The sequence below is a fragment of the Lontra canadensis genome, unplaced genomic scaffold (assembly GCF_010015895.1).
Source record: "Lontra canadensis isolate GAN:19392208 unplaced genomic scaffold, GSC_riverotter_1.0 scaffold103, whole genome shotgun sequence".
Taxonomy (NCBI): Eukaryota; Metazoa; Chordata; class Mammalia; order Carnivora; family Mustelidae; genus Lontra; species Lontra canadensis.
Genome location: NW_022631097.1, coordinates 4,381,874 through 4,526,052, shown reverse-complemented (window position 1 = coordinate 4,526,052; position 144,179 = coordinate 4,381,874). Strand labels below are relative to the sequence as shown.

Genomic DNA, 144,179 nt, shown 5'->3' with positions numbered 1-144,179 from the left:
CAAAGGATTCCAGAACAGACAAGTGATTGCTGCCTGAAAGAACCAGAGAAACTCAAAACTAGACAGATGATTTTATACTCACGTCCCCCACAAACTAGAAGTTGCTGGGTTTAAGAGGGTTTTAAGTAGTGTTCATAGTTTACAAACTTTGAAAGCCATTTGGGTTTCAAATGGTCATGATTAAGTAGCTTTCGTTTGTGACAAGTGTAGGTTGTAAGATGCTTCATCCTTGTCCCCACACCACCGTGGTCTGACCCCCTTCCTTCCAGAACCTCTTGAGAGGCCTCCTTGGCCTCAGGTTCCTCTCTGCAGTCTGGCCCCCCAGCGAGACAGTGTTCTCTGGGGTGGTTTTTTGAATTGCCATGCCTACCTTATCTTCATTCTCACATTCTCTCCTTTTTCTGCAGCTCTTGACCCTGTGGACAGACCCATCCTTTATAAACCCCTTGTGGCACATCTTCTGCTGTTCCTTTAGGTCAGTGTTCCTGGCTGTGGCAGGGGTCTACAGCTTGTTCCTCCCACCTTCCAGCGAGGATGCACATTGTGCCCTGGGTTCAGGGAAGAAAGCAGAACCCCCTAAAAGGATCTCAAGCAGGAAAGGATTCATTCAGGGTACTAGTTGCATCTTAGCTCTGGTTATTGCAACAGAGTACCACAGACTGGGGGGCTTAAACAACAGAAATTTATTTCTCACAGTTCTGAAGGCCAGAAGTCAGAGATCAGGGTGCCAGTCGGGTCTAGTTCTGGTTCTGGTGAGCGCTCTTTTCCCAGTTGCCCAGAGGTACCTTTTCCCTGTGTCTTCACATGGCAGAGAGCAAGCTAGTTTGGCCTCTTCTTTTGAAGACATTAATCCCTCATGGGGGCTCCGCTGTCATGACCCAATTACCTCCCAAGAGCCCCACCACCAAATGCCATCATCTTGGGATTGGGGCTTCAACATGTGATTTGGGGGGACACAGACATTCAGTCCAAAAGTCCAAAAGTGCGTCCCCTCCGTGGTACCTCATTTGCACACAGAACAAAAGCACTAGTTTTCAGATACCCAGCCTTTCTACATGAGAAAGTCTTCCCTCTTCCTCGAAGCCATCATTACATGTAGCTTTAAATGCCCCACTTCTGTTAAAAGCAGTACTGTCTTCTCAGTCACTGAATTTCTGAACCAAGAACTCGCCGCGATCTTCCTCTCCCCCCATCAGGTCCATCCCTGAAGATCCCCCCTCTGCTCCATGCTCCAACCCTCTCCTCCCACTTCCCCAGGCCTCCCTCCGACTCAGCCCTATTTGCTGTCCCCCAACCTGGTGCCATCATGGCTCAATCCACTGCTCATCTCAGTGGCTAGTGGAGGCCCCCCTAAAACATGTTGCTCACCACGTCATGTTGCTACCAAACAAACCTTACATGGAGGCCCTGTCAAACATTTGAAAGCAATGCCAAATTTAGCATGAAACTGACAGCTGCCCCCATTCTGGGCCCTGTGGACCTCCCGTCTCACCTTGCAAGTGCCTTTTTTATGCAGCTGCTTCTCCCTGGAATGTCCTTCTTTTTGTTCCACATGCCCAAATCCTACACTTACATCAGGTTTCAACTCGGATGCCACTTGCCTGAGACCATAAGCAGGTTTCTCTCCTTTGATCCTGACTTAAGGTATATAATTAAATCTTTTTAAGAGCTCTTGTGCCTTCTACTTGATAATGTATTTTTTGTGAACATGTCTATTACCCCTGCTACTAGACTGTTAATTCCCAAAGGTGAAAGACTGCACATTAGTTGTTTTGGAGTAAGTTTCTTAGTCTCTTTTTTTTTTTTTAAGAAAAAAATTTTTAAAAGATTTTATTTATTTGTCAGAGAGAGAGAAAGAGAGCACAGGCCGACAGAGGTAGAGGAAGAAGCAGGCTTCTAGCTGAGCAAGTAACCTGATGTGGGACTCGATCCCAGGATCCCGGGACCACGACCTGAACTGAAGGCAGATGCTTAACCGACTAAGCCACCCAGGTGTCCCTCTCACAGCCTCTTGCATGTTGTAGTAGCTCAGTCTTTAGTTAATGGGTAATTCAGCAGCAATGGCCACAATCGCCAAACTGTGGCAAGAGCCAAGATGCCCTTCAACAGACGAATGGATAAAGAAGATATGGTCCATATATACAATGGAGTATTATGCCTCCATCAGAAAGGATGAACTCCCAACTTTTCTATCAACATAGACGGGACTGGAGGAGATTATGCTGAGTGAAATAAGTCAAGCAGAGAAAGTCAATTATTATATGCCTTCACTTACTTGTGGAGCATAAGAATAACACAGAGGACATTAGGAGAAAGAAAGGAAAAGTGAGTTGGGGGAAATCGGAGGGGGAGACAAAACATGAGAGACTGTGGACTCTGAGAAACAAACTGAGGGTTTTGGAAGGGAGGGGTGGGGGGATGGGAGAGCCTGGTGGTAGGTATTAAGGAGGGCACGTATTGCATGGATCACTGGTGTAGTGAAAAGAAGAAAAAAGAAAGAAAATACATATATAAACATCAAAACATTGTGTGATGGAAAAAAAGGCTAATTCATATTTTATGGAGTTCTGTGCAATCTATGTATGACTCTGCTTTTTCTCCTAAACTATGAAAGGGAAGAGCCTGAAGAGGCAGAGTTGAGGGAACTGAAGGGGAATGAGGTCTGAGCAATTCCTTTGTTTCCAGCACCCAGCAGTGAGCGACACAAGGCTTTGCAAATTGTTGAACTGGTCAAAACATGAGGAGAGGGAAGAGAAGGGTTTCCAGGGTGGGGATAGTGATGGTGTCCAGTGCTGCAGAGGGTCAGGGGCATGCCGGGCCATAGGTCCTATTAAATTGGGGAGCTAAGGGAATGGTGAGTGGAGAGAGAAAACAGATGAAGTTAAGGATAACAGATGAAGAAATGGAAGCAATGAATGTGGATATTCTGTCAAGAAACCTGGTCAGGATAATGGGAAGAAGAGCAACGGGATGGCATACAATGCCCATCAGATCCCACGATCACCTACCTGCCTCTAAGAAGCATAGAGATGGATCAGTCTATATTGTCCCCAGAGGAACGTGAAGAGTGTCAAATGAGGTAATACTCTCCCCTCACCCATCAGAGGGCTTTGCAGTCACGTAGCTGGCTTGCTGTGTTCGGGTTCATGGACCACATTCTCAAGATAGACACTGTGATGGCTAATTTTATGTGTCATCTTGGCTGGGCCATGGAGCTCTGATGGGTGGTCAAACATCATTGTGGATGTTTCTGAGAGGGTGATTTTCCATGAGGTCAATGTTTACACTGGTGGACTTAGGTAAAGCAGATTGCCCTCCCTAATGTGGGTGGTCCTCATCCAATCAGCCAAAGCCTTGAATAGAACAAACAACGAAACTCCCCAGAGCAAGGACAAATTCAGCCACAGACTGTCTTTGGACTTCTTCTGCAACATCAGCTCTCCTGGGTCCCCAGTCTGCCCACCCACCCTGCAGATCTGGACTTGCCAGCCTCAGTTAGTATGTGAGCCAATTTCTTACAATCAATCAGTCAATCTCTGGCTCTCTCTCTCTCTCTCCCCACCCTGCAATGTATATTTATTAGTTCTGTTTCCCTAGAGAACCCTGACTAATTCAATGTTAACAGAGCAGTTCTCATCCAAGGATGAGAGTCAAATGGAACGTCTATTAGTCACAATAAATGAGGAGCAGGGAAAAGAACTGGACAAAGCCTGGAGAAAAGACAAGATGGCCTTCTGCAGACATTTTTGAAGCTGCCACATGGGAGGAGGGATCAGACTCACCTACAATCCCCCGAAGGGCAACACTATCAGGGACCTAAAACCAGAGACTATCTAGATTTGACTCAGTATAAGGGCTATCTTGCTAATACCTTGAGCTGCTAACAATGACATAGGGATTCTGATAATTGGGCCCCTCCACCACCAGAAATGTTTGAGTGGAAGCTGATAAGCATCTAGCAGGAATGCTTCAGAAGGGAGTCCTGCATGGGGAGGAAGCTTAGATTAGCTTGTGTGCCTCCTCACTTTATGGCTTGACAAGCAAGACCGTCATGTTTACAACCTCATCTCTTCACTTCCCAATTATGAGACCCATGTCTCTGGAAGGGGAAAGACTACAAATTTTTAGGATACAGTGCAAATGCTTCTCTAAATTTTGTTGGTTGTTTCTTCCTGAAATGACTCATGGGTACCAGACCCTGCCAAGAATACCTAAGAGACTTACCCGCATCCCTGTGATATCTGTAATTTACCCATTCCTCCTCCTCTAGCTTCAGATACATCTTCTCTATCTTCAAAATGTCTGTCTCCTCTGCCAACCAGCCTGGAATATTCCTGTACGTCTTTCAAAGTCTCAGCTGGAGCACTAATTGCTCTGGGAAGTTTCTCATGACTACTCCAGACAAAGAGACATGTGTTCTCCCACACTCCAGTGCATTTTATATATATCTCAGTTATATGTAGTAACATATAAATTTGCCTTAGCCCCTCATCTGGCTCTTGATTGATAAAGCCTAAACTCACTGAGGGATTTATATTCAAGTGGCCTGGAAGGAAAAGGGATGGAGGGAGTACCTGAGGGGCAGAGGCAGCCAGAATGGGGGAGCAGAAGGTGAAAGTAATGTTCTTGGGGGAATTTCCTTCAGGACATAGAGCTGGGGGCCAACTTTGCTGATCATGAGGGGATCAGGCAGCTGGATGAATATTAAGGCTGGCCTGGGAATAATTGGACATGACTCCTGTGTCTCATTGCAGCCTGGAAGCCAAAGAGCCTGCAAGAGCTTCAAGAGTGAGAGCAGAGTGCATCATGTTGGCATAAACGTGTTGATGATACCCATTTGTGATATATGCAAGACTCTTACCATGTCCTCATTTTCCTTCTCATCTCAATCTGTTCTGCTACAATATGCGTTTTTCATCACACAAATTAGCTCATACTTGCCTGGAAAATAGGCGAGTGATAAAAAGTAATGTGGATGTTGGATGGGTTCATGGGAGATCTTTTTCTAAGCAAGGCAATCCAAAATAATGGGAGCTGACTTGTGAACAGCAGCAGAAAAGGAGAAAGCCCTCTGCTTTGTGAAGGAGCCTTTTAGCTTTATAGGAAGAACATAAAATCAAGTGCCTGAATGTAAGGACCCCTCCTTCTTCTGGCTTGTGTCAGGTCATACCCAGTCCTGTGCTCCATGCGCCCCAGGCCAGCACTGTGCCTGGTTATTTGTGTGCTTTGTGATCATGCACTGAGATGGACTCTTTTGGCTGTGCAAGGGATCTCCTGAGGGACTTATCATTCACATGTTCATTATGTTCGTGGTCACTTCCTGGCCTTTGAATTTCTGTCCTATCCTATTGTTCTCATAAGCCCTGTTATTTGGTGGGATTCTTAAAAATTTTAAAATCTCTCTTCAAAATCAATTTTTCAGGTTGTGTGTGTTTTTTAAAATCATGTAAATCATATTAAACTTATGTTTAACTCACATTGCTTTTGTGTGTGTGTCTTCTTTTCTCTCTTGATTAGTCCCACAAAAAGTTTGTCGATCTCATTCATCTTCCAAGAACAAACCGTTGGCGTTGTTGATCCTTTCTCTTTTTTGTGTTTGTTTTCTTTTTATTAATTTTTGAACTATTTATTATTCTTCCTGACTTTCATCATGTTTATTTTGCTTGTTCTTTTCTCGTTTCTTGGGCGGATGCCTAGCTTATTAAATTTTAATTTTCCACCTTTTGTCTTTCCTAAAATGCCCATTTAAGGCTATAAACCTTCTTCTAAGTACTTTCTAAGTTACATTCCAAAGGTTTTCACATGTAGTATTTTCATTATCGTGATTACTCAGTTTAAAATATAGCCTAATGTGGTCTAAGAGGTGAGTCTTTCTTACATTTAGTCAGAACACATATTCTGTACTATTTCAATCTTTTGAAATGTATTGAGACCTGCTTAATTATCCTGTATTTGGTCAACATAGTAAGCATGTTATATGTGCTTGAAAAGAATGTGTTTTTACTAGTTATTAGGTGCAATGACCATTTTCTTGAACTTTTGTCTGCTTACTCTACCATTTACTAAAAGATGTGTTAAAAATCTCTTGCCATAATTGTGGATTTATCTATTTACCATTGTAATGTGATCAATTTTTGCTTTATAGATTTGAGGTCATATTGCTAACATCAAATTCAGGCTAGTTATATCTTCCTGGCATTTAATTTTTTTCGTCATTATGATGTAGTTATCTCTAGTTATACTTTTTCGTTTAAAATTTATTTTGCCTGATTTATTATGCTCCTAGTTTTCTTTCTTTCTTTTTTAAAGAAGATTTTCTTTATTTTTTTGAGAGAGAGAGAGCAAGCATGAGTGGGGGAAGGGGCAGAAGGAGAGGGAGAAGCAGACTCCCTGCTGAGAAGGGAGTCTGACTTGGGTCTTGATCCCAGGACTCTGAGATCATGACCTGAGCTGAAGGCAGACACTTGACAGACTGAGCCACCCAGGCAGCCCTCAGAGTTTTCTTTTGATTAACACTTGCATGTTATATTTTCCATTCTTTTACTATATCCTTAAATGTTTGGTGTGTCTTTTATACATGATATATTGTTTCTTATTCTGATATTCTTTGTCTTTTACCTGGATCACCTAGTTTGTTTATGTTTCATGTAAAATACTAATTCATTGCTGTTAAATCAATTATCTTATTATGTGATTTGCTTGTTTCACCTATTTTATGTTCTCTTTTTTCTCCTTTCGTGCATTCTTCTATGGACATCTATTATTACTACATTGTTTACTATTCCATTTTTTAATGATTTTTCTATTAGTTTGGAAACTTTATGTTCTTTGTTTTATATATATATCTATAATTTTTATTATTCCTATAGTTAGTATTCATTGAGATTCAAATGTATGTTTACCATCTTGATTGCTATTTATTCTTTCCTGTACCTCTCACTTTCACTGTGTGATGGATGATGACCTTCAGAATTTCTTTCAATATGGATCTGTTCAAGAGTCTCTTCATTTGTCTATGAAGTCTTTATTTTTATTTCATTCATTATTTTTTCAAAAGTTTCATCATGAGAATGTCTCATTTCATTTTAAGAGCATAATTTCATGGGATAGAGACTTCCGTTGGTGGCTCCCTCATCATGCTCTACAAACTGTGCCACCGCCTTCTGGCTTCACTCTTGCTATCAGAAAGTCAGTAGTTCATTGCAGTCTTGCTCCTTTGAGGGTTATCTGTTTTTATTACCTCCTGCCCTGGCTCTTTTTAAAACTTTTCTCTTTGTTATTTTTTAGTTTCACTATGATGTATCTAGCTGCAGATTTGCTTATCTTATTGATTATTTATTAGTTAGCCTGCTTGGAATTTATTGATTCTTAGATATGAGATTTATCTATTTTTTCATGTTTTAGAAAATTTTGAGTCATTGTGTCTTCAAATATTATGCTAGCCAGTGTCCTTGTGGGACTCCAGTGAAATGTATATTAGACTTCTCATTGTATCCTCTGTGTTTCTTACCTTCCCTTCTCTTTTTTCATCCTTTGTCCTTCATTCTAGAAAGCTTCTGCCTGGTCTATCTTTCAATTTACTAATTCTATCTTCAGCTATGTTTAATCTGCTAAATCTATCCAAGTTCTGAATTGCTATATGTTTTCAGTTCTGGAATTTGTTTCTGGTTTCTTTTTCAAATTGGCTGTGGCATTGTTAATAGCTTCCAGTTTTCTTCTGAACATTTCAGATTTAACTCTTCTTCAACATGGTAAACACAGTTTCTTTACAGTTGTATCTGATAATTCCAAAATCTATTGTTTCTCTGGGTCTTGTTTATGTATGCCTGTTGCTTTCATTGAGTACTAGAGACTGTATTTACAAAATTACTTCTAGAAATAACTTGATGCCATCTTTCTCTAGAGAGTACACAAAGCACTAGTAATCTGGATCATATGCTTCTAATTTTAGGACTAGTGGCTTTTCTGGGCAACACAGATGACTCAAAACTGCTAAAATCCATATAGGAGCTGTTTTATTTCTATTTAACCCTTCCTCCCTTCAGCAACCAGTCCTAAAGCAGGGAAGAATGTTACCTGTACTCCTGGTTTACCCTTACTCCTTGGAATGGCCCTGCAGCCCTGTCAGAAGTGCAGTTCAAATGCACAGCTGTCTTTTCCAGATTCAAAAACATTTTCATAGCAAAATATGCTGAGTGCTGAAGCTTACCCCTTTAAATTCCTAAACTCTCCCAGATCTCAACCAGTTTCCTATTAGATGGTTTGCTCTTGGAAGCTTTGAAGATTTTTAAGGAATATTTCATTTATTTTTTTTAAATTGTCTTCTGTGGGAAGGTTGGCCCAACCTAATGCCTAATCCACCACCATCAGAAATGGGCAAGTATGTCCCTCAAAGAGCTAAATATAGAATCACCATATTACCTAGCAATTCCACTCTTAAGTATATACCCAAAGAATTGAAAACAGGAATTAGAATTGATATTTGTACACCAACATTCATTGCAGCATAATTCATAATAGCCAAAAGATGGAAATAGCCCAACTGTCCATCAACTGGTGAATGGATAAAAAGAAAATGTAGTATACCCATATCATGAACTGTCGTTCAGCCATAAAAAGGAAAGAAGTTCGGACACATGCTGTAACATGCAACATTACACTAAGTGAAAGAAGCCAGGCATAAAATGACAAATATCATATAATTACACTTATATGAAATATCTAGAGTAGGCAAATTCATAGAGACAGAAATCAGACTAGAAGTTACCTGGAGCTGAGAGGGAGGTAATAGGATTATTTCTTAATAGAGTTTCTATATCAGGTGATGATGAGTTTTTTTCAGAAGATAGTGATAATGGTTGCAAAGTTATGTGCATGTAACTTATGCCACTGAATGATACACTTAACAATGGTTAACATGACAAATTTTGTTATAAATATTTTATTGTAATATTTAGAAGTTAATAATGTAATATACCAAAACGATTTCATTGTACACTTTATATGGGTGAATTTTATGGCATGTGAATTATATCTCAGTAAAACTGTTTTTGGAAAATAAATCTATAATTACACTTATCAATATTTATCACCCCACAACAAACTGAAGCCAGGATATGTATCCTTTTGTCTTTATTTACCCAGTGACTAATAGTTGTAGGCTATGTGGTACCATACTGATGATTAACAAGCTCTTGCTAAATTATCTTTTGCCATGACAGTTTTCTTCCTGAATCTGGTAAATATGTTTACCTCCTTTCTTTACTCTTATGGGTGATGGGATTCAAAAGGTAAGGTTTGATCGGATGTGCAATTGTTTCTATATGTTTTCCTGATTGATGAAACATTTCTGTTTTGTTAGGAAAGTTTACCTTCTTGAAAGTAGCTAGTGCATTTGAATGCTCATAATTCTCATTATCCCTCACTTTTCTTCTAAATTTCTATATAACCACTTTTTGTGTAGTTTTTACATCTTCAAAGGTAGATTACATATTGTCACATAGAGAAAGTTAGAGTGAAGATTGATTTTCACTTGCTATACAAAATTACTGTCAATTTATCTACTTTCTACATGAGTTTTAGAAGCATGAACATTTTCTTTATTTTCTTGACTGAAAATGACAGAATGCAAACTTGAACTTCTTGAGTGAAATGGTTTCTTATAAGAATGATTTGAAGTTGTCTCACAGTACCCAAAGGCTGCCAACAGTGGTTAAGATGCTTTGGGTTGCAAACAACATAAATCTAGAATCAAATTGGGTTAAACCACAAGGAGAAAAACTGTCATGTCACATGGTTTTAGGTGATCAGATGAAAAGCATCACCAAAACTTCATCTTCACCTGAGATATTGGCCACTTCAGCCCTCACTGTTGAAGGGCTACAGGTTGGGACATTCAGAGCTATACCTGTTTAGTCTCCTTATAAAGAGGATCTTGGGCCCCTATAAGTTAAAAAGAAGAAGTGTTTTCTGGGAGTTTCTTTACATTTCTCTTCCATTTTTGACTGATTTTTCTCCAAGGGTATCAAAGGGTTTGGAGTGGGATTTAGAAAATCCATGCTTAGGAAATGGAGCCAGTTCAGGTCCTTTGGAGAAGCAGATGGTGAGACAGGATTAGATGTACAGGAGATTTAATAAGGGAAATGCCTGTGAAAGATAAATAGGAGGTAGCAGAAGTACTCAGAATTATGCAGGGAAAGCCTTTAGACATCGATGCAGGTCTGACACCCAAGAAAGGAGAAGGGTGGGAAAGGGGTATCAGGCAAGAAGAGTTAACTCAGCAGAACTCAGAGACAGCTTTGGGCAGGCCAATGGGGAGTCCCCAAGTCAAAATTGCTCATCAGAGGGGTCCTACATTCCACAGAAGTTATCCAGCATTCATATGGAAATGTAAAGGACTCTGAATAGCCAAAACCATCTTGAAAAAGAAGCAAGTCAGAGGCCTTACTGACTTCCCCATTTCAAAACCTACCAGAAAGCTAAGTAATCAAAACAGTGTTGTACTTACATAAGGACATACATCCAGACAAATTGAGAGTCCAGAGATAAAGCTTTACATTTATGGTCAGCTGATTTTTGAGTGCTAATTTCCTTCTAATAGGAGAAGGAATACTCTTTTCAACAAATGGTTCAGGAATAGCTCGATTTCCCCATACAAAAGATTGAAATTGGACCTCCACTTCACACTATACCAAAATTTACTCAAAATTGGTTATAGGCTTGACTGTAAGAGCTAAAACCATAAACATAGGTGTCTATTTTTATGACTTGGGTTAAGTAATGGTTTCTTAGATATGACACCAAAAGGACTAGTGACAAAATAAAAAAACCAATAAATTGGACTGCATCAAAGTTTTAAACTTTTCAATTTTGCTGCAAATGACACCAACAAGAGAGCCAAAAGACAACCCACAGAATGGAAGAAAACATTTGCAAATCCTACCTCTGATAGGGGACTGATATATAAAGAAGTTTTATAACTCAGTAATAAAAGGACAAGTCAGCCAATTACAAACTGGCAAAGAATCCGAATAGATATTTCTCCAGAGAGGATCTACAATTAACCAGTAGGCACATGAAAAGATACTCCCCATCATTAACCAACAGAGAAATGCAAACAAAACAACAATAACATACCACTTCAGACCCGCAAGGATGGCTAGAATGAAAAAGACAGTAACCAGTGCTATGGGGATGTGGAGAAACTGGAACTCTCATATTGCTGATGGGACGGTAAAACGGTGCAGCTGCTTTGAAAAACAATTTGGTAGTTACTCAAAAATTTAAATACAGAGTTATTATATGACTCAGCAATTTCACCCCTAGGTGTATACCCAAGAAATATAATAGGAATATACTGATTATATGAGACATATTTGATATTTATAGGAATATATATGAATATAACCCATTCATATGTGTATGTAAAATCTGTCCATCCCAAAATTTATACATGAATGTTCATAGAAATATTAGTCATAGTAGCCAAAAAGTAGAAACCACCTAGTTCATCAACTGATAAGTGGATAAACAAAAGTGATATATATACACACAGTAGAATATTATTTGGCAGCAAAAGGAAAAAATAAAGTATCGTTACATGTTACAGTGTGGACAAGCCTTGACAATATTATGCTAAGTCTAAGAAAGACCACAAATTTTGTGATTCCAAACATATAAAATGTCCAGAATAGACAAACATAGAGAGACAGTAAGCAGCTTAGTGATTGCCTAGGGAAGGAAATGGGGAGTGAGTGATAATGGGTGTGGGGTTTCACTTGGGGATGATGAAAATGTTCTAGAATTAATGGTGATGGTTGCACAACTCTGTGAATATACTAAAAACCACTGACATGTATACTTTAAATAAATGAATTTTGTGGATATATGAATTATACCTCAATTAAGCTGCTAAAAATAGCAACAGAAATGGCCTGGCACTAGTACCCTCACATGCTCAGTCACTGAGGGGAGGACCCCAGGGGAAGCAGAGCCTACCAACACTGCTGGACCCAACGGCTTAGCAGCTGGTGCTGTCAGTCAACTCTAATCCCCACTGCAGACTCTCTTGAAGAAGATCTAAACAGTACATTTCCACAGTTCCCACAGAAACCACGAACAATCACATTAAATTTGCATGAAATTATTTTCAGAGGAAGCGCTGTTCTATTGCAATGAATCCTTCAGCCTCACATTTCATTCATTTAATGAACATTAATTCTGTGTGTCCTGCTATGAATCAGATGCTATGCTGGGAGCTGGGGAAAATCTCCTGGTCACAACTCCTTAGGATTTTATCTTCTGCCTTCCAGTTTCTCCTCCTATTCACACACACACACACACACACACACACACTCACAGTTACGATGACCTGCTAACTTTTAAATGGAAATGGCTTTTTACAGTTTACATTGTGTTTCATGAACATTAGCTTACCTGATCCTCACTCAAACACTTCATAGTTATCATTATTAACCAAGGATATACTTACAGAATTTAAATTTGTGCAAGACCAAAAAGCCAATGAAATGTAACTACCAGGAACCTGGGTGACTCAGTCAGTTAAGTGTCTGACTCTTGATTTCGGCTCAGGTCATGATCTCTGGATGGTGAGATCGAGCCCTACGTCGGGGTCTAGGCTCAGTGTGAAGCCTGCTTGAGATTCTCTCTCTCCCTCTGCCTCTTCCCCTCCCCACGCTTGTACTTGCTCTCTCTCTCTGTGTCCAAATAAATAAAATTAAAAAAAAAAAGATTTTATTTATTTATTTGGACACAGAGAGAGAGAAAGCCAATGAGAGAAGGAACACAAGCAGGGGGAGTGGGAGAGGGAGAAGCAGGATTCCCAGCGAGCGGGGAGCCTGATGAGGGGCTCGATCCTAAGACACTGGGATCATGACCTGAGCTGAAGGCAGGTGCTTAACGACTGAGCCACCCAGGTTCCCCAAATCTTTTTTTTTTTTTTTAAGTAATTACCAAACTCCCAATTCTGTTCTTTCCCAAAGAGCTATCTGTGTTCTGTGGTTTTCACTCCAGGGCAGGTCCCTCCCACCCCAGCCGCAGTAGGCAGAATCCTCAGCAGCTGCTGGCTCCTGTCCTACAGATTAGTAAACACCTGTTTCATGATGGCTCGACCACACCTCTGGGTTGATTCTGATTGGACCTGTCATGGTCATGTGTTCAGCCCTGAGCCAGGCACTGGAGCTGGAGGGGCACTCTGCTGTGTTGGTCATGTGAGGATCCATAGAGTTTGGGTCACAGGTGTGCCTGGGGAGGTGGAAGAGGGCCAGTCAATCGGAAGCATGGTATGAGCAAGAAGAAAGCAATCACACTGAGGGAGATGGTCACGGTAGGGCCCACCATTAGCAAAAGGATCCTGGACAGATGAAAACACTAGCAGAACTGCCATAGGAGAGGAATTATGACATGGTGGCTCTGTGGGGTAGTGAATGCTGTGAGGTGCTGTGTGCAGCCAGAAGCCAGAGGCGACCAGAACGGACGATTGTCCAGCTGTAGATGCTCTTCTATAGGGTCGAGATAAAGATGTTGACCCCTCGAGTCTGGGAGTGGAGGAGTCCTGAGGTACAGGATTCCACACACATCTGTCCCATTTACTTACAAGATCGCTAGTTCCCCAGGCACAGGTGCTTCCCATTGTGTGAGAAGGGACACAGGCTGAGGGGCGGGACTCTTCCATGATGGAACAGTCAAATCTTACTTGCCTAACCTCTGACCTTGGAATCGAAGGATAGAGAGGGCCTTCCCGAGTTCATTCAGGCCACCATAGCCGCAAACTGCCCCTGCAAGAAAGATGGACATGGATGGCCACCTGCAAGGAAGAGGATCTGCCTTTCTTCACTCCAGGAGGATAGCATCTCTTGCCACTGAAAAGAGCTCATAACACTCCTGACTTCCAGTTCCCCCTGCATTTCTTCACCCTTGACAGAAGACCCAGCTGTCACTGTTTCTCCTGTCACCACCCTTAAGGAACTGGGAACTTAATTAAAATGTCATTTATCCTTCCACTCAGCAATTCATTGGTTAAACATCAACTGAGCACCAAGTTATGAGCTGAGTGCCCTGCCAGGTGCTATGGCCACAGAGACGGTTAAGATATGGTCCCTGCCCAAAGGAGCTCGAAGTTGAGTGGAAAAGAGATAAGTAAGTGATTATCATACACAGTGAGGTAACAGAACTGACCTGGCATAGGATGGACGAGGGCTGGGAGGACAGAGAGGGGCGCCATGATGCTAGGGAGCTGGGAGGAGCACCAGGAGGGCTTCAGAGGCGATTACAATTAGCGGGGTAAGTTGTTAAATAGAGATTTTATTCTTATTTTAAAAATTGACACAACTTTGAGTAAAAAAGCTGGAGAACACAGAATGAGCAAGAAGAAAATAACCACAAAACGTTGGCATCCCTTCAGTTTTCTCAGCAACAAACTACATCTTGTTTCGTAACCGGCTTTTTTTGCTTTAAAATATGATCATTGGAATCATAAATATTTCTCTATACCAGTTTTCATAGCTACTTAGTTTTACTGAAAGTTTCTGAGGGTCTTTGAGAGAGGTCCGTAAGGAGCACCCATCTTTTGTAGCCCAATCCATTGAGACTGGTTTTCCACAGCATGTGGAGAACCAAAAACTCACCCCCATTCCTAATTAAAGCTAAATCAGGAGGCATAGCTCACCAAGAGAAACAAATTGGGCTTGTGGACTCTGTCCCTCTGTTCATACATGGGAAGAACCCACCTCAGGGAAAGCTTCAAGCAGACAACCTGTTGGGCCTCCAGCTCCCACACTGGCCCTGGGGGAGAGTGATGAAGAAGGGAACAGCTTCTCCAAGTACAGGGTGTTTGATACCTCTATTCAGTGCCCATAACTCACTAACCACTCTGACTCTCTGGGAAAGAAGCCGGGAGGATTGAGGAAAAGCTCACAAAACTAGAGGGTAGGGAAGAAGCATTTCCTTCAGACAATAGAACATCCTCCTACTCATTTTGCACATTTAGGTTGTTGCCAAACAACACTGAAATTAAATACCTTTCTCATTAATCTTTGTGAACATTTATGGTGATTTCCTTAAGAGAAAGTCCTAGAAACACAATTCCTGGGCCCAACAGTATCAATGTGCTTGATGCTTTTAGTGCATTTTGCCACATTTCCTTCTAGAAAGTTCCTATCCGTACACATTACCCCTAGCAGTAAAGTTGCTCCTCAAACAACATCGGTTTGAACTGTGCAGATGCACTTACATGCAAAGTGTTTTCAACAACTAATGTACAGAACTGTAAATGTATTTTCTCTTAAGATTTTCTTTATATTTTCTAGCTCGCTTTATTGTACGAATACAGTATATAAAACATATCCTGGTTATATGTTAATTGTGTTATCGGTGAGGCTTCTGGTCAACAGGAGGTTACTAGTAGTTAAGCTTTGGGGAATCAAAGTTATATGTGGATTTTCAACTGCACGGAGGGGGTCAGCACCCCCTCGCCCTTGTGTTGTTCAAGTGTCAACTGTATTTGAGAACAGGTTTTCTTAACGTGCACCCACGCTGGATTAGTCCTTTCATGCTGACCTTTGTGAATTTGTTGGGCAAAACTTCTTGCAGCCTCAGTGCCACCTGAGTTTTGAGCGGTCTTAATGAAAGAATTTTCCTGGAGGACAAGAGGATAGAAAGTGTGAGAGGCACTTCTTGAATAGATTAGACAATGTTTCCAGAGGCATAGAGCCCTAAAATTGCCCCTATCCTTACACTTGGGTACATAGATCTTGTTTTCCAACCCTGGGTGAATCATAGCAAAGTTGAGAGAGGATGATTCTGGGAAAATACAATTCCTTAATAGTCTGGGATTTGGGGCAGGAGATGCCTAAGTGTTGTCACATAATATGAGACTAAATAGCCTTTACTTTTTAAATGCAAATAATGTGGACATTGTTTGGCCCAATAGTGGGCAATGAATGAATAGTAACCCTTCCGGAACCATCTCATAGTCATCTAGGGTGGGGGGGGGGGAGGTGGAACAAGCAGACAGGAACCTCCCATCTCTCTCCCATCTTTGGTGTCTCCCATCTTTGTGTCCCAGGATTTCTGACCAGACTACCGCATTCTGGTACTGGAGTTCTGGTCACTCGCCTGAGTCACCTGGGTTTCTAGCAGCTGGTGGTCAGCCATCAGCCTGTTGCGCACCTCTCCACCCCCTGTATCCCTCACACCTGGGCCTGATGCTGATGTTCTCAGGATTCTTCAGGGTGTGCTTCCACACCCATGTGAGCTCTTGCCAAGTAAGTGAGCTCTTCCTCGTCCCCACCCTCACCAGTAAAGACCAGGCAGGGAAGGGAGTGCCCAGCCGTTCTCCCTGCCCCCTTTGTTTGACTTTGGTTCCCCACCTACAACGCGCCTTTGTCATCAGACAGACATCTTCGAAAAGGCCTTGCATTCCACCTCCAGTCGCCCATGGGAGTCACCGCCTCACGGGAGGCAGGCCCAGACCCACCCTCAGGCACTGAGTCCATTATTCTGGGCACACCTCTTTCTGAGAGCTGCTTGGATCAGAGTTGTAGAAGTCCTTTTGTTTCTTTCTGAAAATTAGGAAAACGAGATAGGAAACCAGCATACAAGGGTCCCTCTGGAACACCAGCAGCCATCCAAAGAGGGTAGAAGGTCAAAGCAGCTAAGGTGTAGGGACACCCTCCAAACAGAGAGGTGCAAAGCCAGACATTAACCAGCCTTGGTCTCTGGGACAGGGACTCCCTGAGCTGTTGGATATCATTTGTTGTCATCTGACCAGTGCTCCCTCTCCATCAGCAGTGCACGTGGGGGTGTGCGTGTGCACGTGGGGGTATGTGAGAGAGAGATAGAGAGACAGAGAGAGGGATGTCCTGCTCACAGCTGAGGATCTTCCTAAATGCCATGGGCCACGTTTTCATCTCTCACTAAAGGAAATCTCTGCCACAAATAGCCCTAAAATTTGTTTACTTACACATTTAATGATTTACACAGTTAATAAATTTGGCTTATAAAACTTAGCAGCTGGCACAAGCACATGTTTAAAACACTTGTACCCCACAGAGCGTAAAGAGATCACCTACTAAAGAGTGAGGACTTCAGATCCGCCCCCCGCCTCCCTGCCAAGAAGGCAGGGCTCTCCACATGGTGTTTATCTGAGGTGGGTCTTAGGCTGGTCAGGAGTCCCTCCAAACCTGACGCAGCAGAAGGCCTGGGCCACACGGACACCGGCTGCTTTCTTTCAACATGTACGGGAGCTGACCGTTGACTGGCTCCCCGTGTGCAGCCCCCTGGGAAATGCCGGAGAGGCAACCACTACCCCTCAGCAAGGAGGGAAGACTTGGACCAGAACAAGGCCCGTGCCAGGCAGAAGGGAGGTGCCCGCTGAGAGGAGCACAGCGGAATAAGGTGTTAGGGCAGGCAAGCTCCTGGCCGGTTACATGTGGTACATGGGAGGGAGCAGGTGCCCTTGTCCTTGTCCTTCCTCCGAGAACCAGACGTATCCCTTTAAACCAGGAATGAACCACAACCCTGTCCAGTGTGTCTCCTAGCACAGCTGCCCCCGCTCACTTGCTTTCTTCTTGTTGACAGGCTTCTTCTCCCCCGTTTCCACACTTGCTGCTCACTCTGCCTAGAATATTTGTCCTCCCCAGCGCTCCCTAGGCAGTGCTCGTCCCCTGGGTCTCAGAGATCGTCCCAGAATGCCCCTGCGAGGGCTCTGACATGCTCTTGCCAGCCCTAACTGTTTTCCTTCAGTTATCAGAATCAGAACTGATCACGTGATTTATTCGACTATTCCTATGGTCTCTTCCTCTCCAAGGGCAGAGACGTCATCGGTCTGAGTCCCTGTTGCATCTCTGTATTTAGAAAAGAACCTAACTCACCATGATTACTCAAAAGCTGTTTGTTCAGTAAAGGAATGATGATTTCTAAACATTCCTTTCAGTAAAGGAATGATCGCCTACGATCTAAAATGAAATCGCTCCATGAAAGGAGATAGATTTGCAGGGACTGTGGTGCAGCTGAACCGAAGGGATGGGGTCTCAGAGGGTCCATGGAGCACTTAAATTCACATGTAAAATTTTGGGACGCCTGGGTGGCCTCTGCCTTCGGCTCAGGTCATGATCCCAGAGTCCTGGGATCGAGTTCCGCATCGGGTTCTCTGCTCAGCGGGGAGCCTGCTTCCCCCCCCCCCCGCCCCCGCCGCGCTTCCTTGTGATCTCTCTCTGTCAAATAAATAAATCTTTAAAAAAATGCAATTTTGTATATATGTGCATATTTCTGGTCTGAGAATCCACAGTTCCCAATTCCCAAAGGGATCTGTGTTCCTCTGCCTTCCCCCAAACAGGGGAGAAAACTCTGCTGGGTTCCAGTACTCCTATGGGTCTGAGTCTGCATGGAGGGGGGCTCTAGAGGGAGAGAACAGGGGCTAGGGTGGGGCTGTTTCTGGGAATTTCTCGGAGTCCGTGTTTCTCAGACAGAGCCTTGTGACTCCCAGGAGTTCCACCTTTGGGGTCACCATGGGAATGGGGAATTGACAATCTTGGGGGACAGACTTTACACTTTGGGCCTCCATCTAAAATTGCATTTAGGGAATGTTTTTCACTGCTGTGGAAAAAGGGGGGAGGTAAAATGCACGAAAGCCCATCTTACAAGTACTTAAATCTCAGGTCGGCTTATTGGGAGAGAATTTAAGGAAGAATCTGTTTCCCCAAGTATTTGTTTCAACTCAGCTGTTCCAAAATCTGGAGAAATGGAGCCTGAGATGATCCCCATGGTGCAGAAGCTTCTGTCCACTCTGGAAGGGGTGCAGGGAAGAGCCCTTTGAGATATGCCTTGGGTTTTACAAAGCTCTACTCCAACCCCTCCAAGAACACATCCTCATAGGATGACTTCAGTGACCCTAGAGGGCCTGATCTTCTAGGTGTCCCCTGCCCTGTGTCAGCCCACGTCACAGAATAGGCCAGGAGAAGGAAGGAGTAAAGCCAGGAAGCCATGGGAGTCTCCAGGCACTGGTTACCGTGAGTGAGGAGGTCCCCCCGGGAAATGCTTTATTCACTGGCTATTGCTCACCATGTCTTCCAATCCCATTACCGGCAGGTCACATCACCCCAAAAGACCAACCAGCACCTTCCCCAAGGAAGCAACTTATCTCTTGGTGCCATAAACCAAAAAGGGCAAGGACAAGTTTCCTGCCTGGAAAAGGAAATCGGAAACTGGAATGAGTAGCCTGCATACGCTATTGGAATTTATGGGATTATGAGTCCTTCTGGCATGATTTTGTTTTGTCTCTGGACAACTGCATAGCCTGTGTTGTTGGCCTCCATTCCTAGACAGGGCACAGAGGGAGCTGTGTCTGTTGGTCAGGCTCTGCATTTCCTGAGCTTTCTGCTGTCAGTACTACATTTCCCCCCTCACCCCCGGACAGTGGAAAAGCTCCATCCGGTCTAACCAGAGAAGAGGGGGAAGGGCAGAGCCTCCCAGACTCCACAGGGCACACACTATCCCCATCCCTCTGTTCGTTACAGTTTCTGTCATCAGATGACTGTCCTCCCACAGGGAACAAAAGTCAGACTGTGTCCATGTTCTGTTACTTTCAAGCTAATTGGAGGCAAGAGTATTTGGAATACGAGAGAAATGTGCTGATCAAATAATACATAAATGATATGAAAATTTTATTGCAAACAGCCATCACATCATATATCTTATATTTAGTATGGCTTTTATCCATATTTCATTTTCCCAAAATTGATGTTTTGCTTTCAAATAAGTGAAGCGCCAGTTTGAAAAGAAGATTTCGCCAAGTTTACTTTTTACTGATTCTGTGCCAGTTATATTCTCGAAGCACAGTATCCGTCACCAAAAATTATTTTGACTCCACTGGAATTGAAGGAGATGTTGAACTGGTCTGAATCAAGTTGAAGCAGGATTTTTCACACACGCACGTTGACAAACGCATTTTTACTTATAAGATGTTCTTTCCAAGAACATTAATGTGTCACAGACACTGCCTCACGGAATTTGGAAAGAACGCTCCTTTCCCAATGTGGTAACATTCTGATTTGAACTATTACTTCATTCAAAAAGGGACGAGGCTTTTCATGGTCAGTAAAACACAGAGGACTTTGTGTACAAAATGGTGAATAATAATAATAATAAACGGATTTTCCTGATACCAGATGTTTCCCACAGACACAATCAGCATTCCAAAGCAAATTTATTAACCATAAATATGTTGACAGGTCTTTAGATAATTCAACTGTAAACCCCATAATAAAAATATAACAACCGTTTTTTCCCTCATAGAGATTTGGGGTGAAATTAAATAAAATATTCTCCACTTAAGGTAGTCACTTTTCAAAGAATAAAGTTGCCCAATATTCCCTACTTTAAGAGGAATGTTGTGGGATAGGGGAAAAAAGAAAGGTAAGAAAAAACCACCTTTTCTGAACCACACGTTTGTAAACAGACATCATTCCGGTGTGGGGCTGTCTGAGGGGCAGTGGGGAACTACATACCTTCCTACATGCAGCCCACGAAGTCAGGGGCCAGCCTGGATGCCTACGCGCATGCGCCAGCCAGGGTGTGGGGCAGAGAAGGAGTAAGGTGACGGCAGGGGCGGGGGTGGGGTTGAAGGCAGTGGCCGGCAGTGGGCCTGTCTGGGCCTAGAAGGCAGACAAGAATACCCTGGAGCATCACACTCGAGGCCACTCAGGAGTTGCTACACGTACACATTTCCCCTATTTTCTCAAGTTGTTTCCTAGCTACAAAGCACAAAAGGCAAATTAAGAAGTTGAACATGACACACCTGGTTCAAAAATGACACACCTGGCCACCCACTTTATGCCTCCCTCCCCTAGCTCTGCATCTGGGGCATCTCACTTGTTTGTTAAACTGAAGTAAAATAAACGACAAAAATACAGACAAAAACACAGCACTGGAAGAGAACACTGATGGGTTCAGGGTGTTCAATTGTGCCACTTTAAAAATTGTGGTTAAAGTATACGTAACGTAAAAATTTGCCATTTTAAGCATTTTTCGGTGTACAGGTCCGTGGCATTAAGTACATCGCCACCACCCAAACCGAGTTTCCTGACTGATTAAACCAGAACTTTCCAGCCCCTGGAAACCACCATTCTGCTCTCCGCCTTTATGGATTTTCCTTTCTAAGTAGCTCCTGTAAGAGGACTCATATAGCATTTGTCCTTTTAGGCCATGAACTCATTTTGGGAGCTCCCTAGATTCCACATTTAGGGAGAAGGGAGGAGACACAACAAATGGCTGCAGGTGTCGAAGGGCGCCTGGGTTTAAGATAAAACCTATTTTTCCTCCCTACCTCCCTACCATGATCTGTCATGCCCTGAAGAAAAGCCTGAGATAATTATCAAAAGCTTGAATTTACTTTTTATTGTCTCACTTTCATGTTATTCATCTCATAAGTAAGAACTTTTGTATCTTGTTACTAGATCATTATTAAACATTTTCATACATTCATACTTTCATTTTAAATAAAACCACTCGTGAGCTAACACTTTCGAAAACCTTTCTGTGAGGAAATGCTCATATACTTTCTCATGGTGGGACAAATCTAGGTGTGGATGTTATTCTAATGTGTATTTAACTCTTACGAACTGTAAGAACACACATCAGGGTACTTGAGGAGAGATGGAAACTTTCCTTGTGGGATGAGCCATCCGAATGAACCAGGGGAGGAGACGGGAGCTGGGGGCCAGGGCTGGAGTATGTGGTTCTTTGCAGCGCTCAGAACAAGACAGGTGCCTTCCTCTCCCCTGCAAATAATGTAAGAGTCAGGCAGGACTGAGAGATTTGGTTTAAGGCGAGGGGCTGAGTTGGCCTCTGGAAGCTGATGGCAGCAGATGAGGGAGAAAGTCCAAGTAAGGCGTGTGCCACCTCCAGTTCTACTGAGGTGTCCAGACCAGACAGAAGTCATGCCCAAGGAGCTGAGCAATCCTTACAACCAGCCTTACTGGGTTTCTGACACCCCACTGAGACTGGAGAGGATGGGATGACAGAGAAACCAGGTGATAGGAACAGACAGACAGGAGGCCCAAGTCCCGGGGTGTGTGGGGGAGGGATACTGGAGAAGACCAGAGCCCAGGGGAACAATAGAGTATTCCCCCAGCTCTGAACATGGTAGGACAATTCCAGGCCAGGATTTGCTTGTGTAGCAACATTCTGGCTCCTTGCTAAACCCTGTTATTGTGAAATTGTCCTCCTCCACATATGGTTTTGTCACAACTGGCAATGCTATCGATTTTTAATTTATTTTAGTTTCTAGGTAACTCTTTCAAAAGCCCTGTTGGCTTGTCAAAAACAAAAGAGGTGGTTTTTGCCATTGCAAGTTTGTAGAGAAAGTGGTTCAGGGCCCCTTTGCAGCCAAGCAGGGCTGTGCTGATGACAGTGGCCCCTGGATATTCTGGTGAGAGGACAAGGGAGATGAGTGGCTGGTTCCTGCCTAAACTTTGCAAAAGAAAATGACCACCTAGTCATAATATTGTAGGGGTTCCTGGAACTCTTGAATTGTTTGAAATATTTGAGGTCATGTGGTCAGTCTCCCAACCAAGGCAGAGCTAGCAATCTATTGATGCCCAAACGCACCCAGGACCCAGACCTCGGGGTGACAATTTTCTGAAATTTTAAGCAATCAGGTATATTTTCCATTTTGGTCATGGTTTTTAAATGTGGCTATTGTGTATGTTATGCCAATCTTGCAGAAGCATTCTGAAATGCACCATGGAGAGTGTGAGCCTGACTTCCTTGGAAGTCATGAATGAGTTACGATGATTATGAATTAATCATGGTTATTACTGGAAGAGTTCATCATAGCTCACATATATCTTGTGGTAATAGCCATAGTGTTTTATAGGCACTGTAAATGTCTTAAGAAAGTGTTACTAGAAAGTATATGTACACAGATGTGAAACATACACATCACTCATTTCACAGATTCAGTGAAATGCTGATTTAATCTACTACTGCTCGTGTGTGTGTATGTGTGTGTGTGTGTGTGTGTGTGTGTAAGTCTTCCTGGTAGCTCAGAGGCAGGGCTTCTGAATCGCCTGAGGACCCTGCTGCAGAAAAGCTACATTATGTAAATGGTAAGTAATTATCACTTGTTATCAATTTGATCACTTGGGGAATCTGCAGAATTTCTTACAATATGCTATTAAATTCTTTACAGATATCTCCTACTACGTGGAACACTCTCCTGAGGATAAAGATAATATCTTTGTATCCCCTTAAACAGCGTCCTATCCCCAGTGAGCAGTCAATAAAATTTTGTTGAATGAATGTTGGGGAAATTTTTACTTACCTTCAGACAAAAGCACCATGAGAACTTTAGGGCGTTGCTCATTATTGCATATGTACTTCCTAGAACAATGCTTTGCCCATATTATCCTAGGCAAATGACAGGGATAGATAAGCTAGGTATCAAGAAAAATAGATAAATTCTAAAATACTAAGACCAGGGGTCCCTGGATGGCTCATTTGGTTAAAGCATCCGACTCTTGATACCAGTTCAGGTCTTGATCTCAGTGTCGTGAGTTCAAGCCCCATGTTGTGCTCCACACCGGGTATGGAGCCTACTCAAAAAATAAAATAAAATAAATTACTAAGAACAAAAGACCATGAGGTCTAAAAAAATGGGAGAAAAGAGGAATATGACATCTATCTAATTAATTGACTTATATCAATGCTTAAAATGTATCATTTCTGGAAACAGAACCACACTGGGCTTTGAGTATATCAACTCAACTTTATTGTGGAAGAAAAGAAAGAATAACCAATAAACAAACAAGAAAGCTAGATCTCACACTCCGAGGCCACATGACAGAACAGACACAGGTTTAGAGTTTGGTAAGTCTGGGCAAATTCTTGAATCAACCTTTTACTAGCCACCACCTTGGATGGTTTCAGCCTCCTTATATAGAAAACTAGGGTTGTAATGCCTACCTTCACAGGTAGAGAAAGTGCCTGGTACATCAATTCTCAGTAATTCCTGTCCTGATCCAGGGGGAGGGATAGCTTGAAGAAAATTCTGTAGATAAAATATTCAAAGATGAGTTGAAGCAATGATGGCAAGCTTATTGATTGGTCTTCCCGAGCTACCTTGATATTTGGATGAAAATCCAGACCACCCAAATTGATAGCCAAAACTTTAGCAGAGTTCGGCATGAATATTATGAAGTTAATAATTCTGACAATTTAGCTTAGCCCCAAAAGACCTCTATTCAGGTCACGAATAGAGAATGCAGGAGGACCTGCTTTGGTACTTTCTAAGCACTAAGGATACAACAGTGAGCAAAACTGTCAAAACAGTCTACTCGCATGACACATTCTGGTAGGACATGACAGAAAATAAAATCAACAAGCAACAACTTCTATGGGAAAATTGGGAAGGGAGTATGGGAGCTGGGGAAGTATACGATTTAAAATTGGGTGATCAGAGGCAGCTTCATTGGGATAGTGACTTATAAGAGGACCATGAATGAGCCAGGAGATGTCTGTGGGAACAGCAGAGGGAACAGCCTGTGCCAAGGCTCTGTGGTAGAAATGAGCCTGACTTTTTGAAGGCTGTAGATGTCTATCCTAAAGCCTTAAACTTTGCCAAAGACTAACAATATATTTTAAAGGACAAAAACCCCAAAGTTTTCCTTTACACTATTGTCTGACATTCTGCTGAACTGATAACATGGCACCTATTTGCAAACTGGTTCATGGGCCCAGAAAGGTACCATAACATAAACTCAGACCACTATGCTCCTCTTTCTTCTATGTTTTATTTGGAAAAAAACCAGATGTTTTCTAAACGCTTTAAAAATATAAACTTACTTAATACTTTTAATAATCCCGAGGCACTCTTGTTGTGCCCATTTTATAGGGGGATAAACTGAGGCCCAGAGAGCTTAGATCACTTGTCTCAGATCACAGAGCTAATTAACATCAGAGCTGTGATCTGAATGCAGTCTGTCCAGCTTTAGAGTCCATCCCCTTCACCTGCTGGGGACACCTGCAGAGCCTGAGCCGGCTCAGACCAACTCCAAGGGGCCAGCTGTGGGCATCTTTTCCCAGTGCCACCTCTGGTGGCACCACCTTGGTAATATGAAATCGGCCACGGAGGGAGCGTTTACGCCACAGAGATCAGCACATGCCGCAAACCAGGGACTCAACGCGAGGAACTAGTTATTAGGCACCTACTAGCACACACTGGCCCCTCCAACATCTGCGTCCCCCACTGGGCTTCCATTCCCCCTTGACGCTTCCCCTGACTTTACCCCATCAGGCCCCAGTTCCTCCAGTCTTGCCCCGGCACTGGCCCTTGTTGCATCACACCATCTCCCTCACTGACCACGTGAGCCCCTGGATTAGAAGGCACTGTCTGACCAGTCACGGTGTCCCCAGCACTTAGAAGAGCATCGGGCATAACAGGTCCTCAGCGAAGAGCTGCTGGCAGGTGACCAGCTGACATGAAGCTCCCGGCACTGAGTGAGGCAGACGGTAACTGCTCAACACACGAGCTGTGTGAATGTGCTGAGGAGTGTCTTTGGGTCGTCTGGACTCTCATGGAGTAGAGATTGGTCGCACCAATCTGGGGACTTGTAGACCAATTCTGGTCTGTGAAGAAGCCATGGTGTCCCCACCACCCTCAGGAGACCCGGGCCCCCTACACTGGCTCAAGGCTGAGGGGAGGGCCAGCTGGGCAGGAGTCACGTGGTCAAATATTTATCAAAGGCCTTCGATGTGCACACTCACTGTTCCAGCAAGGACAGAGCCAACCACTCCCTTTCAAGTGGCATCTGGCAGGACTTGAGCCTGTCACTGGTTAGTGGGAATGTGTGGGCAGAGGGAAGGCTACTGTGGAAATCCAGGATCAAATTTCCCGATCTTTGAGCACTTTCTTCTGAACTCTTTCCACCGGGGTAGCTGCGGCAGTCAGAGGAGGGGTCCTTCTCAGCAGTCAGAGGAGGGATCCTTCTCGGTTGCCACCCTCCCCTGGAGGTGCCGGGAGAGCCAGCGTTTTGCCTGTGGTCGCCAACTTGAAACTTAGTCATTCAGACAGCTCCTGCCCTTCTGGAGATGCTTCTCCAAACCTCAGCATTTTAAGAGGCCTCAAGCATTTCCAAGCAACCCCTGATAAAGTAGCTTATAATTTTTATGAAGCCCATGTGGAAAGCGGTGCAGGAGAGTTGTGAGGGAGCTCACGTTGCTGGTGCGAGAGGTTATGTAGGACTTCATTAGCCTGGGGCTGCTTCTTACTTAGGGACCACCTGGAGCCTCAGCGGGATTTGGGCTGCAGCCATCCTGGGCCTCTGGGGAGAACCTGAGAAGGCCTCTGTCCTTCCCCAGGCCTCGCTGATGTCTGCTGCCTCTTCTTGTGCTCAGAACACTGGGCTCATCTTCATGGCCCATGGTGAAGTGGCCTCGTGGCCCATGATGAAATGCCCGTGGGATGGGCTCCCCAAGGTTCAGAAGGCTGACAGAGGACAAGGCTAAGGTTTCTGAGGCAGTCCAGGAAGCATTTGGTTTGCAGCCAGGATGTGGAATGGGGTGGGGGAGAGAGGGTGCCTGGAGGTGGCAGAGGCTGGCCACGCCTCTCTCATGTCCCCATCATTAGCCCTTATGGTGGAGGGACCCAGTTCTGTGCTGGCGTGTCCGGCTGTGACTGGGGACCTAGGTGTGCTTCAGCCTGATGGCTCTGATAGTTTTAAGAGGCCACGATGGCCCTCGGAATGCTGAGCCCAGCTTCAACCCAGTCCTCTCTGGGCTCCAGGGACCCTAGAAAGGTGGCCCCCCCACCCAAACTACGATGGCCAAATAAACCGAGATAGCCTGTTCTTGCTTGCTAGGCTCCGAAATACTGGAAACTGGGCTACAGCACATAGCTGAGGCCTCAGGCTGGATGAAGCTGCCTCTTTCCAAGGCTTTCCCCAAATCTCAGCCAGTGAGGTGAGTGGAAGAGAGGAGGCCCCATGCCTGCTGGAAAGCAGAGGAGAGACAGAGTTGGCCCTGCCCACCCAGGGGTCACCACCTAGAACAGGGCCTGGGAGGAAGGTGAAGGGCTCTGAACAGACAACACCCTGCTTCCCAGTACATATGGACCAGCAGAGACCCACCCCCACCTGCTTTCCTGCTCCTTCGTGCAAGAGCTGGGGTGGGTGGGGAGCATGCCCCCACCCACCCCAGCAGCAGGACCCTTTGATCCCTTACTTGCAGAAATGTAGCTCTTGGGGAAGGGCTGTATACATTTTTAAGAAGCGTGGATGATGGATTATAAATTAATTTAAAAATCAGTCTCCTCTTCATCATCTAAAAGATCTACTGAGATTTCCCCTGAGTGTAGGAATCGGGTTATTCTTCTCTCAGCCCTCCCACATCTTCCCTCCACAGCCCACCCCCTCTCCCCGGGAAGGGCCCTTTTACTGTAAATTTCCAGGACTAGAGCTTGAGAGGATAACTGGCTGCTGGAGCATTTCGTCCCGGGGCAGGACCCCTTCAGCATTCAGATGTCAACTGTTTTTGGTTTTGACTGTTAATTTTATGATCTTTGGTAACCTACTTTTGCTGCCCCAGCATTATGCACTTTTTGGAGCCAAATGATTAGACTCTAACATTTTTTTGTTTGTTCTTTCAGCCGCAAATAAATGCATGTTTAAGCGATAGCTTCCTACAGCTCTTGAGTTATGCAATAGAAAAATACCAACGTGTTTTAATTTTAGTTCTGTAGGTCATGTAATTGGAACATGACTTCAAAAATCATGGAAAAAACATAATCTATTCTTAAATCTATAAATGAGAAGTAGAAAGCTATTTCTCCTCTGATTCTCTGAAAGAGCCGAGGGTGGGGGGTGGCCTGTGTCTTCTGGGGGTGCCTTCAGGGGCCCCAACTTCCCTATCAGTGTCCCACCTTCCAGCTCTTCAGCCTCTGGCTTGCTGTCTCCCTGCCCCACTCCAATATACCATATTTTTCTAAGTTCTTCGAATCCATGACGGAAAAGACACTCAGATTTAACAAGTACATCCTTTGTGCCAGACACAGTCACACGTTGAATCCTCAGTACAACCCTGAAGCATAGGCACTCTTTCTCATTCTTATTTTATGGATGGGGAAACTGAGGCACGGAGATGTTAAGTCGCCACAGAGCTTCAAATCCAGACGGAGTGAATCGGCATCTGTGCTGTTCCTCGCCACGTTCTATACTTCATGGCTCATGCCTTCCGCCTGGCTGTGGCCTTCAGTGGCCTCGCCCTTCCGGTCAGCGATCAGAGACTTGACTTCCATTTCCCCCACATCCACATCCCCACGAGGTTCCCGCTATTCGTTTTTGTGCTGTAAGGGTCTAGTGAAGCGCCAGACCCCTGAGGCTCAGTAAATGTGTGCCAGAAGCGTGAAAGACTGATGTGTGTCACACAGCTGACCAAGGCCCCAGGCGATGGTTTCCTGCTGGCCATGGTTCCCAGGCCTTCCACCAAGGCCGGCAGGGCTGCCCTCCCGTGGGGCTCTCCGCCGAGGCTGCCTGTGCCCTCCCAGCCCCCAGCTGCCCCAGGAGCCTCCTGCCCCCTCTGCCACACTCTTGGTTTGTTATCTCCTCTGTCCTCCATTGTCTTTAGCTCCTCTCTTGGTTTTTGTGAAAACATAGGCAGAAAATAGGTCATGAGAAAGGATGGAAAGACCAGGCCTGGCAGAGGCCCACGAAGTGAGAAATCATCATCAGCAGGCAGCCTCTCACAGAAGTCAGGGTCTTGGTGAGTAAAGGTGGAACAGGCAGCTCGGCCTTGAGAATTTTACCCTTTGATGGTGTCATGGTTTTGGTTTTCTGGAAAGGCTGGTAGAAAATCCCCGGCGCCTCTCCCATGAGCACACCCAAGGCTCCTTGGGGCTCTGTCGCATGCTGTGGGGCAGACGCCATCATGAGTTGTGATGCTACTGGGCCTCCACATGCTCAGAAAAGCCACTCCTGCCAAGAGTCCATGGCCTCCGGCTCTCTCCAGGGCTATCTGTCTCCCAGTCCCCTCTAGCCACCTCGGGTAGTGGGCCTTCCCCACCCTCAGCAGGACTGTACCCACCGTTCCCCTGCCCCCCGCTTGGCCCTCATGGCTCTCACTCACCCCAAGCAAAGCTTCGGGTCAGTCTCCTCCCAAACCCATCCCTCCCACTCCTTGCCCTTTGCGGTTGCTCGCCTTCCAATTCCCTCCATCTCATCGAAATCTCTCTGCTGTCTGAGGGCCCTGGATGTGGTCTCTGAGGGCTCAGGGAATGGTCTCTCCCTTCCTTGGTCCATGACCTGATACCTCAACTATGCAGCTCAGAATTACTTGTGTTTCGCGTGGTTGTTTCAGCCATATCACATTACCAGCTCACATATAATTTGTTGGCCTTTTTCATTCCCCTGAGGTCTCCTTCAATGTTTGTATTTTCCAAATACTTTATCTCCTTGCCATTAATAACTATGTGTGGGATTCTCATCCTTCTTAGTGTGAGAGCTTGCATTTTTCCCACATTGGACCGCCTTTTATTTGCTGCCCTTAATTATCGCCTCTTGCTATTGGTGTCCTATTCTCATCCTTGAGTGGGAGGCTTATTTTGTTTCAGTTAACGGGCAGTCACACGCCCCCCCAACCCTGTCTTCTTGCCAGAGAGGCAACGTCAAAGAGAATTAACTTTACCACAGAGCCGATGGCATGTGGCCTTCTCCTGCCTCACAGAGTGTCACTTACTCAGTGACTCTGGCCAACCAGGGCCCATTATGGCAGTTGATGGAAAGACTCAGAGATATGATCTGTGAGGAAAGCATGAAATAACAGGGAGATAGATCCAATGACCTAAGTGTTCTTGTTGGGGAGGCATTATTCTATCAAGGATGGAGATCAGCTCTATTTTCCATTTTACATAATGTAAATGGGGTTCATACTAGAATAAGGGATTGCATTTAGATTTGAGAAAATCTTTGCAATAATTAATCCTGAAGCATGGGATAGAGGGGGACAAAGAAAGGGTTCTTCGGGGCAGGAGTTGGGGGTGAGTAAAATCCCTTCCTGCATCATCTTTAAAAATAAAATGGGGATTGTGTACCCTGAAGGGCTCCAGCCTAACTAACTCTGGTAAAATAGGATCCTTAATACATGTAGACTCTATCAACATCTTCTGGCTTTGATCCCAGCCCTTTGGACATTGTTCTCCATGATAGTCTTTCCTTCTGCTCTGTGTTAACCATTTATCTCCGTATCTGTAGGGTTATTTTGGGTTAGCAACATGCTATAAATCTCAAACAAGCAGGTTTACAACAGGCACTCTTGATCCTGCGAGCTCATCTCAACTCCATGAATCTCATGTCAGACTTCGAGAATGGTTTCCAACTCGGATCTCATACCCCACCTTGAACCGATAGCTTCAGAATCGACCATCTTGGCAGTCAGGGACTCCGGGAGGGGGCTTGGCTGTGGGACAACGTGAACTGGGTTCCTGCTCAGCTGACCCTTCTTGACGATGCTACCCAGTTGCCTTCTATCCGTGTTGGTTGTGGCGGGAAAGGGGTGAAAGCAGTGTTTAAAGCAGATTAAGTGGGGAATGAATATATGGGTGGTTTATGGGGATGATAACGTGAGACAGAAATGATCCCGAGGCAGTGGTTTTCCCTCTCTGAGTCACACTTTTCCCATACTGATATATTTATATTCAAGATTACATTATATAAGGTTCTTTTCAGCTCTCACTCTACAGGCCCAAGTTGGCAAGGCAAAACAATTCACCCCAACCCTGCCCAGACCAAGGCTTATGGAATTGAGTGGATTTTCATAGAATTGTGTGGATTTGTCAAAATCCTAAACTTTCCCTAAAGTGTGATTTTTTCCAGCCTTTACAATGTTGCAGGAAGAATGAACTAAGGCAAAGTTTGAGGAAGAGCTCAGAGTCCAGGGTTCTCTTGGCCAGGTTTGGAGAGCCCCCCGATTTCTTCCTACCACCATGGCTCCCCACAACAAAGATCATCGGAGCCCCTTTGTAAAACACAAGAAGTAAAGACAAGCCAACTTGTCTCCAAAAATGGACATAACCATAAATCCACAACCAGAGAGAAGGAGTCACCAGTTGGCTTTCTCAAGATAACCTGGACCTCAGACCCCAGAGCATCACACGTGCCACCTGATGCTTAATTGAAAGCCATCTTTGATGCTTTTGCTCTACTTAGGCATATGGTTTTCTCTGATTAGGTTGTATTGGGAATTCCCAAGGAGGTTTCCTCATCATCTTCAAGTTATAGTGATTCAAGCTGCTTCAAACACAGTGAAACCAGAGGCAGTGGGCAGGGGCTCACTCAGCTCACACAACAGGGCTTTCAGAGACCAGGTCTTCACTGGCATGACGGACACTCTGAAATGAGGGCCTCGGGCAGGGCCAATGCAGGGAAAGGAGAGGCAAGAAGAGGAAGCCATGTTTTAGCTCACAGCAAAACACCCCCTTCACTTCACCTCTGTCCTATCTTCCCTCCCACCTCCCCTTGTCTGCTCATGCCCCTAACCTTGCCATTCAAATGAAAACATTGCAGTCTAGGCCCAGGGGTGGGGAGGAAGGGTCCCAATGGTTCCCTTGTTAAAAAGTGACTGACGGATTTAAGAGGGTGACCACAAGCTGGGCAGGGAACCAGACAGGCACCCTTCTGAACGCAGGGTCCCAGATGATTCTTGGCTGGTACAACCTCGATGCCGGCCCAGGTCCTGGAACATCATCAAAACAGCTGCGTGGCCCAGAAGAGGCCAAGGCAGGTTTGTCAACCCGCAGGCACAGGCTCACTCTGGATGATGATGCCTCTCGTGCGTACAGAGTTCCCCACCTCGAGGCTTGGGTACAGGTGCATGGCTGGCTCCCTGCCTTCTCCTCCCCCTTGGAGCCTCCATCGGTCACACCAGCCTCCTCGAAGGGCCTTTGCTGGGATGAGAAAATACAGCAGTGTCTGAGATGGGATGTGCTGCAAGTAGAAATCGACATCTCGGCCAGCAGAGGTGGAGAGCGGGAGGGTGAGGGGGCACACGTGGCCAGCTGCTTGGGTGGCCTTCCCCGGAATGTGAGCCGCGGGCCCCCACAGAGGCCACAACAAAGGAGAGATTCTTCCTCTTGCCACCTCATGCCAAGATGACTGGTATCAGCTGCATACCCCAGCTGACTTGCTGAAAAGAATCAGTACAATGGTGAGTTTAATAGCTTCCATGGGGCCAAAGGGCTCCCAGGCCTTCCTGAATCCAGGCAGCTCCACGGTGCCGGGGGTCTGGAGTGATGGGTCATTAGGGAAAGGTGTCTGTGGGCAGTGTGGGTGACTTCCAAGGTACACATGCTTTGGTCACTATATCTGAATAAGTGCTCCATGGTCCAACACCCTCCTACTGGGAGAGGGGTCTGCGTCCCCGCAGGATGGGAATCCTGCAGGTGACAAGGAGAGTTCTTGCCCAACTGACCCCATGTGTCGTTCAAACCACACAATGACATGTTTGCATGGACAGGCACTCATAAGTGTACCTTTGGGCCTGGATATTCATTTTGAGCATTAAGTTGCAATTGAAAAGGGGAGTATGTGGATAGTCAGCTTGTAATTTTTTTTGCTTTTTTAAAAAATTGTGTTATGTTAGTCACTATACGATGCATCATTAGTTTTTGATGTAGTGTTCCAAGATTCATTGTTTATACACCACACCCAGTGCTCCATGCGATCCGTGCCCTCCTTAGTACTCACCACCAGGCCAGCCCATCACCCCACCCCTTCCTCTCTAAAACCTGCAGTTTGTTTCTTGGAATCCACAGTCTTTCATGGTTCGTCTCCCCCTCTGATTCCACCCCCTTCACTTTTCCTTTCCTTCTAATGTCCCCCACGTTATTCCTCACGCTCCACAAGTAAGTCAGCTTATAAAGAGCTTATTAGGAAAGATGCCCAAACCTGGATTCCTGTCCTTGTTCCCTAAGGTTTCCACTCTTCACTCATTTTCCCTACTAAATCCTCCTCTACCCCTTCTGGATGTATAGGAAACAGAAAAAAACATATAACATACATCCATGTAGGGGCACCTGGGTGGCTCAGTCTGTTAAGTGGCTGCCTTTTCCCATGACCTCAGGGTCCTGCTCAGCAAGGAGTCTGCTACTTCCTCTCTTTCTGGCCCTCCCCTCTAATTGTGCTCTCTCTCTCTCTCTCTCTCTCTCTCAAATGAATATATAAAAAATCATTTTTTTTTAATCCATCTACATAATCACACCTGAGATTACATAAATGTTGGCTTTTGTCCATAGTTGCTTCTTGGGTCTTTAACAAACAAATTAAAATTTCACCATTCCCCACGACCACCCCCAACCCTTTCCCTCCCTCTTTCTGGAGAGAGAAATATACCTACTATCTTGACAGCTGATTCTTTTCTTTTTCTCATCAATCAAGCTACCCCAACCCTTGTTTGATTATAGGCCTTGAAAGGACCTTCTCCCTGCATGTGGTTTGGCTTATCCATTTGTATCTGGTGACTTTTGTGATAGAATAGTTTTAAATTCGAATGTATAGTTGCCCTTTGAGCAACATGGGTCTGAACTACACGGGTCCACTTACACACGGGTGTCTTTCAACAAATTATATGTGCAGGATGTAAATGTACTTTTTCTCCATTATGATTTTCCTGGTAACATTTTCTTTTCTCTAGCTTGGTGTATTATAATAATATGGTATATAACACATATAACATACTGTTTATGTAATCGGTAAACCGTACAGTATCAGTAGTTATGTTTTGGGGAGTCATAACTTATATGGGGAGTTTTGACTCTTCAGGCCTTGAGGGGGGGTGCCCTGAACCTCTGTTGTCCAAGGGTCCATTGCAGTCACATTTGTCCATCTTCTCCTTTACAGTTTGTGTTTCTATGTCTTATTAAAGACATCTTTCCCCACCCAAGGCCAAAATGGATTTTAGCGTAAACATTTAGACTTCGGCTTTGAACATTCAGGTCTTTGATTTACATGGGGTTTATTTTTGTGCATGGCATGAGCTAGATCTTCAACTTTCTTTCAGATTTTTCTACAGATAACCGACTGTCCTGACCCCCTGTGACCTGCGGCATCACGTGTCATATGTCACATTCTCAGGTACTAGTGCCTGGTTTCTGCGGCTCACAACACTGACATAATTCCCTTCTCTTTACAGTATTTTCATCATATTCAACTTCAGAAATGTCTGGGCTATTCTTGACTCTTTGCGGCTCCAAAAAAAGTTTAGAATCAGCACAATCAAGTTCAATTAAAAAACTATCAGTGGGGATGCCTGGGTGGCTCAGTTGGTTTAGCGGCTGTCTTCGGCTCAGGTCGTGATCCCAGCGTCCCGGGATCCAGTCCTACATGGGGCTCCTTGCTCGGCAGGGAGCCTGCTTCTCCCTCTGCCTCTGCCTGCCTCTCTGTCTTCCTGTGCTCGCTTGCTCTCTCTCCCTCTCTCTCTCTGATAAAAACAAAAACACTATCAGTGTTTTGATAGACACCTCATTGAATTTATTGTGCGAAATGTGTTAAAAACTCCCACTGTTAAGGTCAATTAAACAATTTCTCTGTGTAATTCTGTTCATATTTTATATCTTGTCCATATTTTATTTGCCCAATTATACATTTGAGCCTATGCCATTAGGTTCCTACATAGCTATATTTCCTCTTGCTTTTTTTCTGATTATACAATGGTCCTCTTTTATAACTCTAATAAATTTCTCTTTTGCCTCAAAGTTCACTTGATCTTGTATTGATATCACTGTCTTTAGAGCAGTGTTTACCTGGATAATTTTTCCTGTCTGCTTACCTGCTTTTTCTCCACTCTTCTGTTACATGTATGTTTCTTTTCTTCTTCGTTTTTTTTTTTTTTTTTTTTTTTTAAATGTTGGGCTTGAACTCTTGACCCTGAGATTAAGACCTGAGCTGAGATCAAGGGTCAGATGCTTAACTAACTAAGCCACTCGGGCACCCCATGTATGTTTCTTTTAAATGAAAAAACCCATAGCCCGATTTTGTTTTTTAATTCAATTTGTTAGTCTTTGCATTTTATTTTTGAGTTTAAACAATTTACACTAATTGTGGTCCCTGAGACTTTAATAATGTGATTCTGTGCTTCCTATTTACCATCTTTGTTTGTTTGTTTACTTATTTGACAGACAGATCACAAGTAGGCAGAGAAGCAGGCAGAGAGAGAGGAGGAAGCAGGCTTCCTGCTGAGCAGGGAGCCTGATATGGGGCTCGATCCCATGACCCTGGGATCATGACCTGAGCCAAAGGCAGAGGCTTAACCCACTGAGCCACCCAGGTGCCCCTACACTTAAATTTTAAAACTGCATACTTGCCTTAGAGTCTAGTGTGAATATTTTGAATAACATGGAGATCTTAGCAGCCATAACTCTGATTCCTTCCACCATCCTTCAAGTTATACTGTTATGGACTTCAGTTTCACTTCTCTTTCTTTATTCAAAACTTGATTGAGATCTAGTTGACAAGAATAATAGCGACATATTTAAAGTGTAAAATTTGATATATTTTAAAACACTTACACACTCCCCAAACTCAAGAGAATAAACACTCATTTTGTTTTCAACCCCTCTCCCAGCCGTAGCTATCATCGCTGTAAAGTTTTTCCGGCGAGATAAACATAACACCAGGCAAAGTGGGTGCAAGGCAGGATTTATTAAAGGCATCTCCAGTGAAGTTTCAGGGCTCAGGAGAAGGGGAGCCAGGAAAGTTACGCCGGGAGGAGGTGGGCACCCTCTGGTGAGGTTCCGCGACTCTGGAAAGCAGAATGGCGGAAGTCGCGCCCAAGGCAGGGAGAAGGGGGCTTTTAAGGGGCCTCAAGGGGAGTTCAGGGGTCTTTTGGCAAGTTTCCCTTATTTGGATATTTCGCCTGCTCGTCGGGGTCCCATTGGTCCACTGGAGCCTGGGGCGGGGGTCTCAGATTCCCACTTGTCAGGGTCCCATTGGTCCACGGGAGCCCAGAGCGGTGGTGGGGGTGGGGGTGTTTCAGATTCCTGCTTGGGTCTTTGTTCTCCTGTCTAAGCTCAGGTTTTGTGGTGGGAACTTTCGCCATCTTAAGTAGCCCTTTCTTTCTGCCAGTCCAACAATTGAGATCTTATAATTCATTTGCCCCGATATTTATTTTTATTATTATTTTTTATTTGCCCACCATTGTTTCTTTTGCTTTATTCTTTCCATCCAGGTTCATTTCTTCTTCTTCTTCTTCTTCCCCTTCTTCTTCTTCTTCTTCTTCTTCTTCTTCTTCTTCTTCTTCTTCTTCTTCTTCTTTTCCCCTAAAGTAAGCTCTATACCTAATGTAGGGCTCAAACTCATGACCCTGAGATTAAGAGTCTCATACTCTACCAACTGAGCCAGCCAGGCACCCCTCCCTTCTTCTTGAATAAAAATCTTTAGTTTCTCAGCAAGACTCCAATAGTGGCAAATTCTGTTTCTGTCTTAAGATTTCTTCATTTGGGGCGCCTGGGGGCTCAGTGGGTTAAGCCGCTGCCTTCGGCTCAGGTCATGATCTCGGAGTCCTGGGATCGAGCCCCGCATCGGGCTCTCTGCTCAGCAGGGAGCCTGCTTCCTCCTCTCTCTCTGCCTGCCTCTCTGCCTGCTTGTGATCTCTCTGTCAAATAAATAAATAAAATCTTTAAAAAAAAAAAAAGATTTCTTCATTTGACGCTTGCATTTAAACGAAATTTTAATCTGGATACAGAATTTGAGGTTGAGGGTTTTTAGCCTCTTGAAAATACTGGTCCAAAGCCACATAACCTTTACTGTCGTAGAGTCCCTGGGCTCAGGCTGCTCCCATGCCTTTGCAGACAGCTGTTTTTCCATTTTCCTTAAAGATGTTCCCTGTCTTTTATGGCATGTAGGCTCATGGGTATTTGTTATTGCTGATGAATGATAAGATGTGTGGGGTTCCAAACAAATATTTTTTGTGGGTCCTTATCTGTATAAATCACTTGCATCAACAAAATCAGCATGTCAGCATCATTTTGGCAGCTCGATCACATGTGATGCCAAGAAAGATGTTCTGCTTTGACAAATGTCTGTCCCGACAAATGGGACGGATCCAACTCATGAGGCTGCCACCCCGGGTCTAGGATCTGGCCCTAGGAGTGCCAGGACAGTCCACAGGGACATGATCCGATGTCTGTGGGAGCATCCTACACCAGATGGAGAGTCAGAGAGTGCCTTGTAGAGTAGAGAGAAGACCATGGTTCACGAGCCTTGCTCCAGGCTCTGGGCAACTTGCCTGAACATTACCAGCTCTGCTCAGCCCTTGCCTTTGGAGGGGAATGCAAAAAACTGTGGGGAAGGCACTCCAAAGCTTGTGGCTCCCTGAGGTACAGGACCCATGGCAGGGTGCTTGCTTGCCTGGGTCTAAGGGTGGTACTATAGATGTATGCACTTGGTTCTGGAGCATGGTCTCTGAATATTTTCTCTCCCTGATCTTCTAAGTTCTTTCTTTCTAGAACTCCTATTAGGTATATATATATGAAACTTTCTCATTTTATTTTTCATGGATTCTATCAAATATCTCTTCCATTTCCTCAGATCCTGTTTCCAGTCCACTCGTTTCCTTTTCAGTTTTCTTCTGCTTTTCTAAGCATCTATTGAATTTTAAATTTTAATGATTACATTTTTCATTTTTAGAAGTTGTATTTATTTTCCAAATCTGCTTATTTTTCTTTTATACAATTCTATTGCCTTCTTAAGTATCTTTAATCATATAACAAAACTTATTGCAGATTGTGGCTCGATGGCGGTGAGTTCTGTGCGATGCAGTTTGGCCCTTTGTCATGTCTGCTGGTTCTTGCTCATGGTGGCTGGTTTTCTTTTGTGAGATAAATTTTGGTGGCTGACAGATCAGGTGGGCTTGGTGTTTGTCTTTCTTAGGTTGTCCTTTCTCGTCCCTTGTCCCCTCGGCCCTTTCTTCAGAGGCTTCTCTGTCCCTGCAAACAGACTTGTGTAGATATTGGCATGGGCAGAGCCTCAGCTTGGGGTGAGGCTGGTGCCACCCCCATTCCTGGCATTTCCTGGTAACTGGTTTTCCCCAAGCCAGTCTTCATTCCCCGGGGGAATATAGGGAACTGGCTTTACTGAATGGTGACTGGTAGAATCCCAGCTCCCACAGAGCATTTAGATCATGGCAATCTCCCTGGGCCACACGCTGGTACCTGTTTCTGCTCTCACCTCTGTTGCCTCTGCCTATGACTCTTGCTGCTTCCTCCACACCTGCTGACCTGGCGTCTGCCACGCACCCAAAGGCAGTGGCCTTCTGTTGCTGGGACCTGCCTCCAGGATGCTAGGTACTGGGTGGTTCCCCTGGGAAGCTCCGCCCACTTCCTCGCACAGCCTCTCCCCCGGCCATCTTCACTTTCACACTCTTCGTTTCTGCATTCAGGGCTAGAGAGGCCTTTCATCCTCATGGTGGCCAAGGGGAGTTTCTTGAAGCAGTGTTGGGAAACCATCACAGACTTCAGGATGTAGCATCCCCTGTCACCCTTCCACCATGACTCCACCCTGACACACACCTTGTGGAGAGAATGAGGCCAGGCTCCAAACCAGAGCCTTACCTTATTCTTTCTATTTCTGTATTACTCCCCTGCCTTCAGATTACTCTGTATTACTACGAGTGGCTTCTGAAGCTCCTTCCCAAACCTCACAGCCCCAGATATACAAGCGTTCTTGTTGGAAGTGGCAGGGAAGAGGTGGGTGCACCTGAGGTAAAGACTCGGATAAGACTGAATCAGCCATCAGAGTTCAAGGGACAAGCAAGTGCAGATACCCAGGTGCGGAAAAGAAGGCGGCCAGTGGGAGAGCAGCATGAGATGACAGAGGGGTGGGCAAAGATGGGATCAGGATGGGCTTTGAAGGCCAAGATAAAGGGTTTGAAATTTATCCTAAGAACCGTAGGGCTTCCAGGCTTCTGAGAGTCATTATGCAGTAAATATACTTATTTATGTTCATATACAATAAATGGACATTCATAAAAAGTAATATTTTATTTAATCAATTAATATTTATACTTAAGTTCACACTTAACAAGTAATTTGATTTAAATTATTAATGTCTACTTATTAATAATTACTGATATTAATATTTATTATTTTATTAATAATTAGTTATTTAAATGGATGCATAATAATTAAGAATAAATGTCTATGTACAATAGTAATCATGGGTAAATAAATACCCATTATGTGCCAAACGCTATTCCAGGCTAGAAATGTAAAGTTGGAAAGACAAAATGCCTTGCTTGTGAGAAATGAGATGTGTGAGACTGCCTAGTGAGAAGAAAGACATGCGCACAAATGATCATGAAATAATATAACAATTGCTAAAATAAAGGCAGAACAATGAAATCCCTAGGGGAAAGATATTTTAAGCTGTGCAAAGAACTTAGGGACAACATTAGGCAGGGATTCACTGATGATTTGAGATTGAAGTTTGAATTCCCCAGGGAGACAAGGAGGTGTTGGGCACAGTGTGAAGGCCTGAGAGCAGAGTCAGTGTGTTGGGAGCCCAACCACCTCAGTGAGCCCAGAGCTCAGACTCGGGCATGGGGTGGGGTGAGAGACTGAGATGGAACAGGAGACTGAGGGACATGAAGCTGAGTTGGTGACCTGGGACCAGGTCATGAAGAGCCTTAACTGTCCTGCTGAGGAGCCAGGGCTTGACATCGTGAGACTGGAGAGGCACAGGAGGTTAGGGAAGGAGAGATGGAATTATATCAGTCATTAGAAAGGCTATGGGCCATGATGGTGTGGTCCTCATATTTCATCTACTAGCTGAAACGGTAGAAATTTAGGATGGAATTCAACCTGGAAGAAGATCAGTGGAATTGCAGCCAAGAGACCAAGGATGAAGTTGAGATTCTCCAGATCCTTGTATCTCCATTTCCAAATGAAAAGGTGAGTAGTCCTGTGTTTAGAGCAGCGCCATGTTCCCCAGCCGGGTGTCTCTCTCACTCCCCGGGCAGCCTCCTGGAAACTCTGGGGGTCCACTGAGCCAAGCTGCTAGACCAGGCAGTTGCTAAGTAAGGTTCCTTCTAGCTCTCTGTTAGGGTTTTAAAGTGGAGCAAGGAGGCTTTGCTCTGTCTTACAATCCTATGCCTTCATTCTGCACAAATATGGCCACCAAGAGGGCAGTCTTCTTATTTTGCTTCAATAGGAAAATTCGGCTCTGAATTGCATCGCACAGCAGAAAGATCATGGCTTTCCGAGTCAGAAATTCAGTGTTCAAATCCCAGCTCTGCCACTTACTGGCTAAAAACTTTTTCAGAACATGCTTTCTACAACTTTCTATCATTTACTGATTTCAGTGCTGGTTATTTGGTCTCCTTGAATCTTCATTTCTGCATCTGTAAGTTGAAGCTAATAACACCGCTCATAGGACAGATGTGAGAATCCGATGAAATAATGGCATTAAAGTGCTCAGGAAGAGAGGAATTGTTTTCAAATGTTACATATTATCATCAGTAGATCCCCAAGCAAATAATCTGGTTTTGAGTTTATTCATCACTTCTGACAGAAATGTCCAGTGTACAAGGTCTAGCTGTCAAGTATTGGGATTTTTAAAAAAACAAACAAGCCTTGAATATCTATTAACTTCAAAGATGTCCCTTGGTTGGGCAATTTGTTATTCTGATAACGTCACTGGTACTTAAGACTTCTTTGAAATGTGTCTTTTGAAGCGGTCTCCAAAGTTGGTGTACCCTTGGTGATGGTAACTCTTTATTCATTGGATTGAATTTTGGTAAAAATCCCATAATTATATGCAGAGAGCTAGAGATTGTGAATATAGGAGCAGGGCAAGCTAGATAAAATGTGTTTAAAAATGAGGAATACCTTGTATGCCATAAGCACGTTTTCTTGTGCGGCAGATTCCACTGTACTTCTTAACGTATGAATTTTCTAAAACTGAGCCTCCTGCTCTCCACTCACAAAATCAAGCATTTGTTTAAAGAAGCATAGGAAATCGGCCACTGAATTTGTTAGCTTCAGAAATGGCATGCTGCACCTTTAGGCCAATGAGAGAAAGGTCCTGGAGATGCCCTTCCTGGGACCCCAAATCCCAAAGTGAGAGAGGGATGCAGAACCTGTGTTTAGAATGAAAACAGAGCGGTCCCCCTGGAGTGATTTATCAGATTATGTAGGTGCGGTTGGCTTTTAGGGACGGGAGAAGTTTCGTTTGCCGGGACTTTGCTTTGGGTCTTGGGGAACAAGTTTCTACTGGATTCATGAAAATGACACTTGAGAAGTGTAGAAGACAGAGGCTTTTTCTCTGACTCTGTCTCTGAGTCACTGAAGACCTCAGGCTCTTCCTGGGCATCACACTCTTTACAGCAAAGTAATCCTACTTCCTGGACTGCTGAAGGGACAGACTCACTCAAAGGACTCTGGAGCTCTCAGCCAGGTGAAATCCTACTACAGCCTACTTTGCATGTCTCGTAACTAATGACAGTTGTGAATTTTAATGCAAAGCCTCCCCTCAGATAAAATCATTTTGACCATTCTTCTAGAATAGAACCAATGGCTTTTCTTCTTTTATTCTCCCTGAACTAATATCTAGTCATCACGTCAAAGCCACCTAGAGCCAGGCCTTTCCCTTAATGTGGAATGTCCACTGTGGTGAGAGGCCAAGTCCACAGAGCAAAGAAGAATGGAGAGTGGAGGATGGAGACCTCAATCTGAGAGCTACTATGGGAGGAAAGAGAAGGAGTGGGAGCACAAAGTGGATGGCGTCTGAAGAGAAAGATGAGAAGTCACAGTGGTTTCTGTTGGACAGATGAAGGACTTCTAGATTACGTGATTTGGGCTTTTAAGAAAGCCTCGAGCTCCATGATGGGCCACCTGGGTGGCTCAGGCAATTAAGCGTCCAACTCTTGATTTTGGCTCAGGTCATGATCTTGGGGTTGTGGGATCCAGCTCCACCTTGGGTGAGGGGGAGCTAGAGATTCTCTCTCTCCCTCTCCTTTTGCCCCTCCTCCTCCCCTTGGTCCGTCTTGTAGAATAATAAATAAATAAGTACATAAATAAATAAAAAGAAAGAAAGACAAGCCTTGAGCCCCATGAGAGTCTGCTGCTCTGCCTGACAGAGAACACTTCACTCATGTTGACATGTCACCAGTTTGGTCACTGGTAACTATTTAGCTGGTGGGGCGGGGTTGAGTGATTAGTTAGTCCTTATATTAGTCAGGGTTTTCCAGAGAAACAGAACCAACAGGGTGTGTGTGTGTGTGTGTGTGTGTGTGTCTAAAGAGATTTATTTTAAGGAATTAGTTCCGAAGATTTGGGGGGCTAACAAGTCTAAAATCCACAAATCAGACCAGCAGGCTGGAGACCCAGCGGAGAGTTGATGTTGCAACTTGAATCTGAAGGCAGAAAGGAGGCAAAAGTCCCTCTTCCTCCAGGAGTCTCACTCTAGTCTCTCAATGCCTTCAACTGATTGGACAAAGCCTACCACATTATGGAGAATTCTCTGATCTACTCAAAGTCTACTGATTTCAATGTCATTAAAAAAATGCCTTCTTGGCAACATCTAGATTATCTGAAGAGGCATCAGTTGGAACCTGGCCTTTGGTAAATTCCTCATCACACTGAAATTCAAGAAAGGACATCTGCAGAGGTACCTTGTCCTCAGGTTTGATGGCCAGCCTTGGGGATTCCCTGGGCAGATATATTAACTGCGGAGATTCCTCCAGGGAAGACATTCTATAGTCAGACAGGACTTGAACGCAGCCCTGGGCTGCCTCTCCTCATTTCATTTTGTGTACTGCTCTGTGCATCCAGCCAGGGGCTGTCAGACAACGGGAGAGGCAGCCTCCACATTTGCTGGAAAGCTAGAAACCAAGATTTTAGGTCTTGGTGGTGAGGAACATGAGGGAAAGAAGAAAGCAATGACTGAAAGAGGAGAAATTTTCTTTTTACAAGTGCTAAACCTGATTTGCCCCTCCCCCCACCCACATTAGCACTATACTGCCTTAATCTAGCCTTTGGAAAACACTGTACATCCTGCTGACTCCTGAGATCCAGGCTAAGCTCTAGCGACATTAACATGAACACCTCATTCTATGGAAAGATGCCAACTCTTCATCATATGATGGCAACGGCCACTGCCTGTTTGATCTGGGCCCCCAAAGAACACATGGGTGAACTCCCTCAATGCTGAGAACAGGATTCGGGGAGGATCTGGGGTTCTCTGCGTGGCTCCTCTCTCAAATGTGTGCTTGGGCTCCATCTCGAGCTGGCCACTTTGTTGACCTCTCAGTAGACTTACTTGTGGTCGAAGTATCCAAAGAGATGTGGCCTGCAGGTTTGTGTCCCAGCAGGTGTGCCCAGTGCCGGGGAACAGATGGGCCACAGGCACAGACACCATGGCACCTCGTGGAAGTGACATAAGGTAAAGAAGCAGGAAACGGGACAGGCACAGGCCTCCAAGAGTGGCGGCCACCCAAACCCAGAGGCCAACCTCCTTCCTGGGGGAGGCTGCTCAGCCACGCAAGGAACAAACGGCGAAGCAGCAGCGTCTCTAAGACAAGGGCAAGGAGCTGAGAAAAAAGGGATCGGGCAAGATGTTTGTTGCCAGGTGAAGGTGGCTGGCTAAGACTGAGAAATGGCGGGCGTCGGGGTGACAAACACATTTCACCCTAGAAGTTCACTGGGATGTGATGACAGGGGTGCCTGGAGCTCAGGGTCAAGCAGGAACAGGAGTCTGAGCCACAGGTTGGAAACAGAAAGGCCATGCGTGGTCGGTGGGTGATGCTGTCCTCAGGCTCTAGGAGGGCGTGGCTGCACAAGTGGGTATAGATTCATCATCGTTGACTTATATCTTCTCGGGGACTTGGCCAGAGTGTTGATTTGATGTTAGCAGGGGGCTCAGCCAAGTCCTGAACCCAGATACCATGTTCAGCGCTATTCTCCTCAAAATCAGGAGGAGCAAGGTGACCTCGATGACAGGAGAAAGATCTCAGGCTCAGTATTTCTTAACCAGGGACTCACTGTCCACCCCACCCTCCCACGCCCCCATCACTGTGGCCACGTCCTCTCAATGACTGGGGTTATTTTGAGTCTGGAAAGAGGTCTGCCTTGCCTAGTTTGATGACTTCCAAGCTTCTGAAAGACCAGAGATTTTCAAGGTTTTATGCCATGTCACTCATTTGTTGGAAGGGAAGTAAATTCCCTACAGAGTCAAGTTCAAGAGGGCCCAGGGCAGAGAACACCAGGCACCTGTCAAGCTGGCTCTCAGGTCTCAGTAGCTTCCCCCTTGCTCCCTACCCTCCCACCACACCGCACTTCTCTGTGCTCCCAGAGCAAGCTGGCTTTCTCCATGTGCCAGGTCCTTCCACCCATCCCTGGAGGGGGAACGCGGACTCCTTCCTGGCTTACCTGGAACCTCCCCCAGCTGTCCTGCGGCTCTGACCTTTCTCGGGATGTCACTGCTCCCCCCGCCTCCGAAGAATTCGCACTTATGTCTTTCCAGCAAAGTCCTATTTTATAAATATTTGCAAGGGTTCTCTCCCTCGTATTTTCTTGTTTGCTTTAACCCTGGCATTGCATTTGCAACGGAGTATATACTCTATGCTAGTACTGTATACACGTGTATTGTGAATGAATGGATAGTTGGATGGATGGCTGGATGAGTGGGAAAAAGAAGGAAGGGAGGGAGGGAGGATGGGCATAGGAAAATGCTCTTCTCAGAATGAGGCTTCCAAGAGGGACTAAATTTGTGTTTAGAGCTTCAAGGGAAATAATTCGTATCTGATGACACCGAGCCAGTCATACGTGCCCAGCTGAGGGGAGCCTGCCTCCCTAACCTGCGGTTAAAGGACTGCCAGTGGACTGTTGAGTAGATCTTCTGTTGACTGTAACAGTCAACCCAGGTAAGGAAACTCCCTCTGCAGAGTTCTGCTGGCTCAGTTCAACAAACAAAACGGACAGAACACAGCTATTTCTATCTTCAGTAGGACTAGTTAATGCCATTAGAAATTAAGATAAAAAGACAAAATCCTGTCTTTATGGACTAATAACTGAAACCTGCTTCCCAAGACCACCCACGGTTGCAGAGAAAATGGTTTTTAAAATTCAAGTCTTCTGGAGAGGCTAATTTGAAAGCAGCCATAAATCACACTAATTCCAATGCCACTGCTGGTTTTTGGACAGACGGGACTCTGATCTGCTTGATCTCTACAGGAGAAACCCTGTGACCTTCCTCTGGCAGAAATGTGACCTCACCGCCATTACTGCGCGCTGCTGACTTGATTCTAATTACGTGACTAGAATCACATACCGGGTCATACTGAAATTTCTTAGACATTATAGAAGGTTTTGGAAATTCTCAGGCTGTTGGCTTAGTTTCGAGATGACTGAATGATAAATTTAAGCTGCAGGTACATAGCTCGTTGGGTGTCAAATACTTTTTAAGAAAATCAGACAGTACCTCCTCAGGTTAAAAGGAGACAAATAGACAAATAGAGAATGACAAGTAACCAACTGCAAAGAGACTTTCAGAATAGTGGTAATAATGAAAATAAGTTGTTTATGTGATTATAGGGTACTTTAGCTCTCCTGTTAGAACCTTGCAAGCTCTGAGTTACTTTTTCAGAGAGAGGATGGTACCCACAAGCCCAGCCAGACTGCACACACATGGGACAATTATACTTGAGCCAAGGAGCTGGGGTGTGAGTGGTGTGGAAGGAGGAAAGAATCTAATGTTCTCCCTTCAGGGAATTCATAGTGTCATTTAACACAGCAGACTGACTGAGAGAATACGGTGCACTTTAAAATAGCTCAGTTTTTTTCCAGGAATTTTAAAGTCCTCTCTCAAAATCTAATAATAGCTTTAAAAGCTTTACTGGAGGGAAGGAAGGTCAAAAGGTGGGAAGGAAAGAAGAAACTCTTCCAGGGACCCGTGTTGCTCTGTGGGAGTCAGTCCACTCCTCTGAGAACACCCTACTGACCTCTGGAAAGAATGAACATCAAACCTCCCCACCTTTCGTTCTTTCCCTCTTTACGTCATAAAATGAAGGAGGAAAAAGAAGAGACGATAATAAAATCTTGATGCCAACGCTTCTCAAAGAACTCAGAGCATTCTTCAGTAGCTTGACAGGCCTGAGAAATAGAACCAGCTCACAGCAAAGGATTTCAAATTCCCCTCGTGACGTTTGAAGGGCCGGAAGGGTTCAACCGGAAGGACCAGAACTTAACAAGGTCCCCACCTGGAGAGCCAGGGAGGAAGACAAGTCAGTATTCCCATCACCAATCATTTCTGTACTGGACATGTCAATACGAATACCAGATAACAATTTTATTCACATATAAAAAAGGGTATTACAAAACTATTTGTATAAGAAAAAGAAAATTTACAAATTTATAAATTCCAGTATGCAAAATAGTAACGATGAACTCTGAATCGATTCGAGCTGGCGACCTGCAAGCAAGGAGGGACTCTTGTCCTTTTCTTCTAATTTTTTTTTTTTTTTAAACTAGCCCGGACAATAGAGCTTAACTAGGTAATAGCAATATTAACATGTTATCTAAAGTAGAAAAATCTATATTTGAAAAATATATTCCATATACACAAAATGAGAAAACCCATGCCTTTCCATGGTCATTCCCCAAATCCTTGTCTCATTCTTGTTGGTGGGTTTCTGCAACTTCCGAAGTCACACCGATTCTCACTCCTAGGCCCGACGATGATTTCCTGGTCCCGGAAAGTTCGTGTAAGCGTTGTACTCAACCATGGGAAATGCAGATTGGGCTTTCCCTCTCAAGGGTTTATACAGAGTACAGAATCTAACATTATTGTATGTTTCTGCAGCAGGCAGTGGTACAACGTCTTCATCTTGATAAAACAGCCCGGGATTTTTCCAGTGCTCTATCAGATGAAATCAACTTTCAACCCTAAGCATTTCCTTACTGATCCAAAGTGATGTTTTAGGGTTTGGGGCCAGTCTCATGCCCATCCATCTAGCTTTCTCCGGCAATTATTTGTCTTTGAAGTCGAAGAGAGTTTCTACATGTGGAAAATATATTTAGGCCACCAGAAGGAGCACAACCCTGGCTGACTTTGATCATCCCTCTGTCAAAACAAAACGATCAGATTGCAAACAATGGCATATACATATGTGAATTACAGTGAAGCCACTCAAGGCAACTCTAGTGTGCGTTTTCATAGACATCTTGTGGTCAAATCCCAAATATTTTCCTAAAGGCGGCTCTCATAAGAGCTGGCAAGTTATCCAAGTTGAAAAACCATTGGTTAATGCTAAGAAAGGAAAAGAAAAGAGGGCATGAGATGGACACAAAAGATTGTGGGTCACCCTGAGACTACTCTAATTGCTTATTTTGGTTCAGGGAACTGAGGTCCTGAGGAGAACTGAGCCCAGCAAGCTAATCCACACATGTCAGAGCCTAAGACTGCCTATAGGGGAGAGAAACCGGTCCCGCCATGAGGAAGGGACTCATTAGATTTGCCTCATGTCTTACAGAGAGAGAAAAGCATAGTCTAATAAGTGAGAAGAGAAAAATGGCCCAAGAAAGACAGAATTTTTCCAAGTTCAGTTTAATGTTAAGTAAAAGGCACTGATCTGGGTGGCAGTGAGTGGAGGGATTGTGAAACCAAGTTTTTTAGTGACACCAACAAGGTCATGTTTGATTTCTTTTTTAAGTGCAAATGTGACAGAGCTAATAGTAATCGGTTGAAAGACAAAGGCCAGAGCTGATCATGGAGGTTCAAGGAGGAAAAAGGTAAATCCTACTCTGGTTATTCCTCTCCAGGACACCAAGATTAAGAACAAATGAGCCATCCCCGTGTTCGTGACTGAACTGGGTTTGTGTCTGTCTTAGCTGTAGAGAAAGTTCTAGTGCGTAAACACTAGGGATGGGACACCTGACACCACGCTTAAATCCAGCATCACTGGCTAGGGTAGGAGAGACCTGTGCTAAGGAAGTGGGCACCATGGGAGTGCCACTTGGTCAGACCCCGTGAAGGCAGTGAGGAGCTGTTCACCTATAGGCCACTTACCAATTGGGCGTTTTCTTCTCCTTCTAGTATGTAGTGTCTCCTAGGGATGACTCATGTGTTGCATTTCAGTAGGAGGGGAACCAGACAGGTGGTACTTTCTAAAGCCTTTAGTATAAGATACAGTGCATGAAAGCAAAAACAAAAACAAACTCACAGGTAGAGAGAACAGGGGGGTGGTCTTCAGAGGCAGGAGGTGAGGGGGAGGTGGATGAAAAGAAAGCATTATCTTTATAAATCATCACTCTTCTCTAAGAGAGGAATTCTGGATCTTCTAAGCTCAGTCACAGGGACAGAAGTAGCAAATGCTCCCATGTCAACTGATTTTCACAGAAATATGTTAAGCATTGTATACAAGTCTCTAGGATATGTGTGCTAAGTGGTTTTTAATGCAGTGTGGTGGGGTGGGGGGCTCTTTCACCATCACTCCCCCAGCTCAGGCCCCTCTCCCTACTAGCTTCAGCAGGGGTTCACGAGTCAGTGACTAAGGTTACAAGTGTTGATTCTGGAAAAGACTTGCTATCCTCTTACTCCTAGTTCCTAGATATTAACTTCATCTAACAAAGCCCTGACTGAGGCAGTCAGCATGAAGTCAATTCTAATTGCCTGAGCTAATCAGATGATGAAAAAGTGAGCCTCACCAAACACAAACACTCATTTTTGAACCACTCTACAGAAAAACTAAAGTAACTGCTTGGACACTGACTTTTAGTAAGCTAATCGGCTATACGAAATTATTTCTGGAAAGAAAGTGTAAATGAAAACTTATACTCTGGATCTTCAGTTTGGTAAAACCACATTCGCCATGAAAATAAGCATGAGTGCATTTCTGTTTCTTGTTATATGCTCATAATCTCGTAGGCTGCAAACTTGAGCCATCAGCCTTTGAAGTTACGCTTTGTGGCATAGAAGCTTCTTGTTTAGGAAAAATGCAGAGTATCGTGAGTGTCTGGAGTCTTTTCTTGTTATTCCTTGAGGTTTCAGCTTACAGCTGGTCTGGCTCAGAAGCAACTGGTTGAAAGGCTTAAAATGCCATCAGTTTGGTTCAGATTTATTTTTTTCCCCCAGAAGCCATGCAGGGTCCAGACTGGGCTCAGTCCGTAAGCCTAAGCAGAGGGGTGAGTGCACACTGGGTTCCATCCATATTCTTCTACTGTAGAAAGAAGCAAGTCCTTTAAGCTTCCTAAAACAGCAACAGAAAGGAAAGCTTGAAAAACAAGACCTTACACACGAAAGCTGCTGGGCTATCATTGTTAAAAATTATTGTAAATAACTTTTACTAGTAGCACACATGACTTGAATAACATATGGACCAGCAGCTCCTTAATGACATTTGAATATCCAGGTATGTACGTACTCCGAAAATAAAATAAAGATTTTATAACTACTCACTATCACTCAGTATTTGCAAATGACACTGCAGAGACAATAATGTGTGACCCACAGGAAAAAAAATGTATTAACGAATGATTCTTTTGCTCATTTTTGACCCCATTCAAACACTTAAAGCTTGTTTCTATGTTGTACTCTTTTGAAGCATTTGTAGGTAAAGCTGTTAGGATCCTTTTGGTCTCTTCTTTGAAAGGACAAAGATGATTAGTGAATAGTGACACTCTCATTCTTTGTATTTAAAACTTTTGCTAGCCCACTGGAGAAAGTTTAGAGATGGTTTAGAAATGATTTCCCTTCTAATGATTTTCCTGGAAGGCTCACACTCTCCCTAGGGCAAATATCCTTGGCCAAGTGGTGTCCTTCAATCTGTCCCTTATCACAGAAGGGCAGCGACCTGACTTCTGAAAACATCAGCCAAAGGCACATTACTGTGAGTGACTAAAACCTTCATTTTAAGCAGTAATCTTTCATTCACTTATTTACCACTAATCTGACATCAGTGACATATCTGGTAAGTTTACAGGAAAAGATTTTTTTCCCTAGGTAGAAGAAGAGAGTCTAGAAATAGAAGCTTCTGAAAGAACTCTCAATAATCTAAAATAGTTTCATCAAATATGTTGATCAGTTGGTATGACCATAATTACCACATTAACACTACTGTGGGAGAAAAATGGTACTCATTTTGCCAACATGGAAAGAAACAAAGATTTTAAAAGACTGAGCAACTAGACCCCAGGTCATCTCATATCTTTCCTACCATTCTTTCTGTTATTTCATGTATGTAGAATTTGTAGAAATTACATTTCCAATGATGGTTAAAAACATCACCAAAAAAACCCTTTTCTGTAAGTAAACAGACTGGTCTCATTCTCCCAAGTACCTTAGTGAATGATGTCCCAAATATCTTAGTTCTCTTGCTTTCTGGGGAGGTGTGTATAGGGGAAATTTGATTAGAACTGAGTCATTCAGACTAAACAAGGTTCTCACACCTCTTTTATCCTGCACCATAACTATCATCATCAGATTCTGGGTGGTCTTAAACAGCCCACAAGAAAACTACAGTGTAAAAATACGGTTTCTGGAAACAAACGCCTCGTGCATTAGCAATGTGACCCTGTAAGACAAAAGTGCCATTGTGCATTTTGCAATATAGATGTGTATCAGATCATCACACTGCACACCTTAGCTCACACAATGGCAAATGTCGATTGTTATCTCAATAAAGCTGGATAGAAGGTGGGAATTAAGGTTAAAAAACTGAAAATATGAGTGAATGCCTAGGTAGGATTTTCAAGTTCCTTTGAAAATAAATAGAAATAAATCACTAAAGGTGGGGGGGGCACTATAATGGCTCAAGCTGCCCTTATGCATTTCTCAAACAGAAGTGTTGTGCTTTCCTGAATTATGAATGAACACACAGCCCAAGCTAAGTGAACACAAACTCAAGGAGCCAAAAGTCCTTTGGTTCATAATACCAAGCTGCTGAAAGCAAATTATTTGTGAGAAGTAAGTATGTTTCCTACATTGGAGAAGCAACCTGTTAAGAGGAAGTCTGAATTGCCTTTTGGAATCCAACTTTTTTTTTTTTTAAATAGAACTGTTGAGCTACCTACTTGGCCAACCCTTGAAACAAAGAAGAGAATCAATCTCCCAAAGATGTACAATTGTATCTCTCCTACTTGCTTTCAAAGATTAAGGTTCCCTCACTAAATATCACACACTCAGTAAAGGCAACCAAAGACACAGTGCTTTTCAGAACCTGGATAAGATTATCTCAAAATAGGCTCATGATATTATTTGTTGTTTTTAACTATAGGGGGAAACTGAAATGATTCATTTTTTAAAATATTCCTTTCCTGAATTCAGAATGCCTCATTTATATTTACCAAATTATCTAATAATTATAAGACAACACATCTTAGAAAGTTATTAAGACTTTCACTAATACATTACATTGTATAACTTGAATATAACATTTTCTCATTCATTTTACATGTAATTATAACTTTCTTTTCATAATAACCTGAGTTGAAAGTATCTTTATGTAGATCATGATTACCTTGACAACTGTCTTTGACAAGAAGTTAATGCTGTTATATATAGCAATCTTCTACACTAAATGATTTTACATTTCATACAGCTGTAATAATAATGCTTCCTCCCATGCCCACCTCACCAACAACACAAACAGAAAAAGGTAGAGAATGAGTTGGTTCTGATATGACTTGGCATTGAGATGTTTCACTCCTTAGTCGTAGAATTTACATCACGAACCTGGGGACAAGCTACACAATTAAGATGAGGGGTAATTCTACTTGCTGACGGTACTCTGCAAAGCTGTAGGTAGTCACTGGGAACACAATTCCAGCTACTCTAACAACATTTGTGTAGGTAGGGCAAGTTTCTGATCAAAACCAATTGACTTGGTATCAAAGAAACTTCTGCATCTTGTAATGAAACAGTGTCTCAGATGAATTTTAAGAGTCTCCCAAGAATTGTGTTTTAGAGTACTTGGCAAGGCATCTGACTGGGAAGTTGGGGTCAGCTGCTGAAGGGGCAGGATTTCTGCATCCTGTTCTCTGCCTCTTTCACTGTTCTCAGGGCCTGTTACCTCCTCCTCCAGGCAGCTGCACGTGGCACTCGGCCCTCGAGGCTTGTGGGCCATGGTATGTTCTTGACAACTACACACAACTCAGCTAACTCTTATCTTTTCTTAGTCTTATCATGGAAGTTATAAAAATTACGTGATGGCTCAAAAGAACAAGGTCAGTAAAGACTCACTCTCCACTAGAGAGGTATGTATTTTAATTGTATTTTATTAAAGATTTTATTTATTTATTTGGGGGAAAGGGAGAGAGAGAGAAAACAAGCATGAGTGGGGGGACAGGCAGAAGCAGAGGGAGGAGCAAACTCCCTGCTGAGCAGGGAACCTGACTTGACTTGGGGCTGGATTCCAGGACCCTGAGATCATGATCTGAGCCGAAGGTAGACGCTTTACCGAATAAGCCACCCAGGCACCCCTGTGTTTTACATTTCAAATGCCTTAGTTGTTTGCTTTTCTTCCCTTATATCTTCTTCATTTCTTTTATTTTGAGAAAAACGAAATTATTTTTCTCCAAAGCCAACAAATGCTTTCTGCATAGCATTCCCTGTAAATTTTCTAAATTTTGCAGTTCGGAGAAAAAGTATCGCAGATTTCGATCAACCTATAACCTACGTGCTATTCTTGAAAGGCACACTTCTCCATTCATACCTCGACTTCAGACTGCATCTGACATCATAAGACCAGGATACAGGACCTCATGGGAAATCGAGGCCCCTCTCGAGAGCAGACACAGCACGGGCAGAGCGCCTCCCCAGGACCTGGGGCTCCTGAGCTGGTTTGCTCACGAGCAGTGAGAGCAAGGGTGGGTGTGCAGGTAGGACCTTGTGGCACCTGGGAGCCTCACTCTTGCTGTGACTCGGCCCTTTTATACTAAAGGCTGGTCATTTTTCCCCCAAAGAATGTATTCCAACAGTATATGTTCTTATATTAGGGAGATGCTTGTAGACATTAGGTCAAATTCAGGACCAGCCACATCCTCACAGGAAGGGGATAGCAGGGTTGGTGCCCAGGCTTCCCTGATGCTTCTCTGCCTCTAGCCTTGTAGCATGCTTGAAAGCCCCTGCTCCCTGTAGCCACCATCTCCTTGCAAACCTGAATTTAAACCCTTCTTTCTAGAAGGTACTTCTGCAGTATGTGGACCTGGATCACAACCAACAATCAATTTCTAACAACACTGGTCAGTTTTGAAAACAACAGGAACAGAGAGGGGAAAAGAGAAGCTTCAGGAGATCTAAACTGCCATTAGCTTGATGGTGAATGAAGTGCATGTAAGTCTCGGGCAGAAACCATCATTGGGTGGAAAACGAAGGTGAGGAACTGTTTACAAGATGTTCTTGTGACTCTCTCTCTCGATCAGGAACGGGGCTAGGGGGTGCTACGCTAATACTTGGATTTATAAGGAGTAAAAGAAAGCAGCTGCTCATTATAAACTTACAGAGTACCTGGTAGTTACAGGGGAAAAAAAAGACTCTTGAAATTTAATTTACAATATATTCTCCATTCATATAAGAATAAGAAGTTATGAACGATGGAAAAAACCTTCTCATCAGATCCTCCCATATTCTCTGGTGAGAGGAGTTCCATTCCCCATGAGTCAGTGCTGGGTCCTTCTTGAGTGTAGTCACTGACTTACCTGGAGGGACGTCGGCGTGGTCAGGCTGACAATGTCACCACTCTCCTGACACAACTGGCTTCTGGCGGTCAGTGTATCCTGAGTTAGCACTGGTTCCGTCAGTGAGTGGTTACGTCTAGAGGGACCCGTAGCTTCTGTACAGTTTTCAGAATGAACTGGAACAGCTCCACCAACCAAATCCTGACTACTGTTGGAATCCAAGGAGGAAGAGCTTTCGTTTTCTGGATTGAGAGAATGAGTATCTTCTCCAGTGAGTTCAGGATAAGAATCACAAAGAGAGATGTCGTCGCCACACACGGGATTTTGCATCAGAGGCCAGGCGTCTGAAAACTCGCCACAGATGGACCTTGAAAGGGACCCGAAGAATATGGGCGTGGTCTCCCCCACTGGACCTGGGTGTCTGAACACACAATCAAAAGACTCTCAAGTCATCTACGGGGAGGAAAAACACCACTACAAAGCCACACCCAGCTCTGCTTTTAAATTTTCGAGATGAAACAGCAATGGATTACATCTGAATTCTAGTGCTTCCTTTGTTATAAACTTCCTTCCATACGGTATGTTTAATTATTCTGCTTACTTTCAAACTGAATTTTGTACCTGCTTCTAACCAGTGTAGTTATACTTAACTCAATGTCTAAAACAGGCAGTTTCCTGGGTCTTAACTGAGTTTCTTCATAGCGCTTCTAAAATTCTGTGAGTAAATGACATGTTACAAATTATTTACAGGTGACAGAAGTGTCACAAATCATGAATATGAAGTAAAACCAAAATTAATGGAGTGTAAAGTGTAAAGAATGTCTCACTGGGCATCAGTAACCCCGAGAGACTCACGTGTCTCTTGTCAAGGATTTGTCCCCCTCCGATGTCCAGAATGCCATCAATAATATTTTTCAAATGACGTCTCATAGTTTGACATGAAAATTGTTAAGTTGGTAGAAGGCACATTTGGACAAGGGGATGTGATGTTATATGGACTAAAAATCCCGAGTTACCTCTCCTGAAGAGTGTCCTTGGAATGCACCCTACAGCCAAGAGTCACCCGGTCCACGCTGCCAGCCTCGTCACAGCACAGAGACGGAATCAAGTGAACAGGCCCTAGGGAAGCCAGCAGAGGTGTGAAGCACAAGGCTGTCTTCTGGGAACTTTCTCGTTAATACTGGCTCAACATTGCTGGAGGAAATCCAGCTAGTCCCCTTTGGGTGACTTTTTGGGGGAAAGGAAATCTGAGGTTTAATTCTCTCTCTCTTTTGTTATATTATGAAAATAATAAAGGGCCTATACGAAGTACCTAGAGTAGTCAAAGCTGTAAAGACTGAAAGAACTGTGGGTGCCAGGGCTGGGGAAAGTGGGATGTGGGGGGCGGCATCGCAGATTGCTGGGGACAGAGTTTCAGTTGGGGAGCTGAAGGGCTCTGCAGATGGGGGTCCGTGACGGCCGCGCACCGGTGTAAATGGGCTCAGGGCCGCTGAACAGCACCCTTAAACAGCGTTAAGATGACAAATTTTATGTTATGTGTATTTTACCACAGTAAAAATAATGAGAGGTGACAGCACGGCCTGTGAGAGAGTGTGTCAAATGAGACTCCCTGAACTGCTGAGGAGACGGCAGAAAGCGGAGCAGAGTCCTGCCGAGTGGGCTAGTGGTACAGAACACGAACAGAGACGCGTTCAAACCCTTGAACACAACACACGCACATACACGTGCGTGCGCGCACACACACCACACACAGGTATTAATGTTTTCCTGCTAGTAATGGAACATAAGGAATAATTAGAGGTGTGCACACAGCACAGCTTTGCAAACCATTTTGTTCACTGAGGCAGCATCGATTTTTGGTTACAAAAATAATATAAGTGTACAGAAGAAAAAAAATTAAAGGAGAGGGATTAAGTTAAGAAATTCAAAATTAAATATGACCCAACCCTATAAACTGGAAATGAACACAAATGTCGACGTTTGGTGAGCTCTTTATATACATACATATATAATTCTGATTATACACAAACACATACTAAAGCACGCAACGATAAAGACACACATCTGGAGAGAGATGTGAAAAAATTCTCTATTTACATATCCATGTATATGTTTGTGGATCTAAAGTTTGCATGTGAAATGATTTCACTCTTATAAAAAGGAAAAACATAGTGAAATTATTGGCCTTTTCAAAAATGAATGTTAAACATCGACATGCAATTGCCAGCAGGATGGATACTCACACACCTTTGCCTAAATGTCTCTCAGCTCAGGCCCCACGTTGTGTTGCGTAAATATATGCTATTGTGAGCTTGGAGACCTCGTCTGGACACACGGCCGATCCTCAGCAAGCCCGTGTCATGCTCACGTGAGCCGTTTCAAAATTAGTTAAAAGCCAGGGGCACCTGGGTGGCTCAGTTGTTAAGCATCTGCCTTCGGCTCAGGTCACGATCCCAGGGTCCTGGGATCGAGCCTCACATCAGGATCCCTGCTCGGCGGGAGGCCTGCTCCTCCTTCTCCCACTTCCCCTGCTTGTATTCCCTCTCTTGCTGACTCTCTCCCTCTATCAAATAAATAAATAAATTCTTCAAAAAAAATTATTTAAAAGCCAAAGACACTGTCTTTCTTTTTAGAAATGGCTGTTTCTAGGGCTCAAGCAACCAAGAGCAAGATGAGCCTACAAGTTTTTTGTGTGCCTAAGATGAAGAAAGTGCTAAAAGAATAATCAGGACATGTCAAAATGACACATGAGCCAGGCTGAAGGGATCTGCCCTGGGCCAGCCTAGGAAAATGTGAGCACCAAGATAAACGATGATGGCAAAGGAACAGAAGCTGTGGAAGAGGGTCCATGAGTCCACGCTAATTCAAGCAAATAAATAAGAGGGGAAGAAGAAGTTCTTTCTTGCCATAGGAAGCCAACTGATAAATGTGGACAAAAGGATGGAATTACAAAACTAGCATTTGTCACCATCATGGTAATGACTGATTTAGGTAAGAACCACCAGAAGATGCTAAACTCTTGGGTGAAAGTTTGGAGAGTAACATGATATTTACACAGTCTCGAAGAGTCTCTTGCGAAGTATTTCTTAATTACAAAGGAAAAAACAATCATGTTACAGCAGCGAAACTTGGCAGATGCCTCCTTAACGAAGGGAACCAAACTGACCCGACTAGGAAGGGGACAGCTGCACACGCTGTGCCTCTTGATGTGGGACACTGGGAAGGACACAGCATCACCCCTGCAGGATTTCTGTTTCTAGTTATACAGAAACATCAGACAAACCCAACCTGAGGGTTACTCTACAGAATTACTGGTCTGTGCTTGTCAACAACAATAATGTCATGAAACACAAAGAAAGATGAAGGACCTATGCCAGATTAAAAAAAGTCAAGAGAGATGCCTGGGTAGCTCAGTCGGTTAAGCGTCTGCCTTTGGCTCAGGTCATGATCCCAGAGTCCTGGGATCGAGCCCCACATCGGGCTCTCTGCTCAGCAGGGAGACTGCTTCTCCCTCTCCTGCTGTTCTCCCTGCTTATGCTCATACTCTCGCTCTCTCTCAAATAAATAAAATCTTTAAAAAAAAATAAGGTAAAGAGATTTGACAACTAAATCCAATAATGTTATCTGGGATTTTCTTTTAAAGACATTTTAAATTTAACTTAATTTTTAGTTATTTATTTTTTAAAAATTTATTTATTTATTTGACAGAGAGTGGGAGGGAGGGATCACAAGCAGGGGGAGGGGCAGAGGGAGAAGCAGACTCCCCACTGAGCAGGGATACCCCGCAACCCCCGAAGTGGGAGTCAATCCCAGGTCCCTGAGATTATGACCTGAGCTGAAGGCAGACACTTAACAGACTGAGCCACCCAGGCCTCCCTCTTTTTTCTTTTTTTTAAAATATTATTTATTTATTTATTTGACAGAGAGAGAGAGATCACAAGTAGGGAGAGAGGCAGGCAGAGAGAGGGGGGAAGCAGGCTCCCCACTTAGCAGAGAGCCTGATCTGGGGCTCGATCCCAGGACCCTGAGATCACGACCTGAGCCAAAGGCAGAGGTTTAACCCACTGAGTCACCCAGGTGCCCCAGGCCTCCCTCTTTTAAGGACATTTTTGCGACAACTCAAAAAATCTGAATATGCTCTGTAGATTATACAATAGCTTTGATTTAATGCTGATTTTCCGATTTTCATAACCATGCTGTTCTGTAAGAGAATGTTCTTGTTCTTAAGAAACGAACACCATAGTATTAAGGAGTAAAGGGATATCATCTCTGCAACTGATTTTTACGTGGACATGAGGTCAGTGTGTATAAATACATATATCTTTACCATACTTAGAAAAATGATAAAGCAGATGTGGAAACGAGATAAAATGTTAATATTTGGGAAATCTGGGTGAAGAGAGTGAGAGAATTCTTTGTGCTATTGTTCCAACATTTTTGTAAGTCTTAAATGATGTCAAAGTAAAAAGTTCGCAGGGTGAAGGCGCTGCCACGGAGTAGGAAACCACGGAAGTGGCAAGCTCTACGGAGCGCGGGGAGCAGGCAGATTCTTTCCAGGCTCCGTGTGCTGCTCTGTTAAGAGGACGAGCACCAAGGCCATCTGCCCATTTAATCCTTCCTCTCAGACAGAAGTTACGGGGAGGCAGAGTTTGCCCGATGCTGCATTTTATTATATAGAGTTCAGGTCTCAGGAAACGATTCCTGTGCCCTCTGACCCTAGTGTTCCAGTTCAGTGTCTGGGAACCCAGCTCTGGGGGTGCTTGGAGGTTCACCCAGTTACCGTCCATACTGTCTAGAAGTCTAGTCCCTACGTAGGCAAAGGCAAAAATAGATTCACACGCACCACAGAAGGACCTACAGTTTGCTCCCGACCCATTCCTAAAACAGAAGACAATAACGAGCTGTAGCAAAATCAGTCCGCTAAAAACGTCTTCCTCCACATACAGAACATCAGCTCAGAAAGTGGAATCCTGTAATTTCTTGGGAGGAAAGACAGCACAGCTCCAAGAGTGTCAGTCAATCTAAGTGGGAAACACTCAGCTTAGAGTGGCTGGAAGAGAAAAAATGGCCCTGCCAGCATTGCTTCAAAGGGCTCTGAGCACGTGAACCAGGCAGGCAGGGATGGATGTCCAGGAAGGGCACTGCCAGATTCTGCTTTGCAGAGGAGGGGAGGGGTCCTCACAACAGGGGCTGAGAGGGCGGTGTAAGTGTGGGAGCCTTGTGTTGATGAAAATAAATAAGTGGCAGGAAAAGTATTATCTGTGCCCGTTTTTTGCCCTGGTGAGAAACCAAGTTCCATTTGCATGACTTCCCTAAACTTCCTTTTCTGTCAGTAGTCCCCGGGGGCAACTGAGGTTCGTGGAAACCCCTGCCATAGCGCTCCCTCTCTGCTCTTCTTTAAGGAATCCAAAAAGACATTTAGAAGACCCATCAAAGTTCAGCTTGAATCCACCAGACAAGACAGGATACATGCTCCTACTCTACAAAGGGATTTTAATCAGTCAATAGACCCAAAACAATAAAGGCAAACTTGCTTTAAAAAGTTGCCCAACAATTCTAGAATTTTAACGAGATGCTTCTTTTCTTCTCACTACTTAAGAGGCTCAAAACACCCAAACCATGAGGGCACAAAGTATCCTTTAACAAGATTAGCTTTAACTAGAAAACTAAGCAGAGCAACCGAGCTGTGGGCAAACAGGGACAATTCTTTGCAACGTATGTGTCCCTAGATTCCCCTAATGGCCCCTTGCCCCGCTACACTTACCACAGGTCTGGGCGGAGTCCTGGTGGCACTGACAACATGCTCTGGGAGCAGATTTGTTGAGCCGAGGTCTGTCAAAACATGACAGTTCAGAACCGTTGTACTGAATGTCTTGCGCTCTCAGTGACCCTACGGGGGGCGAGAATTCTGTCAGCGAAGATCACTGCCTCTGTTAAGGAGCCCATGACCACCACAAGGCAGATAGGTACCCTTCTAGCTCTTAATATTTCTGAAGAAAAAGATGACTCTCATACACATTTAAAAATACGTCTTCTTAAGCAGAGGCCCAACTAGGAATGAATCTGTTAAAAGCTCAAATTACAGGATACTTCTGTTGCCAGAACTTGGAAGGCTTTTCCTTTTTGCCTAGTGGCACTGGACCCTGAGGCCTTTTCAGGGTCCTTGTAAAGCGGTGCCTCTGGGGGACCAGGTGACTGGGAGCTGCGTCTCCGTGTGCACTTTGTCCCTTTGGATAGCTCCTGACTATTGTCTTGGTCAAGGCCTCGTGGAACCTCCAGTGACAATGATGGTAAACACTCTTCACCCACATGCTAAGGAACGGAAAGAGCTCCACACTCACAGCTGGGCTTTTTCTCCATAAACTGCCTCTTACAGTAGATGACACAGAGGATGAGCAGGGCCAGAAGGACCGTGGCCAGGGCACTGCAGATGACGGCCGCCAGGGCTGTGTCCCGCGGGCTGGAGGCCGTGGACGGGATCTTCACGAGGTTGACCTTGCTGGTACCTGGAAACCGCAAGAATGGGGTCAGCAGGCTCTCAACCACCCAAGAGACTCAGATGCTTACCCCCAACTTGGTGGCCACCTTTATTATTTGAGTAAGACTCCAGAAGACAAGAAAAGGTATTTTAAGAAGGCTCAGTGCTCCCTCCTCTTAGATTTCTTTAATACCACACCTTCACTTGCACCCCAAAATGTGTGGATTAGCCACGCTTCCTTTCCCACAACAAAGACTGTGTGTGGACACACAACCTTCACCACACTGTGTTGCCAGAATGTGCTTTTAAGGCCCATTAGACCAGAGCTGCTGGCGAGCTGGAATCCCTCAACTTTCTCTGTCTCCCAGTGCTTGACATGCCTTTGGCACATCAAAGGTATGTAATATTTGCTATTTAATTGGAATGAGATCACCTACATTTTCAAACACATTGAATTAAGGGTTGCGTTGCGGGGGGGAAGCTTTAGGGAAAAATAAGGAGTGGGATCATTCACAGCCTAATAGTAACCCCCAATTTCTGAGACAGTGAACATTTTTTTAATGTCTGGCTGTTGAATGACTGAACAACATCTATGAATCATGAAAATATGATAGCAGGAGTGATCACCTGGGAATATCGAGTCTTGGTATTTCTAGGCTCAATGATTCTGGGGCCACACTTAAATCGAAATCTGAAGCAGCCTCTATCAATGGGCAAACTGACAAGAAGATCTACAAACACAGGCACAGCTGTACAAACACTGACAAATCAATAACCGAAGAGGAATTTGTATCCTGCGCAAGGGAAATAGTGGACTACACCCCAGGGTCATGGATTTGGGAGAGGAGACTCTTATCTCTTTGGATCAAATGGTGCAGCTGTGGAAACCTGCCACCTTGCTTATGTTGGTGACAAAGGTGACGGACTTCAGAGCAAGGTAAGCTGAAACTCTTCGTCAAATGACCCAGCTCCACACAACACAGAGCTTCAGCAAGAGCTCTCGTCAGAACGAGACGCAGTACATGATGTGAGCCGAAGATCGCAAAGTTCCTAACCCTGGTTTAGCTCTCGAGTTGAGCTCATCAATTCACATAGCATTGGATATTCAGGAAAACCCTACTGAGAATCAGGATTTCGGGTTAAAGTGGAATCACGAAGAGAATCCTTTACATTCTTGTTGAAGTTCTTTGTAAGTATGTTAGCTTATTTGCCTTCATGTGAAAGGAAATGTTCCTGCTTTATAAAGCTGCTAAAATGCCCCTGATGAGGATTTTGAATCTGGTGTTTGTGATTCAGGATTTATCTTCCCTAAGCTAATCGTAAAAGTCTTAGGAATAAATGTCTTTCCACGGCAGGGTGCTAATACTGTAATCTCAAGGATATCGAGTTGCCATAATAACATTGATTTTTTTTTTAAAGTGCACTCAGTAAGCGCCTTCTGTATACATTTCCCTGGAAGTAGCATCTCAGGATGAACAAGAAAAATACAGTAGTTTTACCTCTCAACGTTTGACACCTGCATAAAAAAAAGGTGTCTTGTGAACCCATCCACCCTCTCAGGGAGGTCCCCATGGGAAGCAGGGCTCTAGAAACCCCATTCTCGATTTTTGTTTATATGTACAAGTAAATGCAACCATTACAGCAAACAATTTATTTTCTAGGAAATGGTCTCATCCTCTGTAGGTTCAATCATCACATACGACAATGTAGACATTTATGTGGACATTATGGGAGATTGGGCTGCCTATCATTTGGTTTAAGAACAACTCCAGAAACTTATTCACAAGAGTTTCTGCTAAAAACCTGTTTTCTCATAATTTTTTCTGATTTGGGTAGTAAAAAAGGGGGGATGGGGCAGAGGAGGTTGGTGCCAATTTATGAAGTAGCTTCTAGTCTATTAAGTTCTGGTTAATTGAGGTGTTGCCGAGAATTTCTCAGAAAAAGATGTATCTACCACAAACTGAAAAGTATTGTTTTGCTGACCTGTGCTCACTGCAATGATGCTGAGATTAAAGATTCTTTCCACCCACATGCCTCGACTGAATTCCCTGTCCATAGTTGACCAAGCGTATTGAATGCCCGCAAGGAATTTTACTCATACTTTATTAGGATTCTGATAGGAGTTCTGAAGAACTGGGAACAGGAATGTCCACAGTCTTTGGAAAGTTTTAACTTTTCTGGAATACAAAGGCATCTCTTACCCTAATGAAATTATTAAATTCCACTATAATCTTAGCACTACCCTCTGGCAAAGTTACTTCAGAGAGAGAATTGTTTTCTTAGCTTAAATTTTGTATTACATTAAATAAGTGCAATTTTATATTATACATTTCCTTAGGAGGTCAGCTCAGCAGAACAATTATATCCTGAGTATCTACTCTGGATAAGGCATCCTAAGAGGCATTAAGTAAGTTGAATGAGAATCTGAACAGAATAGGAAGAGAAAAGAGAGGTCGCCAACAAAGTCTGGCAAGTGTTTTTATTCACGTTCACTTTTACCCTCTTTGGAGTGACCAGTGCAAAATATCCCAATTGCAGAGATACTCTCCTTATATCTCAACCCCTAAGCAGCTTCAGAATGTAGCTGGAGAGACGCGTGTAGTAGAGAGATCTGTATTACTGGACTCTGATAAATCATGGAAAAGTCCTCAGAAGATGCAAATTAGGAACTCAGTGTGCAGGCCACAGACTTGACTGAAATGGGCTTCAGCTGACTTCTGGGTGCTTTTAGAGCCCTGGACACTGCTGATATACCTCTAGGGATTTCACTCTCTTTGCAACCCGGCAGAGCTGTGAAAATGCACTGATGGGCCTCCTTGTATAGATGAGGAAACCAAGACTTGGGGTAGTTTGCTCAAGGCTACACAGCAAAGCAAGACAGCTGGAGATCTGAAACCAGGCTTTGGGACCCTTTCCGGTGGACCACACTGGTTCGTGGGTGCATGTAGCTTATAAGTGAGTAAACCTTTCTACAGGGAAAGAGGAGCCAAATGTGGTTCGTGTCTGCATGCAGGCCATGCTCATTTCTGCAGGGGGAAACTAGCCTGGACACAGAGAGATCTGGGGACTTTCTCAACAGCAGGCTGGCTCAGTGTGCATGAAGCCAGTTCCGCACGAGGGCCCCTGGCCTGAGAGAACATTTCAGGCCACTCGGCCTCAGCGTGGCTCTCAGAGTTGCACGTTGATGGCAGGCACATGGAGCAATGCCCGAGTGTCAGTGAGGTGGGGAGGAGAGGCATGTTTATAGAGGCCACTGAGTCTGGGATGGGTCAGAAGCATCAGGCTCCCGCGTGCGCTCTATGAGGTTTCATTGGTAATTCCATAGCTCTGCTTTCTACTGATCTCCCGGCATGTTTAACCTGCCAACTTCCTAGCAGTCTGTTCAAAAAACCTGCTAAACAGAAGATTCTTCTTCCCAGAGTATTGTCCTGACCAAGGGCCCCCCCTTGGATTGGGAGGGAGGAAACTAGGTCTCCCAATTATAGCTCTCAACGATTTCTGCCCTGGCCACGGACAAGACTTTCCCCCTCTCTGAAGCTTGGTTTCCTCAATGACAAGATTAAATAGTGGGCCATCATGCAGACACCAAATCCGCCATCAGTGAGGATGGAGACTCAGTGAAAGTGTCCCTGCGGCTGGATGAGCTCCTATGGAGCTAGCTTCCAGGCACATAGGACACGTTGGCTATTAAGAAAGTCTCGTGAACTATCTGTGGCCTGGCTGATTTCTTCTTACCAAAATGACCATGACCTTCACATTAAAGAATAAGATTAAGTAGGATGCTGTATTTCATGACTCTGAAATTTTTGTTTCCAGTCTGTTTCCCTGAACTCGAGATTCGTCTACCCAACAGCTTATTGAACCTCTCCACTTGGCGGGGGGAGGCATCTTAAACTCAGAAACGAGTCCAAAAGATGACCTCGACAACCCCGACCTCCTCACTTCCTTCTGCAATCCCTCCCTCCCTCCCCCCAGACCTCTCCTGCCCAGCACAGCCTGTCGGCGGGGCTCATCCCGGGCTGCACACATCGTTCCTTCAGCGGCCCTTCTGCAAACATCGCCTACTTAGCAAGGCTTCTCCACCAGTCTTTTAAACCTGCAGTCTCTGACCTGTGCTTCTTACCCCCTTCCCTGCTGCCTTTTCCTTCCGAGTACTTACTGCCATCCGGCACTTTATGTCTTTAACTTCTTTGGTTCGTTTTCATTCTCCCCTCCAATGGAGGTTAAAAAAAAAACAAAACTTGTCCTGCATTCCCCAACACACCTGATGGGCTTGTGTTTAAGCTGGGCCCAGCCAGAGGCCATATTTTCCTGCTTCCTTTGCAGCTAGGCATGATGTTATGTCGAAGTTAGAGTCAATAGGGAATAGGAGGGGTGAACGGAAGTGATGGGTATAGTTTCTGTCCTCTCCGATCTGGGGACAGATTGCTTGCTCCAGCCATCCCTTTCACTGTGGGCTCTAAGCAGAAAATGGCTGGATGATGCTCAGATCTCATAGATGAAGATATCCAAAGGCTCGTAAAGTGCTGGGCACAAGCCCCTGGCCTCTGCATGACATCCTGCAGTGGACCTGCTCCCCCATGCAGGCCTGCAGAATGCAGACGGGAACATCTCTCTTAGTTATGTGGCCATCTTTTGGGGTCTCCTTGTAACAGTAACTTATCAATTCACCTAAGCAGTTTCACCTCCCACCAAAATCCAGCTTCCATAAGGGCAGGGATTTTTGTCAGTTTCGTCCGCTACCAGTGTTATAACACCTACAAGTGTTCTTGGCACATACTTGGTGCCCATATGTATATGATCAATGATGGGATGAATGGATGTTTGCAAAAGAGACTGGAAAACTTGAAGTACCCAGAGGTTTACTTAACAGGGACCTCTCTAATTAATAGGGTGAGATTTTGCCAATAATGTGTTTTCCGCATCTGCTTCCACCCTTGGCTACACAGTTGATGGCAGTGCAGATGGCAACAGCTGGTAGCAAATAACAGTTCCCGTGGCATGTTTTTTATGTGATGTTAAGGTGACCACAGGTGGAAGAGCAAGGGTTGCTCCAATTTATCAACACACAGATCTTGAAGATTATTGAATATAACCACAGAATGAATATGAAACAAAACCCTCACCTTCTCTAGTCAATTTTAATTAGCACTTCATGGACTCATCATGAAGGGATCTTATTTTAGTTATTATATGCCAAATGTAATCTTAGTTAACAATCCATACATCGTGAGGACTAATTTATAGGGAATGACCAAAGAGGCTAGAAAAGGGGAGGCCAACCACATCTTCCAGTGAAAGCCTCTTTGGTATCATTTTTGGAAGCTGATTACTAGCTGAATTGGATAAAGGGGATGATTAAGCATTCCTATCATTTTATCAAATCAGGTATGCTAATCTTATATTTTTACTGAGTGTCTCCCCCTAAAACTAGGTAGAAGTATGGAGAAAATGACATGAGCATCTGGAGAACTCTTAATGACAGGAATCTGTGATTATTTTTTGGAGACACTTAACCCAGATTATCACAACACCATCGCAGTTTCCATAGGCCAAACACTTACAGAGGGCCAGACCCTTAGTTACTCACTTTTGAAATGTCATAGCAATCCTTTACAGTGAGGGTTTTGTCCATGAAGAAGGCTGTACATACATATATATATATTTTATTTCAAACAAATATTGGGTGGTTGGATCTAGATTTGAGCCTCGTTTGTATGACTCTAAAATTCATGGGTATTTTTGTTTGTTTGTTGTGTGTGTGTGTGTGTGTGTGTGTTTTGTAAATTATGTTATGTTTTTCCCAACTATTTAGAGCAAAATATTTACTACAGTGTGGAGGCGCCTCGGTAGCTCAGTGGGTTAAAGCCTCTGCTTTCAGCTCAGGTCATGATCCCAGGGTCCTGGGATCAAGCCCCGCATTGGGCTCTCTGCTCAGCGGGGAGCCTGCTTCTCTCTCTCTCTCTCTCTGCCTGCCTCTCTGCCTACTGTGGTCTCTCTCTCTGTCAAATAAATAAATAAAATCTTAAAAAAAAAAAATAAAGCCTCTTCCTTCGGCTCAGGTCATGATCCCAGGGTCCTGGGATCGAGCCCCACATCGGGCTCTCTGCTCAGCAGGAAGCCTGCTTCCCTTCCTCTCTCTCTCTCTCCCTCTCTGCCTGCCTCTCTGCCTACATGTGATCTCTCTCTCTGTGTCAAATAAATAAATAAAATCTTTAAAAAAATGTACTAGTGTGAAGGATTCTTGGCTGAAATTTTGTACAGACTAATAAATTCTAGGTAATCAACTAAAATATACAATATAATGTGACCTAATTTTTAAAAAGATTTTATTTATTTATTTGAGAGGTGGAGAGATAGTGAGAGAGAGCATGAGGGGGCAGGGGAGAGGGAGAAGCAGGCTCCCCACTGAGCAGGGAGCCTGAGACAATGAGATGCAGGGATGGATCCCAGGACACTTAGATCATGACCTGAGCCTAAGGTAGTCGCTTAACACACTGAGCCACCCAGGCGCCCCTAACATGACCTAATTTAAAAACACAAATCTAACTTCACAAATTCAAACTGTCTTATCTCCAAGATTAAAGAGGCTATTGTATTTTTTTGCAGTGAAAAATAATGTATGGACTTTTTAAACGTTATTTTTAAGGTCTCTAGGATATAATTAGATGAGTATAAAATAAATATAGTGGGGAAGAACAAGCTGTAAGCGAACTATGTTTTCTAAGCTTCTGTTTTCAAGATTTCAATGATGGCTTGCGTTTTCATCAGCTAGTTTAACACATGCAAATAATATATCCGGTTTCCTGCCCTAGGACATGTCACTCTGACGGAATTGGAAGTGTGAGCACTGATGACCGCGTTCTGGCACAGGCAACTCAATTAAAAATTAGTTCTGAAATAGAAACATACACTTCAGACATTTCCCAATAAATTTCACTGAAATATTTTATCTTTGATTTTTAAATTTCTTTCAAGTAAACTCTAATTCAATCTATTGCTTTCTGTGTTCTTCTACCACCACCAAGGAAAATCCCATATCAAATACAGGTTTAACAAAATAAAACCTGATGAATCTATTTCTAGTAATGTTCTTTAATAAAAAAGAAATATTAACAAAGAGCTCTTTGCAATGTTAACTGAGGCAAGGATACAGTTCTGGAGTGTAAGCTTTATCTTGTTAATCTAAACTGGCTAAACAAAAATATCTATGTTAACACTCATATGAACTCCAGATGTACCACAAAAGAGTCTGTCACTAAACAAAATAGTTGAATTTTTTTAATCCACTTTATACCAATCATTGGTATAACATGGATAAATGTAAACAGTGAGCCTTCATTATTTTTTTTTTTTTCATTTTAGACTTTGGTCTTAGAACTATGTGGTTTTTTGCTTTTTGTTTTTTTAGTAACCAATAGAAATATTACTCCAAAATGACTTTTTTCTGTGTGTTTCCATATATATTTAAACTGGACTGATTTTTTTTTTAATTGTGGTAAAATATACATAACAGTTAACCACTAGTGACACTGAGTATATCATGTGCAACCATCATCACTAATTCTAGAACATTTTCATCACCTCAAAAGGAAACCCCATACCCATTAAGCAGTCAGTCTCCATTCTCCTTTCTCTCTACTTCCAGGCAAGCACTAATCTGCTTTCTGTCTCTATGGATCTGTCTATTCTAAATATTTCATATAAAGGAATCATACAATATTAGGTGGCCTTTTGTGGCAATATTATGTGACTCTTATCATTTGACATAGTGTTTTCATGGTTCAACCATTTTGTAGCATGTATAGGAACTTCATTCCTTTTACAGCTGAATTACATTCCATGGCATGGATATACCACTTTTGTTTATCCATTCATCAGCTGATGGACATTTGGGGTATCTCCACTTTTTGGCTATTGTGAATAATGCTGCTATGAAGATTCACAGATAAGCCTTTCTCATATATTTTAAAACTTTTTACAAAGACATATTGTTTCATATGCTATCAAAAGATACATTATTATTACACCAACAAACATTAAGTTAATTAATAATTCAGGAAATAGAAGTATTTCCTGAGCAAGAACTAAGAGGAGAGTGGAGGAAGATGATGTTTGAGAACCCGTTCAACGTCAGTTCATGTAGGGATTTAGAAACTGTAGTGAGGAGTTTGGATTCTTTTCTAAGAATAATAGGATATCGTCAACGATAGCAGAACACACGATCTTCTCAAGTGCATGTGGAATGTTATCCACGATAGACCATATGTGATGTCACAAAACAAGTTTCAAAAATTTTTAAAAACTGAAATCATGCAAAGTAACTTTTCCAAGCACAGTGGAATGAACCTAGAAATCACTAACAGAAAGAAAACTGGGAATTTCACAAATATGAAGAAATTCAACAGTGTACTCTTAAATAATCAATGGGTCAAGGAAGAAATTGCAGAAGAAATTAGAAAATCCTTTGAGATGAATGAAACAAAAACAAAACCACAACATAACAAAACCTATGGGAAGCAGCAAAAGCGATGCTTAGAGGAAAATTTATGGTATTAAAATGTCTACGTTAAAAAAGAAGCTCTCATGTGAATAACTTAAACGTCAGCTTTCAAAGACATTAGAAAAAGAAGAGCAAATTAACCGAAAAGCTAGGTGGGAGGAAATCATAAGGATTAGAGATAAACAAAATAGAGAATAGGAAAAACAAGAGAGAGAGTCAACAAGACCAAAAGTTGATTCTTTGAAAAGATTGGCAAAATTAATAAAACCTCAGATTGACTAAAAAAAGGAGAAATATATAAATTATTAAAATCTGAAATGAAAGAGAGTATGTTGCTATTGACTTTACAGAAGTAAAAAGGATTGTATGAGAATACCAACTGTACACCAACACACTGGATAAACCAGATGAAATGGACAATTCTTAGAAATACACAAACCAACAAAAACAAAACAGAAGAAATAGAAAATCAGAAAAGAACTATTAGAAGACAAGGAAACAGAATCAGTCATCAAAAACCTCCCAGCAAAGAAAGAGGACCAAATGGCCCCACTGGTGAAGCTTACCTAGAATAAATATAAATATATATATATGTATTTATTTATTTTAAATATTTTATTTACTTATTCCACAGAGAGAGAGAATGAGTGCATGCATTAGGTGGTGGGAGGGGCAGAGAGAGAGGGAGAGGCAGACTCCCAACTAAGCAGGGAACCAGACTCCAGGCTCCATCCCAGGACCTTGAGATTATGACCTGAGCTGAAGGCAGATACCTAACCAACTGAGCCACCCAGGTGCCCTGAATTCTGCCAATATTTAAAGAATTCACATCACTCCTTCTCAAACTCCTCCAAAACACTGAAGACAGAACACCTCCAAATTTTCTAGGAGGCCAGTGTTACCATGATACTAAAGCTAGATAAAAGGCACTACAAAGAAAGAAAACTACAGATCAAGAGCCCTTACAAAGACAGACATGACACCCTCAACAAAATAACAGCAAATCAATTTCAGTAGCATGTTAAAGGGTTATATACCATGACCAGATGGGATTTATCCCAGGAAGGCACTGATGATTAATCATACAAAAATCAGTCAATGTAATATACAAAAATGAAATGAAAGGGAGAAAAGAAAACCATGATCATCTCAATTTTACACTAAGAAAGCACTTGACAAAATCCAACACCCTTTCATGATAAAAATACTGAATAAATTAGGAAAACAAGGAACTTCCTCAACATGATAAAGGTTATATGAAAAACTCACAGCTAACATCATATTCAATGGTAAAAAACCAAACACTTTTCCCCTAACATCAGGAAGAACACAAGGAAATCTGCTTTTACCACTTCTACTCAACATAGTAGTAGAAGTCCTTGCCAGAGTAGTTAGGCAAGGATAAGAAATAAAATGCATCCAAACTGAGAAGGAAGAAACAAAACTTTCCTTGCACATAGATGACTTGATCTTATACATAGAAACCCCTACAGATTCTACAAAGAAACTATTAGGACTAAAATCCAAAAATGAAATTAAGAAAATAATTCCATTTATAAAATCATAAAAAAAGATTAAGATACTTAAGAATAAATCTAACTAAGGAGGTAAAAACTTGTACCCTGGAAATTGCAAAACATTGTTGAAAGATAGAAGACCAAAATAAATGGAAAGACATCCCATGTTCATAGATTAGAATACTTAAGGTGACAATACAACCCAAAGTGACACACGTAAGTTGCCTGGCTGGCTCAGTCAACAGAGAAAGCAAATCTTGATTTCGGGGTTGTGAGTTTAAGCCTCACATTGGGCATAGAGCTTACTTAAAAAGAGTACAGATTTAAATAAAAAATCCATTAAAAATAAACAAAGTAATATGCATAACTCAATGCAATCTCTATCAGAATCTCAAGGGCTTTTTCTTTTTCAAGGAATGAAAAAAAAAATCCTAAGATTCACATTAAACAAGGAACCCTAAATAACAAAAAAAAATCTTGAAAAAGAGCAAATTTGGAGGACTCACACTTCCCAAATTCCAAACTTGCTATAAATGCTATAGTAATCAGAAAAATATGGTACTGACAAAAGGATAGGCATACAGACCAATGGGATATGATTGAGAGTTCATAAATAAACCCATACAACTATGGTCAACTGATTTTTGACAAGGGTACCAAGACCATTCAATAGGGGAAAGAACAGTCTTTTCAACAAACGCTGGTGGGAAAACTGGATACCCTCATGCAAAAGAGTATCATATTAAAAGATCAAAAAAAAAAAAGAATCAAAGACCTAAATTAAAGAGTGAAAGCTATAAAATTCTTAGAAGAAAGCATAGGGGAAAATCTTGGATTTGGCAATGGTTCCTTAAACATATACCAAAAGCACAGGTGACAAAAGAAAAAACAGATAAATTGGGCTTTATCAAAATCAAAAACTTTTGTGCTTCAAAGGACACCATCAAGGACACTGACAACCCATGAAATGTTAGCAAATATTTGCAAACTATATATCTGAGGACGTTTAATATTCAGAATATATAAAGAACTCCTACAAGCCAACAACAAAAAGGCAAGCAATCCAAAATGGGCAAAGTACTTCAATAGACATTTCTCCAAAGAAGGTATACAAATGGCCAATAAACACAAGACACTCAAATTTACTAGTCATCAGGGAATGCAAATAAAAACCACAATGAGCTACAACTTCACATTTACTAGGATGATGAGGAGGAGGAGGAGAAGGAGGAGGATAAAGCAGAAAATAAGTATTGGTAAAGATGTGTACACTGCTGGTGGGAATGTAAGTGATACAGTGACTGGAGGATATAGTCCAGCAGTTCCTCCAAAAATTAAACACTGAATTACTATACAACCTTACACTTTTACTCCTAGGTTCATACTCAAAAGAATAGAAAACAGGGACTCAAACAGGTACGTCTGTGCCAATGTTCATAGCAATATTATCCACAGTGGCTAAAAGGTGGAAACAACCCAGTCATCTATTAACAGATGATTGGATAACACACAGGTGGTATACACATGAAATGGAATGAAATGAAGACATGAAATGAAAATGTGATACATATTATGGCATAAACAAATCTTAAAAACATTATGCTAAGTGAAATAAGCCAGATGCAAAAGGACACATATTGCTATAACTCCTCTTATCTGAAATATCTAGAACAGGTGAGTTGATGGAGTCAGAAAGCAGATCAGACATTACAAAGGGGCGGAGATGGGAGGAGAACAGGGAGGATTGTCAGAGTTTCTGTTGGAGGGATGAAGGGTTATGGAAGTAGATGGTGGTAAGGGTTGCGTTGTGGATGTAGTTAATGCTACTATCCATTTAATAATGGCAAGTTTCATTACCATAAAAAAAGAACAGGAAGTGACTGGAGGGTTTGGGGTGTAGAAGGTGACAAGCTCTAGCATTAGAAAGATGACCGCCTGCAGAGGGGAAGAGAGAAGGACATCTGGTGGGAAGGACAGCAGTGGTTCAGATGATGGTGATGATGATGATGGTAGATTGAGTTAAACTTATATAACCAGGGACATGCTGTCGACTGGCTGTATTTGAGAAATACTTATTGTAAGAGCAACTGGATATACTGAATGTGAGTTAGACGCGAGGAGAGATGTAATCGAGAAGGATGCCTAGGTTTCTGTAAACCACGGGGAAAATTATGGTGCCATTTCTTAGTTTTTTGGGAGAGTGAAAACGTGAGGGATGGTGGGGAATGGTGAGGAGGTGAGGAATAAAAAAAATTCTGTTTTGAAATGTTAAGTTTGAGATACCTGTTATCTACCCATGTGGAGCTCTTGAGTTGGCAGGAGGGCTGAGCAAGACAGAAGGGAGCAAGACTTCTGAGCAAGACAGAAGGGAGATAGTAACTGGAGATACAAATTTGAACATCATGAGTGCGCAGACAATACCCAAAGCCAAAGGACTGTTAAAATCCCGTCTGTATATAATACAGATAAAGACGAAGACCTAGCACAGAAACCAGGTACACTCTGAAATTAGGAAATCTGATGAAAGAGGAGGAGCTAGCCTCTGAAATCAGAAGAAAACAATGGTGTCAAAGTAGCCTGGGAAAGATGCATTTCTAGAAGGAAGTAGTAAACCAAAGTTTAATGGGATGAATTCTTCTGATTTTTAAATATCTAGGTTACATCATGATATTTTATTTTGGGGACTAATGACAGAAATCAAATTTTAACATTCTGGCAGAAGTGAAATAGATTTGTGATTTAAAAAAAAATTAGTGACCTTGGCCACTATAGCCACTTATTCATTTACTGCTGAATGAATTTTTGAATTAAGATGAAACCAAGCTATGATTTTAAAATATGATGTCACAAAGTAAAATTACAGGCACAAAGCTCAGTGCAAGTTTATAATAAATAGTAATCATGACTTAAGCAAGATGCCATTACTTACGCTGAATTATCTGAGCCGAATGCAGATGCTTAACCATCTGAGCCAGTCAGGCACCCCATTTAGATGCATTTCTTACAAGAGAAAAAGCTACTGCTGCTTTTATGTAAAGTATCTCAGAGTCTTACCAACATGATCTAACTGGTAATATCAAGCAATGTCACAGAACAATAAGCAATGGCAATTAACTTATTTAAATTTAAAAAGTATCATTTTTCAAATGAATGATAGAAGGATCAGACTAGGATATGTATCTTTTTCCTAAGGAATCGTTCTGACTTTACTTGTGAAGCATCAGCCAAATACTATGTTTTTAGCCTGACATCTGTTTACCAGCATCTGAGACTAGTAGGCATGGGGCAGAGTATCATCCCACACTTGTGTCTAGGACAGGCAGTTGTATGCACGCAAACCAAAGTTTCATCATGTCAGGCCAGTTTCAAACATGCTCTGAGTGCTGAGTTTCCAAGGTAGTGCCTGCCCTAAGTATTTTTACTGATTTTCTTTTTTGAAGAGAGCACATCAAAAATAGCACAAGTTTGCAAGTCCCTTTCCTTTGTTGAGCCATGTTGTAACTAACATCTACTGATAAATACAGAACTTCTGAGCTTGATTCCTTCTTATAACTTCCCTTCATGGCACTGAACTAATTAATTACCAGGGTTTTTTTTTTTTTTTTTTTTTTGTAATATAAATGTGAGAGAATCAAGGCAGAGTCCCAAAGTGGCCTCAAGCTTGCTTTCTTTTAATGTTAATACAGATGATTCACAAATATGGCTGTGTTATAAACAGGACGCACCCCTAAGAAGTAAACTTTTATATCTTTATTTCCCATCTGGCCAAGTTGTACCTAAGGGCCACAGAATATAAAGAAAATGGAATGTGAAAGCTGAAAGAATAACCTTGGAACCCAAAAAAATCCACCTGTATGAAATCTAGTATATTGCAATGGCACCGACAGGCTCTCCGACTGTGGTATCACGGGATGGAGGCTATTCTGTTGGGAGCAGTGCAGAAGAGGTGACCCTGAGAGCTCCCATGGAGGATCGCTGAGCCTTCTCCTCACCTGCCAACTCTGACTTGATCAGTTTCTGTCTTCCTCTGGGCCGCCTGCCCATCACTGTATTATTGGCATTGTCAGCCTGTTACCATGTTTGTTAGGAGGAAACCACAAAGAAAATGTGAAATACCCTTCTTGGGGGAGCAGGGAAGGAGGGAGAAAATATATCCATTCTTAAATTTAAAGCACTAAGGAGTGCTTTATATGCTTTATATGCTCACAAGGATATACTCATATCCTTGTGAGAAGTCATTTAAATAGTAATTTCCCTTAGATTATCAACAAACATTACTCTCTCGTATAAGACACTTAAAAATATATGGTTATAGTCAATATTCTAAAGTGATTTCAGTTACTCCATTATTATTTTTTAAATTATAGAAGGAAAGGTCCAAATATTGCAATTAAAACATCAGTTATATGAATATCGAAGCCTTTTACTGCCTTCTGGAAAGCTTTCACCAAAACACTGCACCATAGAACAGTTTTGTTATTAGAAAAGTATAAAGTTCTTTAAACAATAGGTCTATCAGTTATCAGTTCTTATGTGCAACTTTGTCTCTGCTTATAGAAAATCTTCACTAAAGTCAGTGGTTTTAAAACATCTCTTGGGGAGTAAAGAAAGGCTATCAATTGTTAATATTTTGGTATTGACAGAACACTGTTATTAATCAAAGGGTGAAAGATAAGAATGCAGTACCACTATTTTTGTTATATAGAACAGTTGCTTTTAATTAACCTACTGATGAAGCAGAAAATGGTACCAATGATTATCCAGATAAATTAATATACATAATAACAAACTGAATGAGCAGATTCTAGCAGTAAACTGCTTGAATATTCAAGAGCCTATTAAAGTTGCGTTTACATGAACCTGAATTTACTAAGTGAGAACTAAAATAGCAAACACACAGACGCTAAAGGTCTGATCTCCTGTTTTTACTGGGAATCTGCTGGTAGGTGCTCCTAGAGCTGGAAGCATTTCTTGTTGACCAATTTAAGCACTTTGCTTCTGAAGGACCATGGATTAAACCTTTAAAAAGGACTGAGACAGAAGCCTCCCTATGTCAAACATATATATCAGCACGTCTTCACCCTTTCTTCCTTCTGTCCTTTTCTGACTTTAAAACTTACTGTAAACACTGCACATTCTAATGGTAGCAAACAGTCTGGGGTTGAATCCCTACTTTGCCATTTACCAGCAGCCTTACAACCAGCAACGACAGCTGTTTGCCTCAGTTTCTTTACTGGTAAAATCAGGATATAATGAGATCCAACTGACAGGATTTTTGTGAGAACTAGATGAAATAGTGTACTTGATTGGCATAGTACCTCATACACAGTAAGATTTCTCTTAAGTGTTAGCCACACTTTTCCCATTATTATTCAGAATCAGACACTGTATTGTAATTATATGATGTCAGAATCTGGATTGTCTTTTAACCCCATTGAAACCATCTACGTCATAGGCCGTGGACTAAATCGACAGAATGAGCTACTTGTAACAGCGTGTGCATGCCTGTGTCCTCATAACACATCCCTAAAGCACTGGAAAGTTCAGAAGGAAAATTAACAATAAAAACATACCAAAATAGTCCCTCCAGAAGTTTAGATGCATTTCTTTTTCTTTTCTTTTTTTTTTTTTTTTTTTTTTTAGATTTATTTATTCATTTGACAGAGGTACAGAAACAGAAAACACAAGCAGGGGGAGAGGGAGATGAAGAGGGAGAAGCAGACTCTGCACTGAGTAGGGAGCCCAATATGGGGCTCGATCCCAAGACTCTGGGGTCATGACCTGAGCCAAATGCAGATGCTTAACCATCTGAGCCAGCCAGGCGCCCCATTTAGATGCATTTCTTACAAGAGAAAAAGCTACTGCTGCTTTTATGTAAGTATCTCAGAGTCTTACCAACATGATCTAACTGGTAACATTAAGCAATGTCACAGAACAATAAGCAACGATTAACAAAATACCTAAACCTCAAGGAATGTTGTGACTGAAATGGTAAAACCATTATAAGAAAATTCTTTGGTAAGCAAATAAGAAAAATTTTAGTTATCTATCAGTTACAGCGACAGCTCTAGTGATACAAGGTCGGACACACCAGCCAAGAGTTTAAAGCCACCCTGTAGTTCATGGTCCCACTTGAAGGACATGGAAGATGAGGTCTAGGGCCGGCACTTCCTATTCCTTAAATGTATGTGTAGAGAGTGCTGCATGGATTCTGATCTTTATCTTACCTGGAATAAAGTTGAAATGTTCCCCTTTCAACTGAGACCATTATTTTCCATTGCAAACCTCTCCCAACTAAATACACTAACTAATACAACTAACACTGATAGTTCCACAACTGAGTCCAATTTTAGTAGATTTCCAAATTTTTTCAAAGGCTTATATTAAGTATGACTGGTATAGACATTTGGAGAGAAGGGACTAAAACACTACGATTCTTCTTTCTTCCTAGTTCCTTGAGCACTTAGACCATGATCTGAACTTCTTATCTACATGGTGACAAACAGAAACATGAACAAGCCCTAGGCAAGACCAACGTTACATACTTAAATCATGCAAAAAAGGGGTAATGAAGGAAAAGCTATGGATATAAATGATGTCTGCAAGGAAGGCACAGAGGAGAAATCTCTGTTTTCTCATGTATACTATCATGTGTCTCGTTCTCCTGCCCATATTTAAATGGTCTTCCCTTACTGCCAAATTACGGCGGAAAAAAAGACCGGTTGCTTGGACAAGGTAATTTGACTCTATTTATTCCTGAAGGTGGGCTGGTGACAATCAAATGGACATGCTGGACATTTTGGATTGCCAGCATAGGAAGGGAAGTACTTGCATCCAAGTGAAGTAAAGGGAAGAGATGGTAAAGAGAAAGACTCCTAGGAGGCCATCTGGCCCAGCGGAGTACTCGCAAGCAAACAGATGCACTGACCAATGGAAAGTTCTAGCCCATGTTGTCCATATTTTCATCCTAGGCCTCTTCTCTCTCCTCCAGTTGCCTTTTTATTTTTACCTGGGGAGTCAAACTCCCCCTCCACGTTGGTGCTTTGTAGTCGTCAAGGAAGTTCCCGGTAGCATTAAGCGGCAATAAGCGGATAGTGTGAAATTAAATAGAGATTTGGCAGTTTCGAATTCTCATCAACACAACCTGATGCATTTTCTGACCTGAATTGCTAACCTGTGTGTTTATAAAAACTGATTTTGAAAAACAAGGCAGAAGTCACCAAGCCTGCACTTGGTGTGTGTAGACATGGGCTTGGTTCTGCTTTCAACCAAGACCATTATTTTCCATTGCAAACCTCTTCCAACTACATACACGGCCTCTCACAGCATGTTTTATCAGTCTGGGGGCAGCCAAGCTCCTCTCTCCTTTGTGGCAGCACCACCCAAACCCTCCCCCCTGCTCCAGGGGTCACCATGCCAATGGATTAGATGGTGTTGATGTCTATAACCCACACTGAAAAGGAAGTTGATAGTACTTAATTCAAGTACAAAGCATTACCATGCCAATACAGTTTCCTTTTGTTTCTAAGCCAAAACCCACAGTGCCAGCTTTCATTCTGATGGCTCTAATAATTACTTTGTATTGAAATTGCTAGAAAAATAGTGACTTTAGACTCTTCTTTCACATCAGCACTGTATACTGCTTTGAAAATCATCTCCCCGAATACTTGAATACTTGGATTTTTCTCCTCTTCTTCCCTTCAACCACTACCTGGTTCTCAAATGATCACCTCCTCCTCAGCTGCACACCAAGGCCTCCTAACCAGCCTGCATCCTGCCAGGCCGGGCAGTGCAGACCACTGGGTGGCCACAGAAGCCTGTTTTGTTTGGACCAAACAAGGTGGGCTGGGGAGAAGCCGAAGCAATGAGGACTAAGTGTGGACCCAGAGCCATCATCTTCCATGGTTTGCTCCCCAGCACTGGTGGGGAGATAGCAGGTGAAGGGGAGGACTGGTCAACCGAGGGTGTGTCTGTGGCAGAGCTCTTACCCCATCACTGTTGACTCTGTTATCAACCATGAGTGGCAGAGACTTTAAAAAAAAATTTCTTTAAATTTGGCTTTGAATTTTTTAAAAAAGATTTTATTTATTTAAGGCGGCGGGGGCAGGGAAGGACAGAAGCAGAAGCAGATTCCTGGCGACATGGGACTAGATCCCAGGGCCCTTGAGATTATGACCGAGCTGAGGGCAGCTGCTTAACTGACTGAGCCCCCAGGTGCCCCTTGGTTTTGGATTTTATTAATTAGTCCAAAATGTGAATGTTTCTACCTGGAAAATGAAAATTAGCTGTATTTATAAGGCATTAAACTGAACAGCTGTATTTCTTCTCAACAGGACAAAACAGAATTATAGATGAAGAAGACAGTTTCTACTCTTTAAGATACACATGTTATGCAATGCACTATCAGAAATGCAAAGGTGAAATTAATGGGACCTGGGCTATATAGGCACTCAGCAGCCCGGTGACAGGACTAGAGCAAGTGTGATGTGGGGCTAAGCAGACGAACGGGTCAGGAGTGTTGCTAAGAGAGGTGCTGGGGTGGTCAGTGAGGGATTCAAGCTGGCAACAGATAAGACAGACATCTGTGAAGGCCTAGGAGGCAGGAAGAGAGTTATCTGAAGGGCCGGAGGTCAGGGGGGGATCCTGAAGCTCATCATGACGGGAAGAAGCATCCTCGGAGAAAATCCCAGGTGGTGAGCCTGTGACGGGAGGCTGATGTCACAGTAGCCGAGACTTGGTAAATTACTTCACTAGACTCTGTTTCTATTCTCAATCTTGCTTCCAGATCACTTGGCCTAGAGGTGTGTTGCCCACCAGGACTGTATAGGACAAATACTACCATGCATGTCTTTGAGGGATAGCCAGGGAAAGAATAGGAGCAGAGAAGGCAGTTATCACAGGAGAGCAGCTGGCTGGTCAGGGAGGAGAGCAACAGTCCCTTATTGGCCACATTTTGATCCCCAGGGCTGACTCAAGACTTTTACCTCTCTGTGCTGTTTCGAGAAAGTCTGTGATGCCAAGAGCAAGCTCATTACTTTAAATTTCTCTTCAGTGCTGGGTACATTATAAGCATAACTATTTGGTACCTTAATTATGATAAACACCATAATTAACACTGAAAAAATTATAAGCCACAAAATGGCAGCAAATTGTCTATAGTATTTCTCTACACATATGATAAAGTGAACCATTTTTTCCTGCTTTCAAGGATGTTTTTCTTCTTTTTATTATCCCACAGTCCTATAAGGTCTTGCTGTGTTTATGTGACCGATGAAACAATGAAGCTTTGAAACTTCGACACCAAGAAACAGAAAAGGACACCATAAAAGAAACACATTATTATGGCCTTGAACATCTGTGCTGAAGGATACACAAGCTCAAAAATAGTTTTGCTTCAACTGGGACTGACACACAGGGTTGCCATCTGGGAACTGGAATGAAGATATGAAATTGGGCCCTTGCCCTCCCTCTTCGTTGAGTGGACTGCTTAACCCTTAGAGAGCCAGGCTCCATTCAGGCGCCTGGACTCCATGTCCTTGTTAAAGCATGGCCTTGTTCGTTCTTCCTCCAAGTGGAGAAGGCGGTGTCGAGATAGGCACGCTTTCACCCAAGGACTCTGCATCCTATAATTGTCAGGTTCCCTGTTATTAGTAAAGTAGATAATTTTTATTTACCTCACTGCGGCATTTAAAGAAGTAATCTCCTGTGAAATTATCCCAAGATGATGAAACTCAAAATTATTTCTGCCCATTAACTTCCAACTAGGAAAAAAAAAGGCATATATGTTTATGCACAGCCTCACATGGCTAGATCTCCACTGAAAAGGAAATCTGGATTCAGATCATGTTTCTTGCTATCTCCTAGTCCAGCAGAATTGATATGCCACTAATTTATTTAAAATTCTACAGTTGACGTAACTCATCATAAAGGACACAACTCTGGGTGCAGTTGGAAAGAGCCCACTTTTCTGGAGGCTTAGAACAATGAAGCAGATTAGGGAATTCAGCCAACACCTCATTTCCTTTTAAAATCACTAGAATCTTCATTTGACATATGAAAAACCTGGGTCCCAGAAAATTTAAATTATTGAGTTGAGAGTTATTGCTAGGACCAGGACTCAGAATCACATCCTCTTGTCATGTCACAGAGAAAGTGACATGAGCTAACATGTGAGAAACGTCACGTGGATACTGATCTCCATCCGTCCTGGGATGATCGAAGCGGATAGTTCCGTGAGAGTGTCCTTTCAGTGTTAATTAGTATTGGAAGTTAGAGAGAAACTCCCCCAATTTTATTGCTCAGATCTTCATCTGTGTCCCTAGGCCCTAAGGTAATAGAAAACAGTTGTGATGAACTAAAATCTTATGGCACTGATATAAAATCTTCAGTTAGCCTCTTCCAAATTTGTAGCTTCCCCAAGTTTAGGGAAAAAAAATGTCAAACATTATTCCTCTGTGATTTTGTTTGGCATCACACAGAGCAAGCAAACTATAACAAATATTATATTGTTAATATAACTAATCATTAAATTAACTAAATGTATTTAAATTAAATTGATTAAATTAAATACATTAATAATGAAATCTTAGAGAAAAGGGTGGAAAGCCTATTCCTCAAAGTGCATCTATTTGTTGTATCAGCTAAAAATACTGTGTTTAACTAGTCTCCTTACTCCTTTCCTTGCTCCCCTGAGATCTATTTTGAATAGCAGCCAGACGGACTTCTTAAAAGTGAAGTCAGGCAGTGTCATTCCTGTAGCAAGACTGCGGTCCTTACAATGGCCTACCAGCTTTGCTTAATCTATGCCCTCTCCCCAAGTCCAACCGCCCCACTCACTGAGCTCCAGCTCTGCCAAGTGTGCTGCTGGCTCTGCCCCAACATGTGGAGCTCAGCTCACTCCCTTTTCTTCTCCTTCAGAGTCCTGCCGTAGGATCACTTTATTTAGGCATTTTGTGACTACCTTATTTTAAAAAATATCCTTTCTCTGGAGCATCAGAATGCCCATTCCTTGAACACTGAGAATTTCATTTGTGTTTTTGACTGCGGGGTCCCTAGCAACCACATCAATGTTCAGAGAAGGCATTCAACGCATTTGTCAATGTACATGTGGACAGACTGATCCACAGGTAAACTACAACATTGCAGAAATGTCTTTATGATAATTCCATTGTATCTATACTAGCACTGGGAAGTCAAAAAGTACTCCCTGACATGCTTCCTGAGCTAAACAGCCTAACACCAAAAAGTGATTTTTCTTATTTTAAAGAAAGGTATGCTTCCTATAACCACTGGAAAGCTTTCCAGAAATGATTAGTTTTCAATGACTTTTTTTTTAAGTTTGATACTGAAGACTTAGCTCATTTAAAGACAAAATTCAACATTTCATTTCATAACTCTTGGGTCTCCTGACAGAAAATAAAACGTTCAGAAAACACTACTATATACATGCATACTATTTTTAAAATGCAAGAGAACAAAAAGATGCCTAAACCATATCTTCCATGACAGCTGGTAAGTAAGATAAAGAGAACCATTATGAGGTTACTCCAAAGTCATCAGTTAACAGGACTTCCCTTCTGAGAGAAATGACAGCAGTGTTTCACATCTTTACTAGAGAGGTAATTACACAGGTGTATAGATCTATCAAAACTCACTGAATTATATGCATCTTCTTGTATGTGATTTGCATATCAATAAGTTAAAAAAATTATTTGCAACAGTTAAAAAAAGAAGCCTGCCCTCCTTTTAATTATAATTGTGTAAGTATCAAAAGATATTTCTTGAATGTTTAAGAAAATCGCTACATGATTCATAATATAGAATTCTCATGAATACTTAAAATAATTTCTCTGAGATAAACAAAATAATTTAAAAAGCAGTTAAAATGATATTTTAAATCCCTAAGGTGGAATATTATCTTTAAAAACACAATTCCTGTTTAATAAAGGACTTCAAGCTTTCAGTTTTTATCTTCTACCACCTTTTGAAACATTTGAGTTTTTTAAACTTTCTCCAAGGAGGAAGACTCAATTACATTTCATTTATAGTTTCAATTTTTTTCTTAATTTTAAAATTGTTTTAGGGGCCCCTGGGTGGCTCAGTGGGTTAAAGTCTCTGCCTTCAGCTCAGGTCATGATTCTGGGGTCCTGGGATAGAGCCCCACATTGGGCTCCCTGTTACTCAGGGAGCCTGCTTCCTCCTCTCTCTCTACCTGCCTCTCTGCCTACTTGTGATCTCTGTCTGTCAAATAAATAAATAAAATCTTAAAAAATCTTACAGGAATAAGAGAGGTCCTTCCGAGTTCACCTGGAGAGGTGAGTACTGAACTTGGCATGTCTGTGCTATCAGGTGGACCAGGGTTCGAATCCTATCTCCTCTTCTCTGTGCTGTCTGGCTGTGAAGTAAAGGCATTAGACAAGCATACCACAGAGAATTCCTGCAAACTCAGGCTGATAAATGCAGAGGAAATGTCTATCCCCTTCAGAATTTTAGATTTATGATCTTAAACTCTCCTGGTGCTTCTCTTCTTTGTCCTCAAAATGACAAGCCCTAAATTAAATCCCCTTCCTTACATAGTTGATATGGGAAGTAGCCAGGCATTCACTCTTGTTCAAAAACTAAAAGGTCTCCATCCATTGGTGAAGGCAACATATTCCAGTCCCTTCTAGAATGTGAGCCCACAGGGGACCAAATCCTGGTCTCCTGGCACCATGTGAACCCTTATATACTACCTCACAAGAGTAAATGTCCTGCCGGGGGAAGGGAGGGCATTTGGAGCCTAAACGCTGAGTATTTTCACCATAGTTTGGCGTAAACTGTTAGGACGCTTTCTCCGCATTTATTTATATGTTAAGCATTTAATGGATGCACACACAAATCACTGTTCCATTTGCAAAAGTCCATAACTTCGTGAAACAGGCCTGTTGGATTTTATATTTTTTAAATAAACTGTACTTAATCTAACTTCCATGTAATTTAGTGATGGCCTTTAACAAACCATAACCTGTTTCTTCATGAGTAAATATTTAAACCGGCTCACTGACTTTAAATGTTTCAGAGAGACTGAAGATAAAGGGCAGAGAAGTCAGATTTATAGCTGACGGGGTAATAATCAACAACTACCGTTCTGGGGGCGGGATCAAAGCCTGTGGACACAGCTTGTGACACTCTGTCTCCCTGACGTCACAGGCACACAAGCCCTTCTCCAGAGCATCTCCACATTCAAGGGATACCGTCACCTGACCAAGTCAAGGTATTTAAATTTTCCTTTCCTTTTCTTTTTTTTTTCACCTTGGAACAGTTAGTAGCTTACAAATATTTAGCACTTTCATATTGGGGCAAAAGGACAAATACAGAGTTAAACATTTTTTTTTAAAGAAGCTTTGATTTCTAGAACTGGCATGAAACTAGGGCTAAGATAAATATTTGAAAGAGCGACATCATTGTACGAAGCAGTAGCATTTATAGCACCCTTTCCCTCTAAAGAGGTCAACACATTTAAACTGCCCAGCTCTTTTCCCCATATCCTTGAGAAAGGAGTCTGCCATAACACATTTTAACCTCTCCGTAGATGACCATTGTTTGCCTCTCAGTAAGCAAATAAGCTGAAAGAAGGATTAACCATGTTCTACAACAATCAGTCTAAAACAATTACAATGGCTTGCTGCTTTCTTAAAAATATTTCAACAGGGACGCCTCAGCGCCTCAGTCAGTTAAGCATTTGCCTTCAGCTCAGGTCATAATCCCGGGGTCCTGGGATGGAGCCCTGCTTTGGGCTCCCTGCTCAGTAGGGCGTCTGCTTCTCCCTCTGCCCCTCCCCCCACCGTGCTCCCTCTCTCTCAAAAATAAATAAGTAAATAAAAATTCAAAAGAAGAGATTTCAACAAACGTAATTTGACTGTCTTCCAACCCCTTTTGCAGGGTCCAGAAAGAATAATGAGAAGTAGGATTACTGGATCCAGTGGTATTCAGGACAAAACCTCAGGGGTCAGTACTTGGGATGCATAGCTCTGTTTGCGTTACACTAACTGGCACCAAATCTCAGCAGGTTTGGAGCTCCTGTGGGGGATTTGTGCGTGTTTGGGACTCCGCTCGGCTGGACCGCAGGCTACCCTTCTGCTTCTTGCCCTCTCCATCTCTGTCTCTGCTAGCTCCTTCCCTTCCTTCTTCCCTCCACTGTGGCTCCTTCTATTGGCACAGCAATGCTTCTGACAAAAAATAAATGGATTCTGGGAGAGAGTTGAAAAGGTGGTCCCCTTGGCAGGGAGCTCTCCTGCTGGGGTTCTATGGGAAGACTGGCTGATACCTGTTCCTTTGGTTTCCACATAAGCAACATTTAACCACTGCTATTAAAGATTGTTTTCCAATATAATAATGAAATTGCATCCTACTGACCAGAAAGAAGGGAGATGTTAGGGAAAAGCAGGGAACTGTGGAGAGTGCAAGAAGAGAAGACCGGTAGTCCCTTAAACCAACAAATCAGTGAGGGTATAGCAGAGGCAACCCATTCCCCCATCAGAGGGGAAGGCTGGCTCTGTAATCCATCAGCCACAAGCCAGGGACTGTTTCGTCTGTGCTGAGTTCTCTCTTTATCTCATTGTCTTCCTATCCCCTACCCTGAAAGTTCTGTTTAGCAGGAAAGAGCTAAACTTCACAAGACTCCTCTTGGAGAAGTTCCCCTTCTCTGCTGCGTTCTGGACTTGCTCAGGGTACCTGGAGGCACCTGTCTGTTTCTGCAACAATCCCCAAGGCCAGGTTCCATCCACACAACCTGTGGCAACCGTCCCCTGGCCGGACACTTAAGACCAAGGACTACTTGAAAACCCTCAATGAAGGGAACCCTTCATCAGCATTTCGTGGCCATATGGCCCCATCCCACAGAGGTCCCAGTGACTACCCTGGGAAGTCAGGCCACTAAGTATTAAGTGTGCTCGTCATAAGAACTCCAGTGCAGAAACGATAAACACCCATAGATGGAATAAAAATCACATCATGTTTCCAGAGCAAATGCCAAATACTCCCAGAGTATATGCATCTCTTCCATATCCTCTCCCATGGCCGTTTCCTCTGATCAGTTTCAGTAAGTGTGTAAGTGCCCCAGGATGCGGGGTACTGGTTGCTGCGAGAATGCCAGGAACTGGGTGTTTAACCTCACCAGTCTATTGACTAAAACATTCAGGCCACAGCTGAAGCCTGCTTGTAATTCACCAAAGGCAAGGTCTCCCCCTCTGCCTCCTTCCTCTGCTTTTAGAGAAAACCTGAAGACTCATATTGGTACTGATTTCAAAACACCCCCAATGTATTTCCTTTAAATGTGTTGTATTTTCTTTAAAAGACGTGTTTACCGGGCACACTTAAAATAACCTTGCAATAATTGCACATCGAATATTAATCCCTTTGGACACATACACTGTGAGCACCACTCACTAATGCAGAGACAGGGAAGGCTTCCTCCTACATAGAGATGTGAACAACAGCAACATGGGTAGCAGAGCAGCCTTAAAATCCAACGGGAGCCCAAATACCGGCATGGTACTTTCATCAGTAAGATCATGAAAATAGTACTTAAGTAGTGGATGAAAAAAATTACACCGCAAGTGGAAAAAGGATACAAAGTAGCATGTGCAGCATAATTACATCCATTTGCCAAAAATCAGCAGCAGAGACAGAAAAGGGATGAAAGAAAACCACCAAGATGCAGGTTTTTGTTTTGTAAGCTCTAATGTGGGAAATGCTTTGCCTATGGTAATCTCCCTTCTTTTTTTCTATGAAACTTTAAGAATTATCTTTAATGAGCAAATATTTCTTTTAAAAGTTTATTTTGATGTTACTTTTATCTGTTACTTAGAAGGTAGTTTCAGTTTCCTTTGGAAAAGAATCCTTTTTAAATGTCATTTATTACTTATCGGTACAGAGACCTGCTGTTCTTTGAGACTAGTAAGCCATGCAGAATTCCTAAATAGTTCCAGGCCAACAGAGCTCCTGCTTTTCTCTTCCCCCTTCATCCCCCCTACAGCGACTTATCTGGTCACTTATCTCTTCAGAATCACGTGGCTTGTTTTACAAAGCCCCTAAGAACAAAGCAAACATCTAGGTTAAACACACTTAAATAAAGCTGTACTCAGATGAAAAACCGCTTTGAATTTTTTCAAAACTATTTGTTCCAACCAGGGTATTTGTTCCAAATTAAGTAAACATTGCTAAAAGAAATCATACAAAATCTGCATTTCTTATCAGGCCCAGGGCAGGATATAGTGCTTCTAAAATTTCTTGTGTGTTTTTCTCGATTTCCCCTTAACGCTCTAAATGAGTGCACATTTTCAGGAGGTGAAGATAAAGTGATGAGGAACAGAGCCTGGGGCAGGGATTTTTATGTAAAGGGTGCCTTTCATTGATCTGCAGTCTACAGTGATGTCACTAATCAGCTCTGTTCTCCATGCCCAACCAGTCAGTCTCACAAATTAACGCTATTGGTGACCTGACTAAGAGGTTATGAGTGGACAATCAATTACAATCACACATCCATCATTATTTTGAGGGGAGGGAAGCTTTAAGCTCATTTTGGTTGGGCAGGCAAACCTTAGGTGTTAGGTGGTAGGATAGGGAGGAAAGAGACCAGCTTAAGCAGGATTTCTTCAGCCTGGTACTCAAGCCATTCAAGCAATCAAACACAAAAATCTACTGCAGCCCCATTCCAGGTATCCTTCATCGCCCACCTGCCAGAGGGGGTGAAGGACAGTAAGACAAAGATCAAAGCCAGCTGTGTCATGAGATCCTCCCCGTGTGGAACAAGTCCCAATCTCCATATCCTCCAAAGAGCACACCTGGCTTGGGAAGGGGGTAGGTGGGAATGGAGGAGATGCAGGGCAGATCAGTCACCATTTAGAAGAAAGCAGGCTGGCATGAAGGTAGTCATTACTGAGCTAACCCTGGGGCCAGTATGTTTCTGGATAGGATTTCATTTAGTTCTACTCAAAATCTGCATGAGATAATACTCCATGCTCATGAGTTGGAAGAATTAACATTGTTAAAATGTCCGTACTACCCAAAGCAATGCAACGATTTAATGAAGTCCCTATCAAAATTCTAATGGCTTTTTTTTTTTTTTTTCCCACAGAAATAGGACAAACCTTCCTAAAATTTGTATGGAACTACAAAAGCCCATGAGTGGACAAAGTAATCTTGGGAACAAAAGAATGAAGCTGAAGGTAAGTAACATCCTTCCTAATTTCAAACTATATTATAAAGCTATAGTAATCAAAACGGTATGGTATTGGCATGAAAAGAGACACATGATCAGTGGGACAGAATAGAGAACCCAGAAATAAACCCACATGTAGAGGGTCAGTTGATTTACAACAAATGAGCCAAAAATAGGCAATGAGGAGAGGACAGTCTCTTCAATGAACAGTGTTGGGAAAACTGGAGAGCCACATGCAGAGGAATGAAACTGAACCACTTTCTTACACCAGACACAAAGATCAACTCAAAATAGATTAAAGACTTGAATGTAAGGCCTGAAACCATAAAACTCCTAGAAAAGAAAATAGTGGTAAACTCTTTGACATTGATTCTTGGTGATGATTTTTTTGGATCTAACCCCAAAAGCAATGTCAACAAAAGCAAAAATAAACAAGTAGGACCTACATCAAACTATCAAACTAAAAAACTTCTGCACAACAAAGTAAACCATTGACAAAATGAAAAAGCAACCCACTGAACAGGAGAAGATATTTACAAGTCATATATCTGAGAAGGGGTTAATATCCAAAATATATAAAGAACTTATACAACTCAATAGCAAAAAAGAAATCTGATTAAAAAATGGGCAGAGGGTCTGAATAGACATTTTTCCAAAAAATACATACAGATGGCCAACAGGTACATGAAACGCTCAACATCACTTGTCATCAGGGAAATGCAAATCAAAACCACAATGAGCTATCACCTCACACCTGTTAGAATGGCTATTATCAAAAAGACAAGAAATAAGAAATGCTGGTGAGGATGTGGAGAAAAGGGAACTCTTGTCTACTGTTGGTGGGAGTATAAATTGGTACAGCTACTGTGGAAAACAGTAGGAGTTTCCTCAAAAAAATAAAAAGGAGACTATCATACAGCTCAGCAATTCCGCCTCTGGGTGTTTACCTGAAGAGAATGAAAACATTAACTCAAAAAGATCTATGCATCTCATGTTCACTGCAGCATTATTTAGGATAGCCAAGATGTGGAATAACTTAAGTGTCCATCAATGGATGAATGGATAAAGAAAATGTGATATGTGGCCCCTTAGAGAGCTGACAGAAATATGGGAAGTTTTCAATTCTTGTGTTTCTGTTAAGTCATTACTTTGGTTTATTTCAGGTATTACAGAAATATAAGAAAATGTATTTACGTTTATTTAAAATTATTCTTGTGTTATCAAAATGACAATTATTTTCAAGACTTGTTTGTAACTTGCTACAAGCTGCACATTTAGGGCATAATTTACATATGTTTAGGGCAGAATCAGAGGTGGCCTGAGTCATTCCTGTAGCAGAAGTGCCTACAGACGTCATATGAGAGGCAAACAATGCCTCTCAATGCCTGGTAGCACCAAGAGTCCAAATGAAGTTCATTAATGACCACAAACTTCATTTGGACTCTTGGTAGTACCAGGACACCCACTATTTTCTCGAATCGACTTCCCTCCCACACTCTGTAATGAGAATCTCAAAGGCCTGTGCTTTTCTAGCCTCTGAGTTCCTTGGCTCCTGCCTGACTTGGCAGAACACAATGCCTCCTACTTCACACACATACTAGCCAAGATTATGAGTCCCTCACCCCCTGCCACCAAATGCAGAAGGCCATGTTCATTACCCCACTCCCCTCTTTCACTGGTTATAGCAGGGAGCACTCCCTCCTTCCAGAGAAGGCCAACCCAACAAGTGTGCTTTGGGATCCTTTTCCAGAAAAGGACTGATAATTCTACTGTTCTCTCATACATTCAGCCTCTCTCAGCTGGACACTTTCCTTCAACCTGCAAACAAGCAAATGTGTCTCTCACTTCAGGAATGAAATAAAACAAAACCCCTCCATTGTCTGCATATTCCCACATCACCTTCACAGGCAAACTTCTAGACAGTTGTCCATAATCATCTCTATTCCTCCCCTTACATTAGCTTGTCATTGCATTATAATCTGGCTTTGTTCCCATTACTCACTCAGATGGTGCTTGTCAATGTCACCATAGCCCTCCAGGGTGTTAAATGCAAAGGAAATTTCCAGGGTCAACTGACTTGACTTGTACAGGAAAGGACGTTCTCATACTGTCCTGGCTTCCTCTGACTTCCCTGGCCCTCAGTTTGGTCTCCTTTTCTGGCTCATCCTCCCCTAACGGACCCTTCAGATCACAGCTTGGAAGTCATGGTTCTGGAAAGTCTTCCCTAACGTTTCCACGTCATTATCCACCGCTGATCCCTCCAGGCACAGGACCGGCCAATCACACTTTTGCATCTATGTGGGTAGTATCTAAATACTGTTTAATTTGGAGCACTTATTTGACAACACCCCCACTATGCCGTAAGCTCCAAGAAGAAAAGAATTGAGGTCTAGTTGTCCATCATTGTGTGCCTGGCCCCCAAGAGGCACTCAAATATTTGTTCAACAGTTAAATGAAAAAGGCTCTGTCTCACAGGACGATGGTATTTTACTTGGCCAATCAGATTCTCTCCTTCAGAAGCATGACTGGGAAGTACAGATCAGTCCCTTGGAAGCATGAGAGGAAAAGAGGCGACATAAACAGAGTCCCACAGGCTGAGAAAACATCAGTGGTGCTGACCAGAGCCCAGGGTAGAACTCAGAGCCTCCTGCGGCATGGGGTTATAGCCCCCAGACTCCAGGGCTGCCTCAGGTCCCATGTAAGAGCTGCCCCCAAGTTCAGGGAAGTTCCAACCTCTCATTACTACATATATCCTTGAAGCAAACCCCATTACTTTTTTTTTTTTTTTTTTAGATTTTATTTAGGGCGCCTGGATGGTTCAGTTGGTTAAATGTCTGCTTTCCACTCGGGTCGTGATGTCGCGGTCCTGGGATTGAGTCCTACATGAGGGTCGTGATGTCGCGGTCCTGGGATTGAGTCCTACATGAGGCTGCCTGCTTCTCCCTCTGCCTCTGCCCCTTCCCCCTGCTCATGAGAGTGCTCTCTCTCTCTCTCTTTCTTGCTCATTCTCTCACTTGGTCTCAAATGAATAAATAAAAAATCTTTTAAAAAAAGATTTAAAAAAGTAAAGATTTATTTGAGAGAGACAGAGAGCACAAGCAGTGGTGGGGGGTAGGCAAAGGGAGAGGGAGAATCAGACTCCCCACTGAGCAGGGAGCCTGACATGGCACCCGATTCCAGGACCTCGAGATTATCGCCTGAGGAAGACAACTGAGCCACCCAGGTGCCCCAAATCCCATTACTCGAGGCAACTTGATGGGCGTCACTTTCTTACAGCTGAGTCTAAAGAAAACGGGAACTCCTTAGCAGGGAAAAATCCATGGAGAAGTAGTTCTTTGTGAATGAGTTGAAATACTCAAAGTAGGAGAAATGAAAACATAAGACGCCTTACATAATTCCCCCAAAAGATTTCAAGATCACTTTTGAGGAGATTAGTTGTGCACTGGAATTATTCCTAAGACCTGTGCCAAAGGCAGCAAACTTTCCTTTACAGAGATAAGGATTAACACTTACTAAAGACCCCAGACTGTTGTCTCATGATTTGAAAGACTATTACTTTGTGCACTGCATTTCTGACTTACAAAAATAATTTGTTTTTCTTTGCTTTCTAAAGAGTTTCATATATGGAGAAATAGATCTATATGTATAAATTAAACTAGTTAATTTTCTTTTCAAACTGTAACTTACTCAGGGCTTTACAAGACATTGGAAATTAAATGTGAAAACTATGTTTAAAGTCTAATTTATGACGTCCGAGCTTAGCCAGATCCCTAAAGGCAAAAATTCCAATGCCTCAGACTTACGACCAGATCATATTAAATTTAAACTGAGTAAATTAAAGAGGAAAAAAAAATAATCCTAGTACTTTCCAACTCTACACTGGGCAATAGCAGTTACTTTACTGAATCTTTTAATAGTAGTTTGGGATGAAGTGCATGATCTTACTTTGCCTTCTGGACAAAATGATGGCCGAATGGACCCACCAGGCAAGCCCAGGTCACTGCCCTGTTTTAACTGGCAAGCGGACATGTCCTTTTATAGACTGTGTAGCATAAAAGATCTCCTCTAAGTTTGATTTTTAGAGTTTTTGTTTAAATGATGACTATTAAACAGGGTGCCTGGGTGGCTCAGTTGGGTAAGTGTCCGCCTTTGTCTCAGGTCATGATTCCAGGGTCCTGGGATCGGAGTCGCAGTGGGGCTCCTTGCTCAGCTGGGAGTTTGCATCTCCTTCTCCCTCTGCCTGAGGCTCCCTCTGCTTGTGCTTTCTCTCTCTCTCAAATAAATAAATACAATCTTTTTAAAAGAAGATGCATTTCTTTAAAAAAAATAATATGAAAGCAAACAAAAAGTCAACATGTAGTAGACTACACCAGCCAATAGCGGACAGATTAGACAGTTTGATTTTTCTTAGGGAGACAACAGAGTGACACAAACACAATGTTTGGCATTAGACAGACCTGGGTCTGAATTGTGTCTCTGCCATTTCCCAGCCAACAGGGGAGAGTTCATAACCTTTCTGGACCTGGAACCCTCACTGACAAATGTAAGCTGATGATAGGACAGTGAGAAAATTAAGTGAAACAACAGTTTACCTACTATGACTGATACATAACATTTGATACCGCATTAGTTAAATGCACTGAATTAATTGGCAAATGCTTGCATCTTATAAAAAAGAGGGTCACCATACATTTTTGTAATACTTAGAAAGAATCCTTTTTTTTTTTTTTTGGTTTGTTTTTTGCCCTTTTACTGTATCAAATGAAGAGAAAGTAATGCATTTTGGTAAAGGACATAATAATATGGACTGCAAATTCCATGACATTCTTGGAAACACAAGTACTGTGTGGCTTTATCAATAATGCACTAACTTTCAGTTCATTCAGACGGGGCCTTTGTCACAGAAAGAAGCAAGAAGATATCAAAACAAAATATCCCATCGGTATTATCAATGCTGCCCAGAAAGGCAGGACCAACCCATGGACAGGATGAAACACCTTGCCTCACCCTTCCTGGTGGACCTGTGTACTGGGTATCTGTGTACTAGAAGCATAGCTCACTAAAGCTCTGCTTAGTAAAGACAAGCCCTGAGCACAGTTGGGGAGCCCACCGGCTGATTGTGTTCCCTGCCCATCACCTGTGAGTTTCCACAGGCCAGGTCTGTAGCTGGGATTAAGAAAAGTGAGGAGTTCCTCCCCTTCTTATTCAAACATCAATGCACATTGATAGCTTGTAACAAATCTCTTTTATGTGGAAGGAAAAAATACAATCAAAATGATTATTGTTAAATACAATGAAGAAAAGGCAAAATTTTCTTATTTACAGCTGAAGTCCCACCGTGCAATGGGTTTTCTCTTCCTGTTTATTTGTTAAAGAGAAAAATGAAGGAGTGAAGGAAATGAGCCAGTATTTAAATGCATTAGTTAGGGCAGGTGATTCGTGGAGAGGAATGTCTCTAACCACCACGTGACAGCACGGGACTAAGAAGGGAAAAAACAGGAATTCACGGGCCTGAGGCAAAGACATTATTGCCTTAGGATGTGGATCACCTAGTTAATTGGAGTCGCCTAAATTTTATATCAGAATGAAAGATAAAAGTTTGAATAAAACGAACAGCAGCAAAATTTCTGTATTTCACTCTGAGATTCAAATCAAGGGACACAGTTTGCTGACTGAGGCACCCAACAAAAGGGCTTTATATCCTGCTGGAGGCTTTGATAAAAGAAGGCAAGCTAAAAGCCCCACAGTGGAGAGAGATTTTGCTCCATTTGCTAACTGCAGAAAGGTTTCTAAAAAAAGGCCAAGAGCCCTTCTGCAGTGTTTGTATGGCGTTCACTCACAGTGTGGCTCGTAAGGAGGAGGAGGGTCTCCACAAGGTACGCACTCCATGTCTTGAAAACCAACAAGTTTTGTCTTCCTATAAAATCTAGAAGAGAAAAATGCCCCTTGTTAGCTCTTTCTACTAAGCTCAAAGTTGTGGCAAACAGATTCATGATAAATTATCAGTCGTCTCCATTACTGGTTTTATTAAAAAAAACAAAAACAAAAACAAAAACACAGCAACTCAAAGGCTTAAATACAACAGTATCTTAGACACAGCCTGAAAGGCAGGGACCATTCAAGAAATAATCAATTCCACTGAACATAACACCATAAGTTCTACTTAGCCACACTATAGTGAGGTGCTGGTGCCGGAGAGTAGGAGATCAGTGGCCTTTGGCATTTCTATTGTCATTTAAATGACAATACCCCTCCTAAATCAAGTGCCAGTTTTTAAACATTTGAAATTCAGAGACCAAAAAAACCCCAGCAAACTATAAAAGCAATGGAAGAATTAGGTAGATGCTTATACAGTCTTCATAAGGGGATATCTTTCTAGACATGACAAGAAACCCAGCAGCCAGAATGGAAATTAATGGTTTTCACCACACACTCACACACTCACATACACACATAAACACAAACGCGCACGCGCGCGCGCACACACACACACACACACACACAATAGTAAAGCCATCTGAAGAGTAAAAATAAATAAAGCATCATCAGCTCAGTTATTGGGAAAATTAAACTGAAAAATATTTCTAATCATAATATCGTAACTTCAGTCTGTAGTAGAAACCTTAATCATAATGGTAAAGGTGAACACTGCAATTGAAAAACAGGCAAAGCACATTAATTCCCCAAAGAAGAACATTTCATAATTTTAAAGCTTCGTAGTTAAAACTAGAATACATATTGCAATTAAATTTTTCAAAATTTAACACTGAAATGTTCAGTCTCATTAAACTAATGAGTAAAGGCAAGCTGCAATGAAAAGATCCCATTTTACTTAGAAAACTGGGAAAGTGGTGGTGTGAGCAGAGACAAAATAAGCATGTGTTTCTATGCCAGGGACATTATAAATTGCTACTTGTGGGAGGACAATGTAGCAATATGCCATCAGAACGCAATAAAAATTGTTTATATATCCTTTGACCAGTAACTTCATTATTTTGAAGTATATCCTAAAGAAACAATCAAGTGGGTGAAGCTGTATGTGTAACAATGCACTCACAGCATTGTTTATAAAAGGGAAAAAGCCAGTCCAGCACAATTTCAATATACAACAGCAGATAATGACTAACCATGGTAGTTCCAAGGCAATGGAATACAAAAATGGCCTTTAAGAAACAATGATGTAGATCTCCCATATGTATTTTTTTAACTCACGAAATAACAATAAGTAAAAAAAAAAAAAGAAAGGTGAGTAATATGATTATATATTGTACAAGCACATACTTTGGTATAGAGATCCCTTCAGATTTTTTACCAAAGCAGCTAAAATAATTTACATATATATATTTGCATTGAAAAAAATTGGAAGGGTATTATATACCAAATATTAACAGTGATTATTTCTAAATGTATTTCCAAGTCTATTTTTCTATGACAAAATGGTGATATGGAGAATAAATTTGCAGACCAAGTCTATAGAGGGCAGGATAGGTGCAATTTGGATTTCGTAATAGCAAATCTGTATGTTTTATGGTTGAAGCAAAATTTGCATTTAAAACTAGGTAAGTTATATCAAATGCCCAGATACATTCAATATTTGCTTAGCCTTCCTTTTTCATACTTCCTGATACTGAAACATATCACGAAGCTATAATAATCAATGTAGCATGTGATATACAATACAGTGTACAATATACAATACAGTATAATAAACAGTTACAGCTATAATAATCAATATTGGCATAAAGACAGACATGTAGACCAATGGAAAAAATTCTTACATATATGGTCATATGATCTTCAAAAAGAGTACCAAGACCACTACATGGGGCTGGGCAGTCTCTTTAACAGATGGTGCTGGGAAAACTGAATATCTACATGCAAAAGAATGAAGTTGGAACTTTATTTAACATCATATACAAAAACTAATTCAAAATGAACTAAATACCTAAACATAAGGCTCAAAACTATAAAACTCCTAAAAGATCAAGAAAAACTTCATGACATTGAATTTGGCAATGATTTCTTGGATATGACACCAAAAGGCAATCGAAAGGCATATGTGAGACAGGCAACAAAAGGAAAGATACATTGGGCTACGTAAAACTTAAAACTTTTATGCATCAAAAGATACAATCAACGTATAGTTATCCCCAAACTCATCAAGTTGTATACATAGTTTTACATGTCAATTATAGTAAAGTGGTTAAAAAAAAAGTTAAGTAGCATCAAAAAAGTACTAACTGATAATAAAATAATAATTTTTTTCCAGGATTAAAAAAAAGGATACAATCAATAGAGTGAAAAATGAACCTACAGTAGGGGAGAAAATATTTGCAAATCAGGAATCTGATGAGGAATTAATATCTAAAACATATAAAGAAACCCTACAACTCAAAAACAAAAATCAAATAACCTGATTAAAAAATGGGCAAAGGACATAAATAGATATTTTTCCAAAGATGATACATAAATGGCCAGTAAGCACATGAAAAGATGGCCAACAGCCAACACCCCTCATCATTAGGAAAATGCAAATCAAAACCACAATGAAGTATCACCTTATACCCATCAGGATGACTATTAAAAACAACCAAACCAAAACAATCAGAAAATAAGAAGTGTTAGGGGAGGATATGGAGAGAAATTAAAACCACCATGCACTGTTCATGGGAATGGAAAATGGTACAGAGAACCATTTTCTGTGGAGAACAGTATGGTGGTTCCTCAAAAAATTAAAAATACAACTACCGGATGACCCAGCAATTCCACTCCTCAGCTGTATCCCACAGAACTGAAGGCGGAGTGTGGAAGAGGTATTTGTACATCCATGTTCCTAGCCACATAGTTCGCAATAGTCAAAAGGTGAATGCAGCCCAAATGTCCATGGAGAAATGTACTTTCACATCCTACAGCATGAGCATGGATGAACCTTGAGGACATGTTAAGTGAAACAAACCAGTCACAAAAGACAAGTATTACAGGATTCCACTCAGAGTATGCGTGTAATCAAATTCAGATAAGCAGAAAGTCGAATGGTGGTTACCAGGAGCTGAGGGGAGGAGGAAAAGGCAACTTATCATTCAATGGGTATAGAATCTCAGTTTGGGAAGATGAAAATGTTCTGGAGATCTGCTCACAACAATGTGAATGTACTTAACATTCTGAACTGTACTCTTAAAAATGGTCAAGATGGTTAATTTTATGTTACATGTTTTTTACAACGAAAACACATGAAAAATTAAAATAAGGTAAAAACCATAGGGCAATGTAAGAGAGCTTTCTTATTAAAGATGTATTTCTTACTTAACTGTATAATATATGCAAACTAATATTATTTATCCTTTCAGCCAGAGAATTTGTCAGATAATAAGTAATTGAACATTGACACAGTCCAAAATAGTTTTATACATAAAATCTCATTCTATATAAATATAATCAGAACAAAGAGTGAAACAAAAAATGTAATAACCAACATCTTCTGTATCAACTATTGATACAGACATACATACTTTAAAACTTTTGGGGAAACACACATGGATGTTTAACATTTTTAAAATAAGGAAATCTAGTGACAGAACAGTCTTGAGGTCTGAGATTTCCCTGACAATTGAATAAAATACATTTGCCAAAAATATATAGATTAAAATATGGGTTTGAGCCATCAAGGAAATGAGGTTAGAAGGTGAGCAAATTACATCATGTTTTGAATGATCGTTAAATACAAAATAGAAATAGCCTGAAATCTTAACTGGAGAGGAAGTTGAGTGGGCACACTGATTCACGAGGATCCCGTGTGTGTAACCACTGCTCATAAGGAGAGATAGATGATGCTTGGACTTTACTCTGAGGACAGCTATCTGCAGCTACACAGAGATTATACAAAAGCATTTAGAATCTGCTCTTCTAGCTTCTTTGTGACAATGGCTTGATGGCAGAATCTAAGATTTTTTTAAACTTAATTTTAAAATTTAATTTAATTTATGTAATTAAATTTAATTTTTTAATGAAAAAAATTTTTTAACAAAATTTTCAAGACCATCAACTGACTCCTTTTTTCCTGTTTTGTACAAAGTGAGATTAAATCAGAACCCTAAAACACAGTACATTTACTAAATTATAAATTATATAGTAACCATCATAGACATTGATTTTTTTTAATTTTTGGAAGAGTTGCCTCAAAATTATCCTCCAATTTGAAGATGAAGTTACAGAAATTAGAATTTTAACATATAATTGAAAGTATTAAATGCATAAATAAATGTATCAAGCTTGAAAGATTATTTTATTTTTTCTTGCTTAGACTGCCGTGGTTTTGGGGACACAGAAACATTTCTAACTCTGCTTTCTGACCAAGTGAGAAAGAACACAAGTTTTAAAAAATAAAATAAAAGGGATTATGGACATATACAGGTGTCTGGCTAAACAGCCTTTAGTTGAACTTCAGCTTTTACTCTGGGTGTTCAGATAGCTAATGGAAAAAAAACAAAAGGAAATCATATTGGATTTTACTTAATCATGCTTTGATGAAAGGCAACATGTAAATACCTCTTTTAGATGTATTTACTAATACATTTGTATTTATTTATTTAGAAACTCTAAAGTTTCTCCAACACTTAATTTGGAGAGGAATTTTTAATTGAACTCAATCCAAATAACACCAGTTTGCCTAATGAACACCATGTGGAAAAGTGCCCTTTTAAGATATGCCTGGTTATAGGAGCCCCTGGGTGGCTCAGTCAGTTAAGCGTCCGCCTTCTGCTCAGGTCATGATTCCAGGGTCCTAGGATCGAGTCCCACATATGGCTCCTTACTCAGCAGGGAGCCTGCTTCTCCCTTTCCCTCTGCTGCTCCCCCTGCTTGTGTGCTCTCTCTCTTTGACAAATAAATTAAAACTTAAAAAAAAAAATTAGCTATCATTGTTACTAGAAAGAACTGGCAGGGGCTGGCTTATTCTTTTGGGCTGGGACCCAGGTCCCCTTAGCAGAGAAAGGATGGGAACATGGCAGGCAGAGGAGAAGGCTGGAAGCCCACTGCAAAAACCAAAACAAAACAGTCATGTAAAGCTTTCACTGGCTCCCGGGAACATTAACTGGTGATGAGGTCCCATATGTATTTGTGCTTACTGTGGGTCAGGCATTCTGCTTGGCACTCTGCATGCATTATAGTCTCCATCATTCCGCCAGTTCTGCAGGTTGGTATTATTAGATGATCATTTGTAGGTGAGAAGAATGGGTGTCAGAGAAATTGAGGTATTGGCATAAAGTCATTGGACATATTTGGAAACAAGGAGACTCTCCAATCACTCAGATTGAGGGCACAGAGGACAAACTATTCCCACGCAGTACTGCCACTGGGAAAAAGGCCACTGCTGTCCCACTGGGGCTGAGCCTCCAGGCAGCAGAAAACTCTCATCAGGTGAGGCTGAGCCTTCAGAAGGCAGGTGTAGCACTAGAAATGAAAATGCCACCCTCTGCCTGATGTTGGCATCACTTTTCTGGGAACAATATGCAATTTGCTTATTTTCTTTCTGCCTCAATTTTCCTGTCTATAAAATGGATTTCAACTATTTGCCTTCTTCACACAGATATAGTGAAGCTGGGCAAGCACTTTAAAATACTCTGGATAGCCTGGGTAAAAGCCACTATATAACTATTGCCTGGCTCGTACATTCATGCTGGCTTAGGAAGGATGTAATTTTAAACTAATCATATAAATAAACTATGAAATATCATTCAAATGTCTACTCACTTATATATGACTTTCCCACATCTAAGCATTTACTTAAAGAATGAGCAAACACTGCAGCTAAAGGCGTGGGCTCAGGTGACAATGAATGAGGTTAAGCATGAGGAAACACTTTTGGTGGGAGGTCATGGGGAGAGCATGCCCTCACTCACACTCCAGCCGCATAACCGTGTGAGTTCCCTCTTTGTAAAACCAGATCCCCTGGGCCTGTGCTTTTCCTCACTCTCTCTGCCTCTGAATCTCACATGGACTTCCTCTTCTCCCTGCCCTACAGAGGAGGAGATGGACACTGACATGCTTTTAGCAGAACTGTAGAGTAGGAACAGCAGAGATGGGCCAAGTGTTTGGTTAGTGTTCCTCAATTACATCTGCATTAGGTCGGAACTCTGGGTACTGATATTCACAGGTATCAGCATCACCTGAGATTATAGACCATTCCTTTTTTTAAAGTAGCAGATTAATTGAGATCTAATCACATATATTACAATCCATCCATGTAAAGCATACAATTAAATGGCCTTTGGTGTATTCACAGAGCTGTGCAACCATCAGAACAATCAGTTTTAGACAATTTATCACACCAAAAAAGAAACTCTGTACCCTTAAGCAGTCACCCCTGACTCTTCCCAGCAACCCCCCCCAACACACACACACCAACCACCAGCCCCAGGTAACCACTCATTTACTTTTTGTCTCTATAGATCGCCCATTCTGGACATCGCATACAAATGAAATCATGTAATACGTCTTTTGTGATTGGCTTCTTTCACTTAGCATAATGTTTTCTAGGTTCAGCCATTTTGTTGCATGAATGAGTGATTCATCCCCTTTTAACACCAAATAATATTCTCTTGTTTGAATATCCTCCAATTTGTCAACCAATTTATCAGTAGATGGATATCTGGGTTCTTCCCACTTTTTGACCATTAGGCATAATGCTGCTATGAATATTTGTGTACCCATTTTTGTGTGGCCAGGTTTCTAACTAACTGTCTTGGTTATATACCTAAAAGTAGAATTGCTTGGTCACACTGTAACTCTATTTTAACTCTTTGAGGAACTGCCAAACTGCCAAACTCTGAAGTAGCTGCACCATTTTCTACTACTAATGATGGATGATGGTTCCAGTTTCTCCACATCCTCACCAACCCTTGTCATTGTCTTTGTGGTGACAGCCATCCTAGTTGGCTTGAAGTATGTGGTTTTAATTTGCATTTCCCTGATGGCTAATGACACTGAGCATCTTTTCATGTGCTTATTTGCCGTCTGTGTATCTTCTTTGGAGAAATGTCTACTCAGATCCTTTGTCCATATTTTAATTGTGATATTGGCCTTTTCATTATTGAGTTATAAGAGTTTTATACAGTCTAGATAAGATAGTCCCCTATCACATATATGATTTATATATTGTTTCTCTAATTCTGTGGGTTGTCTTTTCGTTTTCTTGATGATATCCTTTGAAACACAAAAGATTTTAATTTGGTGAAGTGTGAGGGTTATTTTTTCTTTTATTCCCTGTGCCTTTGGTTTTAAACCATTACATTTCATACCTGCTCAGGCGCTGAGTCATAGCATAGGGTCACAGTTGGCCCATGAGGCTATTTTGTACCCTCTTTCTGCCCTTCCGGCCCACAGGTTTGTCTTCCCCTCTGCCCTCAACAAGAGCCCCAGAGCTAGCACTCACCATTCCGACAGCGGGGCTGTGATCGGTGGGGGTGCTCTGGCTGTCTAGTTAGACACCTGCCTCTGTGGTGACTGAGAGCCCGGATTCCCACGTTAGGGTCCCTGAACTCCGGGGTCCTGTCTACGTTGGGGCCTGTCTCTCGGTTCCCTGTGTCGACAGGGCTCTTCCCCCACATACCTACTCAGCAAACTGCCTCAACTCTGAGTCTTGCTCAGAGCTCAGGTAACGCGGTCACCCTCCCAGACGCTGCTGTTTGCCTAAGCATCACCGCACGAGCCTAGCCTCATCTGCCTTATCTACTCTAGGTTCTCCTTCTTTCACAGAAATCATCCTCTGCTACCTTTCTGGAATGTACGGCTTCATTATTTACCATTTAGAGCTTTCTAAAACCCTTCTTAGGATATAATCTGCACGTGGGTAGGGTTCCCAGCCTCTTTACCTCAGGGACACCTGACTTCTGCTACAGCAATACCTCCTAGCTGCTTCACAAATTGAGGTGGAAATGAGTGAATGGCTGTGATTTGCATTTCTCTGATCGCTAACCAGGTTGAACATGGCCATAGGATCACAGGCCGCACGTGTTCGCTCTTTTGTGAACAGCCCCGTCTCCTCTGTTGTCCATTTGTCCACGTTTTCTTTTTCATCGATTTATAGGGAACTCTGTAGATTCTCGTGACACTAATACTTCGTTAGTGCATGTATTCATTTTATTTATAACCAGCACCCGTCACGGGCTCACAGCCCGCGGTGAGCGCAGAGGAAGTCACGGCCACCCCACAGATGCGCTTGGGTTCCTGTGGGTGTGCCTTCACCTTTGGGACGGAACCAGGGAAAGGCGCGTTTGAAAAATCATTCCATAATCATGAGGGAAAGACATCGCCCGACCTACCCTGGCAAGCAGTCCCCGCAGACGGCGTCGCTGGTGACCGAACAGTTTGCCTTCTGGAAGCGGTTCACCACGGCGCACTCCAGGCACGGCTTGCATTTCTGAAAGCCCCAGTCCTCCTTGAACCTGTGCGGCCGGCATGTCATGCACTGGGCATCCTCCCCGTAGCCAAAGCCGCATTCCTGCAGGGATTAACAGGCAACAGAACGCTATTCAGACGTGGCAAGCGTGAAAAAGACGGCTGGGATAAAAGGAAGACCTGGTCTAATAATTACTGAGTGCTGGCCTTCCTGGATACAAAGGCGGCTCTTTCAGCAAGTTCAAATGTGTCTCCCACTGCTAATAATCTCTCTTACTAGGATAAGTATACTTAGTCATCCACTTTATTCAAGAAGCCGTGAGCATTTGAATAAGAAAGGTTCTCCGGGTCCCCCACTGCTGCATTATTGCTAGCTTATGGCAGAATTATGGCACTTTCTTCTTTTCTAATTAAGCCAGTCATGGGCATGTTCAGAAACTGAAGTCAGGGAAATATCCAGGCACTTACTCACTTATCGAGGCAGAAAATAAATACTTTGCTATCAAGAGTGATATTTTAGAAACGAGGCTAACTGTAAGAAATTGCCTAAGCTGAGAAATTTAGAGGTCTATCCAGTAGAGAGCATCTTGACGTGTTAGCTGTATGTTATTGTGTGATGGCAGGGGGATTCTGACATATTTCTTAAAGGAACACTAAATTCTCGTGTGGATTAAACTGTGTGATACTACAGGCCGCAGGCTTCTCTAGATTTGAACGTCAGCACACAATATTGCTTACCATGGATGGGCAAAACAGATGGTTCTTTGATGCATGTATGATCATTTCCACAAGGCCCATAACCAAATAAATCACAGCTTATCATATAATGTAAATACAATGCAACCATATGACTGACGTTGATATGGGTTTATGGTAGCTTTAAAAAAGTTATTAATACAGAATTAGAAGTATGATCCCATCACATTTATATTAATATAAAAATATTAATAATTAGTACTAACATTTATTGGGTGCTTACTCTGTGCTGGGAACTTCATACACATCTCATTAAGTCATACGTCTTCCAAATGAGGGAAGCAGGATCATTATTCCCATTTCATGAATGTGGGTGTGGAGCTTCCCAGAAGGTATGTACCATGGTTAAGGTACCTTAGGTACCTAAGGTACGTACCTTAACCAAGGTATATAGCTAATGTTAGAATCAGGATTTGAACCCACACTGTTTAATTCTGGAGTCAGATTCTATATCCCCGACACTATAGAATCCATCTGGTACTTCCTCTCTCCACGTGGAGAGCACACTGAGGAAGCCCACAAACACAGCTCAGTGCAGCAGAGGGAGGAAGGACTCCAACAAAATCTCTTGGTTTCCTCACCCGTACCCTTCAGATGCAGAATACAAACCCCCGTTAGTTCAAAATTCCCATTGGCCTGTCGAATTTATATACATAAAGTTCTTTATCCATACTTATATGCAGAGTCAACTAAGGCAGTACTTATTCATCAAAAATTAAACCAAAACCAACACAATGGATAGTATTCTCTGTACTCAACAAACTACTGACTAAAAGAGATTCATAATAATACTGCAATTCAGTTTTACTAATTAATTCGTATACATCTTGGAGGAGCAATACCTGCTGTCCTCATTTCCAGCCAGCCTTTCAAATGTGTACCCTGAACACACACAGCAAAGAGAGGGGGAGGAAAAAAAAGCAGAAGGTCGCCAACCTTCTGAATCCCGAGCGCTCCAACTAGACAAACTTCTAAACCAAGGCACAGACAGAAGAAGGAAAAAAAAATTGAAGAATTGATTCACGAATAGAATTTCCTTCAAATTGTTAACAGGGATTATCTCTGGGGGGTGGGGAGTGATATCCTGAGATGTTTTGAATTTTGATAATTCTGCGATCATTTAATTTTTGCCAAACAGCATCTATTACTCTGGTAATTAAGAAAACACCAAAGATACATATTCAGAAAGCATTGCCTGGGGTGTGGAGTAGGTCTCTGCGGGGAGGTCCCTGCCACTTTGAGTGCTCTGTACACAGGTGATGTGGTCATGCACTGGGGCAGAGGGTGTTCTTGCTAAGCTCTTGAAAGAGCTGAGTGCATCCAAAAACTCTCCATCAGTGACACAGGAGCCACCCTCTCACAATTTTCCAGAATCAAAGTGTGGTACATGTGACATTTGGAAGGGGGATTGGGATCTCATTGTCCACAAGCTCAGCATCTCCACGTCAAAAGTTCATGCAAGAGTAAAGTTTCAAAATCATACTTTGATCCAAGCAACTTGGATATGCAAGTTACAACGCAACAAAGAAATGGAGGAAACGGGAAGTGAGCAGAAGAGAAAACAAAGGGAAAGAGAAATGAGAACGAGAAGAAGGTGTATTTACTGGGAATAAATGTCTGAAATCCTGTTTTTCAAGTGAGGCTGACATAAGAGAAAAAGTATGTCTTCCTATGATGACATATGATAACCAGAGACACATGAGTTTGAGGGCCAATTCTTCCTCTTGTCCACTAAGCTATTTTGGGAATTCTCTGACCCTCAGTATCTCCATCTCTGAGATGGCAACAGTACATGTATGCTCCACAGGGTTGTTTTGAGGAATAAATAGGAAATATCTATTTATTTATTTATATGATATATATTATATAATTATATATGTGTGTGTGTGTGTATATATGTAAAAGTTGTAACCTATAAATCAAGCATAGGGGGACATTCACCAAATAAATGATACCTTTTTAGATTCTCTACAACCCAACAAACCAACTTTCCCGATTCAAGTATAATAAAGCCTTACTGGGGAACAAAAGGATCTTTAGACTCCAATTTTTTCTGGGTTACTTGAAATGACAATTTACATCTAAATTATTTTTATAGAATGTCTTTTGAAAAAGGTACATAAAATACAATTTAGCCATAGCCGCTTGAATCAACTACTGTGTTGTGTTGTAATACAAGAAAGTAGGAAGCCCCCATGTCTATATAGGCAGTTTTGCTCTTGTAATGCCCCTGACAGGCAGTCAACTCTCATTCCTTGCTCCTGCCGCATAGCACTGTCTCTGACATTTCACTTCCTCTCTCCATTCCTGAGAAACTAGATGAATATCTGAGCGGACATGGACTTGAAGGAATTGACAGACTCATCTCTTTTGAAAATTAAGGGATGCGCGAAGGGTTGGGAAGATCTTTGTGCTTTGCTTATTTTTTGATTCCTGACTGTATTTTGGAGTTTGTGTTGCACATACATGAGGACAGATTTGACCACTGTGTTTTTGCCCACATCCCATTGTGTGTCATTTACATGTCACTATACTTCATAGACTGAGGATTTCATGAAAAAGTTTTTGGGGGTTCACTCTATGTTCAAATCATGTATAGGAAAAACAACAGGGGCACCTAGGGGGACTTAGGTCATGATCCCAGGATCCTGGGATTGAACCTGCATCAGGCTCCTGCTCAGCAGGGAGCCTGCTTCTCCCTCCTGCTCTGCTCCTCCCCCCACTCCTGTGAGCATATGCTTGCTCTCTCTCTCTCTGAAATAAATAAAAATCTTAAAAAACAATTAAAAAAAAAAAAAAAAAGAAAAGAAAAGACAACAAAGCCAGGCACCAAATGCATCATATTTTGCCTTCATTGTCTGGATATTACTTACTGTTTCTGCTTAGAGTTTATATGTTTTAGTGGTAACAACACTAAGTTCAGAGTAAATACATGTGAGAGGTTGAGATAAGGCTGTGTGTCCATTACAAGCACAAAATAATACCTAAATGTATTAAACAGGTACTGTGACCCATATAGTCTCCTGGGAATTATCATATAGAGACTGATTATTTGGGGGAATTTAGTTTAAAATACATTGTCTCTACAGTACTTGTCATTTTTAAAAAAGATAATATCAAAACAACAACTTAATATTATTTTTAGGCTTTTAAAAAATGCTTGCAGTTCATGATAGTCTAAGAAATTTATGAAGTGATCATTCTGGATGTAGAGAAGATATTTCCAAGGAATTACATGACAGCACACTGTCCATAGCGGCAACCTCGTTTAGAGCGACTGTCATGTTTCTAAAGCGCCATCAACACAGAGATGCTGTAATTATTTGAAGTCCAGGTTATAATGTAAACAGCATATAAACATTAAATTACCCCCAATATAAATGTCTACTTTGATGTTTTTATTTCATTCAATAAAACTAGGTGGTTAAAATGCCTTGAAACCTTCCCCGTAAAGTTCAGTAAGAACTACCAAGAGCAAAAGCGGGAACGCTGAACAGCTCCAAGGGCAGGCAGCACCACAGCCTCCTGGCCAGGGCAGCGCTAGTGCACATGCGTCGAAATCGTGCCTCTGTAAACTCGGGTCCACCCCCAATGGCCGGCAGGCAATGCTTTCTGATCCCTTTTCTTTTTATCACTTTTTACACTGAAAAACTACTAGCACACACAAGATTTTCATAAACAATCAAACAGTACCCCTTCCTTCCCATCCCTGGTCTCTTCACTTCCTATTCCTTCCACAGAGGCAAACATTGCTACCAGGTTTTGGGAAACCCTCCCAGAAATATCCTAATACCGTGTGTGTATCTTTTTTTTTTTTTTTTTTTTTTTTTAAGATTTTATTTATTTACTTGAGAGAGAATGGGAGAGAGAGAGAGCATGAGAGTGAGGGAGGCCCAAGGAAGAAGCAGACTGCCCACTGAGCAGGAAGGCAGTTACTTCACCAAGTATTCCCTACCCAATGCATTTTGGAGAGTGCTACCTATCAGCATATACAGAGTACGCCATTGTGTGGTTACAGCTGAATTTGTTCTACGGAGCCTGGTCATCACTGCATCCCAAGAGCAGGAGGCAGGGGGCAACCACAGATGTCTGTTGAAGTAAGTTGGCATTTATCACGTGATCTAATCTTGCATCTAATGGAAACAGTATGGAATATTTTGGGTTTTCCCCCCATTACTTTTGCATATAAAGGGGGCAATTTCCCTAGGCAAATGGTTTCCCACAGCAGGCTAGTATACTACCATTGGGAATAAAAGAAATGGTAGGAATGGATTTTTGGTGAGATAAAACAAAGAGTACTTAAAGAAGAGGGTTAGCTGGCCATGCTGACTGTGGTTAGGTTTACCTCATTTCTGACCAAACTTCACAGGCTCCTGTGAGCTACTTTCTCAATTAGGCCCCAGCCTTGGGCCTTGTCCTCAAGAACCCAGTTGTCCAAGAATCCCGTGTAGTTGGTTAAGCCAGAATCCCCTACCCTCCTATCTGCTCACCCTCAATCTCTGATCAGATTTCCTCCTGCCCCTCTATCCTCTGATCCCATTGGCCTGCCTTCAGTAAGAATCCTGTTAGGTCCATTTTAGCTAGAATCCCCCCTGCCCCAATGTTTTCTCTTAGGAATTTTCCATCCACTGGCCCCCCTACTCCGCTCCTTGGCTAAAATCCCCACTTCTCCATGTTGTATTTGGAATTGAGCCCAGTTCTATACTGAGGCCTCTCTTCCCCCAATGCAATAGTCCCTGAGTGAAATCTGTTTTTACTGCTTTCACCTCTGTCCCACTCTGGTTCTCTGACACTTTCCAGGTTACACACACTATAGCTCTCCCTCTCATCATTTCGTTAGAAGGACTGGACATATATGTTTGGTAAGGGGGCATACATGGGAGGAGACTGGGATGGGAATGGGGGTGTTAGGCAGTCCTTGGCCTGGGCATCAGACTTAGAAATGTGTTTTGTTTTTATGCAATGTGGTGTGCCATTAATATCAATGGTAGAGATGCATTAGGCTTTAAAATAATCCTGGAGTCTTTGTTTTTGAAATTATGACCTGGTACCTTAAAACCTTAAAAGAAATGCTTACAACTTCCCTGAATTCCTAAAGAAGCCTTTTTATTAATAAGCTTCAAGATGCAAACATATACACATGAGTAAAATAATAACCCAATTTTTTTTTAAAGCATTGCCATAGGATTCCAAGTGATTTCCCAAAATCCTACAATAAGCAAACAATCCCCAATATCCAACGCCTCCCTCCGCCACTCTTTCCCCAAAGCCTATCAGGGCACCTGGTACTTATAAAGATTCTTTGCTTGACCAAACTTCAGCCTGGCTTCTTAACCTTCTTCCAGACCCACCCATGCACTTCCTTATAAAATCCGGCTTTTGCAAGTCCTCTGCTAAGTCAGCTTAACCAGAACTACTCACCCTAATATCTGCTCGGGTTCCCCATGCTCCACCTGAAGTCTCATGGAGCCTTGCAGTCCAATCACCCTGGTTTGTCTTTAGCAAAGAATTATTAGGTTGGCTTCAGCCAGGACCCCTCTAAGCCCTAAGTAATTTTTCACCCACTGACCCCTGCTCCCTGACTCTAAATTCCCATGAGCTCATGTTGTATCCAGATGGAGGCCAGTGGTTTCCCCCACCATAAAATCCCCTTGCAGTGGTTCCCCCACCCCCGTGACCCAGCGAATAAAGCCTGCCTTGCCATCCTTATCAACAAGGGCCACTGAATATTTTTTCTTTAACAATACATACCAGGCTGGTGAGTAACGCATAATGTTTGCCGGCTAAACAAATGGATGAACAAATAGCGTTGAAAGCAGTATTTCCTGAAGTTGTTGTTGTTTTCTTATTGGTATCATTATTACTTTATTCCAAGGAACAAAAGCCTATAGGGGTCACACCAGTGTGCCGATTAGTAAGGCCAGATGACTCTTGTGGGCTGGTGGAGGTAGGCAGGGGGTGGGAGATGAGGGTGGGGGTCTGTGTGGGGTGGGGGTGGAAGCTGTGAGTGGCCTTTCTTATCTTGGTTCCAAGGCAAGAGAGGGCTGCGTCCAGCTGGGCCATTTCCACCCAAGCTGGCCACAGCAGTAGCCCTGACACTCTGCCCAGTATTTTTCAAGCCACATTTGGTGGCTTTCCAAGGGCAAACTGACTCAAAGTCAACAGTCCTCAGATCCCCTTCTCTCTAATCTCCCTCTGCAAATTCAGCACTTAGCAGAAACACAAGCGGATCCCATCTACGTGTTCTAGGAGCCGTTCCCCAGACCACAGGGGAGATCCTCACAGACCATCATTGTCCAGGAAACACATTTGGAGCCCTTGGGTCTAAAGCACTATTTATTTGTACAGCCAATAAGTTATTAACTCTGGTTCTTTGAGCTTTAAAAGCTCCAATTTGGACAGAGAAGAGGTTATTTGTGGAGAAAATCTAGCACAAGCAAATGGAAATGACAAATTAGATTTATGTAGCTGGTGTTTAGAAATCACCTTTTTAATTTCCTTTAATAAAACAACACCAAAGACATAGCCCCCCCCCCACAACCAACTTCCAGTTTATGAAAATCTGTAATTGAGTTTTTTAAAGAAAAATTACAAGCTAGAGCTTGCTAATATCTGCCAAACATCACTGGGCCCGATTAGGTATAATTAAACATCAATAAAGTGAGCAACACTATAATTAAATGGCATAAATGAATCTTTTTCATGCTTGCAAATTATATTAATTTTATATGTGCCCGTGTGACTTTCTTCATAGGGATGAAAACAGCTTACCAAAAAGCAGACATCTTTAAAAATGGGAAACCAGACATACATCCTTGTGGAGGAAAGTGTGTTGTTGTTTACGAGAATTAATTTCTTCACATTAGCTAAAGTCATCCCAATAATTGGTTAGAAAAGCTGACTTTGAAAACTGTGCCAGAGACTTGAAGACTGTTTCAAGTGGTTCATGCAAAAACTAGTTTCCTGGTTTACTGCTGGGAGGTGATCATGTTAAAAGCACATTGTTGGCATTAATACTCGGTGAGAAGGAGGGGCTGTGGCTGGGCAGATTCTAGACAGTAAGAATTAAAAGGCTAATGTGGTCACTTCAGGGAAACAAAAGTCATCCTCCCCCACGCATTGCAATGCTGTTTATTTTCACCAGCTGAAGGGCTGGCTGTGTAACACTCCTGTGCACATTTGTGGCTCCAAATGCCCAGAGTGTACCAGTCGTGGAGCTATGTAAACAGCACTTATTTTTTGCCTCGAACACAGGAAAAAGACATTAACAATTCTCTTTCTCATAAACTTTCCAAACCTAAATCCTGTATTGGAAGAGAGAGAAACTAGCTATGGCTCAGCAGGAGAAAATCCTCAAAACTGAGCCTAGATGGCTCAGTGGTTTGTCCTATATTTTCCCAAAGATACACGAAGACAACCCATTAAGTTGAATGGCCAAAAAGAACCCGACTGAAAAGACAGGGTGCTTGGGGCTTTCAGGGAAACAACTGGAAACCAAAAGCGCTCATGCCATGAGACAGCTCAGATGGCAGGGAGGGGACACAGAGAATGCTACCCGGTGTGAGGAACCACAGCAATGGTGCCCACGTGGCTGGGCCAAACATGAGTGCTGGAGGAAGAAAAGCAGATGGATGTTTGGAAACCAGTGGCCAGGCTAAGGGTGGCATAGCCAAGGAAGGAGAGGAAGTAGCCTGGCCAGGAAGGCAGCTCCTGGAATGCGCAAGCATCAGGTCAAAGGATTTAGATATCTCCCTGTGTTAGAAGTTGGTCCCTAGCCAGAATTTCTGAAGGGAAGTTCATCATTCTAGATCTGCACCGTCCATTACAACAGCCACACCTTCAAGTGGCAACACATAAATTTAATTCATTAAAATGCAAAATCTAGTGGTTCAGTGACACAAGCCACCTTTCAAGTATTCGATAACACATTTCAAGCAGCTTGTAACTCCCATCTTGGCCAGCACAGATACAGACCGTTCCATCACTACAGAAAGTTCTACTGGACAGCACTGTACATGAGCACTATGCAAAATGAGAAAAAAATTATTACCCCATGTGGCTTCTTCCAGCACTTACTAATGGTGACAATGGACAGATCAACTAACCATCTCTGTGTCTGTTTCTCCATCTATAAAACAGGAGAAGTTATACCCCCTACTTAAGACTTACATTAAAAGGACTCCATTATTTAATATACAAATATCACATAGAAACTGGCTTATTATAACAAACGTTGGCTAATTATCTATTTTGATTGCATGATATATATTACAAAATAACAACTGAAGAGATGTTTGAGAGATAGTGCATCTTTGTTAAGAGACATCTTTTAGATACACATAACCCAAAGTATCTAGGGTAAAAGGTTAAAATAAGGAATCATTTAAAAAATGGCCAATGAAGGGAAGCGTCTCAGTTTAAACAAGCAACAATGGTTATTATTGAGCGTGGAGCTTCTGTGCAGACTTCTTACTATCTAACGATGGAAAGGAAGTGAAAAGAGGTCAGAGGAACCGCTGATCACACATGACAGGTGTGCCCAAGTGTACACCGTCTCCAGGAATGCTATTCTGGGAACCTCCCCCAAACCCGACTACATGTTTGAAATGGCAGAGACCTAACAATGGGAAAGTAAGCCCAGACAACTTTAGAAAAAAAATAGAATTGAATGCCTTCCAAAGAAAATAATCATTAGGAGTAATAAAACCACAGATGGAAATTTTAACTCTACCTGCTTACCCAAAGCATTTCCAGGCTTTAGTTTTAAGACACAGATAACATGTTTGTAATGCAAAGAACCTCATGTCCCGGCATTTGTTATTTTGGGTTGAGAGACATGATATTAGAAAATGGATAATAAGTTTTAAGTTATGTTTATTATAGCAAAACAAGTAACTTAATGATGTTAGAATGAAGGTTATTTGAAAGCTCTCACGTCTGGTGAAAATGGTTAATAACTCACTTTAAAATATTTACTATTTATTGTGCATTCAGAATTTCAAGAACCACAGGTAACCAAAATTTTAAGCTTTGGTTAAAAAGTAAGGACTCCTGAATTCAGTCATTTCATTATGAATAAACAGGCATCCCCCTTCCAAATTTTGTTTAGTGTAACAAGTAAAAAGCAATTCAATTATTTATAAATATCTGACTATGTTTTTTTAAAAGCTTGGTCTTAGCCAAAAAAGTAAACTTTCCTTTAATTTGTAAACCATGGATGTCATAATTAATCAGTTGAATTGATTTGCTAATTTTAAGTGATTTATCTGATTTTAATATATTCAGAACTTAGTTTTTTGTTTTTTTATCCTCTGAAAGATATATGTTCTTGCTAAAGACTTAATCAAGGCAGCTTGGAAAGAAGAAACTGCAAATCAGGAATAGATAGTTTAGAAATTTCTAGCCCCAAAGTAATCATTTATTAAAAACTCAAGTTCTTTGCCTTAATTAGTTAATCATATATATATGTGTGTGGGTATATATATATATATATGGTTTTCATATGTTTAATATGTCCAATCATATCAATGGAGTATATGTTTGAATTCCTTTGCTATCTTTAGGGTATGAGCAAGGCTAAGTTACTAATTTCATTTACTAGGAGCTAAAACCAAGATAAAAGACTTGGCAAAATATTTAATTTATAACATAAACACACACACACACAGAAAGTCATTACCTTTTATATTACAAGATTTAAGTGGCACTTCTTTTGCCCTCAAAACTCTCTGAGGTTGACTGATTTGTTCGCTCTTTTAGCGAAGGTGTTCTCTGTGGCTGTGCCATGTCCACCTTGAGGTGGACACTGCAGGCCATGCAGGAACATGGCATTTATATTTGTAACATTTATGCATCCAAGTGGGTCTTACCCTAATTTTTCAGTGACATCATTACCTTGACTTTTATTCTCTTGCATGCAATTTGGCCTGATCTTTTTTTTCTAGTGAAGAAAATGATAATAAATATTGAAACAGAAATATTAATACATAAAATTAGTAATAAAGGCAGAATTATTCAGATTGTTTCCCTTTGGTTGCTTCCAGTGTCATAGAGGCAAACATCTGTTTCAGTACTTGGGGAAAATTACTACCTAGAGAAAAATAATTCTTCTGGAAATCCACGGAAAAGTGTGAAATAGGAAAACTGTTATCAGATAATCTTAGGTGATGCATTCTTAAAAAAAATATTAGGGGCAATAGGATATTCATCCTATTTTTTAAATTAAAAAGCTTTTTAAAACAAAATTTTTTGATTAAAAAAAAAGCTTAGCTATAAATACTAACTAAAAAAAGATACTAGAGCTTATAGGACTCTCATCTTCTGACCTGATTCTCCAGAATCAGGCTATATTCTCTAGATCCAAAGTATGAAGGAGAAGGAGCAGCTTCTTGAAAATGATTTACTCATCTCTCAGAATCTGTGATATATCACTCAGATTTTCACCGAGATTTGGGGAAAGAACTTTTGAGAGGTAGCAACTTCATTGTCTATTTTCCTCTTGGGCATTGTCGCATATTTCACTACTCTGTTCACTGATCCTAGATCTACAAGTCTGCTCTAAAGAATCCTTTTACACCCAACACCACAAAACCTACGTCTGAAAATGCACCTTACTACAATCAGTAGGAGCTGAAAAACACTGGCTGAGATGCTATAGCTAACACTCAAGGTAACACAGGGTTTGAAGGTCAGCCAATTTCAATCCAAATGGAAAACTCAGGATACTAAATGGCCCCACTTACTGAACACAACCAACAGAGAAAAGCCATCCACCAGGAATTACTTGCAGAATGCAGAATGCTTTGTTTCCTGCTGTTTGTGGATCATTGATGCAAAAATCTATGAATGACAAGACTCAACTTTAAATAATGGCAGTCTCTAGGAGAAAAGGACTTCTCTTTTAAAAGTCACTTTAAGTAAAAAGAAAAATCTTTTGTTCCTTTTCTAACAGGCAGACTTTGATGCTTTATTTAGAACAAAATGATATATCCATTATCCACAAGTTACATCTTCAAAAGGTCAGAAAATAAAGCAAATGGATGTATAGCTCTGAACACATTCACAAAAAAGAAAGGTCTGAGAATATTCAAGACCCTCAAATATGCCCTCCTAAAACACACCACTTCTTAACAAATAGTGGGTAAGATGAATATATTTAAAATGCTCCTGGGAATACCATGTGCCCAGCATGGCGACTAATAATAGTGCTTGCATTGTCAAAGAATGCATGTAACCCCGGTTTGGAAAGGTACTGCCACCATGGAGTTTGGTTATGAGAGAGGCTACTCATTTTAAGAGAAGGAAGGTCCAGTAGAAGAAAGTAGCATTAGCATTTTCTCTTATCACTGCTTATTTTTAATTCTTTAGTAGATTCTTATAAATTAATTCAAATACACCTTAATGATCCATTCTTTTGGGGTGCCTGGGTGGCTCAGTGGGTTAAAGCCTCTGCCTTCAGCTCAGGTCATGATCCCAGGGTCCTGGCATGGAGCCCCACATCAGGCTCTCTGCTAGGCAGGAAGCCTGCTTCCTCCTCTCTCTCTCTCTCTCTGCCTACTTGTGATCTCTATCTGTCAAATAAATAAATAAAATCTTAAAAAAATAATTCCATTCTTTCAATGAAATATGATAAACATGAATTACACAAAACAACAAATTCTAATTATTAGAACCTACACCTTTTAGCTCAGTAAGACATAATCAAAGGTACTGGGGAGAAAATTGTGTGATCTTTGGCTAAAGTAACATAATGAGCCAAGAATCTTCACTAGCAATGAACTAGTGAAGTACATTCTTTTTTAGCCAAAAAGAATGTACTTTAAAAACCCAGATCTAGGGTGCCTAGGTGGCTCAGTCCATTAAGTGTCTGCCTTCGGCTCAGCTCATGATCCCAGGGCCCTGGGTCAAGCCCCACATCAGGCTCCCTGCTCAATAAGGAACCTGCTTTTCCCTCTTCCTCTGCCCCTCCCACCTGCTCATGCTCTCTCTCCCTCTCACTCCCTCTCTCAAATAAATAAATAAAATCTTAAAAACAAAAACAAAAAAAAAAACAAGCACAGATCTGCAACTTCACCATGCACCCGATATTTACCTTAGACAACTCCATGCCTGGCCCACATTGCTTGCAGAGAACACAATTTCCAGACCGATCCCTGAATTCTTGTTGTCGACAGTCTCCTGTTTCACAAATCACTTTACATGTCTGAAAAAAAAAGTTTCACAAAACAGCATTTTTAAAGAAAGTTAATTACATTTTTTTACAAGAAAGGAACAACATCATCAGTATTTATTATTCACTCTATCAATGACTGTTAGCTTAAATTCAGGGTGAAGCCAATTTAATTTGCATTTTAGGAAGAAAAATGACTTTCTGAATAAGTCAGTGGAGCAAATAAATCAATAAGCCTGATTCTCTTCTGTATTTTCTGAATGAGGGCTCCTTTTCTTTCTTTCTTTTTTTTTTTTTTTTAAATTCAGGGCTATCTTCTTCTGATACTTTTCTGAGAGTCTAAGGTAGAAAATAACTCAGGACCTGTTCTCTTTTCTAAGTAAGAAGCACTGGTGAACAACCTATTGGTCTGTAGAATGACTGTTACACCAGGGGCACAGGGAATTGTTTCTGATGATTGTAATAATAAGTAATTATTCAGTACAAACTACCTCCATCTTGAAGCAGGAGTGCCTGTAATGAAGTCCTGCAAACTAACTAAATAATATCAAAGTCTGAACCTCTCCAGCAGGCAGGAGGGAGAAGTCGGGGTGGGGTTCAGGAGTAGAAAAAAATCTGGGGCTAAAGGCCTAATAATCTCTTCCTGCCTCTCTTAACTCCCCTTGACACCCATCCTAAGGAGTCTGATTTTATTTTCGAGAGGTAGGAGATTCCATTCAGCCACAGAGAGACTGTAATCTCTTTGAGAAATAAATTCCACTACCTCCATTCTAGACGGTTCATATGGATGTGGAACAGCCTCAGTTGAAAGAAAGGAAAATTTCCCTCCTCTCCTTGACTCTCTCCCCTTCTCTCCCAGACTCCAATGTGACTCCAACTCCTCTTGCTTTGTCTTTCAAGAAGACTTTAGGTACTCTCTCTAATAATTCAGTAATTCATTTTATGTTTGCAGATAATGATCTTATCTCCAGATTAAATAAATTTCAATTCTTACACCTGCATAGATCTTTCGAGTTAAGTTTTCAAACATTAAAATTCTCCATCTGTCTTTAATGCTTTTTGGAACCAAAAAGGATATAAATAACCATATAAAAAGAATAGCTCTTTTAAAAATCGATTCTAATTTCTTCACAACCCATGCAAATCATGGGCTCCAAAAAGAATGTGGTCTCATTAGGGCCTAGGGTGTGTTATGGAGACATATACCCATACACCCAAGGGAGCACCATTGTCATGGGGCTCTGAGTAATGGTGTGATTTTTTTTACTTCATCTAAATGTAAATAAAATAATTTCAAACAATTGCTATAAATGTCAAGACTGAGCAACAATCTTTTATTAATGACCTGCAGCATCGATAAACTACAATTTGAAAGAAAAATTCAAAAGATGGGATTAGAAATAGAAAATAGTTTCGGTGCTACTAAGATGACCCTTCCACCACATTCTTACGAAAGTAAAGACTTGACTCACCAAATAGACCAGTAGAACTGCGATGGTGCGAAATGCTTTCTCTTGTTCCAGGAGCACTTTTAAAGCCATGGCTCTTATTACATGTATTTATTGTTGAAGAAGTTTTCTAAAAGACAAGAAGATGTACTTAACCATGATGACGTTGGTCACTGTGTTCTGTACTCACTCAGAAAGTTTACAGTTAACCTATATACTAGAGGTCACACTATTTATGTTTTAAAGGAGATCACTTGGTAAAAGAGACATGGACAAGTAATAGGTAAGCCTTTCACAATGTAGGTTATGTTAGGAGACTGGAAGCTCTGTATCCCTACACATATGCAAAACTCCTATGGGCTCTGAACTCCTAGGGTACACCTAACTTTATTTTCTTCTTTCTTCTTTCTTCTCCTTCTCCTTCTCCTTCTCCTTCTCCTTCTCCTTCTCCTTCTTCTTTTTTTTAAAGATCTTACTTTTTAAAGTAATCTCTACACCCAATGCAGGGTTCAAACTCACAACCCGGAGATCAAGAGTGGCATGCTCCCCCAACTGAGCCAGCCAGATGCCCCTACACATGCCTTTATTTTCTACCCAAGTCTCTAGAGTGTTCAACCACTCTACCCAGTAGAGAGTTATATTCGAACAGGGACTGTATAAACCTTCCATGTGGATGCGTTTTGTCAGCGCCAAGAAGTCAAGAATGGTGATAAAATAGCAATGAATATGTGCCAAACACTATGGGCCAGGGATTCTCCAGCTTATTAATGGACTCATTTACCTTCACAAGTAGATATTATCCTTTTCTATCCTAATCTCCATTTTGGAGATGGGGAAACAGACTCAGAGAGGGCTGAGCCCCTTTTTCAAAACTAACCATAAGAGACTGTGGACTCTGAGAAACGAACTGAGAGTTTTAGAGGGGCGGGAGTTGGGGGGATGGTTGAGCCTGGTGGTCGGTGTTAAGGAGGGAATGGATTACATGGAACACTGGGTGTGGTGCATTAACAATGAAGCTTGGAACACTGAAAAAATAAAACAAAACAAAACAAAAAAGATACACTAGTAAGAGGCAGAGAAGGATTCACACCCAGGGTGGGTTGGCTCCAGTGTCCCTGAGTCGTATATACCCTGTAACACAATCTGCTCTGTTTCATAAAGACATTACACTTGGGTCTTGGGCCTCCAGCTCCACTAAGAACCAGATACAGCTAATGTCTGGCATTTGTGAGTTCTTCCTCCAGCCAGAACAGTCAAAATAATCTATGAGCAGAAAAATGAGCAATTATTTTAAAACATCTAAAAATTATTTACAAATGATGAACTTGGAGGCATTCACTTTTCAAGAAAAGGTAAACCAAACCTTATCTTTGCGATAATGACGTAAAATGTGGAAACAAACATGGTTGTCTTTTTTTTTTCAGATCCACACAATGTTCAGAGAAGAGATTAATTTGGGGAAAAAAAAATGGGGGAGGGGGAGACTCAGCTGGTGGCTCCATCTACTCGGTAGAGAAACAAGGGCTCAGTTTCTCTTCAAAGTGGAATCTTCCAAAACTAACAGAGACCAAGAGCAGACAGTGTGACTACTTAGAAAGAAACCAGAGCAGAGAACCAGAACTGTGGGCCAAAGACCTTAAGAAAAACAATAGCAATTAACAACAAAGGAAGCTCAGCTGTCAGGCTGCTGTCTCTCTGTTGGCCAAGCAGCCAGCCCTGGGGTGAGCCTGAACACAGTCTGGAGACGGACAACCCCAGAAGGCTATTCCAGCTGCTTGAATAGCTCCAATTATTGCACAATGAAAAAATCACTCTTTATGTTTGTTGAATGAATGATCCATTTTGACTGAATTCAAAAGTTTTTTGGCTTTTCCAGCTCCTTGGTCATAGCTTCTTTTGCTTATCTCGAAATGACCCAGCCATTACCCAACCAGGCAGCTTCCTGCTTGTGCAGGCACAGGACTGGGATGAGAAGATAAAATCACATTCCCTGAAAGGTGTGTTTTGGGCTATCTCTTTCTTGACACAGTCCTAATTTTTTAAAATGTGCTGATTTTTTAAAAGAAAAACATAAAATCTGTTGGATTGAGCTAATAGGGAAATGAGGGTATAAATACCAAAGCATTTACACAAAATATGAGAAAAAAGAGATCGATAGAGTCAGTGCATACCACAATCAAGCATCTAGTTTGGATGGACCATTACACTGGAACTCTGTACTAATTATTGTGAAGGCACACAAATACTGTAGCATCTTCTTGTAAAGGCAATCACTACCATGCACATCAAGTTAGAAGTTATGGCAATATGATTTTGACTTTAGAAGATACACCTGTTTTATGTAAAAAAATAAATAAGTCAAAATACCATCAGCAGTTAGGTTCATATTGGGGAATTCTGGATGAATTTTTTTCCCCTCTTCTTCCTAAAAGTTCTTTCTAGTGTAAGTACTTCATTAATAACGGGAAAAAAAAAAAAAAAAACATGTGTCATGTTCTTGGAGCAAAAAGGCAAATTACATAGTCCTCCTTGAAAAATCTATAAATTATGGAGCACCTGGGTGGCTCAGATAATTAAGCAGGTATCTGCCTTCACTCAGGTCATGATCTCCAGGATTGTGGGATAGAGCCCCATGTCGGGTACCCTGTTCAGGTGGGGTGTCTGCTTCTTCCTCTCCCTCCCCCCCGTTTGTGCTCTCTCTCTCTCTCAAATGAATAAGTAAAAATAAAAAAGAAGGTCTATAAATTAAAAGCAGTCATGAGATAAAAACCACATAAACACTATTACAAGAAAAAAGAAAATTGAAGTACTATGATTTTTGCATCAGAAGGAGATTTCTTTTAGATGATAGGGCACAAAAATTCTGAATGGAACTATATCCTATGTGCTGACTTGTCTTATTCTCTCCACACAAAATGCTAAGTTGAATAGTTTGAGTGGGTTTATCTTGGCAAATTACCCTTGAAAGTCCTTAGCCTGGCACCTGTCCGCTTTATAACCTCACCTGCTAGCGTCCCCCACTCTTGTCGTCCCTGGTCACTGCTCTCACACCCATCCAGCACTGCCATAGCCCAATGTCCACATTTCTCCTGAACACCTGTGGTCTTGCCCCCTTGAACAGACTGTAACCTTGGTCTGAGAACCTTTCTCACTAAATCCCTCCAAGAAACTACTCAGTTTTCACTCTGCCGAGATGGTGTTCACGACTAAGCACACTAAAGCGATTTGCTTCCCATGGCCTGATCGGCCTTTCTGCATTCACGCACGGCATCAATCACATGGCATAACAATTATGATTACTGGTATACCAGTTTCACTCACCAGACTGTATGTTCCTTTAAAATAAGGACACCGCCATATTACTCTTTGTATTCCCAGTGTGTAGCTTAGTACCTGGCTCATATAGGCACATAAAAGTTTGCTGAATTAATTAAGTGAATAAAGATGCACATAAAAATAAAGAGTATATTGTGGAAAACAAGTGACATTTGGTTGCACATAACTGATTTAAGTCTTCTGTAGTAAATAAGAATAAATATTCTATCTCAGATATGTCCTATTACCATGTCATATCTATAAGGCATTAAGTGCACTGGACTAGAAGACAGGATTGAATGATATGGTGATGTATTTTTTAAAAATCCTAATACACTTTTTTAAAAATGTGAGTTTTTGTTTCAAAAGATTTTATCCATTTATTTGATAGACAGAGATCACAAGTAGGCAGAGAAGCAGACAGAGAGAAAGAGGGGGAAAGCAGACTCCCCGCTGAGCAGAAAGCCTGATGCGGGGCTCGATCCCGGACTCTGGGATCATGACCTGAGCCAAAGGCAGAGGCTTTAACCCACTGAGTCACCCAGGCACCCCAAAATGTGAGTTTTTAACAGAAGATTTCTTACTCTGGAGCTAGAGATAAAAAATGCACCACTGGAATATGTCACTTCTCTTTCCTGTGACTTCTCTCCTAGCCTGGGTTTTTTATACCAAGAGGCTGGGAAAGAATTTAGCCTGGGTAGATTGTCCTGACAGCAGCTGGGATGATCTCAAGTCCAAGTTCAAATACTTTTCTGCATGTAAACCGAGTATGGGTAAAAAGAGCCTGGCTCTTTGGGGAAACTCTTAGGGGGAAATGGTGACTAAAACACCTGGGTTTTCAGCCCCATTTCTTAGCAAGTTCACTCTGAAACTACATATCTGTTGAGATAAAGATAGAACCTATCTCACAATGCTGGTGTGAGGATTACCTGAGATAATGTATATCAAGCGCTTAGCCCAATGCCTAGAACACTTAACGGATGACTGGGGCCGATGTGGTTCCTGTGGCAGTTGCACTGAGAATGCCACCTACTGGCGTGTGACCTTGGCCAAGTGACTTAACCTAGTCTCAGTTTCCTCATCTCTACATTGGGCATAGTGATAATACCTGCTTTCTGAAATGGCTGTGAGGAATTGGTGAGTTTAATAGCACTTACAAAGCATGGCTAACAGGGTGAACTGACCCAAACTGTTTCTGGGACATAATCAGTGCTACATAAGTGCTGGCAATAATTATTATTGTAGTTAATGACATTGGTACTGAAAATCAAATGATCCAATGTATGTGATGGTCTTTGAAGACTGTAACTTGTTAGGCCAACAGGAGACATTACGCAGACGGTCACAGTCCAGTGGCCACTAACATTTTAAGACCTCTGGACCTACTGGTATGCAGAAAACATTCAAAGATGAAGAATCCATTCAAAGATGAAGAATCAATTCAAAGCCTGAACTGAGCATTTTTATGTTGAGTACTACGTTAAGGTTTTATTAAAAAAAAAAAAAAAGTATAATTTTTTTCTTTACTACCACACTCTAGAGTAGATATTTATTTCTATCCCATTTGAGAGAACACTGAGGGTCAAAGGACACGTAATAGAAACGGTGAAAACCAAATAAAATCCATGTCTAGTAACTCCAAAATGGGGTGCTCAGGCACTCCGCAAGGTTGACTTAGGGTCGTATCATCCTAGGCTGCAGCATCCAATGGCCCATGGCACAGGAGGACGACGGGAACAAAAATGATCGACAGAAGCAAAACTACATTACAAAATAATACATTTAGTGATTTATCCATTTATTCAACACACTTTGATTAAGTGGTTATTAGGTGCTTGAAAGGAGGCAATATCAAGCAGGGCAGGGCGCTACAAAGGTGTACTTCCGGGTAGCTCACAGCTTAGCTGGGGCAGTAGCATCTCCTTGAGTACAGCCCAGCAAGGGGTTATTTAGAAACAACAATTTAGCTGGCGGGGTGTCATACCTGTGACCTTGCATTTCCTGGAAGAAAATGAAATAACCTTGTGAAATGCTTCGGTATTCATAAAAAGAAGAAAACTTTCATGAAATAACAAGTGTGTAAGCAATATTTAAAATAAAAATAAGAAAATAAAAGGGTATTTATTGAACTTGCTTTTTAACTTCTGAGGATTCAGGATTTGGCCCAGATAGAAAAATGTTTTTATATGCTTCAGCATTCTGTTTATTTGGAGATGACTTATCAACCATGAAACACAAGACATACAGATTATTGGGATTACGGGTTTCCACAGTTTGCAAAAAAAAAAAAAAAATCCGGACCAGATATCATCTACTAGCAATCCAGCAACCATTTTTTGCAGCACGTGTGCAAGAGAAACTGGCTCTAGCCAAGCAGTAAGGAAAAGAAAAGGAAAGGAAAGAAAAGGACTCCTGTCTTCTAGGAGTTTGGAACTTCTGCCTCACTGACTGCTTTTCCACGGTATCAAACGGAGTGGCAGTCTTGGGAGAAACAGGCAAGCAAAAAAGAAGACACAGGAGCCCGAAGCGTGGAGCTGGCAAACATTCTGTTCAGCTGCACAGAAAGTGGCTGCTCAGTCTGCTCATTCGAATGGCTGGTAACGAATATGAGTGTCCTGACTGGCCAGCCTCTAAAGGGGATAAATCCAACAGGTGCTGAAATGCACTCCCCTTCTTCTTCCTTGTGGAAATCAGGAAACCCTGTGCTGGTGTATCAACAGAAAGGAGGCGGGGTCTCAGGCAGCCTTCCCAGGAGCCCCCTAGGGAGGAGCATCTGTAGGCACCACTTTTTATTGGCTGGGCAGACCACTGGATCCCAAGCCACAGTGGTTGTTTCAACCTACAGTGTATCTAATTGCTGCCCCCTCTTTTGCCTTGGGACCTACCTATAGGTACTGTGACTGACTATATCTACCATGCCTGCCGCACAATCTGTCAGTGTTCTTCTGGGATCTTCCTAAATCTCGCATGACACTTGTCCTTTGTGTTTCCATTGCACCCTGGGCTCATCTCTACCTTGCAGCATAATTACCTAGTTACTTCACTCTATTTGCTGGCCATGTGTTGCATTATTTTCTTCAGTCACTGCAGTGGTTAATTTTTTTAAAATACGTTTTCAATATAAAATTAAATAATTTTCCTGAAAAATTAGAAAAATCTGGTTCCACATCGAGGCAACATGAGTTAGAGCTGAGCATCGGTTGTCCCTTACACAGAACAAGTACTTTCTAGTGTCCCAGTCTCCACCATTCCCTAAGGACACACTGAGCTCCCTCCCTTCACTCCAGCACCAACCAACCACTTATGGTTTGAGGACTCAATGACAAGAATAGTGATTTTGTTCTAGAACTGTAGCTCACCCACAATATTCATTGAATGAATGAAGAACTTCACTAATTAGGGATGATATTTTAGCTCTTAGGATTGTTATAAGGGCTAAAGCAATATATGTGAAAAATATGTGCAACTATACTTGAGATTGAAATATAAATTAGTAAACTGAACAATTCAGTTCAGGACACCACTTCTTGAATACAGTGCTATAATATTAACAAAGCTCACTCGAGAATCTGTTATTTATTTTTCTAACTTTAACAATTAACCTACCTTCCTTCCTTCCTTCTTTTTTTTTTTTTAAGTAGGCTACACACCCAGCATGGAGCCCAACAGAGGGCTTGAACTCACAACCCTGAAATCAAGACCTGAGCTGCAATCAAGAGTTGGTTTCTTAACCGACTGAGTCACCCAAGCACCCCCTAATTCAGTAACCTTTCTGAGAATGATCTTTATTTTTTATCTTACAAATGACCAAAATAGATAAATTTCAGAATAATTCAAATAATCTGGATAGTTTTTCCAGAATAAATGAATTTCTTTATTTTTTCATCCTTTAAAGTTATTTGATTTATTATCTAACATACAGTGTATGCAATACATAACAGTTTTCATCTCATAAAACTGTATCACCATTATGTAATAAAGCTACATTCAACTCATACATTTTTCCAATATGCAATAAACTGAAATTTTTTTTTAAATCAACATTAAAGTAAACTGGCAGGCTTACAATTTATAAAATCAGTATTGAAATAAAGCCAATGCTATACATACAGTCTTTTACATTTTAATGGTGGAACATAATCATGAATGGCTTAGAAATAATGTCAGTGCCATACGCTGAGAGAATAAAAAATCAGTTAGAAATTTAGGGTACAGCTATTTCCAAACAGGACAACAAGCCCTGGCCTCTAGCCTGCCTCTATCTTAGCCTTCAATTTCATTATGTTCTGAAAATCATTCCTCCTACATCATAGAGCTGGCAGCCTCTTTTGTAGCCTAGGAAGCTCACAAAGGCATGTGGTAATAAGCACATACATATTGTTGTTGGCTGGGGAATGAGAAAGATTTCCCTTTTACAAATCATGAAATATTTTCTACTAAAAAACTCAACAAGCTTTACAATGTTCTGTTGCCAAACACAATATCTTCAATTCCCCCAAAGTTCAAAAACATTAGGGACCACTCACTGTCAGGCTTCTCTCTCTCTCTCTCTCTCTCTATATATATATATATATGTATTTTTTTTTTTTTCCCCTAAACAGATCTTAACATAGGATAGGGTTTTTGGAGACTAATTCTTTTTGTTTCTCTAGGTTGTAGACTCTATCATCTTTGTGTTCAGAAAATCACTGTCAGTATTCTCAAAATGTAGCATATTGTAACCTAGGCAATTCATAAATCTGCCCCCCCATTCATAAATGTTTCTCTATCTCAAAAGACAAGTAGAACAACTGTAGCATCAAGGACTGCAGGGACCTCCAATGCCGACACAGTGTATCTTAAGAGAACTGTGCATAACCATTTCTAAAACACAGCTGTTTCAATTTTTATTTTAGAAGTCTGGATCAAATCCAAAACCTCTCTTTGAAACATCTGAAGTACTCTTTTCCAGTGTAAGTAGTGTCCATTCCTTCAGATCTCCTCATATTAGACCTATCCAAGTGCACTGAAGAGTGGCTACATAATATTTAATCTTTAGATATACAAGTTCCTCTGTTTTATCTAATTGCTGAGGGGTCCTTGTTCTCTTTTTAAAACCCAGGTTTTAAAATTTCAGTGTAAAATGTACATATTCTGTGATGGGTGGATTAAAAGATAGCCCAATACTGTTTAAACATCTTACTTTTCAATGTAAACATTTTAGCTGGATAAAATAGGATGAATGAACTCACTGCTTAACCCGTAAATCATGAAAAGAAATTGTGTTCATACTGCTTTACTGTTCTTTTTTCTTCAGCTAGAAAGTTACTTTAAAAAGGCAATGAACATTTAATAATCAGCTGCCATGAGATAAATGTACTTCACTGTTGAACTGTCCTGGCTCTCTTATCACATAAGCAGCTGTCTATTTATTTGGAGTGTACATTTATTCAAGGTGGGTATTCTCATTCAACCTGTGGTGAACATAGATAGGGCATGTTAACCTTTTCCCGCATTTTGAATGCTTGACTTTAAATACTGACTCATCAGATTTAAAAGGACTTGCTTTTTCTTCCTACATTCAAGATGCCTGAAGTTTTTTTGTTTGTGTTGTATTAATGTCTGAATAATGGAAATAGTCACAGGGGGTTGGGTTAAGTTTCAGTTCAAAGATCTAAATAGGTGAAAAAGGAGAATCAAATTCTCACTTATGTTTCAAAAGTTTCCAACATGCCCTCGAGTCATGTACTAGAGCTATAACTGGTAAATTAAACTAACATATTAAGGACAGCATATGACAATTACATGTCTCCATTCATTTTCTATTCATATGTGTGTGCAGGTAAGCGTAAACTAAAACTGATGATCATCTGAGGTAAAAAAAAATTCATTTTCTGTTGTTTTGAAAAGCCTCTTATAGCTACTTATATACTAGCAGTGCTCATTATTCAAGTTTCTAGATAGGAAAGGTACTTTACCATTGCAACTTCAAGTACGTAAAAAGTCTTCACATGTTCTTAACCTCAAATTCAAGATGCAGCCTGGGGCTCAGAGTCAAAAGACACTCTTCATCAAAGGGCAAATAACTTCCATCAACATCCCAGAAAATACTAACACTTACTAAGGAAAAAATTCTCAAGTCAATAAAGTCATGTGGTCTCAGTAATAACATAGATGTCATAAGACAGTTTCATGGATTTAAAAAATAAAGAACATACAGAGCTCATGATAACATTCTATGTACTGATGTCCAGGTAATATTTTCGCAATGAAATTGCATGTCTGTGTTTTGTAGTATTTTCAGAATGACTTGATAAATATCACCCAAAGATACCCACATTCTTTTTAAGTACCCACATTTCTGTGAGTAATAATTAATGTCAAACACTTTCTTCCACAGTGGGACTCAATTCTCACCCCCTCTAAGTTACTGATCTTTAAATCAGAGAGTAAAGAGTGCTTGAAATATTTGTAAATTACATGAAAGTAGCTTTGGCAAAAATGCCTAAGGTAAAACTGCACAACAGAGAATATATTGAGTAAATCCTGAACTAGTGCAATATAATCCTCCCTTTTGAAGAGAAGTATCTGATCATGAAATAACAGCATATTAAAATCTTCTGTTTGCATTAAGTCATGTTTAACAATAACGGTTTCCTGTTTATGTGAAGAAATTGTCTTCTAGTAAAGGAAAACCCTCAATGGAGTAAAAATCACACCTTCATAAATATTTTCAGCTAGTTGTTTCAAGAATTACTGAACAAGTCTTATGGTTTTGTTTGCAAATTGAGTCCTTTTATAAAAATGCAAAATGTGACAGGATTTCCTAAATGTATGTTTGATGAATAGTTGGCTACCATCAAAACAGATCATCCTTGAATTTTAATCCTTCCAAATTACATCTTCAAGAGTATATTAGTAAATTTCTATTCCATGAAATGGCATCAGAACCTAGACAAGGACTGTGAGCACTGACCTTTCTCTCACATGTATTACATGCTCTACCCATCACTGTATTAACAGATAGTGCTGATACCTGCGAAACGTTATTTTTCCACGGAATGCTCTGTTTGTGGACTACTTATAAGCGCTGGGAGCGTTCTCGTTGCACCTCCCCAGCTACAGCGGGTAGGCGGTCCAGGCCTGCACACGGTTCCTCCGGAGCAGCGGGAGTCCCCGTAGGGACTCCGCGCAGCTGCGAGGTGCCCAGCACAGACCCTGCAGCGCCCCCGTTCCGCGCCCGGGTTAAGCCTCACGCAGATTTATTTACATACTCATGGACCTTTGGTTTTCTATTTACAAGATCCCTGCCTGGAAAGACGAAGTCCCATCACTCCCATCGTGGACTGAGACCGGGAGGCTTTTACCCTCCGCGTCGCTCCCGCCGTGGCTTCCTTGGTTCCAGCATCTCCGGTGCCTTCTTCCCAGGCAAGACCTCCTGCCCTGGCTGTCACCCCTGCCCCGGGAGTCGCCTTCTCCCGGCTCGGCCCGTCCGCCCCCTCTCCTCTGCACTGGAGCAGCCCTCGCCAGCGAACCTCCCGTTCGGCAGCCGCGTCTTCCCGGGCTGCCATTCCTCGGGGAATCCACCCGGGGCGAGGACTAGGGACCGCCGCGCAGCCCCTGGCCGAGCGGGGCACCTACCTTCTCTGTCACCTGGGACGCTCCGCCGCCCGCGCTCCCCGTCCTAACCTTCAGGTCCAAGCCGGACTCGCTGCCAAAGGGGCGCACGAAGAAGGCCGGGTGCAGCGTACCGGGAAGACTACTGGGTCCGGGGTCCTCTCACCGCCCGCACGCCGAGCGCTTCCCCGCGCCGCGGGCTCAGCGCTCCTCGGTAGCCCGGCAACGGCCGCCGCCGCCCGCGCCCCGCCCACCTAGGGCCACGCCCACTTCTGGTCCCGCCCCCGGCGCTGGGCAGCCTCGGCTCGGCTCCGCCAGGTTTTCCCTGCAGAGATCTGAGGCGCGGGTGGCGCGCCCCCTGCGGCTGCGGGAGCTGGTGAATGAGTCCCGCAGGCCTACAAGGGCCACAGGGTTGGGGCGGGGGGAACGAAGAAATGGGAACACCAAGATCAGCAAGCGCTTGGCTATGTTAGGAGAACTGCCTGCAGCGAAGGGAGATCCTTCCTTTCCACCCTGGACGTATTTTTCCCAGGACTTTTGTACCTTTCCTTTGCCTGATTACATTCTACCCAGCACCGGCTTTTGAGTAGGTGGAAAAGCCCCCCCCCCCCCGAAAACGATGTGGCACGTTTACTCTGGCTGATCAAAAACACTAGTTCATCAATAACCTTCTCATTCATTCATTGATGTATTTTTTTTCCAGCAGATACTCAATCAAGGCACACACCCCCTCCCCCCACCCCAGGACAAAAACCTCTAGTGGTCAGTGAAGGTGAATCTTTGTACGAGCCAGTGTCCACCTCTTCCACACCAGCACTAGCCCAATCCAACCCATAGGGTCGCTCAATATGCTCAAAGTCCTGGCCATGCGGGGGAGCACAGAGTACAGGCTCCATACCTCTACAATTGCTTTGTGCAAAGTGTTGAAACTTACAAACTTTAGTTTGTGCATTTATGAAATGGAGCTAACGGTGCCCAGTTTGCAGATTTGTTGGAAGGAGTAAAAGAATCATATGTATAAAAAAAAATATTTTTCAGCAGTAGAATGCTATAGAAATGTAAGCAATTATTGTTTCAACTGTCCAGTGAGTAAACCAAAGGCTAAATTTCCTTCAACACAGGATACTGTGCATGACTCTGGTACAAAGAGGCACCCACTTTTTGTGTGTTGGTTTTGTTTTCCTGACACAACTGCACCACTCTTTGGATGGAACGATAGCCTATGTTTCCTTACCATACCTCAAAGCCCAGAGTAGCTCCTCAATAAATATTTGTTGAATGAATAAATGAAAAGTTGTTCTAATTAATTTCTGATAGCCGGTCTTGTGATCTTGAGAACGCCATAGTGATAGACCAGGTTCTTGTGAAACACACGTTAAAAGTATGATCCTTTCCAAGTGTCACACCTCAAGGCTATCTACTTCAAATCTAACCCAGCCAGAACATAAACCTCAATAACAATTTCTTTATAAACAATTTACAAATACTATGCACTATCTTATTTGAACCTCGAGGTAAGTCTCCCATCCTTAGATTGAGAAGTGGTTTAACACCATCCATGGTTGAGTTCAATTTGCTCTCTGATGAAAAGAGGGAGGGAGAGGTGAGGTGGGTAGGTGGGGCTTCCCATCAACTTTATCAAACCATCCCTCAGGCAAAACCCACTCCCTTTGAGAGGAGTTCTGACAAGTACAGCTTTCTCCATCCTGCAGAATGTCCCCCCAATACTTGGGCAGTTCTAGCCTAGCATCAGGGGCTGCTGCCCAGCTAGCCTGTTCCTTCATTAAAGCACACACAGAGGAGTCTGCCACATCAATCGGGAAAGAGGAAGAGAGTTTCCCTAGCCCGTCTGTGCTGTCCCCTAGTACTACCACATGTTCTGCGCTAATATGCTTGTCATTATATTGAAGTTATCTGTTCATCTGAGCTCCTTTCCTCACCTAGACTTCAATTATCTGAAGGCACGTCTTATTTTCTTGCAAACTCGGAGTCTAGGACATAGGGCACTCAGTGTCTTTGTTAAGCTGGATTATTTTTTCTTCCTTTGTAAGGTGTCACTACACTCACCCTTTCTTCCCCTCTTTCTCTTGGTCCCACTACTTCCACCATGGTACAGGCACCCCCTACCTTTCACCTGAATATTGCCACAGTTGGCTAATCTTTCTCCTTGCTGGTCTGTCCAGCAGTCCTTCTTTCTCTGGCCTTTCATCACTGGTACTGGCCAATAAAAAGATTTATAAGAGGCGCCTCATCATAAAGAATGGCTTTCATACTCTTTAAATTAGCATTCAAAGACTGCCCTGGTTGGGCTCCGCCCACATTTTCAGTCTTATCTTTCTCTCCTCTAGACCACACACTTTATATTCTGGCCAAACTGGTCTGCATGCCTGGCCTCAAATGTGCCCTGAACTTCCCCTTCCCTTTGCTTTCTGAACTTATTCTCCATAGTCACCTATTTCCCTTACTGTGCTGACTCCTTACTTACTTACCTTACTCCTATTTCAAAACCAGCTCAAAAGTCACAACTCTCATGGGTCCATCCAAGATTTGTGGACTTCTTACTACCATGATAGCACTTGCCACACCTCCCTCGTGTCCTAAGTGTCTGTGACTTAGCTTTCTTCCTTAAGGAGTTAAAAATTCTTTCAGAGAAAGGGTATATTTTGTTCAAACTTGTATTTCTGATAATATCAAACATCCAAGCAAATGTTCAATAAATGTTTTCTCAGTGGAATTTAATCTGCCAGCTCAGGAAATACCTCTTTGATTTCAGCCAAGGGCTCTTTTATTCCCTGGCCTCCTTTTGTACTTAGAGACAGTAAGACATTATTTGGTCCATTAGTTCTTGCATCATTTCTTGTGTATTTGATTGATCTGCCTGGTTAGCCTATTGGTTGGCTACAGAGAGAGAGACATTATTTTTAACATACATGGACCTGTGCATCAGATTATCTGGTCTCAGATGCCAATTTGCCATTCACTAGTTGCATATCCTTGGAAAAGGAACTTAACCTTCAATTTCCACTTTTTTTTCATCTGCGAAATGTGTTGTTCCTTTGGTGGTTATTAAATAAAATAAAGTATTTAAAGCACTTAGCGCTATGTCCAGTACATAGTTAATGCTCACTAAATGGCAGCCATTATTAGCAGGAGGACATCTTCTATAGGGTACCCAATGCCTACTAGCATCAGTAAATAGATGACCATTGAAATGATATTTGACAATGGGGACAAAGAGCATTGAACCCCTGCACTCTGGTTATTGTATGCATCTTATTCTCTAAAAAAGAGGATGGTTAAGTTAAATAAATATTCCCCACTTTACCACACTCAGATACTCTCTTCCAGTATCTGAATGAGAACCCAGAGCCACAACTGAGTGTCAGCAGAAGTACAAAAAGAACAATGTGATTCCTGCACCCAATCAGAATGAGGCTGATGCTAAGACTCAGGGCTGCAAGCATTCTTCTCCCTTTAAAACACCGAATATCAGTAACGGGTTAAAGTTTTTTTAGGAAAAGCCAAATTGTCATGAGGATCTTCATAGTACTGTTGTTTTTAAGATTATGTTAAGGGCTGGTTTCCAGAAGCCAGTTTTAGCACTATCTAGGCTGATACAAAGTGTATTTGTTTAGGATATTCACCAGCTCCCCCAAACTGAACTAACTGACTTCTTCTAAAAATAGTTTCAGTGGTGCCTGGGTGGCTCAGTTGGTTAGGCAACTGCCTTTGGCTCTGGTCATGATCCCAGGGTCCTAGGATCGAGCCCTGTGTCAGGCAGGGAGCCTGCTTCTCCCTCTCCCTGCTACTCTGCCTGCTTGTGCTCTTTCTCTCTCTGTCAAATAAATAAAATAAAATAAATAAATAAAAATAGTTTCAATGATAAGTCATCAGCTCAGTAGAAGCAAAGTTCAAGGAAAATTATTTGACTTTCTAATCATTTCTAGTGTAAATCACTATTCTTTGGGAAATGTAACACAATGCAAGCTAAGCAAGAATATTGAATTCTGTCAGTTCACAGTGCCTGATGCATGGTAGGTACTTATTAAAATTTGTTGAATGAACTAATAAATGCGAATGAACATCTCAAAGATTAATCAGGTTTGTCAAATATAGTTAAGAAAATAAGGGAAAAAATAATCAAGATGCTATCCCAACACCCACTGTGGCCAATTCTAGACTATCAGTGTAGGGTTGGGCCCAGACATTGAATGACTCGCTCAAGGTCACACACTAAGTTAATAATAAAGCTGGAATAATCCAGGCTCCCTAATCTTAATAAAATCTTACTATACCACTAGTGCATAAACCAATAAACATGAAAAGGCCAAAGGGTTTATTTATTTAGTTTATGTAATGTCAAACTTCTGACATTTATAGAACAAAGTTGTTATAAGTTATAGCACTTGCTATATGATCTTCATGAGTTTATGACACCCCCATTGGCTAGACTTTTCATGTTTCTAATGGGAGAAGAAATGGACCCTTGATTTCCCTCCTCTCTTTCCTATAAATATGGCAGACTTCTCTGTGTGTGCCTTAATGAAGGAACAGCTTAGCTGGGCAGCACCCCCTGTTGCTAGGCTAGGGCTGCCCAAGTACTGGGGACATTTAAGAGGATGGAGAAAGCTGTACTTGTCAGAACACCTCTTGCAGCGAGTGGTTTATGTGAAGGAATGGTTTGATAAAGTCGATGGAAAGCTCTACCTCCCCACCTCACCTCTCCCTCCTCCTTTTCATCAAAGAGCAGATTGAACTCACCACGGATGGTGTTGAACCACCTCTTAATCTAAGGACGGGAGACTTGATAACTTCTGAGGGGTCATTCCAGCAAGTGGGTGGGTTGAGGAACAACCCCAGAGCCAAAGCTGAATGCCTTATAATGGTAGAGGGGAAATTAAGCACAGTTACCAAGGAGCCTCCTTCTGCCCTCGTTTTCATTGCCCATTTGTGTTGATTGGGCTTACAAAATTATAAAGATCATTCTTTCAAGGGGCACCAAATTATTAATTTTTTCAGGATGCCTTGGTCTGACTCTGCCATCATAGAGAAGAGAGTCTGGCCAAGCCAATGTCTAATGCTTGAGTTCTGTCTAGTTGTGAAGCAGAAGAAGAATAATTTCTGTCTTGAGATCCTTTATAGCTATAGATTCTAGGCTAGGTGATGGAAAACTCTATAAAAATTTCTAATAACTCTCATAAAATATATCAAAAGAAAGAAAAAATACAGAACCCTCTTTTTGGTCAAAATTTTGGTTCTAATGTTTGCTAACAGTCGAGTTGGGCTCTATATAATTCTTGTAATGGAAAAAATTAACTACCCCTAGAACAAAAGAAACCAAGATTTGAAATCAGATGTAGTCTAGTGCTGCCACTTAATTAGCTTCATGATCTTGCATATGGTATTTAACTTCTCTGAGACTCACTTTTCTCATCTGTATAATGGGAATGCAAACAGTGATTGTAAATTTAAATGAGATCATGTTTTAAGAAACATGGTGAGAGTTCCTGACATACAAATACTCAGTAAGCATTAGTGAATTAATTAATTATTAGTGAGTTCATAAATATTAGTGAATGTTACCAAATAATAATCTGTAAAGCTTCAGATGAAACTTTTATGAGGACGATAAGACATGAGGGACAGCTATTTGGTCTCAAGAACAACGTCTATGTTCAAAATTTATAGTCCATAAATAAATCAAATCTATTCACAAGAAATCCCCCCCACCCCGGGAAAAGAGAAACAAAAGAAAACAAATCCCAAATCTAAACTAAATGATCAAATTCCTAAGCATGAAAATGTTTTTCACCCCAGGAAAAAAAAGTTAATGGAACTCTTAACATGATCAAATGTAGTATGGAACACATATCATGTAAGAACCATATTAAATTCGTGAAGTGAAATCTCACAAAAATCCCACTGGGAATCTCCCTCAATGAATAACAACTTTTAATTAACTATTAGACTTCTCTGGGACCCTACTGACATCTTCTAAGAAAATATGTATTCCTTGAAAACACACAAAGATGGCCTAGATAATGCCAAACTTGTATATACATGTATACCCAGGCAGAAACACACAAAGTTCTGTATTTCCATGTTGCATTGATACATTAATTTTTGGTAAAAAAAAATTATTTTAAATGTTCTGGTACATTATATGTAACAGTAATTGTGTTCAGACTGCTTAGAGATACAGAAGCAAAAGGAACAGTTGGAAAATAACCAGACTAATCCAGTTAACTGACATATCTACTGTGGAAACGAAAAAATATATATATTTTGTATATATATACACTCCAGTAGGAACTGGCCACCTTTATCTTTTGAAATGATATTGTTCCCTGTTCAGCTACACAGTGCATTGGTTTCATTGTTCAGTTTTTAGAAAACAGACTATGTGCGGTGAACAAGAAAGAACATTAGATTAGGACTTGAAAAACCAGCTATGTGACCTTGGTTCAGGTAGTCTAGTTAACTTTTCTCTAATCTCAGTTTTCTCATCTGTAAAATGGCTCTAAAAATTCTACCCAGCTTCTTTCATAATGGTAGAGTCAACTCCCTCCTTTCACACATGAGAAAAACGAGTAGTGAAGTGACTTTCTTAAGGTCACATAGCGACTCTGTGACAGAATCGGGACTAGAAATAAGTCTTTTGAAGACTTGGACCTTCTACAGTAACAAAGCTACCATTGAAGCAATAGATAGGAGAGTACTTTGAAAGATGTGACAGAAGGGTTTCCTTCATGGAAGTAGTATGGAGTATAGCAACTTAAGTCACAATCAAGATCATCACGAGGCAATTAATTCAGAAATGCTTTTTGAGGCTGTACCTGTACATTCAGTAATAGCCATCTTTCTTTTAAAATCAAGTACAATCTGTTTCATTTCTCAACCAAGACAGAAGAAGTAAAGAATTAACTGAATTAATTCAGACACTGAAGTGGATTTTCAAGGACTTGACTTGCCCAAGCTCGTTTTCTACAAAGCTTAAATTAATCAGATAATTGCTAATTCTCCCTTTTGTTTTGTGCTGAGGAGAGTCTGTAGCTGTTAAAATGAACCTAGTAGCAGAATAAACAATCATTTACAATTTTCCTAAGTCCCAAATCTAAACTAAGTGATCAAATTCCTAAGCATGTTGTTTCTTCAGGCATCTTCTCCCCTCATTACTTTAAAAACTTAATTTTCTTTATTGAAATGTGAACATTAATACTGCTTTTGTGATTTAAAGAGGATTTTTTAAGCAAACAAATGAAAGAATCAACCTAAACTGATACCTCAGGATATTTTGAACATGCTTTGTTACACTGTCAGTAGAACAAAAATTAAATGCCTCTCCTGGCATGACTAAAAACAACAGTTAAATCTTTTAGATTAAATTCTTACTGACACATTTCTAAAATATAGTCAGCTTAGAACGGTTTTAAATAATCTCCACTTAACAGCTATCAAAGTTTTAAAATTAAGCAAACAGTGCTAATTACCCTCCTTCTAATATCTGGAGGAAAGCTTAGAATGTAATTAAATTAATTGGCTCTGAAAAATTAATTACATTTGAAATGAGGCTCATTAGACCTTTCCTTTTTCATCAGAATTTCAGACTAAAGGATAACTAGTCTTATCACTTATAATTTCTTTGTGGTTCAGTTAGCATAAAATAGACCATTGTGATGATAATTATTCTACCCAAATAAACTTAAGATTAGAACATTAAAGTGAACTAATGTGAACATGGAGCTCTTACTTTTCCACTGTATTAAATTCTTGCATCTCAGTGTGTGTGTGTGATCATTGAGTCAACAAAAAAAAAAAAAAAAAGAAAGAAAGAAAAAAGAAAAACCCAAACAGTGAACTTTCAAATTCCGCACCATGATGTATATTTTGGTTTTGCCAAGTTGAGTATAAACTAAAATGAAAATGTGACTAAAAACTATATGTAGCATAGTAACTATTGATTACTCAGATAGTTTTCATAAAGAGTTGGCAAATTTTAACTTACAACAGCTGTCACTATAAATTTAAAGTAAATGTTACTTTAGGAACATTAACGTCGGGAATGTTCCTGTAAATAAGGCTTGTGCTATTCCCAAAGGTTACAGAAAAATCACTAGCGAATTTTTTTTAACCAAACTTGGCATCACTTTATGCTCCCTGTTTTAAAATTCTTCAGTTTTACACATAAAAGGCTTTAATCATACTTGAATGCCTTTTCAGTAATTCCCTTGAGGATGCAAACTGCATAAGGAAATGTATTTGATAGGTTTACATCTTGGAGGTGGGAGAATAAATAAACTAAAGGAACAGTATTGCCAGCGATGCACTATACTCTTTTATATAAGAAAACAAGGAAAGCATTGGCAGCCAGTAAAGTTCCACTGTCTGTTTACTAAATAAAGTAACCTGTAAATACTTAGAGCAATTATAGCTTACAGATCTCGGGCTCTGAAGGCGGGTTGTGTGCTAAAGTTAGCACTCAGCTTTCTCCTGCTTGAACAACTCATTTCCAAGTACAATTTGCATGACAGATTGCAAACCCTCTTGTATGAACTATTCAAATGGCTTTGAGAATTATATTTCCTCTGACACATGCATACAACATCATGCAGCAGTCGAGTAGAGAAATGCCTGCTTTTAATTGATTAAACCCGTCTTTTTCTTAGAACACACGGGAAAAGTGAAGTGAAAGCTCCACAAAACATAAAATGCTGTACCTGCAACGTGCTGAACTCTTTCCAGTACTCACCCTTTCCGCAACTTAGTTTCTCGTTGGCAGCGCTTCTATGCCAAATGCTTCCACCGTCCCAAAAATGAATGTCAGCACAAGCCCAGACGAAACTTCAAATCCAGGAAAATAAAATTAACCATGCAGATCAAAGGCAGAGGAGCAGGGAGATGAAATGCCCGTAATCTGATCGGTGATCAGTTGCAGAACATCAAAGGCAGAGCTGAGTTTATATATATGCACGGATATCAAGAAAGTTTGCTTTCGGCAGGTAGTCACCCTCCCGCCTCCTAGTCCACAAATTCTTTTGTTTAACACGGATCACGTTATTTTCCTCTCTCTCTCTCTCTCTCTCTTCTTTTCCTCTTCCCCTTTGCAACCAGGCAAGACCGGTGGCTCTCCCAAGCCTGGGCTGAGTGGCTGGATCTGTAGCTTTCTCGGTTCCCAAGCTGTGTTGTGGATTGTGTGTTGGAAGCTTTGCCTAGTGCCAGCGGGTTCTGCTTTATCCCTTTCATCTCGCTGAACTGCAGATCCCATGACATCATTCAGCGCCGTGGGACTGGTAGGAGAGCTATAATTCAGCCTGTGGGGGAGTACAGCTCCAGAGAAGCCAGAGTCTGCCTGATTTCTAATCACGTTAGGCTATTGTGCCTCACGCAGTACAGTTTCTGTTATCTGTTTCCCAGTTGGAAAAGACAGCGATTGCTGGAGCGTGATAAGATCCCAGATCCATCTGGGTTCCAAATGACAGCATTTAATTGCCTCTTCGTTGATAAGAATCACAATTTTTCACAAAGACTGGGTGTCATATATTCAGAGTAGTTAAATATCACTGCAAGACCATTCCAGAAAACACCCAGGGGCTCTGACACACGGAGAGGGTAAATACTTTGAAAATGTGTCTTTGTTTTAAGACGTGACACATCTTTAAGGATTTAAAGTAAGCTGTCTTTTCCTTGAAACTTAAATTATTAGAAGTGACTGTCAATTAAAAAGCGGTGTATTCAATTAAGGTAATTATTCAGCGGATAACCAACAATTAATCAGTGCCACCCTTTCACTAAGCCTTTGGGCAGACACTTACTCTGACTCTTGGTCTTCGTCAGGGATTCTGAAAATTAGATTTTAAAACAATGTGTAGTTTGTAGATAGGTATAATTCAGTAACACCTGTTGAGCATTTTTAATTTCACAATAGAAAAGAATTAGGTAGAGGAAGTCACTGTGCTAGCCCCAAAGCTTTGTGTGCCTTTAGGACTGTTTCTCACAAATCCATAGTTTGCACTCTTAACTCATGAAACATCCCCATATTAGTCTAATTCTCCATAATTTAAAATCAAGGCTATTGCACAGTATTTAGAATTTTTTCACTTGGTCTTTTACACTGGTAGATTTAATACTATAAGTTTATTTTATTTTTAGTACTTATCAAAATAGAAGATAATCAGAAATTTCATCTTCATTACAATCCAGGATTCAGTGCACTTCTGAATTCCAGACCACTCTTACGTGGAGCGAAGGGAAATTTTCTATTTCGTAATGGAAATTTGCCAACTTTTGGAAGGACAGTTAAAAAACATATTTGAAAAACCTAGAAAACAGTAGAATTTCATCTTTCTTTTTTTTTTAAGATTTTATTTATTTATTTGACAGACAGAGATCACAAGTAGGCAAAGAGGCAGGCAGAGAGAGAGAGAGAGGGAAGCAGGCTCCCTGCTGAGCAGAGAGCCTGATGCGGGACTCGATCCCAGGACCCTGAGATCATGACCCGAGCCGAGGGCAGCGGCTTAAACCACTGAGCCACCCAGGTGCCCCGAATTTCATCTTTCTTTATATAACTTCCCTCCCTAATTAGTTTTGTCTAAATTTCCCCCAAAGTGTTTGTAATATACCCTCTAAATCTCCAAGGAATTTTAATAGCAAAATACTGGTTTGAACAGTTAATGAGCTCGATATATATAACGTGGGAATGGTCACGTTTATTTCTCAGCATCTCTTTTATAATTTTTCTACCTTATACATCATTTCTCTAAGAGGCACAGAGCTCAGATAGTGTTTGAAGTGCAGGTGTGATTCTTTATGACTTCTGGAAAGTAGAGCAGGAAAAATCCTCTGGTATCTGGACTTCACATAACGTTTCCAGGGCTCCTTTGAATACAACAAAAATATTTAAAAGTACAAAATATTTCCAAAGAGGCATGTGCCCATTTCTTCCTGGAGGTCGTCCAGCCATGCGACCAGCATGAAATCCGTATTCCATCACACAACACTCAAGAACAGTGTCTCTGATGGTTGACGACACAACTGAGTGCTCTGTAAGGTTCTTTGCACCAGCAAGTAATCCTAGAGTCTTAACAGAGTTCAGCACCAATGGAAATAGGTGAGGGATTGAATTAGGATTCTTGCCCTTTCACTGGAAGCTTACAGGAGGCATTTGAAAGCAGGGACTCACTTGAAAACCAGTCAAGTGATCCTTGATTTATACGAATCTCACCAAGGAAGATGGGTTGTTCAAAATACATCTAGAGATGCAGTATCATCTCCAATGGAAGAGTTTATTCACCAAGTCACTGAAAATTACTATGAATTGGTCCTCTTGTGGCCCCAAACCCTCCCGCTCACCCCACGTGTGAGATGAAAGGGGAATGAGGTTAGGGCCCCATCTGTCGCCAGGAGCAGAGTGTGGCTAAAGGCTCTCCCTCCTCCAATGAGGAGTGACCTCTTGACCCGGGGCTCATTAGTGCTGTGCTTCAGCCCACGGAGCTCCCTTCATTGTGGAGATGTGACCTGGACCATTGTTATTCCCCAAGGGCACCGTGAAGGGGAGCTACTGCAAAGCTTTTTTCTTTCCCTCCAAGAAACTTAGATCAGTGAAATGAAATCGGATGCCCTGGTGATGAGAAATATGTCACTACACTCTACTTAATTATCTGTTTCAATAACACCAGGTCACAACATCTTATCATGACCCCTGGTGCCACATCACTTATCAATGGCTTCTTTTACTCTCTCCTCCAAATGGCGTGTCAGCCCCCGTGCTGTGTTAAAGGCGCCGGGACAGCAAGCTGATCCCCAGTGAGGAGCCTGATGCTGGATTTCACTGTACCGAAAACTGAGGAAGCTTCTATTTGTCCTATCAAAGAAGGGCACGTCTCCCCGAGATTCTTAAGGGGGCGCCTCACGTACCCCACTATTAACGCTGAGTGTTAGCCTCTTTCCAACGGCTGAAACATGCTTTCTCTGTTTCGCTACCTTGACGGACGAATCGCATCCATCCCTACAATCCTGACATACGGGTTCAGGTAATACAACTCCCCCCACCCCCCATCCCTTTTCTAAGTTCTTGGAGTTACCTGGAGATCTTTTATTTTTTAAATTTTTATTATTTTTTAAAATTTCTCTTCAGTGTTCCAGAATTCATTGTTTATGCACGACACCCTGTGCTCCATGCAATACGTGCCCTCCAAAATACCCACCACCAGGCTCCCCCAACCTCCCACGCCCCGCCCCTCCAAAACCCTCAGACTGTTTCTCAGAGTCCACAGTCTCTCATGGTTTGTTTCCTCCTTCAATTTCCCCCAACCCACTTCTTTTCTAATGCCTTCTTTTCTCGACTTTTTGTTTAGATACATCCTGGCTTATATCAGCTAACATAGCTGTATGTACATAAACGGGGAGGAGCCACCATAGAACTTGTTCCATTTACATACTTTGCGAGCTGTGTGAAGTAGCTCGATGCTACGGGAAGAGCATGCGCACTGGAGCCAGAAGGGCCTAGGTTTAATCTTTTTATCTGTAACTTAATAACAGCTTGAACAATTCGGGCAAGAGACAAAGCTTCATTTTCCTGTACTGCAAGAAGATGACAGCATCTATAGTCTTGGTGTTGTTGAGACAAGCTTATGCAAAGCAGATCAAGCAATCCCACCGGAGTAGTATCCAGAGGAAAGAAGATCAAAGAATGAACAGCTTCGTGCACCCATGTTCGCTGCCGCATTATTCACTACAGGCAAGACAGGGAAATAAGCTAAATGTCTATCCACAGATAAGCGGATAAAGAAAATGTGGTGTGTATATATGTAAAATACTCCATTGTGTGGCATATATATCCAGATATGTGTGTGTCTGTGTGTGTGTGTGTGTGTGTGTGTGTGTGTGTGTGTATCTCCACACAATGGAGATTTATTCAGCCTTAAAAAAAGAAGGAAGCGCTGACATTTTTGACAGCGTCTGGGAAGCTGGAGGATATACAATAAGTGAAGCAAGCCATACACAGAAGGATAGATATTGCATGATTTCACTTATACATGGAATCTTAAAAAACAAACAAACAACAACAACAACAACCTAAAAAAAACCCAAAAGCAAAACAAAAACAAAAAGCCCCATCGAACTCATAGTAACAGAGAATAGGATGGTGTTAACCAGAGCCTGGGGTGTGGGGGAAAAGGGGCAATTGAAACAAAGAATAGTGGTTACCAGGGGCTTAGGGGAGAGGGTCATTGGAAGTTATTGTTTAACAGGGACAAATATTCAGTATTGAAAGATGAAAAGAGATCTGGAGATGGATAGTGGTGGTGCGTGCACAAAAATATAAATGTATTTAGTACCACTGAAGTGTACACTTAAAAATGGTAAAGATAGTAAATTTAATGTTATGTGTATTCTACCAAAATTTTTAAGATGGAGAAAAATTGAAAAATCAAGCAGAAAAGACTCAACAGGAAAGCCAAGTTTCATTTTCTTTCTCCATAAGAATTAAAGAGCAATAGTGAAACACCAACACTTACTTGGGAAATCAAACTCAAATTTGAGTTGGGCTCAATATTCCAAAGGAGCAGGGCAAAATATCGCATGGGTCCTTGGTCCAGTTAATCTGATTTTGAGGTAACCCAGATGTCCTCAAGTCTTCAGAAGCCAAGGACCATGCTTATATTATCTGATTACCCTCTCCATGACCTTAAAAAGAAATGTTTCAAGCCATAATGGGTTGAATTGCAGCCCCTAAATTCATATGTTGGAATCCTACCCCCCAGTACCTCAGAATGTGACCTCCCTTAGAGGTAGGGTCTTTATAGAAGTAATCACCTTAAAATGAGGTCATTATGGTGGACTGTAATCCTATATGACTGGTTTCTTCATAAAAGTCTGTAATTTAGTTACAGAGACACACAGATGGAAGATGACGTGAATAGACCCAGAGAGAAAATGACCATCTACAAGCCAAGGAGAGAGGCCTGGGACAGATTCTCCCTCACAGTCTTCAGTTGGCACCAACCCTGCCAACATCTTGATTTCAAACTTCTTGCCTCCAGACTATAACTGTCAATTTCCGTTGTTTAAGCTCCCCAGTCTATAATAGGTACTTTGTTACCATAGCCCTAGGAAACTAATACAGAGCCCACCCAAAATTTCAAAAGGCTTATATTCTCATCAGAAAGCCTCCAACCCACTTCCTAAAAATCTCTCTCAGCTCCTGTGGATACCCTCTGCTCTGGCTAGATCACTTCCTCTCCTGTGGGGAAAAAGTTTCTTTCTTCTCCAAAATGTCAGTTCAGGGGTACTCTTAAGTGAAGCAAAATACTGTTGAAAGTAAATAAAGAGGAATTAAAGCATACATTTCAGCTATTAGATATAAAGCTTTTATGAACATCTGTACAAAATTCTTTGAGTGGTTATAAATTTTTATTTCTCTGAGGTAAATACCTTGTAGTAGAAATTTTGGGTTATATGGCATATATTTAACATTACAAGAAACTGCCAAATTGTTTCCCCAAATAGTTATATCATTTTATGTTCCCATCAGCGATGTATGAGATTCCCATTTGCTCTACATCCTTGACTACACTTGTTATTGTTAATCTTTAGAATTTTAACCATTCAAATGGAGTCTGGTGGTGCCTCATGATGGTGTTAATTTGCAATTTGTTGATGCCAGTGCTTAACTTCATATATATATATGTGTGTGTGTGTGTGTGTGTGTGTGTGTGTGTGTATACATGCTTCATTTTATGGAATAGTTTTAGACTGACAGAAAAATTAAATAGCTCGTACAGAGATGTCCCATTTAACCCCTACGCTTCTTAACAGTTTCCCCTATTATTTGCATCTTGCCTCAGAGTGGCATATTTGTAATTAATGAATCAATGTTGATCCATTATCATTAACCAAAGTCCTCAGCTTACACTAAAGTACATTCTTTGTGTTGTGCCATTCTATAGATTTTAACGAATGCATAATATCATGTATATATCAGTACAGTATCATACAGCATAGTTTCACTGCCCTAAAAATCCTCAGTCTTGGGGCGCCTGGGTGGCTCAGTGGGTTAAAGCCTCTGCCTTTGGTCTAGGTCATGATCCCAGGGTCCTGGGATCGAGTCCCACATCTGGCTCTCTGCTCAGCAGGGAGCCTGCTTCCCTTCCTCTCTCTCTGCCTGCCTCTCTGCCTACTTGTGGTCTCTGTCTGTCAAATAAATAAATACAATCTTAAAAAAAATAAAAATCCTCAGTCCTCCACCTAATCACCCTGCCCTGTCCTGAATTCCTAGCAATCACTGACCTGTTTAATGTCTCCATAGTTTTTCCTCTTGCAGACAGTCATACAATAGAAATCATATAGTATGCAGGCTCTCAGATTGGCTTCTTTCACTTGGTAATATGCATTTAAAGTTCCTTCTCATCTTTTCCTGACTTAATAGCTCATTTCTTGTTATTGCTGAATAATATTCCATTGTATGGATGTGCCACAGTTTCTTTATCTATTTGCTTAGGGAAGAGTACCTTCCAAAGATCTTCCAAGGTTTGGCAATTGTGAAAAATGTTGCTAACCATCTTTGTGTAGGTATTCGTGTGGATATAAGTTTTCAACTCACTTGAATATAGAAGTGCCTAGGAGTGTGGCTGCTGGATCACATGGTGAGACAATGGTTAGATTTTTTTAAAGAAATTGCCTGTCTTCCAGAAACAACATGTGTTGGAGAGGATGTGGAGAAAGGGGAACCCTCTTCCACTGTTGGTGGGAATGCAAGTTGGTGCAGCCACTTTGGAGAACAGTGTGGAGATTCCTTAAGAAATTAAAAATAGAGCTTCCCTAGACCCCAAAATTGCACTGCTGCGTATTTACCCCAAAGATACAGATGTAGTGAAAAGAAGGGCCATCTGTACCCCAATGTTTATAGCAGCAATGGCCACGGTCGCCAAACTGTGCAAAGAACCAAGATGCCCTTCAACAGACGAATGGATAAGGAAGATGTGGTCCATATAAACTATGGAGTATTATGCCTCCATCAGAAAGGATGAATACCCAACTTTTGTGGCAACATGGACGGGACTGGAAGAGATTATGCTGAGTGAAATAAGTCAAGCAGAGAGAGTCAATTATCATATGGTTTCACTTATTTGTGGAGCATAACAAATAACATGGAGGACAAGGGGAGATGGAGAGGAGAAGGGAGTTGAGGGAAATAGGAAGGGGAGGTGAACCATGAGAGTCTATGGACTCTGAAAAACAATCTGAGGGTTTTGAAGGGGCGGGGGGGTGGGAGGTTGGGGGAACCAGGTGGTGGGTATTAGGGAGGGCACGGATTGCATGGAGCACTGGGTGTGGTGCAAAAACAATGAATACTGTTACACTGAAAAGAAATAAAAAACTAAAAAAAAAAAAAAGAAATTGTCTGTCTTCCAAAGTTACTGCATCATTTTACGTTCTTACTGACAATGAGTAAGAGTCTCAATTGCTATGCACCCTTGTCAAGGCATTGTCAGGGTTTTTTTGTTGTTGTTGTTTTATTTTGTTTTGGATTTTAGCCATTATGTATAACAGTATCTCATTGTTCTAATTTGCAATCACCTAATGACATATGACATTGAACATCTTCTTATATGTTTACTTCTTATTTGTATATCTTCTCTGGTGAGGTGCCTATTCACATCTTTTGCAAATTTCAAATTGGGGAGTAAGTTTTCTTATTGTTGACTTTTAAACGTTCTTTGTATATTCCGAGTACAAGTCCCGTATCAGATATGTGCTCTGTGAATGCTGTCTCCTAGTCCGTGGCTTACCTTTGTATTCTATTAACAATATTTTTACAGAGCATACATTTTTAGTTTTAATAAAATTCACCTTATCAATTTTTTCTTTAATGCTAATTATGCTTTTAGTATTGTATCTAAAACTCATCATCAAACCCAAGGTCTCTTCTTATCTTTCCTTCTGGAAGTTTTATAGTTTTGTGATTTACATTTAGGTCTGTGACCCATTTTGAGTTCATTTTTATGAAAGGTACAAAGTCTGTGTCTGGATTCATGGTTTTGCACATGACTGTTCAGTTGTTCTAGCAGCATTCACTGAATTATCTTTGTTCCTTTGTCAAAGATCAGTTGACTACATACATGTAGGTTTATTTC

The 144,179-nt window shown here is 41.7% G+C and overlaps 1 protein-coding gene across 4 annotated transcripts; it reads right to left on the bottom strand.

Moving 5' to 3' along the window:
* Nucleotides 1-48,208: 48,208 nt before the first annotated feature.
* On the bottom strand, nt 48,209-136,119 carry TNFRSF19 (TNF receptor superfamily member 19). Of its 4 annotated transcripts, none has more exons than XM_032838217.1 (10): nt 135,794-136,119; nt 116,158-116,263; nt 114,608-114,718; nt 101,685-101,863; nt 93,207-93,292; nt 60,010-60,174; nt 59,433-59,558; nt 54,685-54,787; nt 53,690-54,089; nt 48,209-49,242 (listed from the first exon to the last, which is right to left on the bottom strand). In XM_032838217.1, exons 2-10 carry the CDS (start codon nt 116,224-116,226, stop codon nt 49,234-49,236), a joined length of 1,248 nt encoding a protein of 415 aa, XP_032694108.1. In that variant the 5' UTR covers nt 116,227-116,263; nt 135,794-136,119; the 3' UTR covers nt 48,209-49,233. The 4 variants fall into 4 exon arrangements, with proteins under 4 accessions (XP_032694108.1, XP_032694110.1, XP_032694107.1 ...); XM_032838219.1 differs by lacking the exon at nt 135,794-136,119 and adding an exon at nt 129,172-129,206; XM_032838216.1 differs by lacking the exon at nt 135,794-136,119 and adding an exon at nt 127,069-127,150.
* Between the last annotated feature and the right edge of the window lie 8,060 nt (nt 136,120-144,179).

What these genes read in the sequence shown, in the direction of transcription:
- TNFRSF19 (XM_032838217.1), bottom strand. Translation starts at nt 116,226, where the DNA reads ATGGCTTTAAAAGTGCTCCTGGAACAAGAGAAAGCATTTCGCACCATC. An exon ending in CAGTTCTACTGGTCTATTTG is followed by an intron (nt 114,719 to 116,157) that starts GTGAGTCAAGTC and finishes TTTTTTTTTCAG; the next exon opens with ACATGTAAAGTGATTTGTGA. An exon ending in TGCGGGGACTGCTTGCCAGG is followed by an intron (nt 93,293 to 101,684) that starts GTAGGTCGGGCG and finishes TTTCTCTTCTAG; the next exon opens with ATTTTATAGGAAGACAAAAC.